The 112,599-nt window shown below is 35.2% G+C and overlaps 3 protein-coding genes across 7 annotated transcripts; 1 reads left to right on the top strand and 2 right to left on the bottom strand.

The window, feature by feature from the left end:
* The first annotated feature begins 6,357 nt into the window (after positions 1-6,357).
* On the top strand, positions 6,358-39,287 carry siah1 (siah E3 ubiquitin protein ligase 1). Of its 2 annotated transcripts, none has more exon segments than NM_199521.2 (3): positions 6,358-6,523; positions 26,261-26,317; positions 37,109-39,287. In NM_199521.2, coding segments are annotated over 2 exon segments (861 nt in total). In that variant the 5' UTR covers positions 6,358-6,523; positions 26,261-26,307; the 3' UTR covers positions 37,960-39,287.
* Positions 39,288-42,705: 3,418 nt separating this feature from the next.
* lonp2 (lon peptidase 2, peroxisomal) lies at positions 42,706-91,649 on the bottom strand. Of its 3 annotated transcripts, NM_001008573.2 has the most exon segments (15): positions 42,706-43,325; positions 46,631-46,815; positions 49,236-49,443; positions 54,391-54,509; positions 61,564-61,691; positions 67,811-67,937; positions 68,138-68,288; positions 75,037-75,178; positions 78,372-78,630; positions 83,278-83,372; positions 84,792-84,955; positions 85,037-85,159; positions 86,744-86,875; positions 88,174-88,408; positions 91,274-91,603. In NM_001008573.2, coding segments are annotated over 15 exon segments (2,523 nt in total). In that variant the 5' UTR covers positions 91,507-91,603; the 3' UTR covers positions 42,706-43,103.
* Positions 91,650-94,128: 2,479 nt separating this feature from the next.
* On the bottom strand, positions 94,129-110,352 carry il34 (interleukin 34). Of its 2 annotated transcripts, none has more exons than XM_068214786.2 (7): positions 107,471-107,555; positions 106,972-107,072; positions 102,420-102,526; positions 101,908-101,988; positions 98,653-98,853; positions 98,342-98,510; positions 94,129-94,966 (listed from the first exon to the last, which is right to left on the bottom strand). In XM_068214786.2, exons 2-7 carry the CDS (start codon positions 107,009-107,011, stop codon positions 94,923-94,925), a joined length of 642 nt encoding a protein of 213 aa, XP_068070887.1. In that variant the 5' UTR covers positions 107,012-107,072; positions 107,471-107,555; the 3' UTR covers positions 94,129-94,922.
* Positions 110,353-112,599: the final 2,247 nt, after the last annotated feature.

The following is a 112,599-nucleotide window of genomic DNA, read 5'->3' on the forward strand; positions in this document are numbered from 1 at the left end:
TGATTAATAAAGGGACTAAACCAAGAAGAAAATGATGAATGAATAATTTGCAAAATATTTTATTTCTAAAATAAAATGTATTTTATTTCAAGAGTTCACACTTAGCTGATGATTGATTATAAAGCTTGGTTGGCGTGCTGTCCCGGGAGAGAGCCCTGAGCTTATAAGATCCTCAAGCCCTGGGCTCCCTCCCATTGCAAGGCGAGAGGGGAGTTTGAGCTCAGGTAGATCTTGATGACTCCCCCTCCTGCTTATTGTAGCTAAGTGTCGGAGATGGATGCTGAGAAGGTGTATTCAGAGTTTGGTTAAAATATTTTGGATTAATTGTCTAGAGTGCTTGTTTTTAAACTGTGGGAGGAAACCGGAGGACCTGGGGAAAACCCACATGATCACAGGGAAAACGAGCAAAAACTCAGCACAGAAATGTTGCCTGGTTTGGAAGGAAATTAAACCAGGGGCATTCTTGCTGTGAGTCAACAGCACTAATCACTGGCCACTTTGTTGCCAGTTTGAAAGTAAGGTTGGGTGGGAGGGGTTTCTTCAAGACGAAGATATTAAGATGAGAAAGGTTTGGTTATTTATAGTGAGTTAAGGATCGTCAGATAGGATAACTAATCACAAGCTGAAGTTGGAACAGCTGTGAACAATCATAAGCTCGTGATCCTCTTGAAATTTGTTTATAAATAAACTTCACGAATAAACATATATCTCTGCAAAAACTCTCAGAATACAGATATGAACAAAACTGAGCTGCTGGAGTGGAAGTTTATGGTTGGGTGCAGGAGAAAATGACCTTTAATGTAATTGAAATGAAAGAAACAAATTGATAAATGTTTTCTTTTCCCATTTGAAAAAAACTATTTATAAAAAGCCAAAAAACTGACATGAGACTAAATTTATAATCAGTGTTGGGTAATTCATTAAATTATTTATTTATTTATTGCTGATTATAAAAACAGTGCTACTGTCCTCTTTTACTGTCTCTTATTTATTCTGTAGCTAATCTAAGCTTCTTAAAATAAGCTTGTAATGTATTTCAAACAAATGACTCATAATTACTCATTATGAATATACGACCGCAGGTGTAATCAGGTGATGCTTCACCTTTATTCACACATTTCCACAAGGTGTGTCTAGTCTACAGTTTCAGACAGTGATGTTCTTTTGCATTAGTGGTCAATTTTGGTGTTTCCAGCAGACAGGTGTGTGTTTTTTCCATTGCCGTAAATATGTTCAGCGCATTATCCACTCAGACACTTTCAACACCTGCTTTAGTTTAGGTAAATACAGTGGTTGCCCTGCTAATGTGTTTCTGGTAATGTCTGACAAAGGCATGAAAAATGTTTTTTTTTTCTACTCTCTAATATTATGAAATGAAAGTGCAAGGTGCAAGAAATAGTAGAATAAAGAATTAACTCACTTTATGTGTTGGGTATTAAATAAAAATATTGTAAACACTTTATGATAAGGTTGTATTTGTTTATGTTAATGTATTTACTAACATGAACAAATAATAAACAACATCTTCACAGTATTTGTTCATCACTGTTATCGCTAGTTAATAATGTTCACTGTTAGATCATTGTTAGTCTATTGTTAATTCAGACCAATAACAAATGTGAAAAACCATCAATTTTAGTAAGATGCTAATGGTCTAATCCGATTCAATGATTTTCGCTAAGCTAAGCAAAAAGTACTCCCACCAGACCTGGAAATCAACTGAATGGATTAAAATTATGGTAAAACTCAACAGATTAACTGTATGTGACTTATATGTGACTTTGTATATGACGTAAAAACCTCCTTTAAAAAAAATCAAACGACAGAAATGTATTGTATACCATGCATCTAAATGCAGTCAAGACATTGTGACATTAAAACTGACTATCAGAATGAAGAAATGTTGGTAACATATGATTTTGATGGTCCATTTGAGTATTAGTAGACTGTCTGCTTAACATTTGTTGATACTGCTCCTTCAACAGACATTTATGTGACTATAAGAAACTTTGCAAGTACATGTCAACAGCCTACTTAAAATCTAACGTGTACTACATGCAATGCAACTTAAATTCAACAAATGGTCCATCAAACTAAAGTGTGACAGAAATGTTATGTGACAGATGTTGTCAGATGGGCTGGTTTGAGTGTTTCAGAAACTTATTGGATTTAACACACAGACATCTCTAGGGTTTATAGTAGTCTTTGGTTTACATATACAGTGGTCAACATAGGATTTTAATAGGATAGGATAGGATAGGATAGGATAGGATAGGATAGGATAGGATAGGATAAGATTTATATAGGATACGATGGGATAGGATATAGGATAGGATAGGATAGGATAGGATAGGATAGGATAGGATAGGATAGGATAGGATAGGATAGGATAGGATAGGATAGGATGGGATGGGATAGGATAGGATAAACTTAATTTGTCCTCAAGAGGAAACTTGTCTCGGGCAAAAAGGTGCTACAGCATTGCTCTAAACAGATAGTCAAATAAATAAAAGAATCAAAACAATTAAGAACATACATTGTTTACAAAATAAAACTGTATATAAATATGATATATATAAAACACAGAACCCAGTTAGGTGCTAACGTACTACAGGTACAATGTTGTTGGTAGAGTTCAACAGTTTTATCGAGGTAGGAACAAACAAAAGCTTCAGTCTATTGGTTTTACACATTGGCATTCTCAGTCTTTTTCCTGATGGTAACAGCTGATATTCACTGAAAAGAGGATGTTTGGAATCAGCACTAGTATTTATGGCTCTTCTCATGACCGCCTGTATGGGCTCTGTATGGGCTCGTATTGTTTTATTCCTATGATTTTCATGGCTGTTTTTAAATATAAACCAATTTATTTTTCAATTGAACTGACAGGTTTCCAAACCAGACTGTGATTTCATAGTGAATAAGACTTTTAAACATAGCTCGGTAAAAACAAGCAAGATATTGCTTCCTACCCCATACAATCTCAGCCTTCTTAAAAAATAAAGCCTCTGTTATAAGCCTCTGTTATAAGCTGTTAATGTGTGTTCTCCAACAAAAAACACACTGAAAAACACAATCAAAACACTGAAACATCTCAAATGGATAAAAAAAAGAATTCTAAATTGTCCCATGACAAGAATGGGTGTTGTTCAATAGCTTAAGGACAACTTAGATAAAAGGTTTTGATCCACTTCCATCCAAATGTTGACTACTGTATTCACAAAATATCCAACCTTAAAACAAGCACGCTGCCACAGAGCACACCAGAAAAGAGCACACCAGGCCAGTCCTGTCAGATAAGAACAGCTAACTGAGATTACATTTCACACTGACTTAACACAATTGACCAATAGAGGACTGGTAAGAGTTTGTCTGAGTTCTCTTTATTCAAAAGGCCTCCACATTTACCACAACCCAATCCAATAATGCACCTTTAGGATGTGGTTAAATGAGAGATTTACATGAAGGATGATGAACAGCAAACAAATATCTCTCAATAATCTTGAATCTACTCAAATTAAAGGGAAAGTTCATCCAAAATAAAAGAAAAAGTTCCTCATCATTTACAAAATTTCTTCTGTTGAACAAAAAACAAGATATTTTGAAGATTGTTGAGGAAATACAGCCATTAACATCCATAAAATACTAAAAAAGTAAAACAGTAACTTTTACAGTAATCTTCAGAATATCTTGTTTTGTGGTCAGCAAAAAGAAAGAAACGTAAATAGGTTTGAAACAATTAAGAGTAAATTAATTTTCATTTTGGGGAGAACTACCCCTTTAAGGAGGTACTGAAGGTAAAAGAGACCCAAACTAGTACTAACAGACTGTACTTGCACAGTGTGCCCATGAGAACTGACACGCAGGACACTTTATAGTGATTATCAGTAATACAATAGGAGGCCTTGCAGTAGTACCCAATATCAGGTAAAGGTATCTCTGTTAATTCTAGACAGGGAACTCTCTGGAGTCCTCCATCTAAATAATTTACAATCCTTTAAATAGACAGACAGTAAAAAAATAGACTGTCATGGGAAAGGGAACTGATTACTTAATTATCACATTACAAACCATGGAAAGAGATAGTTTAACCCAAAATAAATATTCTGTCATGATATAGTAACCCTTCACTTCTCACAAACCAGTTTTAGTTTCTTTATTCTTTAACACAAAGAAAGATATTTTCAAAAATGTTGGAAACTGGTGCAGGGCAGTACCTGTAAAGGTGGGCCGGTTGCGATGGTCCAATCATATTTTGCATAAGCACAGAGTACTGTTTTTTTTTTTTTTTTTTTGTGTTTAACAGAAAAACAGAAACTCATAAAGTTTTATATAAAAATATATATAAAAATATGTATTTTTGGTTGAACTATCTCTTCAAAGTCAGCTTGAACCTAAGAGTTTTATTTCTCATGCATGTTAACATACTGCCAACTGAAGCAGAATATTGGGTAGGTTTTTTTGCAGTAAGAGGAGTATAGTCAAAAATATTGTTGCTGAAGCAGTCACTGAAAGCCAACCACTCACTTGAATTTTTTTTTTTTTTTGCTCGTTCAAACTACTTTTTTAAAATGAGCTGAAACAACACAATTCTTGAGATTTCATTGGGACAACTTAATTTTTTACATTTCAACTTAATCAATTTGTGTTGGGACAACATGAATGAATTTTGTGGAACCCTGCATTTTTTTACAGTGTAAAGACAGAAGCAAATGATCAGACTTTGGTTGAAGATTACCATAACATGTTTTTATTGGATAATCTTCATTAACTGTTCACCTAAAGAATAACAATGAGGGCTCGTAAAATAAACATTGGACATTTTGATTTCATGTGGACTTTAAAAGAGACCTATTATGGCCCTTTTTACAAGATGTTAAATAAGTCTCTAATGTCTTTAGAGTGTGTGTGTGTGTGTGAAGTTTCAGCTCATCTCTTTGAATTTGCCTCTTTTAGGCTTTGATCCAAATTGGGCCATTTTGGTGACTGTCTCTTTAAATTCAAATGAGATGGTTCCCTTTTCAAAAGAGGGTCAGCAACAAACACATAAAAAGTGATTTTTGCATAACAGACCGCCTTTTAATCACAGACACACCCTTATAACGCAAGTGCTAAGGTGGGTTTATACTAGCATTACACAATCCATATGAATCCAGTTCATTTCCCCCACCTACTGGCTGCTCAAGTTAGATAGTTTCCTCTCTATGCAACCTCCACTTTTCAGGTTACATAACTAAAACATCCACTTTTGCTTTTTTCAAGAACACATATTCAAGAAAATATTAAAAACTGAACCAGCTGCATCAGATCTTTCAGCATTGTCGAACTACAGCTGCCTTATTGAATCATGTCTTTTAATCATATTCGACTTCGGTGTTTGAGATCCAATCATTGAGCTAATAGTACAACCATTTTATAGAAAAATGACTATCTTTAAAAGCTGATTAACACAACAGTAACAAATGTATTATTATTATTATTTGTTTTCTTTTTATTAACACATGAGTCAGTGTTGGTGAGATACAAATTTAATTTTTTTTTTATTATCTAAATAGTGTTTCCAATAATCATTCATTCATCTTGTTTTCAGCTTATTCCCTTTATTAATCTGGGGTCACCACCACAGCGGAATTAACTGCCAACTTATCCAGTTTTCCCAATTCACCTATACCGCATGTCTTTGGACTTGTGGGGAAACTGGAGCACCCGTAGTAAACCCACTCGATCATGGGGAGAACATACAAACTCAACACAGAAATGCCAACTGACCCAGCCTATACTCGAAACAGCAACCTTCTTGCTGTGAGGTGATCGTGCCATCGTGATGCCTTGCAATAATCAAATGTTAATAATACTTTATGTAGAAATATAATATATAAATACCCAATTTATATGGGAAAAATCTTGGAACGTTGTAAATTTATATTGAGCAACTTTATTACATTTTCAATAATGTAATAACATTTATTTATTGCATTTTTACTTTTTCTATATTTTTTATCATTTGTTTTAAGCTACAACTTGCATTTGTTTTTTTAATCTACTGTTAATTAATTGTTTTATTAAATTTAGATCACTTGTTAAAATCATATTTCAGTTTTTTATTTATTGTTTTAAAATCCTATGATATGTAGTTTATTTTTATCCAGTTTTATTCAATTTTTGTTTTATACCAAAGTGCTAATTTGTCTAAATAAAATATTATATTCTTATAACTCCTAATCTGAGGACAGTACTTCTTCCATCTGTGTGTTGTTGGCCCAACGTTGTTCTCCTTCCCGCGTTCATGTGTCTGAAGCGCGTTCGCGTATCCTTGCAGCGCCGTTCCCGTGAAAATATATTTCAACAGCTTCAGTCAGTGCGCGACACCGAGACTGCCGGGCGACAGCAGCGTCTCTTTTTAGCGAATGTGGAAACACAAACAACCAAACGATTAACGGACATATAACCTAACGCTGCCCGACGTGTGGTGAATTATTTTTTACAATTAATTCGTTTGGCAGCAGAGGGATATTTTCTGGAGGTAAGTGCAATGTTTAAATCCTCCACTCGAGGATAATGGATCTGTTGTTGATTTTACTAGGCTTAGCGAGCTAGCTAGCTTAAAAAGCGGCTAGCCGACCATGCTATCAACAATTTTACTGCATTCCTCAGCAAAACACATCTTGTGAGTTCATTTTTTTCTTTAACACAATGTGATTCGCTGTGTGGTTCTTATCCAGTAACAAAATGCTTTTTAAATATTTTAAACGCCGATATATGGTCCATGTAGCCATTATTAGCCTGCCTTTGCTAGCTTTATATGCTTGTGCTAAGTGAGAAACACTGTTTATGTGACGAAATCAAATGTAATGCAACCAGTGCAGTGTTTTCCAATCGTAATTAGCGTATGTGTGCAGACGTGTTATTTCTGTTTATATTTCAGTCCTAAGATTAAGACCTCGTTTATTGTCAACGGATCATTTTTGACTGTTTCTAGCCATACAGAGATGGCTTGACTGACAGAAACTGTATTAGTTTGCGGTGCAAAAGCAGCCTCACATTATAAAAGTTAACTTGAACACAGAGACCGATACCAACATGTGCTACAGAAAACATTTTATCACTGGTTATGGTCAATATAACATATGGTGGTGTTGATTTAGAAGTCAGCCCAAAAGAAAAACATGCATAACGTTAAGGCTAACCATCAGCCGACACTGTGTGTAGGGTCGACACGATCAGATCGAGCATGTTACAGTAAAATCATCAGATGTGCTTGTGCATGTGACACCTAAAGGAGCTTAATGTCGTGAATGCTACACATGGGATTTATTTTAAGCTTTCGTGCTCGCAGACGCCTTGAACTTGGCTGCTCGATCACCACTCCGATTTGTTTACAAAGCGGCTGCAATTCGCCATGGAGATCCTATGCTTACATCGTTGTTGCGACTCAATTAGACGGTACTGTTTTTGTTGTTCTTTATCCTTAAGGATCCGTTTTAGCACCTCCCCTATCAATTACAGTAAACGAGGTTAAGTTGCAGGTGGTTGAAGCAATAGCTAGATAGGATAGGGTCAAATCCCTTCTGTAACTAACCCTGTTGTACTAAAGGTAATCTTGTTGTGAAGATGTTTTGATGCATAAATGATGCAATTTCGTGGATGTGACTTTTGCAGTAATATCTTAAAACTTAAATTTACATAGAAAGTATATGTTAACATTATATCGAAACATCTGTTTATATTTTCCAAAACAGCTCACCACTGAGATATGGGAGCAAAAAATATCAATCTGTAATTAAAAAAAAATTTAAATGAGCTAAATAAACATACGTTTTGGATCTGACTAAAGAAGTCTGCAAGTTTACAGTATACAACATTCTTTATAGAAATTCTGTGAATGAAACGGCACAACCCCAAAGAAACAATGCTAATCACAAGGAGAAGAGTTGGCTTAATGTAGAACAAAAATTATTGATTTTATTTTACATTTTTGCATTTATGAAGAAAGAGCTTCGTTATGAATATGACATTTCTCAATTATGGATGTGATGGATGTGAAATTAGCACTTGTGTGACTTTGGTTAATCAAATATAATTGTTGAAAAACATTGACAGAAAGATTTTTAATGTGTTTTTTACTATGCAGTAAAATACAGGCCTACACAAACATAGAAAGGGGTTCACTACTTTGGTGAAAACATAATTCATTTTTAATGGCAAGGTTAACATTTGCATGAAATTGTTCAAAATAAATCCAGGTTTTTAGAAAAGCTTATTTTTAAAAAGAACTGCTGAATGTTAGAAATGTCATGAGGTTAAACACATTTTTTTTTTTTTTGGTTTCATCCTTGTCCAGGTGCTTGGTAATGCAATCCTTCACCTTCATTTGTGAGGTGTGAGGAGAATGAACTGTATACATATTATGTTTGGAAGCATTCTTCACAACGTTTTTTGTTATTATTGTTTATAAGCTCTTCATATACAAATGTAGGCTCTCTGGCGGGATCTTTTTATGCTTACAAGCACAGAATGACTTAAATATGTCTTTAACTATTATATATATATATATATATATATATATATATATATATATATATATATATATATATATATATATTACTAACAATAGCAGTAGTTGTAGTAAAATTTGTAATAATTAAATGATCTGGGTAGGGCTGCACAATATATTGTTTCAGCATTAATGTGTGAATACGCAATAGTCATTTGCAGTTGTAATTTGTTGATTATATTTTATGCACTCCTCAACAAAACCATCCCAATGTGTCTAAAATTATTAATTAAGCTATCTTGAGATAAATGGCAATATAAAGTGCAGAAAATGTAAATATCGCAATGTACATTTTTTCCAATATCCTGCAGCTGTATATCTGGGGATATATTCCTTATAAACAAAAAAACTAAACATTTTTGAATAGATGGTTTTTAGTTAAAAATGTCAATTTGTTGCTAGGATTTTAAACTATTTCTTATGTCTTTCTTAAAACCATGTCAAGTTGATTCTTCAACCCTTTACCTATCCCACCAAGAAAAAAAATATTTGGATTACATTTCTCAACTCGTAATGTCATAATTAACACACTCAATGTATTTTTTTTTTCAACACATCCTATAAATTCTGAAATATCAATCTCTACCAAATGTTTGAAATGTTGGTTTATGGTAAAAATACTAGAGTTAATACAAATACTATGAAAAATTTGAAAATATGTAGAGTAATATTCAAATTAAAACATTTTTGAATACTAAATCACTTTTATTATTTGAAGTATGCTATAAAATATTTCAGATTTTCATTTAACATGCTTTCTTGTTTTTTTTTTAACAACAAAACCAAAATCAAGTGTGCAACAGGATTATGTATGTTTTGATTTTTAATATTAAACCAACAATGCTGTGTGTGTAAAACGGTCATTCTTTAAATTACTTTTTTACTAAACAGTGAAAACATGGTCAACTATTTGGTAGAGCGACAGTCAAAGGGTTAATGGCTTAATAATCTCAATATAAAGTTCTTTTACTCTCAGTTTAGAGGTAATAATAAGGTTTTAAATACCTGAGCAATCGTATGCTGTTAGTGAACATCCTGACACGGCAAACACTGCTGACAAAAAATTAAATAATACAAAATAAGAAAGAGTCTTATCTCTGCGATAGTCAGTATAAACAATTATTGCTCTTTCTATACTGTTTGTTGTGCAACTAAATGTTTTCCTAAAAAAATTTGTCATGGTTAGACATTTGGACCACTGCAGTCATGGACTGGAGTCATTTTATTGTGACTCTCAACCTGTCTTGTAGGAGCAGCTGCACACACTTGGTCTAATAAACTTGGTCACCCCCCACCAAAGTGACATCTGTCTTTTAGAGCTAGACTCCTCAGCTTCAGTCTAGAATAGCTGGAACAGAAGTATATGAGCAGCCATAGACAATTTCATACTCTGTAGTCCACAGCATAGCTCTTCCACTTCTCATGCATGTGTACACATTACTGTTCTCTTTAAAGTTCTGCTAGATGATCACTACTATTTATAATGCTGGTTGACCATCTGTCTGAGCACAGACAACAAGCCTGATTGTTTATGATGTGGATGAGCCTGTGTACATGCATGGTGGGGTGGGTGGATTCATTCTTCAGTGTCTTAATACTTTTTTTAAATCGCTTTGCATATATTTGTTTTGATTATTATGTTTTATCCAAGTGTTGTGTTGTTGTTGTTTTTTGGCTGTTAGTGTAGTTTTACTCTACCTCCTAAAATGAGCCCAGAACATGTTGTGTTTTTAGACTGAGTCTGCATTTTTTTTTTTTTTTTTTTGCACAGTACCGTACATGTGGATTGTTGAATTGATTTAGTTGGATTGGTTAGTTGGTGACTATCTGACATTTGTGGGCTGTTAATATTTTTCTACTTGGTCGTACATTGGAAATATAGGATGTTGTGTGTAGGCATGGGACGCTAGCCGTTTTCAAGGTATACCGCTGTTTGTATATATGTTGTTTTTAAAGGGGAAAAGGTTGTTTTTTATCCAGACATTTAAAAAGAACATTTTAGAGCAGTAATCGCAATACAGTGAAACCATGATATTTTTATTCAAGGTTATCATACCATCAGAATCTTAACCGGCCCATGCCTAGTTGTGTGTTGGTGCTAATCCACTGTGGTCATGTTTGCATATGGTATTATGTTGCTTTTTTTGTTGATCTGATCACTGGTCTACAAGATCAAATACAAGTGTAAAATGTTTATAGCTCGTCCAATTTTGATGACTTCCAATATTAGCCAAAAACGCTTTCAAATAGATTTTGGTGTTCGTTGTGTAAAACAGTCGAAGCCACAAAATACCACTTACTCTCTGCCCAGTGCCTACTGACCTAATTCTTAAATGTGTTGTGTTGTTGAAGCACACTAGCCAGATGGGGTATCAAACTTGACATAAGATTGATTTGAAAGCAACAAAAAAGGAAAAAAGTTCAAGGTTCTGATTCCAACACAAACCTACAGTGAGTGTTCAACACAGTTTTGCAGCTATCGCAGAAGAAACGAAAGCTGCTATATTTCTCAATATAGGCATTCATATGTAATTGGTAGAGGTGCAACGGTTCAATCTACTTACGGTTCGGTATGTATTAATGTTTTAGGGTCCAGGTTTTGGTATGGTACGATTTGTGCTATAAAAATGCCCACAGAACAATTCAAAGAACAATAAATATTTATTGGTTAACCGACACCTTACAATGCAAAAGCTTCACACATATGACTGTAGATTTGCTTGTTCTCTCATTTAATTAAATAAAAGTAGGGCGTTTTTATTTTGTAAATTGTATGTCCAAATGAAACTCTTAAGAAAAATATAGAGAGAAAAAGCTTAAATTTACCCTTTTTCTGTTTTACATTTCGACTCAACAGTCACAACCAATTATGCAGATAATAATTATGTCAACACATCTTAATAATTGAGCACATTGATAACTTCTGTTTACATTATGCTTGCATTACCAAGGCAACAATCCAAGGCAGCAATTTATTTACGATTTGAATATGATTCCAGAGGGCTCCATTTCACATATCAGCACCATTGTAGTGAATGAAACGATAGAGCAAAGAGAGAGCATTCGACTCTTCTCTCTTTATTCAACGGAAACAGTACATCAAGAAGAAAACTGTTCTTAGCAGACAGTGGGTAAACACTGAATAGCGGGAGTGATCGAGTGCGGAAGAACACTGAGCAGAAGTGGGACTGAAGTAAAAGACCTGCTGTTTGTCCGCGTTCATATGGGACATTTCTGGGTCCGGACACGGACCTCGATCTGTCTGTCAGTGACCACTGATTTAGGTTATCTTTGCAACAACAACAAAAAAGCATTCATTATGTTTTTGTGTCTGTTGTAACACTGACGGTAATGGGCTGCGATTTGGCCTCCCCTGCGCATTTGCGCTTTATCTTTTTCACTTGCCTTGCTGAAACCCACAGAAACTCTACACACCAACACGTGAGGAAAACGTGATGTCATCAACAGATTTACATACTAAAAGGTGATTGGAAAGGTCTTTGCACATGCAATGAGCATGAAAGGTAATTGGAAGCATAGGCAGAACTGCTTTGTCGAGGTTGTTTTTATTAACAAACCAATATTAATAATGCATATTCTGAACCGCGGATCACAGGATGCACCGAACCGTAGAAGGACAACAGGACAATAAGTTTTCTACAGAGAATTTTGCATCCCTAGTAATGGGGCTGCATGATATTAGAAAAAATGTACATTGCGATATTTTTATTTTCTGCGATTTATATTGCAATATTTTACCAAATAACCTAAATAGCTCTATTTTGAAATAATTAATACATTTATATTGAATAAGAAGATTCTGTAAAGGAGTGCATCTGCAGAAAATATAATAGACTAACTGGTAGAATAGATAAACACGATAGAGTAACGGTATGAAGGAGTCTAACAGTATTCAGGTACAGAAATAAAGTAATCAGACAAACAATAAAGTTGTATAGTCTGCATTATATCCATTATTAAATCAAATTAACTTTTGATAAATCTACAACATGCAATAGTTCCTTGTGCCCAAGTACTTTAAGCTCATTTAAAATGCTTACAGTCACAGCCATCAAAAAACACACAACTAATAAACTTTCTCTAATTTATAATTCTCTATAAAACTAAACTCTAAAAATTTTTTATGGTTAAACTGAAATGACTCCAGAGTTGTACCTAGTCAACTATAATTCTGACTTCACATTACAGATCCTGCAATGTAAATGTTGCTCGTTCACACATTCTGATATAGATGCTAAAATGATATGGTGTGCAGCTCTAAAATGCTAGTTGCTAAAGCTTAATGCCAAGAAAGATCAGAAAAGGCTTGTATATGCAGCCTCCTATTGACCCTGCCCTCAAAAATTGGAAATTGAAAAAAAGTGTTGTGAAAAGAGTGCACGAGCAAAACTGATTGAAACAGCAAGTATTAATTAGATGATACCCACCCTGTCCACTTATATCTAATTTAACCATTAATTTGGCCTTTTTATTGGATAGGATAGAGGGGAGTTGAGGCAGGAATGTGTGGGGAAGAGAGAGAGGAAAAGCATCAGCAAAGGACCTCAATCTGGGAATCAGACTCGAGTCGATTGTGTTGGTGCACTTAACCACAAGGCTATTGGCAGGGATGACCAAAATGCATTTTAATACCAGGTGTAAAGTGCCCTATGATTGAGCATGATAATGTGATGCTAAACAAATCCTCTTGCATTTATGTGGGGAACACAAATACAGAAAATGCCTCATTGTTTGTCTAGAGTGTCTAATGGTTTTAGCTGCCTGTTACCTTAGCAGTCCCTGCTCAGAGCCCTCACTGTATATAAAGTTACAGGATAGAGCTCTAATGGACTCTGTCCATTGAGAAGATATCTTGGAGATGAGCAGGAGATAATGGATGGGATAGAATCACTAATGAAGTGTGCATGTTATGCTTCATTTACCGCTGTTTGTTTTCAGGTGGAGAAGCTTCTGTTTCACTTTTGAATTTGCAGTAGTGATGAGCATGCTGATGATGATTATGCAGATGTAGTGCGCATGTAGTGTGGACATGCTAATGTGAATTTTATTTATAGACTCAGGAGGATGAAACCTTTTTTTGTCTGTGAATGCTGTCTGCCTTTTGATTGTATATTGTGTTGATATTTACACCAAATGATATGTGATGTAAGGCTGTGAATGACCTGCAGTCAGTTCATGTGTTTACAGTACTCGTGGATTGTATAATGGATTGTTTATATAGGCTCCGGGCCAAAGCAGTTTTTCATTCAATACAACTACGATAATGGTGGGTTATCACATGAGTGATAGTGACTTTTTTTTTTTCTTCACTAAATTACATTTCCACTATAAAGTTGTTTTGCATTCTGGCTTTAGCAGAGAGAAGCTCTGGTGTTTTGCCTACTAGGAGCATAAATGACCTGCATGTATATATCATGCCTGGTACGGGTGGGAGTTTCTAGGCACAATTGATTGGACTATGATTCGGAGGTCTGTGAGCTGATTTCTAAAATGATTATCAATGCATATTTTATTCGAATACAGATTTAATTTTTTATCATGGTCTATTAAAGAAAGTATCTCACTCATTGAATTTACTACAAAAATTTGTTATTAATAAAATAAATTAAGTGTTTTGAGAAGTCAACAAGGTTACATAGAACCATCAGTAAATGAAATGTGTCTGTAGCAGCATACTTGTATCAAATGAATGTAGTTTTAACTAGGGCTGCAACTAATACTGCAACTAAACTCGATTAATCGATGAAACGGATAAAAACAAAAACAAGAAAAGCATTTATTTCCAACCCTTCATTCTAAAAAGGTCATCCCTGAGCTGTTATAATGATAGTAATAATAATCCAACATTTCTACGATTCTGCCAATAATATTTTCAAGATCAATAATCTTTATTATAAGCAATAAAGTTGGAAACAACATTCAGGTTGTGGAACAGAGTGATACTTTGGGAGCCACGCGGGAAGTATGAACCGCACTCAATAGTGAAAATGAATCCGAAAGCGAGCACATCATTTAAATAATCATATCGCATTATAGACTTATGATTGCGACAAGCTTTTGATGTTTTTTTTCTTTCTTAGCGAGCATAGTGTTGTTCATGAGAATAAATGTTTAACAGTGTCAGTATAACTACTCTAACCTATAATGTTAAATATAATGCAAGAGGGAATCTGATTTTACCAGTGGAAAAAAATTGGTCTAATAACGTTGTCAATGACTGATTGCAAGCATATGTGTCAAACACAATATTTCAACATCAAAATTATCAATAGTTGTATTCTGATGTCATCACTTTACTGTGCATTAATGACCAGGACCAGTTTAATGTCTGTTCAAGTCCACCATTTCAAGTATATACAAAGGTTAGCATTTTACCAACAGTAGACCCACAAGTAATATTATTATATATTTTACATAATATTTTTTTACCGTATGTTTGAAAAATAATAATAATAATAGTTCACTCATATTACCCTTTATTTCAGATCTACAGAATCGTGACAAAATCATGATTTTTATTTTATTTAGAAAAAAATCGTGACTCTCATTTTAGCCAGAATTGTGCAGCTCTACTAGACACATGAAGTAGCATAAGAAATTATGTCGTTTAAAAAAAACACCTCAAAATAAGTGATTACTTGCTTAAAACAAGCTAAATTATTTGCCGATGGGGTAAGAAAAATAATCTCAATAAGATATAATCTCAAGGTTTAAGCATCACTTAAGACACAAGTTTTAATTTTCTCATTCCGTTCTTTTTGTATAGTCTTGATTTAAGATTTTTTTAGATATTTGGACTGGAAACGAGACAAAATTACTAAGAAAAGCTTTTTACAGTGTAGCAATACATGGCAACATATGGAAAATTATTGTATGGATAATTATTATTACATATGGAATTATCAAAAAAGGCGAGTGAATAAAAACGTGTCTTTAGTCTTTCAGAGCAAAGTGCAAACTAACTATACCTTACTATCCCATAGCTGCTTTATTGCTGGTATGAACCCTTTCACTGGTGAGTTTAAAAGATTCTGAAACCGGGAGTCAGTTATTTTAGGCGATCATTATTTTAGAACATTCACCCCTAATGTTCGCATCATGTTTGTCACGTGACACACCGCAGCCACAATAGCGATGTATGACAGATGTATCCCTTTTATTTATTTATTTTTTCCTCGTTTTATTTAAATATATTCACACGCATGCACATGTCATCAGCTACCTGATATTTTAATTCACAACTTGTGTTTGTGATCTATAACGTGGGATGGGCGTTGCCATGTTTACTTGCAGCCATGCGTTTGCCTCATTCATAAAGGTGCATGCAGGATTCAGCATGTAAATTTATAAGTTACTCCCAAAATAAATGCAAGAGTAGCTGGTGAACTTTGAGAAGAATAGATTCAACTTTATAGTTACTTTCACTGTGAATCTGATATGAATAAAACACATTGGTAAATTATATATGAATGGATTGTTAGAGTACCTTGTGTGTTTTACAAACTCTAAATGTCTTGTTTTACTAGTACTTGTGTGTATTTACATGTCTAAAACATAAACGCTGCATAATTGAGATAATGTGGCACGTCTTTCTCTGGCTCAGCGCCAGTCAACGCGTCAGCTCAGTTTGAATTTTTCAGTTGCCGCTCTAAAGGTAAACTAACTAACGCTAACTTGTCATGCTTGTCAAGCTGGATAACGAGTAAAACCGCCAGCACCAGGGACTTTATAGTCCTCACTGCAAAACGAAACAAAAGTAGGATTCTGTAGTGATTTACCCTGCTGTTGAACTCCCTTCCTTATCATCCCTGTCTTTGAGGTGCTGAACCCCGTATCGGTGCATGAGAGAGACTGTGTTTCGCGCTGAACTAATGGCATGTTTCCATTGAGTACGGTACGGTACGGTACGGTTCGGTTTGGTTTGCTTTTATGGCCGTTTCCACTGTCAAAAGACGTACCGAACCAAACCGTACCGTTCCACTTTTTCGGGACCCTTTCGAAAGGGGTCCCAAACACAAGAAAGAGTACCAAAAGGCGGAGCTAGACCCGCAGCTGAACGCTATTGGTTTACAGAAGAGATACGTCATTCACTTACAACAAGCCAGAATGTAAACAAAGGACCCGCCATGTTTGAAATACACAGCGAGAGATTACAGCGGAATTATATATTCATATATCATCGTCCTGATGAACAGCCACACAGCCATGGAGTAGAGCAGAATCTACCCTGTGCCTCGCAGTTTTTTTTTTTTTTTTTTTTTTTTTTTTTTTTTTTTTTTTTTTAAACCAGCCAGTCTGACGCGCGAGCGGTTTCGCTTTCTTTCTTGCGCTCACCGCGCGTCTAACTTATATCTGAAATAACAAACTTCTTGAGCTGATAATAATAGCGTGCGCTTGATTATTGACATGCTTTGGAAACCCGATCCCGTGAGAAGCTGACAGACGCGAGATTGCCATATTCAGAAAGAAAAAGACAAACGCGAGAGTGGAGCGCTGGAAATTCCCGGAGCACGTTATTTCTTCAGAAAACGTGAACAAACTGCCTTGTTTTAATTATTATCATCACCTTTTGGACTAATATGAACTGGGAATGATGGAATTACTTTCTAACAGAGGCTACATGACATGTGCTGCTGAAGATTACAGACACAGATGAGAGGTTTTTACTGACTGTAGGCTATACTTTGTGTTGTTTTGAACCTAATTAAGAACGAAATGTGTGTAGTTTTTCTGCAGTTGGTAACATATCGGAGACTGTAAGGGGCTGTATGTGTTCATATATGTTCATTTATTTATTTATTTTATATAATTATAGACGTCACAGTAGGCTATTTTGCACTGTCAATGATCTGCAGTTATAATCAACTCCTGTTTATAGAAAAGTTAGTAATAAACATTTATACACAAGTATTTATGTGTGTAAAGCATCTGTTTTGTGAGAAGTGCTTTTAATATGATATGTGAACGACCTGTGCAGCTTTACTGTAGACATTTCCTCGCGAGAATGATGCGACTAAAACTTTGTCTTACACCACGCCCACCAAAAGGGTACCCTTTATAGTGGAAACGCAAGCCTGATAAAGGTGACCCGTACCGACCCAAACCGTACTGTACCAGTCAATGGAAACGAGCCATAAAGGGTTTTATTAACAATCAAATGTCCCTGTGTCACGCGACGCAACGAATCGATTATGAAATTTGTTGCCAATGCTTTTAATAATTGATTTTTATCGATTTAATCGATTCGTTGTTGCAGGCCTAGTTTTAACGCTATAGAACACACACAAAAATTAATTACCTTCATTTTTTTCTTCTTTAAGTGGTAATAATCCTTTGAGTTTTTTCTTCTGTTGAAATAAGATATTTTGACAAACTGTTTAAATTTGGATAAAGGGATATATTCATCTGCTCTGCTGTGATTTTAAGTCTTAATTGGGCTACAACCTTCTATGTTTTTAGCAAAAGGACTGCTTTTTGCTGACATCTTATTTCGACACGCATTTTGGGAAAATGCAAAGCCATGACACCAAGTGTAGGATTTTTACATGGAGTGAAAGACTTCTCTTTAAATAACTTCGAAATGTGCACTGTTTAATAATTGTGCACAATACATACATGTAAATGTGTTATTAAAAAAAGCATACAGCTGATATAATTAGCCACATTTCCACTGTCGGGCCAGTGCGAGCCAGGGCTTTAATCAGGCTGGACCAATCGCCCGGGAGGTTAAGCAGTGAGGCTGAAATCATGTCGCGTTTCCACTGTCGGGCCAGTAGCTCGCAGCGCGTCACGCTAACCCCGCCCCCAGAACGTCCCCAGAATCAAAACATCACACAGATGTTTTTTGTACAGATGTTTATTTGTACTCAGGAATGGAAACCCCTTTGTTTGAGTTGTATTTTGCTCAAAAAATGTTGAATAAAGTTGTAATAAAGGCTTTATCTCTCAAGTAACCCTTTATGGGAAAATACCGCATATATATCGTATACCTGTTTTCTCCTAAAAAAAACCGGGATATGATTTTTTTGCCAAGAAAACATGATTATATGGTGTCATGGCTTAGCAAATTAAAAAATGTCATCATAACGGCAGTCAACGAGGCAAAAACAGCTACCAACATAATGAAATGATAGTTAATCTAAACAATACACAAGGGTTAATACAAAAATTATGTACTTGGTTACATTATAAATGTTGTCACATTAAATATTAATGAGCTCATTCACTTAGCCTTCTTCTGACAGCTGCTGCGATGTTTAGCAATGTCTGGACCTCTGTGGTCTCAGAGCTGGCTACTGGCTTGCATGATGCTTCTGGGTCTTTCCCCCTTCAATTTCTCAGATGTGAAAGTGCTTTTTTTAAGCTAAGTTTTCATGTAGACAGCACCAGTCAGATTTTTCGCTTCCCACCATTGTGCAACAGTACACTTATTCTTTTAAAATTCATGCTTTTGCATTCCATTAATTCCACTTTATCAATTAACATTCAGAAATAGAAAATTGATTTTTGTCATTAGTGAATTGACAGAGAGGTGTCCACATCTGCATCACAATGCATTTAAGTATATAACTATATTTATTTAGCATTTAACTATATTTCCCTTTTTCTGAGCCCTCATTTAAATGAAAATTTTTCACAGAATCTCTGCCCAGCCCTCAGCCCTTTTGTTTCCAAGTTCTTGTTCTGCATTGCTTGATGATTTGTATCATTAACAAATCATTCTGCTGTCAGCATATAGTCTGGGCCCATGGGGGCAGTGTGGATTATAATTGACATGACACTATAGGCCATGCTGGTTCCTTTCCCTTTTTTATTCAAATATTAGAAAGTATGCAGATCAAGCAGTTACTGACTTCTCATCATGTTTCAACTGTTTATGAACTAAGAAAATACAATTTTAATATTTGAGAAAAAACATAAATTAACTGATTGAGTTGTACTGGTCAGCCACACACTGGAACAACTGTCACTTGACTGTTGGTAAATGGTTAATAATCGGTTTTGCTTTTGTACTATAATAAGCATAAAAAGGTAATCAACAAAAAATGTTGTAAATTAGCATTTTTCTACTTTATTTCATTGTAAAAATAATGGAACTGAATGTGAAAAATCAACATTAGTGTATCATTAGTGTATAAGTTAAATATAATTCAAGGTATCGTTTACTTGTCCAATTCCCAAATTAATTGTTATTATTATAATAATTTATATTTTCCAAATTCAGTTTGCAGATCAATGTTGATCTTTCTTTCGAGGTTTCAGTGCAGAAATGAACAAAACCATAGGCCTTATACAAAATATAAGATTACAATATGGAAAAGGTATCAGATGGTAATTTCTGTCAATTTTCCTAACGGATAAACAGCATATTCATGAAGTGCACATTTACCACCCTGACATCCCACCCTGCCCATAATTCTCTCTTTATTAATTAATTCATTCATTCATTCATTCATTCATTTTCTTGTCAGCTTGGTCTCTTTATTAATCCAGGGTCGCCACAGCGAAATGAACCGCCAACTTATCCAGCACATTTTTACGCAGCGGATGTCCTTCCAGCCGCAACCCATCTCTGGGAAACATCCACACATACACATACACTACGGACAATTTAGCTTACCCAATTCACCTGTACTTCATGTCTTTGGACTGTGGGGGAAACCGGAGCACCCAGAGGAAACCCATGCAAACGCAGGGAGAACATGCAAACTCCACACAGAAACGCCAACTGAGCCGAGACTCGAACCAGCGACCCAGTGACCTTCTTGCTGTGAGGCGACAGCACTACCTACTGTGCCACTGCTTCGCCCATTTCTCTCTTTATATAGCTCTATATGTGTTGGCTGTTACACAACCATAATACACTGCGATATACCCTGGTTCGTTAGTTCGTTGGATCATTTTGCTTTCTTGCTACAAGCGATTCGATCCAGAGTTTGTTTCTATCAAGCCGAGACCACCTCATTCAGAAAGTCTCGGACTGATTGTTTCGGTGTGGACCCGAGCGCAATTGTTGTATTCACATGTCAAACAAACCTTGCTAATTCTACAAACGAGACAGGTTCTGAAACAAACATCTAGGTGTGAAAAGCACCCTATTTGCACGCAATTGACAGACAGTCACAGCCAAATCAAACTTTAGTGACGAGATAGCACTGGCCCGATCGGGCCAGTAACTATACTGTCTACTATCCTGAGCGTATCCCCTGCATACTAGCCTCGGGCCATCGGGCAGTCCTTATTGTCGAGCCCTGACCCTGAGAGAAACCAGGCTCAATATGGGGACCAGTTCTTCTCTAGCCAAAAGTAAAATACATAGACGCAGTTTAGTAAAACGTTTGTGGCCTTGAGAACAATTAACATCCATCGTGGTACAATTTGCAGGTCTAAGCAGGTACCTGGTGGGCATTCAGGCTAGACAAAATGATCTTTGTAAAGACTTGTCCCCTCACCATGATCCTTTATTGGCAATCAGTCAATTAATCATTTAGGACATTGCTTTTTTGGCAAAGTGTTATGCCTTGCATTAGTGCAGACAAGTTGGTGAAAAATTATAATACGCACCTCTACAATGTAACAGGATGCCTGCAGGTGTTTGCACCACTGTTTGTGAGGCAGGACTGGGCAAAGCCTATTTAACATTCATGACCCCTCACATCTGCCCTTACAAATGTTAATGTAGCAGTACTGGAACAAAAGACTTGGCAAGTGGTCTTTGATCATTTCAGTGGCTTTCATTTCTTTTGTAAGTGCATCATTGTATTTAGCAGCTCCATGATTAACAGACAGCTTTTACATAAATTGGGGGGTAAACGCTCTGAAGATCAACACCATTTGTTTTGGCTATAATAATGATTTTAATAAGAGGTTTCATGAGCAAGTCTGTGTGGAATTTCATGTTTTGGTTGTCATGTTATCACTAGTTAAACCTAAAGGGCATGTTTTGACAGGGGTGAGGGAACAAAGGTCACACAAGACACTCGGGGTCCTGTAATGTCACACTGAGGCGCAAATGGGGGTCATCGTCTAGGGCTAACGACAGTTTAAGCAGCAGAAAGCTCTTTTTTCACTTTCATACCGAGCTGTACATTGTGCTTATACACTCAGCATCTTCGTAGTAATTAAAATTGGGCATTTTGTACCGTGCCACATTTTCTCTCTCTTCATTGTTTTTGTTTGTGCTGTCCTCGAGCAGCATGTGCAGTCATTGAGTGTTTTGTTTAAAGTTGCCGGCTGTCGTGAGGTGCCATGCTGTAAAGTCTCTTTGTCTGGGCAATGTGAATAGAGGCAGAAGGCTAGAGGAGGAGCTGTGTAATTTGACACGACTGGGCCCATGAACCAGTCCCAATCCTCCTCTGAGAGAGAGAGAAAGAGAGAGAGCGAGAGAGAGAGCGCATGCTGACTTCAGAGTGACATTTGACTCCTCAACCCACAGGCAACAGTGGTGATGGTGCAGGCGGGACTCTCTCCTTCTTTCTGCCGTCATTCTTAGAGTTCGCTCCTCTGTGCAACAACGTTTTTTTTCCCTCAACATTTTATTCACTTGAATAGCTGACAGGATACCTTAAGTCCTGGGAGTGGTCTATCTGAAAACAATCGTGGAATGTGCTTTTAGAAGGCTGGTTAATTCAGCTCCTCTACACTGTTATTTTTTTTTTCAATCTTTCCTGGGATTTCTGTCTCCTTCCAGCGGCTGGAAATTGGATCTGCTTGTGTAACATTCCTAGATTACAGCATACCCCCCTCACCCCACTTCTTACTCTACCAACTTTGTTTTTGCTCAGTCTGGGCTGTTTCTACTAAAGAGCAAGTCTTTTAAGAAGCAAATCTCCTGCTCTCCCAGTTTGAGGAACGGCTCCTGGAATTACGGGGATTTCGTGACTGTGTGATATAGGTGTTTTGAACTCATCCTATCCTCCTTTGGAGGGTAGGGGTGAGGATACATTACCGTGGCCCCCCTGGGCAACCTGTTGGAGATGTGTATTAATCTAGAGTTGGAATTTCAATCTTCACGCCATTTGTTATTCATAAGAAGGCTTTAGGAACAGAACTGTGAAACAGGAAAGGAGTGGCTATCTCTTATGGGTATTTTTGTTGTTATGGAAAAAGCATGATGAAGAGTCAGTCTGCTCCTCATGTCGGCTACTGTTAGACTACAGCCTGTGTACTCATGGAAGGGGGTGCTCAAGCTCTTCTCTTGCATAGCGGCCAGAACTGCTAGTAAACCTAAAGGTAAACACACCATACTCTTATTTACTACCGCAACTAACTAGCCCTGGAAATTCACATATTTTGTCACTCATTAACTGTTTAAACCTGCCCCATTTAATTAAACCTTCCATTTACTTTAATATTTATGTTATTCAAAACTATTTTTTTCTACTTTACTTTTTAATACAGTAAAAGTCAAAAGAGTTTAATGCAAAATTAGACCCAATTAACTATTACTGTATGAACTGTATAAAGTTTTAACATGACAATCCATTGTACAGATGATGCATGTGTGTGTGTCTAGTATATGTTTTTCTGTAGAAGTAAAAAACTGCCCAATAGCTCAGTTAGTTTTCATTGGGCCTCTTGTGACATTCCTGCACTTTCTCCTGTTGACAAAGAAGGGAAAGGTGTCTGTTTTCAGAGACAACATTCATTATTTTCTTTTCTCTGTTTGTTTTAAACGTCGAGGTCCCTCCCATCTTTGATTTGGTTTTCTTTGTGTGTGTGTGTGTTTGTGGAAAGCTTGAGTCTGTGGCATAGCAGCACAGCTTCAATTGAGCTGTCATCAGACCTACTGTCTTCATTGTACTCTACTGTGCTTTCCTGTTCACTCCATTAGTAGTATATTAGGAAGCATGTATGTGTATTGGGTTGGAGTGGGAAGTTGAACAAGTTTGCTAGTGGAGCAGTACGGTTAGGGCAGGCTGGGACCTGTCTGTCTGCTCAGGGAACTCTGACTCATAGACTAGATGATCATGTATTTGGGATTTGTACATGTGTGATTTAAATAAATATGATTTTTTTTATTTTTATAACAAAGCTATTTGTCTAAAAATAAGTAGAAAAAGAACATTTGTTTTCCTAAAGCGATTAGGATAAAATGTCTTGAGTATTTTTTTCGAACATGACATTGTAATTGAAATTAGTCTGTATTTTCTATTATCAGGATCCCTTTAATTTTAGCCTAAAATCATCCAGGTTGTTCCATATCTTTTTGCGAACTCCTCTCAGAACATTTCATGCCTTTATCTCATCTAATTGTTTGTTGTTTTTTGTCTCCCCTATGGCCAAAGCTTTTTGCTGGTGGCTAAATGAGCGCATTAGTTTTCTGTGTGATATAGAATCAGCACATCTCGGTCAGTATATGACTCATGAAAGGATTCATAACTTAATCATGAGCTTCTCATACTAACAGCTGAGTCAATTACAAATGTTGATATCAAAACTAAATTGGGTTTCAGCTTTTAAGTCCCTGTTGGCTTTTAGTCATGCTCTGTCCATGCTATTGACCATCTGCCAGATTTGGACTTGTACACTTCTTAAACTGCTGAATAATTTCACCAGATACTTTAATGCATATTGATCTGTGTTCCATTCTGAATGGCTACTGATGAAATATTGAAGTGTGGTCTAATGTGGAAAAGTCAATGTGAGACCCAGTCTGTATTATGCTCTGCACTGGTCCTGGCCACCGTGAGGAACAGACTTCCATCGAAAACAAGACACAAATGTACAAAGTTCAGTGTTCAAGAGGGGTGTTAAATTTATTACATCAGTAAATTACCTGTATTAAGGTTGGGTCGATAGACGATGCCATTGTCCATTGCCGTTGGCTAATAGACATCATGATGCTGAGCCGGCATCGCAATCTTCCGCCCCGCCCCCATCGAAGCAGCTACCCGCTCATGAAAAATACACACTTAGGCCGCATTTACACTAATATGTCTTAGTTTTAAAATGGCATTTTAAAACAAAATAATCCACGTCCACACTTGCGTTTCATCTAGCATTTCTGAAAAGCGTATGCGCATGTCTGAACTCCAGCATTCTTGACCACAAAACCCCAGAGAGCAGTGTACGTCGAACAGTTTATCAAGGATGTAGGCTACTGCTGTATCGCGTCTCTCTATAGTTGTTAAATGTAATATTTAATAATCTTGTCTCTATCTAATGACTCTTCGGTCTTTTGAATATATCAGGTCATGTGTCACAGCGTCAGTACACTGCTTCAATCTTTTCGCTTTCGCTTTTTTTTTGTACTTAGAAGTTTTAGCGAAAACCTCAGATACTGTTGGTTGGTTGCTGTTGGTTGTGCAGCTTTTTTTACAAACCAAATGTTCAACGCCATTTTAATGACACTATCACTCTGCCTATTCATACCAGAGTGATTGACAGGTGGTAGTTTGTGTGTAACTCATCTATATTTTTTCTGATTTGGTTATGGGTAAAACAAAGACCATGCGAGTCAGGTGGTTAAAACGGTAGTCTACAAATAATTAATTCGTTATGAATGAATGATTTATTCGTAAACTTTCATTTCACTGCCACCTACGACGACTATGTCATCGTCTATTGCAAAGTTTCACATTAGATATCGTACGATTCCAACATCGCCCAACCCTAATCTGCATACCAAAGCCATTTGAGAGAATGAGTTTGGACACTAGAAAATGAATATTAACATTTGAACTGTAACATAAATATGAGATAATAAGATGATAAATGAGTATGCAAAATAGTTCTTTTCCCAAATGCTGGTAATTTTTTGCAAATCTGGGCCACATACTGGGAGAGCAGATTTACATGCTTCTGTGCCTCTTAGAGTAGTTCTGATTGCTACACATTCTTATTAGATTGTTGGCTTGTGGATGTAAAAAAAGCAAACATTCCTCTTGTTCCATTTGTTTGCTTCATTCTTATTCAATTTTGAGTGAGTGGCATTGCTACCTAGTGGCTAGTCCAGGCAACAGCCCTAGTTTATGTTTATTCTTGCTTTTTTTGTATTTGACAAAATAACAACACTTAAAATAACTGCTTAAAGTCATCATGCACCTTTGTCATGGGGTACAAAAATGAGTTCGGTTGAAGAGGCATGTCGGTGTTCGACAGTATGAAGAAATATCTGTTCTACTTGTTCTGTAGCTGTATTGTTTCTGGCTTCATTGACTTTGACTAATTCTGTTATTTTTTATAACATGGAAGGACTTTGTTTTTGTTATGCAATGAACAAACGGACTTGTTTTTCTGCATTGAATAGTAGCGGGACCTGAAAAACCTGTCAGTTATAAAATAAACCAAAAAGCAGCTCAACCGTTGGAAAGCATATCCATGGATTATGATATTATGATCATTTTATTGATGTATGATTTGACAATATTTCTTGCTAAAAGAACAAAACATGACTTTAGAATCAAATAGCATACACTTTATGATAAAACCTATTAGATTGCAGTTTAAACGCTGCTATAATTTATGGTTTGAATGGGGTTTTGTCATTTTGTGTGCATGTCTGGTGTTTCCTCCCTAAATGAATCTGGGTTTGAATGTATCATTAAGACGATCACTTAATTTCCCACATACTGAGGGTTTTAGTGTTGTATTTACTCATCCAAATATATAAATATGATCTTTTTTAAATAACTGACTGTTGACCAAAGCTAATCTCTATTTTCGCTTTTTCTCTCATTCCAGAGGTCCACACATTTCAAGGAAAGAAGAAAGACGTACTTGGAAATCTTATGGACGAAGGTAAGTATTTCGTTTTGCCTCGCTGTGTGTGATCTGTTATTGTATATTCAGAACATGCAATGTTTTATGAAATTCAAACAGAGTCCTGCCAATGTGCTTTTTTTGTGGAAATGTAGGTTTGTTCAAACTTGCAACAGGTTAGGTTGTTCTTGGCTGCAATGCTTCAGTGCACATTCAGCTGATGTTTAGTTCAGCCTGAGTTCATGGGGATGTGGAAGGCTTCTTAGTGGAGTGAAAAAAGAAATTTCTCAGGAAAGATAAATGATAGGGGTTTGTGCCTTTTGTTCATTCATAGTCTCCTTCTTGAATATGGATATATCTATATTTAAGTTTCATTTTCTCTCATAACCTCAGATCAAACATTTAGCCAGTACAGACTGCTCTGTCTATTGGTGGGTCATATCACAATCATCTTCTAGTTCTTGATCTCTTCATCCACCAAATCTATGGATACAGAACTTCTTGTCTGTGCCATCAAATCTTGAAGTACCTCTTCCAGAGAACTGCTTTTGAGAATGCTGTTTACAAATGAACCTACACCAAAAGCAGTTAATTTCATTGGAATCAGTCCCAGGATATGTCCCACAAACCCCTTTTGCAATCATACATGTGTACTCTTTAAGTTTGTTTCCATAGCATGTGAAAGCCTCATAGAGAGATTGAAAGAGCTAGTCAAACTCAAATCGTAAATTTTAATAATTCACAAAGATTTTATTTCTTATTTTAAGTACCGACTTCAGATCTCAGGAATTAAACAGAGTACTGTTACTGAATCTTGGTGACCACAGAGACTGCAGCATGCTAAAACACAATGCTAACACCTACTGAGTGAACAAAACAGTTGACCACAAACGTCTCCATGGAGTCTTGCAGCAGACCACATTGTTACTGTACCCGATAAAACAGCTAGACAGAGCTTAATAAAACTAAATTTGCTAACCATTGTTATGTAATAAAGTACGCCATTAATTAGTGCAACCCTCAATTTGTGTAGCTGTAAAAGCATATTAGAGTTATATCTCTCGCTTTTCAAAGTGCTGCATTGTAAGAAACCTCATTAGAGCATTTTAATTAATGTTCATGTTTAGCTGGGATTAGACATGCTACTTTGTAAAATATCTAGACAAGATGCAGGAAGATCAACTCACCTGTGACATATTGTTTTTACCATTCAAACTTTTTACTTTGAAATTGACTTTCGTGCTTGTTTAGGTAATGGATGTATTTTGTTCTTGGTTTTAGTTGGTTGCATTTCTAAAATTTGTTGATTTTTGTTGAATCAGATAAAATCTAAAATTGTGACTGAAATGGAAAGATTGATTTAATATCTTTTTTTTTTTCAAGCTTTTATATGTATTTTGCCAAGTCATCAAATGCTGTCATGTCTTAGCCCATATCTCTTACCAGACATGTTGAGAAAACCTGCATTTTATTGGAATTTGACAGCAAAAATGAGACAATACGTGAGATATGAGACCATCACAATTATCTGTGTCTTGACTTGGTGATGAGTGATGATTCCAGCGATTGGTGCTTTTTACTCTTGCTGCAGGGTGTGGTGTGTGTGTGTGTGTGTGTGTGTGGTAGATCGTTTTTCCCCTTTTATAAGGCAAGACTCAAATGTGTGGAGTTGGAAACAGTGCCATTGTATGACTTCATTGAAAAGTACCCTTATATTTTTATTAACTTCTTGCAGTTTTCTTTTATGCAAAGAAACATGTTTGAACTAATCATGCAGTTGCGTTAAATATAAAATATACATAAATATAAATATAAAAACACTTACTTTGTTAAAAAATTGCTAAGAAATTACTAAAGAATTATATGATACCAGAAACCTACTGGGCACAAGAATGTTAAACACTGGTGCAAATTGTTGGCCTTAGTATAGCAAGCAAGTTGTGCTGTTGTACATTATCCTGCAGTATTGGCTTATACTACCAGTGTTACAGGTTTTTACAAATTCATAATCAAAAAGTGAGCATGCATGCTTGCTATATACAATATTCCACTCCAATGTTGAATAAAAAACAAGTGTTGTCACAGATTTTGGTAACACTTAAAACCAGTTCATAAGACTACCATGAAACCTTTAAATTCATGTCAGGACATTTCAGATCACCTCAGGACATATTAAATATGAAGATGCCATTATTTGTTATGATAACTTGACAAACACATCACAACATTTTTTCGTCTTTGCAATGACAACTTGACATCCCATGACATGTATATGTATATTGACGTGTATATATACAGTTGAAGTCAGAATTATTAGCCCCCCTGAATTATTAGCGCCCCTGTTTATTTTTTTATCTTTGACATGATGACAGTAAATAATATTTGACTTGATATTTTTCAAGACACTTCTATACAGCTTAAAGTGACATTTAAAGGCTTAACTAGATTAATAAGGTGAACTAGGCAGGTTAGGGTAATTAGGCAAGTTATTGTATAACGAAGGTTTGTTCTGTAGATTATCGAAAAAAAATTAGCTTAAAGGGACTGATCATTTTGTCCCAAAAATGTTTTTAAAAAATTAATAACTGCTTTTATTCTAGCCGAAATAAAAAAAATAAAGACTTTCTCCAGAAGATAAAATATTATCAGACAAACAGTGAAAATTTCCTTGCTCTGTTAAAAATAATTTGGGAAATATAAAAATAAAATAAAATCAAAAGGGGGCTAATAATTCTGACTTCAACTGTATGTAATTTTTTTAACCTCAACTACAGTGGTACAAGCTGAATTTGTCATTAAAATGACATGAAATATTAATGACACTCTTAAATAATTTCAAAATGAGTACTTATGCCAAGTGCAGCCTGCAGGATTTTCAAAGTATTCGTGTCACAGATTTTTTGACACTGCATGACTATCTGGGCTAGCGTTTTGTCGGTGTTGTGTTTACACTGCAAGATGGATGGGTTTTAACACTGTATGACATTAAATAGGGAATTTCTTGGGTCCAGATAGACTGAAAATAAGCTCTTTAAACTCCTCTCTCAACCTCCCGCTGGCCTGCAGATACCCATACCAGTGGATGCTGCTCTCTCATTGGCTGTAGGTAATCGCCGATGTTATTTTCAATCAGAACACATTTCTCACTACATGATATGAATCGCTGACAGGTTCAGATAATTAGCATGCCAAATATCTCATAGGCATCGGCGATTCACCAGCCATTCTCTCAGATTGTGTCTTTAATTGTTCACACTGTGTGATTGTTACTCACATGAACGGGCACATTTGCCTGTGATTTCAGGCATTTGTTGGCAATTAGAGATTTTAATGACAAATATAGATTGTTCCGCTGAAAAAGGTAATCAGAAAAAATATTAATCTCACAGTTATAATGGCCTCATAACAGTCATGTTTGAAAGATTTATGCAAGTCATTTTGTCTTGGTAATGTGAAGTTGTCATGACAAACATAAAGACCAGTTGTAACGTATTTGTTCAAGTAGTCATAAACTTGTTGTCACGTACTGGAATTTTGGTACCTGTCAGTACTCCAATTTTTTTTTAAAAAACGTCCATTTCCTGCAAAGATTTAAGTGCTGTTAAATGCGCAGTCAATTCATCAGCGGATCTCTCGTATGTCAGCTCATAGGCAGACCGGCTGATCTTCGGCGATATAAAACGCTCCAGTGCCCCTGTATCTGTGTTAGCACTTAATGTAGAGCGGTGAAATGATGACCTTCACAGCCAATCACAGTCATTTCTGTTGAGCATGTGAACACAATGGAAAATCAGTGATGTTTAAGAATGCACTTAAACACCCAACACCATAACAAACAATGTCATCTTTGCATTTAAAATGACATACCTGAGCAAATGACACTTAATAACATAATCTCGTTGTCATGTGTCACGTCATGATTATAAAGGTTTCATGACAGTCTTATAAACACTCTCTTCTAGTAGTGTTACCAAAAATTATTTCCCATTATGAAGACTCCCTCACTGTGATCTCCCTACTGGAGATAGTTTCGATTTTTGATACTATTAAACCAAATCAGTAGCGAGCAAAACAGTTTTAACCTTCCAGACATTGCGTAGCTAAAAGTGTTGTGTTCACATACTTGCTGAGAGCCTATTTTGGATCTTGGACTTAAAACTTGACTTGTCTGGACTCAGCTCAGCACTAATGCTGCTGTTTTTGCTGAGGCTCCATTATCTGATGTATTAAAGTGACCTGGCCTAACAGTCTACCCGAGACACAACAACAGTCTTGGGTATTGCAGCATTTTCAAACTGCAGCTTGTGCAGAGTAGGCCAGTTGCTTTGGCTTTTGTTCTGTCTTCCCAACTCCATTAGAAGACCTGACAACGAGTCTGCTCTCTAACCACTTCCTCTGGGGTTACAGGATTTCCTCTTATATGTGATGGACTGCAAACTTTCCACTGACATAGCAGCGCAGCACTGCAGGAGAGAAAGAGACACGCCGCAGTCCTTTTGATTCCCAGTTTAAGAAGTTTACAAAGAAAAATGCCACTAAGACACTTACCACGCTTTTTGTTCTTCCAGAGTTTGAAGGCAGTCCTTAGTACTCTTTTAAACCTAAATCAGCTATTTGCGTCCCATATAATTTCTTCACAGAGTGTTCTCTAGACTTATGAAAAATGTGTAGGGAACTCACTTCTGGCACAATGGGCTAAAAAGAAAAACAACACCATTACATTACATCCTGCCTAAAGAATAATCCAGATTGTACTCAATTTTGTGTATCATGGAATTGATTTAATGGGTAATTGACACTTGCTCATTATATTGAAGGTTATTTAAGATAAGACAAGTCATGAGATGGACGAACATGATGTTTAAACATGCTGCTCTGGAATGCTTCACTGTCTACCCCCAGAGAAACAGATTTGTGATGGATTGATATTTAGCCTTGGCAGAAGTAGCATATTTTGCCTGCCAAGCACAGCTTATAAAAGTCAGCGTCCAATAAATAATCCTTTCTCACCGTCTCTCAGACTCTAACTCCAAACTTGACAAGACCTATACGCTGTCTTTCCCTTCCAATTAATTTACACTTTTTCCTCTTAGTGAGACACGAGCATCACTTCAGCTGTTGTTAAAAGCTCAGCTTAATGGAGCAGCACTGTCGTAACAACAGCCATCAGCTGCTCACACTGCTTCATGGTGGGAGGTTGGCTGACTGTCTCTTTGGCTCAACGTCAAGCAGACGGACTGCCTTTGCTTCTTTATTGTATCAGTGACAACTGCTTTGGATATGAATGCACATCTCCACATAATCCAAGTCTGTCCAGTCTTAGAGGACCAATTTCAAGCATAAATTGGCTCCAACCTGCCCCAATATTCTTGTTTTAAGACTCTTAAGCCTGATTTATACTTCTGCATTAAGCACACACATATACACCAGTGCAGCCTTTGCGTGGTTGCATACCCCTCATCGTGGCGGTCACTAATGCTGTCACGCACCGCTCAAAAAATGTAACTACACGTTGCAATGTCTCATAGTACAAGCTCTGTGATTGGTCTGCTTTGTATCGCTTATGAGTGTGGGCGAGGGTGAGAGCTGCGCAAACCCGTTGGAGTGAGTGTTTACAAGTGTCGAATGCTGTGAAGGAGCTGCAGTTGGAAACTGCTGTTTTGTGTTTACTTTGATTAAAGTTGTTGCACGTCCGCCGGCTCCCACCTCAGAATAAGTGAGTTTGAGCTTTGTTCAGAAAAAACAAAGCCAAGAAGCGTGACAGAGCATTATAAAAACCTCACTGCTAGCGTTTTGGAAGTGTTATTGCAGAGCAACACAAACAGCGTGCAGAAGTATAATGCATGGCAATGCGCAAGGCATGTGCCATGGGTCATGCTGATCACTCAACGCAGAAGTATAAACCAGACTTTAATATGTCAAATATGTTGCATTAAGTAGTTACTACATTTAATTAGAACTTCAGGAATATTTAAAAAATACGTTATATATAGGGCTGTCATCTCATACTCTGATATTGATATACATTTACATTTACATTTAGTCATTTAGCAGACGCTTTTATCCAAAGCGACTTACAAATGAGGACAAGGAAGCAATTTACACAACTAAGAGCAACAATGAATAAGTGCTATAGGCAAGTTTCAGGTCTGTAAAGTCTAAGAAGGGAAGTATTAGTAGTATTAGTAATTTTCTTTTTTTTTTTTTTTTTTGTACAGTTAGTGTGATATTCAGAGAGGCAATTGCAGATTAGGAAGTGTAGTGGAGAGTAAATAGTTGAGTTTTTAGGCGTTTCTTGAAAGTAGCGAGTGACTGCTGTTCTGATGCAGTTAGGGAGTTCATTCCACCAACTGGGCAGATTGAGCGTGAGCGTTCGCGAAAGTGATTTCTTCCCTCTTTGGGATGGAACCACGAGGCGACGTTCATTCACAGAACGCAAGTTTCTGGAGGGCACATAGATCTGCAGAAGTGAGAGCAGATAAGAAGGAGCAAGGCCAGAAGTCACTTTGTAGGCAAACATCAGAGCTTTGAATTTGATGCGAGCAGCAACTGGCAGCCAGTGCAAACGGACTAGCAGTGGAGTGACATGTGCTCGTTTAGGTTCATTGAAGACCACTCGTGCTGCTGCGTTCTGGAGCAGTTGAAGAGGCTTGATAGAGTTAGCTGGAAGGCCAGCTAGTATATATCAAAATAAATGATCAAATCAAAAGTACAGTGGTCCCTCGTTATTCACGGGAGTTACGTTTAAAAATACCCTGCAATAAGTGAAATCTGCAAAGTAATGTTTTATTTTTTTACAATTATTATAGGTGTTTTAAGGGTGTAAGAGATGTGCGCCGCGCACATGTCATTTGGAAGTAACACAAATTCAATTCAGTTATTTCTGTAGCGCTTTTACAATGCACATTGTATCAAACCTGACACCCACACAATCGCTTGTAATTAATTTTTTTTTTGTGAAAATATAAACCTTTGTTTACAATTCTAAAATCTGTGGCTCTGTGCTTCTGGTTTATGACCCCCTTTATGATGGTCTTTCTGTGGACATCAACTCTTTTTGCATGAAACTCACACTACTAGCGATTTGAATATTATTGTTAATTTGGTGAACACATTCTGTCCTGTACTGGAAAAAAAACGTGAAATTGCAAAGAAAAATCTGCAAAAAGATCAACCTCGTTATAGCGAGGAACCACTGTATACATATATTGAAAACCTGTGAAGGACAATTTATTTTTTACTCTCAGAAATTGACTCACTTTATTTAGAATTTCAGGGCAAGTGTTTGATTAAAAATCCAGAAATATAAAATTTATATTAATAAAATATTAAACGCTTTTAAATAAACAACTTTTTACAGGTCCAACATAGAACTAAATAAATATCACTAAATTAAATACTGCGTAAACATTGTACTTTCCAGATGCCAACATCTCACAATGCTGTTATTCATGATTGTGTCTGCATCCTCGTAATGGCGTGTAGTATTGTGCGCATATAAATTATGAAAAAGTTTTTTCAGCTTTGTTTTCAACAATGTTCTTTGAAACCACAAAATAAACATTAGATCATAATATTGAACTATAGACTTGTATAGTTTAAATGCGAGTTGTATGAATGGAATTTTGATTTACTATATTTGCCATTTTTACCTTTAAATTCCTCCATGTGTAATACAGTCTCAGTGAAAGTAGTAGACCATTCTGGCAATTTTCCCCCACTGTTTTACGATTACTACACGTTTGAAAGCACTATGCACTTCACATACTAAATAGTAGAGAAGTAGGCTAGTTTGAACTTTGTTATACTAGTTCTAGTGTGTTTCTTTGTGGTTTTAGTTAAATGCTTCAGTACAGAGCTCCTCCAGACATGTGATCGCCTGTAAAATGTTTCTTTACAGTTATAAAACAAATAGAGGTTTTGTCTGGGTGTTTAACCACACATCTTACCATATCTTACTTTATTCTAGCAACATAAATACCATGGCTTTGGTCTTTATGGACTTACAAAAATATATTTGTTTAATACAGTGTCACTTTGGATAAATGCATTTGTAAAATTATAATGCAACACATGCCTCTGCATCTCCCTAAAATCTTGATCCAGGAACATGTGTAAATCTTGTTCAACATCCATTTTTATGGTTAGCAGTGCTACACTTGGAAGCAAAACTATGTTTGTTTGTTAACCTTTCAAATCCACCAAGCCTAGACTACAAGCCTAGAAAGGCATTGAGGACGTGGTGCTAGCTGTTGTGCTCAGGCTAATTTTGGCCTCAGTTGTTATACTCGGAGAGCTGCTCCGTGAGGAGGCTAAAAATACTTGGGGCTTTATCAGAGCAGATGTGTTTACTAGCAGATTCTAAGCCACCTACATACACACACAGCTCACTGTCTGTCCGCACCCCCACTCTGCTTTCTGGCACGGTCCTGGTTCTCCCACACGAGACGATTTACTGCGCTCTGATCCTGCCACGCTGCTCCTTTCTTATAGTCTCTTTATTCCTCGCTTAATTGATGTCAGTGTTAAATCAGCAATCAGTCTTATTCATTTGCTCCCCTGTGCTGATTTACAGATACTTTTTTGCCTCCTATTGATTGCTGTGTAGATGTAGGTTATATATAGCGGTAGGGTGTTACAGCTGGGTCACACGCTCCTATCTTGCATCCATTGCAAATCCTATACTTCTCTCCACAGGTCGTCCCATACACATTTACACTTTGCTCTGCAGATTGTTGCCATAGGAACACTCCTGTAGCAGACATGCGCCTTGGCCCTCTGAGTCCACTCTCCATGTCTGGCTTTAAAGAAAAAAAGCCAATGCATGACTATCTGTGCATTTTACTCATGCCAAAAATAGCTTCCCCAGAGCCCCACGTCTGACTTATCGGTGCCACTAGATGGCTATATCTGAGCCACTGAGGGAGAAGAGACATTGCCAGGCACACTGCGCTGCTCAGACTCTTTCATAGCTCTATTTGAAGTTCATGCTGCTTGAATCAGCAGAATCTGGATGTACCTTTTATCCTGAGGCCACGTTTTAAAATGTCTATTGATTCATGTTGAGGAAACAGAGGTGCTCATGTGCATTAGATGCCATCTGATCAGTGTTTCTGTGTGATCAGTGTTTCCTGAATTCCTTCTTCCTATGGACATTCACAAACTAGCACAATCTTTAGTGATTGGAACTACACCTCTAGGCCTGTTGGTAGCATAGTTCCTTGCTGTTATTTTCTGAGTTATCACCCTATTAATTCCACACACGTCAGCCAATTTGAGTAATTTTGAAAGCTTAAAGTTTTCTTGTTCACATTTGATGTAATTTCCAGACAGAAGAATTTTTTAGTTTTAGTTTAACGATCCTCTGACTGGCAATTGTGGTCTCTGCTTAGTGCACTAATGGCCCATTTCCACTGAGTGGTACAGTAAGTGCCAGTACACTTTTATGGCCATTTCTACTGTCAAAAGCAAAAAATTGGTACCTAGCACAACAAAAGGGTACCAAAAATCACAGCTAGACATGCAGCTAAAGCTATTGGTTTACAGAGAAATGTCACTAGCGCGTGCACAAGCCAGGAGAACAAAAACAAAGGAACCGCCATTTTCAAAAAACATAGCTGAGACATTACACCATGATAAATATATACAAATAATAACAATAACAATCTGAACCTGAAACGAACCTTTTCTTCATCTTAATGAACAGCCACAAACCCAAGAAGAAGAGCAGAATCTACATGTGTCCTGTTAGTTACGAGGTCGCCTAAAGCACGAGTGGTTTCACTTTCTCCAGAGAGCTCGCATGCGCGTCTGTATTTGAAATAAACCTCTTGAGCTAATGATGATAATAACGTGCACGTCATTATTGAAGTGCTTCTGACATCTGATCCTTTCAGAAACGGACAAACACCAGAGTGAAACTTGAAAAAACAGGAGCAAGTGATTCTTTCAGCAACGTAAAACATGAACAATCTGCCATGTTTAACCATCATCATCACCTTTTGGATTATTATGAACCCGGAATGACTTTTTTACAAGAGGTTAACATTACATGTGCTGGTGAAAAATAAGATGAGAGGTTTGGACTGACTGTATTTGTTTTAATCGTTTATGAACACAAATAAGGCCTAAATGTAAGTTTTGGGGAATTGTTTATTTGTAATTGGTAACATTTTAGAGACTGTAAGGGTCTGTATGTGTTCATAACTGTTTTATTTTATACAACCGCAGATGATACAGTAGGCTATTTCACATTATCATTGATCTGCAGCTTTAATCAAATTCTGTTCATAGAAAGGCAGTAATACACATATGTTTAAATAGCATTTGTTTAGTAAGGAGTGCTTCTCCTACGATATGTGAATTCAATCAAGAATGACGTCGACTGCAGGTTTCTGTCGAACGCCACGTCCACCAGAAGAGTACCATTGGTACTCTTTGGCAGTAGAGACACGAGCCTTAAAGGTGACCCATACTGAACCTTACCGTACTGTACCACTCAGTGGAAATGGGCATGAAAACATTTATGCTACTCTTAATGCAGCAGTGGCATCTGTTCAGATAAAGCAATTGCCCCTTGATCATCATGGAAGTTTTGCATTTACCTAACCTGGTTCAGACAATCTCCAACAGAGTTTGTAAAACATTTGTGACTACATAGTTTATTTCCCAAATGATGCCTCGTACTGTGGTGGTTTAGCTACGTGTTATACTTCATTGTTTGGGAAACACACCCCTGCTCATTGTTGTTCCTTGTAAGTGCAAGCAAATCCATTACCTTTGGCCATCTGTGTTAGCCAGTCTAACTCTCTTCTCTGTCTCCTCTTGTAGAAATGAGTCGCCAGACTGCCACAGCGCTGCCCACAGGAACCTCTAAGTGTCCCCCTTCTCAGCGCGTTCCAACTTTGTCGGGCACCACAGCATCCAACAGTGACCTCGCCAGCCTGTTTGAGTGCCCGGTCTGTTTCGACTATGTGTTGCCGCCCATCCTGCAGTGCCAGAGCGGCCATTTGGTGTGTAGCAACTGCCGGCCTAAACTCACCTGCTGCCCCACCTGCAGAGGCCCGCTTGGGTCGATCCGTAATTTGGCAATGGAGAAAGTGGCCAACTCAGTGCTTTTCCCCTGCAAGTACGCCTCATCGGGCTGCGAAGTCACTCTACCGCACACAGACAAAGCTGAACACGAGGAGCTTTGTGAATTCCGGCCATACTCTTGCCCCTGTCCTGGCGCCTCCTGCAAGTGGCAGGGATCTCTCGACGCCGTTATGCCCCACTTGCTGCACCAGCACAAGTCCATAACCACACTACAAGGTGAGGATATAGTCTTCCTGGCCACAGACATCAACTTGCCTGGAGCAGTGGACTGGGTCATGATGCAATCCTGCTTCGGCTTCCATTTTATGCTTGTGCTGGAGAAGCAGGAGAAATACGACGGCCACCAACAGTTCTTTGCCATCGTCCAACTGATCGGCACACGGAAACAAGCGGAAAACTTCGCCTACCGACTGGAGTTAAACGGCCACAGGCGGCGACTCACTTGGGAGGCGACGCCACGTTCTATCCATGAGGGCATCGCCACCGCCATCATGAACAGTGACTGCTTGGTGTTTGACACCTCTATTGCTCAGCTGTTTGCCGAGAACGGCAACCTGGGCATTAACGTCACCATATCTATGTGCTGAGGACTAACAGCTGTGCATACTTGAACACATACAAACACAGACACACACACACACACACACACACACAAACATGAAACCAGACATTTCAAAACACCGCAGGATACCTTGAGTTGTGCTTGGGGGACGGGGGAAGTAGCTAACCTAGGGGACTTTTTGCTGTTGTACGTTCCAAGTAGTCCTAAAAAACTGTTATTGGTTGGATCTTGGCATATCCGGCCAGACATGACGCCTGGGTTCTCAATTTTATGCTACAATATTATATAAGTTAAATAATTAATGTATTCTACATCTTTGAGAGCAACGTTTATTGCCCTTGAAGGTATAGGAAAGCCACGTTTGTGGAATGGACCTTTTGCAAATGTGTCATTTGGGACAAGAGTTTGAGGATCGGCACGCCAGCCTGGATGGCGTTAGGAATATTGATGAATTTTTGGGGGTTCAAAAAGGCAACCCCAGGAGCAAGTTGTTGTTTCCCAAAACGTTTTGCATTTCAGTTCTGATAAAACACTAACTTTTATGTTCAAATATTAGCTTTTGTTTTATTCTAGTCTTGTCATTTTCCCCTTCCCCCACTTTTTTTGGTCCCCTCTAAATTCTCCTACCTTGAGTATGATACAGAAAAAGGTTCAGGTAATTGGTGCATGACCACTGGATACGTTAAAACAAGTCCAGATTTCATTTTAGAAGTCTTGTTTGTTTCTGCCTGTCACTGCAGTGTTTCTCCTGTTTGTTTGTGAAGGGATGGTGTCATGACTTGGCACATGCACATCAAGCTAGGTTATAAACACAGGCAAGTCTTTGACCATCAAGCCACACTTTATTTTCCTTTTTATATCAAATAAAACATATTGAAGTTGTTCGTTATGCGTGAGATCATATGGTTTGGATTTCTGACACACAGGCCTCCATTATAAACACTGGAGTAAACACTGCACTGAACACCAGGCTAGGAACGGGGCAATTAACACAGTTATTAAAATGAGATTATTGTCATAATTATCATTTTGTAATGACTTGTAAGAAAATGGAATGAAAAGGCTGTTGTAACCTCGTGGCTAATCTTCAGTGTTTGTAGATAGTGTTGTTCTTCAGAAGACCTCAGTCTTCTTTTTCTCTTTTTGTAAGTCAATATTTTTGTTGCTGTTGTTCTCTGTATGTCTGTATTTCTGTTTTTTTTTTGTTTTTTTGTTTTTTGCAAGGATAGGGTGAAGCAAAGCCAAACATCTCTGTGGATACATTGTACTGTTGCTAGTCCTGATCTCTCATTTTATTTGTTTTATTGTTTGTTTTGTTCTATTTTGCCAGTAAATAAATCTATCTTTTTCATACCCTCTGTGAAAATTTGCACTCCTCATTCTAAGCATCAGCTGATGATGTTGGCTTCATCTGTTCCCGCTGTCGCAGGGGAGAAATAAACATAATTATATGAAGTTTGAGTAAATAAGCAGGACATTTAGAACTTTGTATTTTTAGCTTGATGGAACGAAAACCCACTTTTTCAGGCTTTTGAAGTATTTTCGTGTCTTCAGCTGAATAAAGGAATTGCTAGTGTTGGCGGTAACACATTACAAGTGAGTAACGTAATAATATTACTTTTCTAAATAACGAGTAAGGTAACACATTCATTTTAAAAAGTAAGTACCAATATTTGAGTTATTTTTTTAATTCATCAGCATTTTAAAAAAATTAATTGCTAAATTAAAATGTCACAATGAATCATGCAGTCAATGAGAGAATAGAAGAAAAGGAAAAGGGGATCGTCTTAAATCGGGGTATCTCTCGTCCAATCCATATCCATTTTCAAAGAAAAAAGAAAATGTCATACGTTTTTCTGTTTTTCGTTTGCTCAAAAAAAATGAAATCGAGATTTTTGGCTTGATTTTCGTTTTTGTTAATTTGGGGTAGGAAAATGGATAAATGACTTCAAAATTCATTATCCACATGTAGGCGGTGCTGAAACGCCCCTTTTCCTCTGATTGGTCAACCAAATCTGAACTTGTGACATCACCCTCAAAATAAAAGCCCTCTGTGGATCAGCACCCAGGCTTTAATTATTATTATTTAATTCTATATAAACCAACTTTACACATTCTGCCATTTGATCAGTTAGCAGGCTTACATCAATGACTACATCTTTGACAAACGCGCTGTAAAGCTATAAAGTATAAAAATAAAGTTATTGCACTTTCATCTTATTCTTCAGTAGATCTGTAAATGATGTATTTTATAAACTGATTATTAAGGACTTAGCTAATAATAACTGTAACTCTCCAAATAGAAAAGGCTTGATTAAAGATTTAAGCAGAATTGGGTTGAAGAGAACTTAATTCAGAATAGTGCGCTGATTTCTATGCGCTTTACACGCGCACTTCTCTTTTCTATTATTTCATGCAATAGTAAATGCATCAAATAAAATGCAAACAATTTGGAACTGGGCCCGCTGCAAAATTTTCTAACGAAGAGCAAATGTCAAGTACAATAATAGCGCAACGCACGGACAGTTAGTCAGAACTACAAGACATTATTTATTATGGATTATGCATATGTATTTAATAAGTTACTTTAAAAATTAGTTAATTCACTGTTTTAGAATGTCTTGAGTGAGAAAATGCAGGAGAAATAGCCATTGCAGCTGACCGTATTGTATAATTGCCCCTAAACTTCTTTGAGTTCGGCTCTGAAATGAGTTGGCTACCTGGAGATGTTGCTTGTGCAAAGCCACTGACCCTATTTTTCTTAAACTCACTTAAAATATTCCACATAGCCTCCATGGCCTATAAATAAAAAAGAAATTATATATATATATATATATATATATATATATATATATATATATATATATATATATATATATATATATATATATATATATATACACACACTAAATCAATAGGGGGAAATAAAATAATAAAAAATGGTACCCTTTGTTATAGCAACTGGTCTCAATGTGTTTTTATTCTGGTCCTGCTAACTATTAAAAAAACTAAACAATAAAAAAAACTAAGTGAACAATATTAATTGTTGTCTTTGCTCATCATCAGGTGCACAGCAGCAAGACGTTTGGCAGCAATCTATGACCTTATTTTAATGACAATTGTCTAATAATACTGCTAATTTACAATTTTTTAAAAATGTATGCATACGCAATGAATATAAGCCTGATAATTGATCAAATGATAGAATATGTACTTAGTTTACATATATAATTGAATAATAATAATTAAAGCCTGGGTGCTGATTCGCAGAGGACTTATATTTGGAGGGAGACGTCACAAGCTCAGATTTGGTTGACTAATCAGAGGAAAAGGGGCGTTTCAGCACCGCCTGCTTGTGGATAATGATTTTTTAAAGTCCTTGATTTGTTTTCCTACCCTAAAGCAAGAAATGAATAAAAGCTGAAGAAAAACAGCAGTTTCCTTAGGTTTCCTTTTTTGTTTGAAAACGGAGATAGAATGGACAGAAGATACCCTGACTGTCTTACAGTTATGTGCATATTTTGGTCATTAGATTTCCATTTTAGAAACGAATATTGAAAAACAAGCTGTTTCTGCTATTTATTTTGAAATTCAAAAACAGAAATTGAAATACAAGGCGTTCTTCTTTTTCATAATGTAAAGGGGATAAGCTCATTTTAAAAATGATTTGATTTTCATATTTTATTTCAAATAACAAAAAAATCACCAGAAAAGTAAAAGGAAAAAAGCCTCATTTTATGCATTGTTTATATATATATTACATAATATATATTATATTTTGAATATTTTTTATATTTACATTAAGGCAAAGGGGGGTCCAACTTGCTACTTGTAAGGTGTACCTAATAAAGTGGCCGATGCATGTAAGCTTATTCTAAATGTCAGCACTCATAGTTGTAAGGATTGTATTGAATGCAAGATTATTGTTAGGATTGTTATGATTTAGATTCCTTATACAATTATATGCCGACTTAAACCAATGATGTATTGCTTTACACGTGCCCACTTTAAAAGTTTTTGAAATATTTTGGGAATATTTTCATTGATTGGATGAGATGAAATGTATAATTTCCAGAAAGGTTGATCACACTTAATTGACCCTCCTTATACATCTCAAGCTGAACATCTGATGCATAAGACAAGGCAAACATCCGATTGGTTGAATTCACCAGGATTCTGAGATGTGTGTAATGCGTCCACCTGTAAAATAAAGCCTGTAAACACTTTTATAAGCTCAAACTGTCTTTCACAGTGAAGCCTCTTTAAAAGAAAACGCATCAATCTGTTATTGTAGAGACATCAGAGTCACATTTTCATGAACTGTGATTGGTTGCTTCACCTGTCAGCAGACTTCCTCTCATCTAGTAGCACCAGCGTTTATATTTTTCTCTGACATTAACCTAAAAATAGTCTATAGCTGCGTCTACTAGTTGTAGAGTTGATCAAAATCAGATTGCGAAATGTGATTCTCCACGCCTTCATGTGGAGCTGACACACACTTCAACGAAAGCGGTTCTGCTACATCTTACGACATTTCCAAACATGCCTCGTGTTTTCAGGCCAAAGCTGTCATGCAGGTATTACAGTCGTCAAGAACACATTAACTGTTAATCGCTCCAAAAAGCAGGTCAAATGGCAGCTCTGTTTGCACTATCACATATCAAATGATGAGCTTCATGACAAAAAGAGCAGCCATACGAGTTGAGTTGCCAAGAAGAATCACTATTACAGCATTTCAGTCGTCTCAGTGGGAACAGATTACACCAGTGTATTTGATCAATTATAAGTCCATATTTATTCAGAAAGACAGTTAGATTGTCATCATATGCTATCAACATCACTGTCATCTGCTAACCTCCACTTCAAAGATACTAATTAGACATTTCCATTCTTTATCAACATAAAGTTGTCAACATTAATCTTATTTTTAAGAATTTTGACACTGGTTAAGCTCATTTTGCTTCAAAACATTAAATGTAGTTGTCAGTTCTACAGGAACATAATTGTGTCAATAACACTCATACGTTATTAAATCACAAGTTAATCATCAATGAGAAAAGGAGAGAAGATAAACTGAATATCTTTCAAAGATGAAGTAAATTGAAGTGCTGAGTGTCAAACTTTCTCTATGAGGAAAACAGTTCATGAGCTCATCTTGCAAGGATTGTCTCAGAGTTTGCTTAGAACCTGTGGATGGTTGACGGCTGAGGGAAATCCTCCATCAAAGGCAGCGTTCAAGACTTCATCCAGAGTGCCGGCCAGAACAAAATCCAGGTCTGCTCGCACATTGGCCGGTATCTCCTCCAAATCTTTCTCGTTGCGCTTGGGGATGATGATGCGTTTCAGATTGGCCCGGTGCGCTGCCAGGACTTTATCCTTTATACCTCCCACCTGTAGAGAAACAAGACGTGTACATAGCGCACACCATATGTATCAAATATTTGGCAAATATAAATTCCATACTCAAAACAGTAAACAAAAACAAGAAAAAGGAAACAATGCAAATAATACAAATCGAAAAATATAAAAACATCCCACTCAACGCACAGATATAAATATCTATTCTTATCAACAGTATGTAAAATAAGCAAAAGAGAACAGTGAGAGACACAAAAATACAAACAAACACACAGAATAATGCAAGAAAAGAAATATAATATAAATAATATCATTTAAAAGTAAAATAGAAAATATAATTTTACTTGCAGGGAACATTATGGAATATTATCAAAATACTAGTTCTTATAGACTAAAGGTGCAATATCAAATGGGCATGCATACTATCACCAACAGGGAGAACATCTAATCACAGAGATTTAAAGGTGCTATAGAATAAAAAACTGAATGGATAGTGTTCGACCCAGATTTTCAACAGTGTACACTAGATAGGAGATTTAAACAGTGGGTTTGGAGAGGAATCATCATTCAGTTCAGTGACCTCTAACGGACATTTCATGAGTTATCAGACCTTATCAGATACATTTGGCCAAGACAAGCAGGACTTTTACAGATACTTGCAAGTTAGAGATTACTTCAATAAAAAAAATAGAAAATAAATTTAAGGATGATTATAATTTGATCACAGTATTTTCGAAAGCATGCATAAAAGACGAAAAGAAAAAACTGGTCTCTAAATTATATGAATGCAAACAAAACAGTCAAACTCATTCATCAAATTACATAAAACAAAAATGGAAGAAAGAGTCAAACCAACAAATCACAAAGACTGGACAGATATGTGTGTCACACATGCAAAAACCACAAACTCGAGAGCTTGGAGAGAGTTTGGATGGAAAAATCTGATGAGGTTCTTCATAACTCCTAAACTGCTAACCGTTTTCACGTTTTTTGGGCTTGCCCAAAAATACAGACCTCCTGGTATGAAATAGTGATTGAAATAAAAAAGACAACTGGAGAAGAACTGGACTACACGTTTATCACATTATAGCTTGGGAAAATACCAGAAATGATTCTAACTATTGACAAATACCTAATTCAAATCCTTTTGGCAAGTAGCAGAAAAGCCATAACTGGAAAATGGTTTCAGGCTGATGCTCCAACAAGGGCTCAATGGATAGGAATTGAAAAGGAAATACACTGTATGCCGAGACTGACTTTTAACCTAAGATTTCATTCAAAAAAGTGTGACAAGTACTGGCAAAAATGGACTGAGTATGTCATTGTAAACAATTTGTGATAATGTACATCAAATGTATTATGACTTGATTTTGTAACCCTTATGGTAATTGCTTTGTTTTTTACTACTATTTTTCCCCCCGTCCATTTATCTCCTCTAATTTCTAAATAAAATTTTAAAAAGAAAAAATTAAATAAAAAAGAATGAAAGACTGAATTAATCAAGGCATAACTGAATAATGAGAGTTCAGCACATGATAAAGACACACTGTGAGTCTCAAACAACACTATTTTCCTGTTCTCCTGTAAATCCTGTGTGTGTAAAATCCTGGTGAGAATCAGGCCAATCCAAACACAACACTAACTGTTACTTAACACTCAGGATCATTAATATGCGCACCCCCAGAAGTATTTGATTGGCCACCATGTTTCATAGTGAGATTACAACAATTACACTGTTTTTCCTTTTTTCTAAGTTTAACACAGATTATTACGTTTCCTATTAGGGTTGGGTAGATTGACGATGCCATTGTCCATTGCAGATGGCCGATAAACATCACGACGCTGAGCCGGCATTGCATTCCTTTGCCCCGCCCCTGTCGCAGCAGCAACCCGCTCGCAAAAAAATACACACTTAGACCCCGTTTACACTAATATGTCTTAGTTTTAAAATGGCATTTTAAAAAGAAAATGATCCACATCCACACTGGTGTTTCATCTAGCATTTATGAAAAGCCCTCCTTCCACACTATACTGCTGAAAATGCACATCATGTGACCACAAACACACACACACGCACGCACGCACGCGCGAGCTCCAGCAGTCAGCGGGTGCTTTGAGCACAAAACCCCGGACAGCAGTCATTTCTGTCTTCATGATAAGATGTATTCATGGTCACGAAACCAACTTTAGTGAACACAACCTGCACAGGCTGTGAATAAAAGGTAATGAAGTTATAAATAATGTTCAGTTTGTTGCACAGAGCGATCGTTTGAGAGCCGAACTGAAAGAATGATTTGCAAGTATGTGTTTTTTTCTCACAGTGACAGCAGATATGAGCCGCACTAGGAAGTGAAAGTGAAACCTGTGCGCACATCATTTAAATGATCATATCGCATTTTAGAGTTATGATTACGACAAGCATTTGATATGTTTTTCTTTCATAGCGAACACACTGTTGTGCATGAAAATAAATGTTTACTGTGTCAGTATAACAACCCTATCCTACAGTATATATAATGTTGAATATAATGGTCAAAAAAGTTGTCAATGAGAGATGGCAAGCATATGTCTCAAATATAATAATTCAGTTTTATAATTATGAATAGTTGTATTCTGATGTCATCATTTTACTGTGAATTAACAAACAGGACATATTGAAAGTCTGTTCAAGTCCACCATAATACAAAATGTAGCATTTTAAGCATACCAACACATAGGCCTAATATTATTATTGTTGTTTTACCATATGTTTGAGAATTAACAATAATAATAGACTAACCATATTAACCTTTATTTTACATTTACAGAATCGTAAGAAAGAATCGTGATTTTGATTTTAAGCAAAAAAAAAAATCGTGATTGACATTTTTGCCAGAATCGTGCAGCCCTATTTGAAAAACTGAACTACCCTGATCCAGTTACTATGACCATTCATGTGAAGCTGCTTTGACACAATCTACATTGTAAAAGCGCTTTACAAATAAAGCTGAATTGAATTGAATTATTTGTGTGCAACTTATCTTTATTTATTTATGATTTGGTTATGGGTAAAACAGGGACCATGTGGGTCAGATAGTTGAAAAGGTAGGCTACAAATAATTAATTTGTTATGAATTAATTAATTAACCTCTGCCTACCACAAGGATGCCATCGTCGATGTTTCACATTATACATTGTATGATGCCAAATTGGTCGACATCGCCCAACCCTATTTCCTATATATTTTGGGTTTTGAAAACAGCTTTTTACAGTTTAAAATACCTTACATCTATGGATGGAGCGTCCTCATCAGCCTCAAATAAAAGTGGTGTGTGTGTGATGTGCAGTGTGTTCCTCACCGGCAGCACCAGTCCTCTCAGAGTGATTTCTCCAGTCATGGCCACATCTGACCGCACCAGTCGCCCGCTCAACAGCGAGGCCAGACACGTCACTATCGTAACGCCAGCCGAGGGTCCGTCTTTAGTGACAGCGCCTGCTGGGAAGTGCAAGTGGATATCGGTGCCCTCCAGAAGATCAGCACTTCCTACAAAACAAACATCAGGCAAACACACACATGGTGACACACCAGCCTCAGTGAACATGGAAATTTACTCTGAACATAGAAATGTGGAGTTAAACAGAAAAACTAAGACAAATAGAAAGAACAACTACTTATGGTCATCAATGATCACTATATGTACAACTCTGTAGCAAAGCTTGCAAGCTAGTAATTTGATTTAAACATAATTATCTTTTGCATTTGACTCTAAAAACAAGGCTTCGAAAAAAGCGCAGCACAGCAAGAGATCCACGTGACAAGATATTATGAACATGATGTAATAATGACAATAATGCCCATTTAGAAATATGAAAACAATATGTTAAGCACATGAGGAGATGTCATAACTCAGGATATACTGGACAAAGCCACAACAAGCGCTTCCTCCGCCCTGGTAAATAAAACAGTTGTCATGCCAACTTATAACAACAAACAGTCAACTATAAACAGAAGCATGCAACGGTTGCCCCACCTCAGAGCTCTTCTAACAGCACTACTTGTGAAAGTTGAAGATCTTTCAACTTGACACGGTGTAAAAAATGTGGTGCTTAAGTGCATTGCGCTTCAAAAGATGCTAAACAAGAACGTAACGGTCACACAAGTCTGTCAAGCGCACATCTACATTGAAAAACAATAGAAAAGTAGAGGAAAAACGCATTCTGTGTGAACTGCCCCTTAGTGAGCATACACACCCTCTTTCTATGACAAGATGTGTCAACATTAATTATGAAACAGATACTTGTGCTTATTCATTACATAATGGTACTTACTCATAAGATTTAATATTAGATCATAAGACTTGTTCCTATTAAATTTATACTATATTAGCACATATTCATTAGACATTCAGATGGTACTTTTTAAAGGTGCAGAAGGTGATCTGCCTAAATGCTAACCGGTTAGCATTATATGTTTGAAACCCTGCTGTCCAAAGCCACGCCTCCTAAAATCATTAGATCATGTCATTCGCCAGTTAAAAAACTTTATAGTACTTTATAATACTACAATTCAGAACAAAACACTGGTACGTTTTTAGTTGTGTAGCAAGCAAAACTTGTCATAATGTATAATATTTCATGCATGCAAAGATCACTGATCCCACTATCATATGCTGTTCTAAAGCAACTACTGTATGCTTAGTGGTTGACCAGCAGCGTGCAGGAATTACATTTATTACTAAGCCATACTTGCATGCTATTTCAGACCGAATATTCAGAGTAGCATGATAAACAATATAGGGAGGGCGTCACAGGTTGTCATTGTTCAAAAAAGAACCAAATGTGATGTGAATATAAAACCAACTTCACCTCAGCAAAGCAAGCTAGGCAGAATAGTGCTATTTACTGATGTTTTGTTGTTAAACTAAATAAAAATCTACATTATTGAGGCTGTAAAAGGTCTCTTGGCTGTAAAGGATGGCTGAGCAACACTTCTCTGCATATAAACCATTCATAAAACAACCCAATCTACATCAGCCTTGATTGACCAAAATAGTTTAAAATCATATCATTACCTGTCTAACAGAAATACTTCAGCAATGGTGTCCTCTATCCTCCAGCGTGCAAAAGTAACTCCAATATTGATTCAGGATTTTAAAAAGTGCAGATGGCAGATCTGCGTGAACGGCTGCGCAGTTGTAGAACTCTACATTTTTGACAGACATTTTGGCTAATTATCAGAATTACAGGAATTATGGGTCCGACTATTTTAAATTAAACAAACCCTTTTTTTATCTTATGCACATAAAAATACATATAAACACTTATAAATCATTTACTTTAATCATTATTATGATAAAATGTTTCTGAAGACTACTGCACCTTTAAACAGACACTAGCACCTGTTCACTGCAATCTAATACCTAATAAATGGATAATAATAGTTATTAATTCGATTCTAGTACCTGTTTATAAAAAATAATAACTTTTTGTGCAACTGCAAACCCGAATATGCAAATGAAATATGGCCATATGGATAATAAAAATTCTTAATATAATAAATGGTCTACTAGACATCTACTATCTACCCAAGTTCTAGAAACTAATGAATTAATACTAGTATCTAATGAATATCTACTTAATAGGTAGGATTGCCTGAAGTAGTAGTATCTAATAAATGAATACTAGTATCTAAAAAATAAGTAATTAATAGTACTTAATGAATGACATACTTCAATGAAAGTAGTTATGCTACATCTTATTAAATATATTGAATAATTCTTGTTTCTTTTAAAACAGAATAAGGACTAGTACCTTATGAGTAATACTTAACAAAATAGTTACTACTAGTATCCAAAAAAATAAGTACTGGTAGCATGAAAATAAATACTAATACACTTAAATGACGTGTCTTTTAAACAGTGGTTGTGTGTAGTGCATGTAGTGTAGTGCGTGTGTGTATCTCACCATCATTGAGGAGGTACGTCTTAGCATTGCTGCGCAGCCAGCTTATGGCTAGATGAGCGGATTCCTTCATCACATCACCCAGCTGACCTGTCAGAGTCAGCTGACCTTCACCCTCCATACGACTGGCCTCCACAAACATGATCTCTCCACCCATCGGGGTCCAGGCCAGACCAATCGCAACCCCAGGCAGAGTCAGGCGCTCAGACACCTTCAAACATGGACAGATGGGGTTACAATTTTAACATTCGAACAATGCCTAAAAGAGGGTTTTATGCCTCAGTAAATTTTCATGCTGTGACAGCAGTTTATGTAAAATATTAAAGGATCCGATATGATATATTTTGACATTATATTTTTTGTTAAAAGATTTGACAAATTAAATACATGTATTTTAAATGTGTTGTATATATGAAATTGAAAAAAAAAAAAGAAATTGCGATGTTTTGTATTTCTGCGATATGCAGTTGAAGTCAGAATTATTAGTAGTTATTAGTAGAATTTTTTTCGTTTTTAAATATTTCCCAAATGATGTTTAACAGAGCAAGGAAATTTTCACAGTATGTCTGATAATATTTTTCCTCTGGAGAAAGTCTTATTTGTTTTATTTCGGCTAGAATAAAAGCAGTTTTACATTTTTTTCAAAACCATTTTAATGTCAACAGTATTAGCCCCTTCAAAATATATATATTTTTTTCAATAGTCTACAGAACAAACCATCATTATACATTATACACAATAACTTGCCTAATTACCCTAACCTTCCTAATTAACCTAATTAACCTAGTTAAGCCTTTAAATGTCACTTTAAGCTGTATAGAAGTGTCTTGAAAAATATCTAGTCAATATTATTTAATCTCATCAGGGCAAAGATAAAATAAATTAGTTATTAGAGATGAGTTATTAAAACTATTATGTTTAGAAATGTATTGAAAAAAATCTCTCCGTTAAACAGAAATTGGGGGAAAAAACAGGGGGCTAATAATTCTGACTTTAAAATATCCAAAAATATAAAAAAAATTATTAAAAAATGTAAGCACAGATAAAACAAAATAAACAGTGCTTTATGGTTTTAGGTGGAATATTACATATATTAGGAGAATATTAGGAGTTAAATTCAATTATGAGAAATTGAATCTGAAAAATTGTATAGTATAGTCTTCATTTGAAAAATAATTTAGCTCAATTAATGTGTTAAAGCAGCAAACTTTATTTTCTATAATTTCCTGTTCACAAATGGTGTAAATCAGTCACAGGCCTTAAAACACATCTGAGTTAAAAATAAAATTATGTAAATTATAATATTTTATATTTATATAAAATTAGAATGAGAAATATATATATATATATATATATATATATATATATATATATATATATATATATATATATATATATATATATATATATATATATCACACAAATATACTAATCACACTAATACTCAAATAGTCAATGCATCGCATAACGGTATGATGCATGAATGTGCTTCACGCAGGTGAGCTGGCTCGACAACCACCTGTAGGACACACTCCTCCTTAATAAACAAGACATTGAGTTAAAAACTCTCATATGCTTTACATGTTTGTTTATATAACTGCTATTTTCATTTATAACACTCCATATTTGTGTCTTGTTTAAATACACTATGTACAGCAGCTACTCTAATTATTTTCTTTATTCTCTATTTTCACCTGGGGATACTCATTCTGAGGTCTTTAGAGATTATGCTGCGCCAATTATGCGGTCCAAGACCTGTGAAGAGACGATTCCAAGGTTTCCATAATCCTGGACCAGGCTGCATCCCAAGCTGATGCTGTGGTGGTCATTTAGGAATGGAGTGCATGAGACTGATTCCTGAAAGACCGCCGTGACGAATGATTAAACGTATTGATACAGTGGGCCAGCCTGACCTGCCGCTAGCGCCCGACTTACACCTGCAGCTTTTCCACGATGGACGCCCAGCTTCTCCAGCCTCCAGCGCCTAGACTGTACCCAACAGAGCCTGGTTTCTCTCAAGGTTTTTTTCCCTTCACTTTGTCAATTGGTGAAGTTTTTTTTCCCTCGCCACTGTCACCACCGGCTTGCTTGTGGACTTGTGGAGCTGCGCTTCAGTGTATTCGCTCTACAGTGTTTCAGCAGTAAAATTTAAACCACACTGAACTGAACTAAACTTCAACTCTGAAATCTGGACTTTACTAGAAAGTTAAGCTGCTTTGACCCAATCTATATTGTAAAAAGTGCTATAGAAATAATATAATTAAATTAAATAATAGATTATGGTTAAAATACATGACTCAACAAATCTTATGTACTGAATTGTCATTTTTAGTTAATTATAACTAAATTAATCTTGCAATGTGACTATTGCGGATACACGTTGCATTATCGATGCTGAAACGATATTGTGCAGCGCTAATGCATATAATATCACTTTCATCACATTCTTTTGACAGAAACAAAAATGTGAGTTCTCCAGTGTCTATTCTACATTTTGTTTATTTTGTCAGGAACGTATTTAAATGTTGTGTGGATTCTTGGGAGCATTTCTAAATTCCACAGAGTGGACGTAAACTTTAAAAAGTAAAGAGAAAATAATAATAATCTGTCATCACCTACCAACCCTCCACCTGTATCTTTATCTTTTTAAATGTAAAATATAAACTGCTAACCCTTCTGATTTTTATTTGCAGCACATATAAATTGAGAATTTGCCCATTAAGAGTAATAAAAAATGGGTCTTTTAAAAAAGACACTAACTTTTGATTGTGTGCTAGCTAAATTAATATATGTTAATAATATAATAATAAATGCTAACACAAGGGTTTGGATGAGCAGGTCTTGGTCGGTTCTCAAAGGCATGGAAAGAATGCAGAGCGAGATAGAGAAAGAGAGAGCACAGCAAACACAAGACCAATGACTCGCAGTCCAAAAGGTTTGTGGACAAATGAACAATGACACTACAGGACAGCACTGATCTGCTCTCTGTTTGAAAGAACACAGATGGCTGGATTTGACATTTTCTGAAGAAAAGAGTCATGCTAACTTGCTGCTGTGATGATTGGGTTTTTTGGTGACTACATACCCCAGCTAACATAGATACATGAACACGAACAAATGAACACACACACACACAAACACACACATGCCATATTATCTCTTGGTTATATGTGACCCTTCTGTCATACTGGTGCATTCAGAGCCAGTCAATGAACATTAATGAGCAAACTGACTGTGTGCCTGTAAACATACTTATACATTATATACAGTTGAAGTCAAAATAATTAAACGCTCCTGTGAAATTAAAAGGGCGACACAGTGGCGCAGTGGTTAGCACTGTCGCCTCACACCAAAAAGGTTGCTGGTTTGATCCCCGACTGGGTCAGTTTTTGTGAGGCATTTCTGTGAGGAGTTTGTATGTTATGCCCATGTACTTGTGGGTTTCCTCTGGGTGCTCCAGTTTGTTTCCCCAACAGTCCAAAGACATGCGCTACAGGTGAATTGGCTAGGCTAAATTGTCCAAAGTGTATGAGAGTATGTCCTGGTACTCCAGGTTGGGTGCTGAGCGTTGGGCTAATGGCCCACCTCATAAAAATTAGATGTTGGTGAAACAACAACATGGCTCGGTTAAATACCAGCTAGATATTAAGGTTAGATATAAACGGCCCTGGGAGTAAGTAAGTGAAATTATAAGTCTTTAAAAAATATATATGTAATAATTATTACTTAAATGATAAGTCGAGAGACTTTTTCAACACATTTTTAAACCTAATAATTTAACAACTAATTTCTATTAATTATTTTATTTTGTCTTTGTTTTGGTGACAGTGCATAATATTTTTCTAATTATTTGGCAATCAATAAAACTGATATAAACATGTAAAGCTTGTAGTTTGTCAGTTCCCCCTAAATGGATCAAAGGTCTTTTTCACCTCACCTCATACTTCAGTTTCTCATCAAACCTTACCCAATCAAATGCTCTCCTGTTTCTCTCTTGCTGAGTGTAGCTGTAGCTTAGCTCGCCTGCTCTGCTCTGCTTAGCTTGCCTGCTCTGCTAAGTTCGGTTTTTATTTTAAACGTAATTACTAGTCGTCATAATCACACTCCACCAATCATATTAAATACTTACTCAATAAATATTAAATACTACCAACGTGAGCTCACTGTGTTAGCATCGTAGCTAACATATTTCAACAGTCCAGCTGTAAGTATTGTTAGTCCACTTTTGAGCTCATCTTTGGCCTGTTTTCTCAGTCCTGTATAAATGTTTACAATCCCATATCAAGATTATAAAACTCTGTCGAGTTATTAGGGTTAGAAGTTATTAGGGTATTAGGGTAACTAGGCAAGTTAGGATAATACGGCAAGTCATCGGATAACAGGTTTGTTTTGTAGATAGTTTCTACAAGCGGGTTATAATACTGATCATATAAATGTTTTTAAAAAACCTTTAACTTATTTATTCCAGCCAAACTAAAAGTAAAAAGACTTCATGCAGAAAAAAAACATTATATAGAATACTGTAAAAAAAAACAATTACAGTTTTTCTAAATTATTTATCATCTGGAGAAAGTCTTATTTACTTTACTTTAATTGGAATAAAATAAAACGTACACATTTTTGGTCAAAACAGCCAATATAAGGTCAATTATATTAGCATCCTTAATAGTTTTTTTTCCAATTAGCTACAGAACAAGCCACTGTAGGCAACCTAACTTGCCTAGATAACCCAATTAAACTAGTCAGGCATTGAAATCATACTTTGAACTGAAAACTATCTTGCAAAATAGCTAACCAAATCTTTTGTGCAGTCATCACGGCAAAGACAAAAAATAAACTTTTTTTATTTTATTTAATTCACTCCATTTAACAGCACCTGGGAAATAACTGAAAAAGAATTTAAATTTAAGGGCTAAAAGTTTTGTCATGAACTATATCTAAAAAAAAAAAAAAAAATTGGGTTATAATAGTAATTACATGGGTAAGGTTAGGTTCATGGTTAGGTTTATGTAATGATGACTATGATAAATACATAGTTAGTACAGGTAAAATAGGACTGTAAAATAAATAACCACCCTTCATTTTATTAGACCCTGATCCTTTTTTTCTATATGTATTTGAGACATAATGAGCTTTCAGGCATTTCAGTGATGCTAACCTCCATTTCAAAGAGAGGCGGTCCAAGAATATCCTTCAGGGCAATGTGGTCAATGACAATTGGCATTTCAGGAGGTGCTGCAATCCCAGAATCCTCCACCTTACTGTCTGTATTCTGCTCTGAAATGTACAAACAGAAAAGTACAGGTGGGTTTTATTTGTTTAAAACTTGTGTCGATATAAAAGAGGTGGGTGACTGACATTTCACAAACTTAAAAGTAAAGTCCATTTAAGCGGAGATGCAAAAAAAAGGAAAGTGAATTACAAGAGACAAATGGCGCTATAAAATTTGATCAGGTCTGCACTTCCATTATCACGTCTATTTGAAGCTTTTCATTAAGCAAGGTGACAGACATCGAGGCCAGAGGGGGGAAAAGTGAAAAGAAAGCAAAGGCGAGAAAGAGAGCTGTCTGGAATAATGGAGAATTATAGGCTGGAGAGAAAATGCCATAGGGGTCCAGTGAAGGGGGAGAGCAGGTGCTGTCTTCATTTTGGGAGGAAACAATAAGGTATTATGGGTTTTAATATCAAACATTATAACGGAAGCAGCTTCAGGGTGAATTGACTTTACAGGGTATGTCTGAGTTTTTCTGAACGTGACTGTTGTGTATTACCCTTTGGCAAGACACACTATTATATATATATTATGTATATATGTCCACTGTTGCCCACAAATCATGTGACTAGACTGTTAAATGAAAAGGAGGAGCATCATGTTCTGCGGAACAAAGAAGGAAAGGGCATATGCCTTGCTGAAAAAAGATTTTATTGTGCATGACTGATCAGTGCACATTAATCTAGAGAGAAAAGTTTGCTTTCCAAATAATAAAAGCCATCTGCCAATCCTTCACAGACCCTGACCTGTCCTATCTGTTTGTACTTTTTGTAAGATTACAGATATATTTTTTTTTTACATCTTTTTCTTTGTTCATATAAAATGCATTTGTAGTGCACTTTTAAAATCTTTATTTTACTAAAATATTGGCTTTATTTCACTATTTTTTTTTATTAAAGTTAGATGTAACATCTCCTTTATGACAAAATTAAAGCTATAAAAATGTACAAAAATGTATATAATAAATATATTAAGTAAAAATAAAATATAAAATTAAACATTAAATAGTTTTTTAATGTTTCATGCATTACTAATAAGCACTTTCATATTTGCTATTGTTTTATCAATTATATTTAAAAATGTTAAATTAGTTTATCTACTTGGCAGAAAAAGCTTACTTATGCACTACTATTAATTTTATATTTGCAATTGTTTTATTATTATATCAAAATATTTTTTGTTAAATGGCTAACAAATTACTTGGCAGAAAAAAAATTCTAATAAGGAAACACAGAAAGAACCCAATGTTTACAATTATGATTATAGGTTACTTCCAGCTATTTTAAATTAAATTTTGTATTTCATTAAGTTGTAAAGTATGTTTTTAAAAATGGCAAAATAATGAATGAAAATACAGCCCTAATGAAAGCAATTTTACATCAGGAGCAGGCCTGACACGTTAGTCAAATGACCAACCAAATTACACCTGCTTTATTTAACCACCCTATTACTGGATGGCATTAGCAACTGAAAAACTTTAGCAAGATGGCAAATCCACAGTATATTCCACATCATAAAATGCAACAAACAAAAAATGCACCTTTAAAAAACATTTTGCTTATTTATAAGAAATGGAATGGCTACCTAACAAACAGACTGTCTAATTTCCTGTAACTGCAGAGGTCAATGTAGACCATACGATGAACCATACGAGGACTGAGCTGAACTGAAAGTACAGAGAGAGCAGAGCAAACAGCAGGAACTACATGCGACAGCTGTCATGATGTTAAGAATAAGAACAACACCTGCTAGTACAAACCAAATAAAAAATAAAAAAAAGATAAAACCTGATCAGAAAACAGAAAACAAAACCTGAGCCATGACTCATCACACAATAAATAAAACACAAATTATAATAGTATTCATTAAAACAACTTACAACAACATCTCAATAAGCACCCTTGTTCAGTGGTCAGGGCACTGATTAGGGAGTCAGCCATTTTAAGTGCTGTCTCAATTGCAGAATTCTTCCAGTGCTCTGTGCCCTGAAAAGTCCCACGATGCACCATAAAAATTATTGATACGCGCCCTTAATATAAGTTTAAAAGCATGAAATATGAATCTTTTGACCCAAAGGATCAAACGTAATGACAAACGAGAGATGTTTTCCTACAAACAGTCTGCTTTTTACTCATTTTTAACATGAACGACCACAGCTAGGAAATATCTAGCAATCATTTTACAGTTGTTTAATGGCTAAAATGATTGGTTTGAATGGTATATAAAACAATACAATTTTTTAGCCATAAGGAGTTTTTAACAACTTAGTAAAATTAATATATGAAACATATTAGTTCTGCTGTTGTTTATAAACACCAGTTTTGATGATTTACAATTTTCTCATGTCATGCTCAGTGTGTCGCAATGTGTAGTGAATCAAGTTAAAAAATGTTCTTACCAGTGCCTGAATTCATGCAATCAACCTACTGATAAACAACCTTGGGAGCTAGTGGTGCTGATTGAGACGCACACATAACTGTAGCAAAAGCTTTACGTTTTAAAACTGGATTTTGTCTTATTTTTGTGTTTTGCGGCAAGTAGTCATGTAAAAAGAGGGATAAACTACATCCAAGGTGGCTGTTTTCACTTGTATAAATGCCTTCTGCTTCATCCCAGCAGCTGATAAGTCTGTCAGGATATATTCTGTCAAAACAACCGCCTGGATGTACATTATCCCTTACTTGTCATCACGACTTACCCGTGTCAGTTGTGTCACTTGACTTCACTATTCATGAATGAGTGCATCTAAAATCATAATATAGTATGTGAAAAGTAGTTCGCTATCTCCAAATTCAATATTCAAAAACAGTATGCAAGTAGTAACCGGATGACCTACTACCATTGTAAGAATTCTAAAGTGTTCATCTAATGGACTCTTTACTATTCCATGAGGACACAAGAGAGAATTTAGCTGTTAATTGAGTAGGTATTACATTTGAATTTACATTAGCATGAGTAGAAAAGTATGTTCTATATGGTATAAATATGAGTGGTATGAAATGTGTATGTGCTACATCTGCCAGACTGTCATTATCAAATGACCGATCCACAACAATTGTGTTGCTTTTCTACAATTTATAAACACATGTGGCCTCATGGGATAGTGTAGCATTCATTGGATCTCCCCTAAGGCATTGTTTACACTAATACATTTTAATTTTAAAACGCATAAGTTTTAATCCATCCACACTACGCAGGAGATTCGAGCGGTGAACACGGAGCATTCTGGGAGTGCTGAAGAGGCCGTTTTCATTTTAAAACGCTGCTGCTGTTTTACTATTTTAACAATAAACTGAAAACATGTTATAAAGAAATGTCAACTTCATTTTGAAATTAACAACTTAACACACACCAAAAATGTTGAGGCGCCGTGTAGCTACATATTTATATGACCGTCATCTTCACTGTTCGCATATTTAAAACAAAACGGAGCCTATAACATTACTGCCTTTTTTCATTTTCAGTAAAAATATGAAACATACCCTCTCTTTTGCTGAATATAAGTTTTAATAATCAATAATGGCCACTATAAAAGTATAAAGTACAAAAAGTGTATACATTATAGGAAATAAAGGCAAGCAATCAGTCAAATGTGCACAATCAGTGTACGTGGTAACATAAATTAATATAATAACTTATCTTTGCGCTCAGCCAAAACACGTTACTCAAGAACAAGTAATAAATTCAAATGACCAAAGTTGGGGAATATGTCATTAGATATAAACAACAAATAAATTAAATATCACGTTTAATAAATATAGTGAGATTAGATCCAGCGGCAGATTCTTGATGAACCGTTTGACGTGCACGGCTTTCACCTGGGGTTCTGTGCTCAAAGCACTCACTGACTGCCTGGAGCTCAGACGCACGTATATGCTGTAGTGCTTGCCAGAGTGTGGATGGTCACGTGATGTGCGCTATTGAAATGTCAGTGTGGACGTGGATAAGTTTCGTTATAAAACACCGTTTTAAAACTAAAATGTATTAGTGTAAACGAGGTCTAAGATCCGAGTACGTCATCTGAGTACGTCTCGCCTATGGTTTTTCTAATACAACGAATTTGGAGATACTACTCTGCTTTAACAAAAGTATTAGTATGAAATTACGTGATTTCTGAAGCACCAACAGACTTCTAAAAAACCAAAAAATCTGGATCATGGCATATCCTCCATCTCTGATTCGTTAAGCCCCGATAACATGGCTGGTCCATTTGTTTTGAATATTTTTTGTGCTCAAGTTAAAAACAAAATGAGAAAGCAAAAGTGCATCCTATGTTTTCTTTTCAATTTATATGTGCTGAATGATGTCTTTGTCTTCTTATCTAAATGACAAAAAATTTTGTTGTTTTTTATTGTTACAATAACAAAATCTGTGATCCATTTTTTTCTCTCAACACAATTTAATAATCGCAACTACCATTATAGTCTATGTTTTTATTTAATAACTGTATGTAAGCTACAATTTTGTATTATAATTTTAAACCTACTTTTTAAGCTTTTTTCATGTATTTTTGGTCATGTAGACGGAGATCTTTCTGAAGCGCCAGTATTATGCACAAGGACGGTTTTCAATTTAAAACAGTGAGTTAATCGGAAAGCACTCTAGTGTAAATGTATGCAGAGTCTGAACTTCAGTTTCAGAGGAGCAGCTGCTGCAGGACGACAGGGAGGGGGGGGGTTGGGGGGTGCTTTGGCTGTCTGTTAGCACACTTTACCCTCCTCCAGCCCTCAGGGGGCCGGTGCTTAGAGAGATTGATGACCAATATGTGCTTGTGTGTGTGCTGAGACTAGTTTTTCTGACTGTACGTTTGATATTTTCTCAGCGTGGGTTACCTATGTACACATCTTGAGGAAGTGTGTACTTGAATCTGTCGTTGTAGCACAGTAGGGTAAGTATGTGTTATGAATTGTGCTGAATCAGCCGTCTGTCTGTGGCAGCAAATGCTAAAGCCTTCCTGAGCTGCTGCTGCAGTCGGGGATTGAGGAACAAGATGCATGCAGAAAAGTCAACTTCAATTCAGTGCATCCTGATAGAATGTCATACCAGTTGTATAAATATAGGTCACAGTATTATGGAGAACATTTAACCCAATATCTAAAGAAAAAATAAATAAAAATTAAAAAATGTAAATAAAATAAAATAATTTAAATTGATATCAAATAAAGCAATTGTTGTTATTTGATAAATTTTGTTATAATTTATGTTCATATTTGTTCGTAATTTAACTTCATATTAAAAAGTAAATTGAATTAAACAAAATTTCACACTGATAATATAATAAGCCACTGTTTTAAATTCAATGTTTGGTATCCTTATTAAAATAATTACTTTTTCATTTAATTTATTTAGTTTGCATTATAAATTTAATAGAAAAAATCCTTTTAATATTATTCATTTTAGCAAATAAAACACTTGTCATGTTATACTGTATTAGGTACGCCTTACTAGTACCGGGTTGGATTCCCTTTTTCTTTTAGAACTGCTCTAATCCTTCAAGGCATCGACTCAACAAGGTACTGGTAATATTCCTAAGATATTTTGGTCCATATTGACATGATAGCATTGAGCCTTTGCTGCAGATTTGTTGGCTGCACATCCATGATGTGAATCTCCCATTCCACCACATCCCAAAGGTGCTCTATTGGATTGAGCTCTGGTGACTGTGGAGGCCATTTAAGTACAGTGAACTTATTGTCATGTTCAAGAAACCAGTCTGAGATGGTTTATGCTTTATGACATGACGCGTTATCCTGCTGGAAGTAGCCATCAGAAAATGGGTACACTGTGGTCATAAAGAGATGGACATGGTCAGCAACAATACAGGTAGGCTGTGGTGTTGACATGATGCTTAATTGGTACTAATGGGCCCAAAGTGTATCAGGAAAATATCCCCCAAACCATTACACCACCACCACCCTGAATAGTTGATACAAAGCAGGATGGATGTTTTCATGTAGTTGAGCCTGAGCGAATTGTAGTCTCCATGTTCTTAGCTGAGAGGTGTGGCACCCGGTGCAGCCCATCCACCTCAAGGTTGGACGCACTGGGTGTTCAGCGATGCTCTTCTACATACCTGGGTTGTAACGAGTTGTTATTTAAGTTACTGTTGCTTTTCTATCAGTTCAAACCAGTCTGGCAATTCTCCTCTCACATCTAGGCATGTGGACCCACAGAACTGCCACTTACTAGATATTTCCTCTTTTTCAGACCATTCTCTGTAAACCCTAGAGATGGTTGTGCGTGAAATTTTCAGTAGATTGGCAGTTTTTGAAACACTCAGACGAGCCCATCTGGCACCTACAACTATGCCATGTTTAAAGTCACTTAAATCACCTTTCTTCCCCATTTTGATGCTTGGTTAACAGCCGCAGATCGTCTTGACCATGTCTACATGCCTAAATGCATTGAGTTGCTGCCATGTAATTGGCTAATTAGAAATTTGCAGGTGTATCTAATAAAGTGGCCAGAGAGTGTAAATACATTTTCATTAACCTCAATATTAAATGATCTAATAAAACATTTTATATTAATAGGAACTTAAAATCACTGTATTTATTTTGACATGTTATATATTTATTATATGACAATAGTTACATTTATAACATTATTTTATTATACAAAATATTTTCCATTGTCTTTAAGTTGTGTATTTAATAGTACTCTGAACAAAATTATATTTTCTTTTATAAAATCAAACATATTAGAAGATGAAAAATACAATTTCATTTTATGTAATATTAATTTCAAATCCAAATGTACATTTTTTATTAAATAAAAACTATTTATAGGTAAAATATTTTCATTTAACTTTAAATATTAATTTCAATTTACTAACAGATTTTTCCTATTCTGAACACAAAATACTTCATAAAGTATTATTCTTTTAAAATGCAGTGACAGTATTTTCATCCAATGAGATCTTGCCGTCAGGATACTACATAAATAAGAAAACCCAGTGTGTGTGTCATCTTTGCTCAAAGACTACTAGCAATAATCCTGAAGCAGAGCTGGAGTAAATCTAGCAGTAAATAACATGACATGAAAAGCAAACAGTCTTACCAGCATGCTGCTCAGTGGGCGCCTCTGATCTAGAGACCTTCTGACCTTCAGCAACCTTCACAGCCACAGCTCGACAGACAGCCCCGATCTTCCTCTCCAGAGAGCGAACGCCAGCCTCCCGTGTGTACCTGCAAACACACGCAAGAAAGTTCTTACAACATCAGTATCTTATAAATTCTGCTCAGGATGAGAAATAGCTTCCTGTGATAAAAAACTATAAAACCTGGAAGGCTGATGTGACCATTTTTAATTTCATAAGCTTGCTTTTACAGCATAGATGATCTAAATTAATTAGAATATAATCTTATTAATAGACTTAGGCTTTCATTTAGCTGTTCAAGTATTAAACAAGATGAAAGGCTGTTTAAATTAATCATTGTCAGAAACATCAGGAGCACTAAAAATACATTTCTTATTTTAAACACATGCAATAGATAAACAATTGAGTTTAATGCAGTGCTTCTTGTCCGTTTTGAAACCCACTTTATATCGTATATCAATCAGGTAGAGAAAATCATTGATTTTTAAAGAAACTAGAACTTAAACTTAAATGCCGGAAGCACTTGAGCTGGCTGACTGAAAATGAAAAGCCCCTGTGCATCAACCCTATTCTGCCTCGAAAATCTGGAAGTGGTTTGTTCAGGGCAGTAAAGTGTGACAAAAAAAGTTTGAGCAATGAAAACATTTAGAACAGCAGCACATGTGTGATCCGGTTTTGCCAAAAAGATTTACTTCAAATTCTTTCATTCAAATTTACTTCATAAAATCAATCAAGTCTTAAAAATGTATCTTTTTGTGAGCAGATGTGGTTTCACATCACAGAAGGAACAAGAAATCATTTTATAGTATTCTACAGTGAGAGAGGCAATGTTGATTAGCATTATAAATATATAGTTGATAAGTATCGCATTATAAATATATTTCATTTTGCTAAAAAATATCCAGGACAGCTCGAAAAATACATATAAAGCAAATCTTTTCACATCTGTTGTGTTTATTGTCATTTGTTTAGCAAGATTTATTTTATCTTATAGCTATAGAATAGTACTTGAAACCAGAAGTTTACATACACCAAAAATGTCTGATGGTAAATCCTACTAAACGTTTACTATATTAGGTCCGTTAGGATTGCCTAAATGACTTTTTTATTAATTTCTAGACAGTCAAGTTAAAACATTTCCTTGTTTTTTTAGCTTTGCTTTTAGACTGTATAACTTTGGTCAAATGTTTTGGGTATCCTTCCACAAGCTTCTCACAATAGTCTTGCTCGCACAAACTTTTTCAACTCTGTCCACAAATGTTCTATAGGATTGAGAGCAGGGCTTTGTGATGGCCACTCCAAAACATTCACTCTGTTGTCCTTAAAGCACATTTTAACTAATTTGGCAGTATGCTTAGGGCAGGGGTGTCCAAACTCAGTCCTGGAGGGCCGGTGTCCTGCTGAGTTCAGCTCCAACTTGCTTCAACACACCTGCCAGTTTGTTTTCAGTTTATCTAGTAAGAGCTTGATTAGCCGGTTCAGGTGTGTTTGATTAGGGTTGGAGCTAAACTCTCTAGGACGCTAGTTTGGACACGACTTGCAAATTGTAATCTGGCTTTTTTGTTTATTCTTGCTTCCCATGTTGTCACACAAGGAAGCAGTGTGTTTGAGGTTTTCCTTAAATACTATTCTACAGTTGTGCCTCCAATTAACTCAAATGTTGTCAATTAGCCAATCAGAAACTTTCAAAACCATGACACCATCATCTGAGCTTTTTTTCAGAGGCATAATAATTTTATTGTATGTAAACTTGACTTTCAAGCAAAGTTATAATAATTTCTCAAAAAAATCTCTCTCATTATTCTGCTATTAAGCATAACAGAAACAAATGTGATAATCCTAACTTACCTAAAAGAGAAAAAGTTTAATTCCATTAACATCTGACTTTTTTTAAATGGTTATGTGCCTTTTTATACAGTGTATTTAAACTTCTGGTTTCAACTGTATCTGTTCTTGTTCAGTTTTTGTATATTTACAAGAAAAAGACACAGCTTTTGCATTATAACAACAGAAAGAGAGTATTTAGGTAACTAAAATGTCTATTCTACTCTTCTCCCTATTAAATAGCCACTTGCTTTTATATATTTTTGAGATGTTGATGAACTGATGTGTCGTAAATCTTGCAGCTCTAATCTTTCCCTTGCAGTGTAAGAGGCTGCGAAGTGTCATGTCATAAACCAGACACTTTACCATTAAAAGTGATCCGTTCTAAATAGCAGTCACATTGAAAAACTCAAGTTGGGAGGTTCAGATGAAATATTTAAAACTTACGTGTGAAAGAATTGAATTGACTATGGATTAACATGGTCAGCTACCCGCTACAAAAAAAAAAAAAAAAAACTTTGTGTGCACATGTGCTTTGAGAAGTGGCCATATTAGGAGTTGCACCCTTAATGATGTCAGCAGGAACCATGTTTGAAAATAAAACCAAAACTAAAAATTTTTGACCAAGAAACTCTCTTTTATACATGCAAATTGTTTTTAGCACTTGGTTTATGATTTAAGGGAGAATCTAACACTTTAACACTGTAAATAAGTCTGAATCTGAAGGTTTCTATCTTCTTTTTACACCTTCTAGCTTCCAGTATGAATAAAAAAGATATTAGGTTACATGTGTGCTCATAACACCCTATTTTGGGTGGAAAGCTAATGATTAAAAAAAAATGGAAAGCTAATAGCTTTATTTGTGTATCAGTAGATACATATGAAATATAGTCACTGATAATACTATTGCAACAAATAACAGAAAAAGTGGTATAATTTAAGTGTAAATCCCCCATCCATGCACACTACTCACTCTACCATCAGTGCTGCTGCTGCTGCTGGGAACAGGCCATGTATTGATTGCTTTTTAGCAGATAATCATCCCAAAATTAGGAACCTCTAAGGTAATTAATTAGCTTGCTTTGCAAATGTTTCTAATTGAGGATCCCTGGTGGACTACAGACAATTAGAAGAGGAGTTTGGCAGCCTGTCATGAGATGTGGTTTTGAAGGATTGAGTAAAACAGCAGTGAATGTAGTTTACAGACTCGCCTGGGCCGTCCCATCTGTGACCCAAACTGCCCCTCTGCTCATGCTCATAATCTCTCTCAGCAGAGTAAGAAGCTGCACTATCACAAATTATTCTCCTTTTTTGCCTGAAAACTATTTTCAAATATTGTGAACATGCAGGTTTTTTTATAGCATTGTCAATGAAATCACGTTTGCTAACTGTTTTATAAACGTTTTAGGTTGGCAAGTCTTTAAAGATGAAAGAAGTCAGTAACACTTTATAATAACTACACACTATAAGCATTAAGCATTAACTCTACATTTATAGATGTTAGTTAGCAGTTTACAACTGAAGCTACAATTGCTGTATTATTGACTTATAAGCACACGAATAATGTGCTTAATGATTGTTTTCACACCTCATTTATTATTATTTTTCATTACTAAATTAAACATTGCATCATTTACAACCAGTTATTTGAGAGAAGTTGCTGGTTTTTAAGATCATTCAGAAAGCATAAGTAAATGATTTATAAACTAATTAAATTAACATTTGAATATCTTATTATTCAGGCATACAGCAATAGGTAATTTGTATGGTAATAAATGCTTAATTAACTCAACTTCATCCAGTTTTGTGACCTAATCTAAAGTGAGGACTATTTATGCTTAATAAATCCCACTCAAACTCCCAAAGAAAATAAATGACTTTATTCATTTCTGTTCATTTAAAGATACACAAATGAAACTGTATCAAATGAAAAATATATTTGCAATCTTATCTAAAATAAAATTACTGTACAGTTTAAACATTGCTAAATAACATTGAAATGTATCATAATGAATTGTTAAATTATTATATTGTTGTTTTATCTTATGTTCTTATATTTTGAAACTTCTGTTATTCTGCAATGTTTAAACTTTACAGCTTTTACTTTTTAGATAGGATTGTAAAGATGTATTGTTCATTTGATACTGAAGCTTTAATTGTCATTAATGTGTATTTGGTGACACAACTGGATAAAGGTTAGTTAAAGAACCATCTATTAATATAAAAATTACATATATGCCTGAATAATAATATATAAATGTTGATTTGAATAGTTTATTAATCAATTACTAACTTATTACTAACTTAATAATGTGCATTTGTAGCTCCAGTTATAAAATGCTTATTAATGTCTATTAATGTAGAGTTAATGCTTAAAAGATAATTAATTAACTATTTGCTAATGCTTAATAGATGATTCATATTTTGTAGTTATTATAGTGTTACCACAATTTTCACTGATATTTAAAATATAACTTTTTTTTTCCAAAATTAGAATTGTACATGTATGTACACTTTGAGACTTTAACCAAATGAAAACTCTCAGCTTCTCTGCTGAATTTACTTCATTTCTAAATTTTGTAAAATACAAATTGCATAGTATTCAAAATGTAAAATAAAAAAATAAAAAAATAGACATATGTACCTACCTACCTATAGCCAAACTGCTCATATATTAGTGGTCGGCCGTTATCGGCGTTAACATGCTGCGTTACCACAATACTCTTATCATGCTTATCTATTAATCTATTCTCAAAGTTGGGTTGGGAGCTGGGTCTATTCTACGCAAGCTATGATGACTTTTACCTTAATATTTCGGTGAGCCATCTGACAAGAAAGTGCCCTTCTGAATCAAATCAGCAGGATGCCATTCTGGATCTTTCACTTACTTCGAAGACACTACTGACTACGTTTACATGGACATCTGTAATCTAGGTATTTGCCTTAATAGACAATAATATAAATAAGGTGTTTAGGTGAAGTGCTTTCATGAAAAAGTTTCCTGTAATTTTGGGTGACTTTAAATGCAGTTCGGCAGTTTTACATTCACTCATGAACATTTCATTCATGTGTCAAATTGGGGCATTACATGCAAATAAGGAGTAAAAACTGGTGAGAGTGTTATGGAATTTAATAACGCATGCCAAACGAAAAGAAAAAAACTTCCGCATTTCTCAATGTGTATTTGTGTGCAGTCCTTTACTGATAGCCGTGTGTGTGTGAATCTTGTTGAAAAATATGGCGAAAAGTCCTATATGACGGTAATAGTTTGCTTACGGTGTTTACCTAAATATCGCCACTAATATTTGCATACTCCACATCCTAGTTTCATTTCTGTTTAGTTCAGTTATGACTTTAGTTGGATTAAGGTAATTAAAAAATTTTTTTTTTTTAAAAATCAAATAAAAAATAAAAATCGCAGTTTGGAGCTTATGTAGGCCTACAGTATAAAATTCATGTTTAACTGAATAAACAGTTAGTAAACACAAGTTCATCTTATTTAAAATCATTTATTTTCATCACCAATTATCACAGCAGAACATGTCTCAAGCAGTTTGTGATGCATCTTTGAAACAGGAGATGAGCCCCTGGTCTAATGCGACACCTGGCTTGAGAAATGCGTTCAAAGACATTTAGTCATTATTTTGGTAGCACACATATTCTGAATGCTTTTGGCAGAATTCGAATGAGCCATTTTAATCTAAATTAATTCCAAGATTACAGTCAGATTAATCTCTAGATTAAAAAATGTATCTATGCCCACCTATACTATATATATATATATATATATATATATATATATATATATATATATATATATATATATATATATATATATATATATATATAACACGGTCAACCATACAAGGCCCCAATGCATTAGCACCTGGATGGAAAGCTGGGTTCATTTGTTAGTTGTGTGATTGCTTCTTAATTAAAAAAGACTGCTCCTGTCTGAATCTTTCATCTTGTCCTTCTGCAGGATAAAAGTGTCATTCACAGACTAAACCTAGAATACAAAACACTGTGTGTGTGTGTGTGTGTGTGTGTGTGTTTACATGTTGTTGTGACATATCAATACACAAATCTGTATAATGACATAGCTATGACACAGGTATTACAAGAAGGTGGTGAAATATGAAGACATTGCTGATGTCCTGATGAACGCTTATAAATCACACAGAATGAGTTTTTTATTTAGAAAATAAAACACAGTTTCCTGTGATGGTTGGATTTAAGGCAATATAAATACAGTTTATCCAGTATAAAAACAATGGAAGCCTATGTAATGACCCCACAATTAACAAAAAAACAAACATCTGTGTGTGTGTGTGTGTGTGTGTGTGTGTGTGTGTGTGTGTGTGTGTGTGTGTGTGTGCATACTTGCTGATGATCTGCAGTGTGGTGTCCTGTGGGATCTGCAGCTGCTGCGGGGTCAGTCCGTGCTGCTCCAGCTGATGAGGGATCAGGTGCCGATGGGCGATTTCCACCTTCTCCTCCTGAGTGTACCCTAATGAGACACACACACGTCGATATTCACAACCCAAATTACAAGGAACTAATCAAGTATTCAACCGCAGAACCATCTGCTCAGCTGCAGGACAGAGTTAATTATGTTCAAGTTAAAATAGCAGGGAATTAATCACTAAAATGTCACACTGTCAATTGTGTCCTGCTGCCTTTTTTTTGTGTGTGATGCTGAACTCTGACCTGGCACCTGGAGGACCTCCATTCTGTCCAGCAGGGCGGGGGGGATGGTGGCCGTGGTGTTCGCGGTGGCAATGAACAGCACTTGTGAGAGGTCAAATGGCACGTTGAGGTAATGGTCAGTAAAGCTGTGGTTCTGCTCTGGGTCCAGAACCTGATAACAAGCACAGTTCATTTGCAGTTGACATTAAAATTATTAGCCCCACTGTGAATTTTCTTTTGTTAAATATTTCCCAAGTGATGTTTAATAGAGCAAGGAAATTTTCACAGTATTTCCTATAATTTTTTTTCTTCTGGAGAAAGTCTTGATTTTAATTTTAATTTTATTTTTTCGGCAAGAATTTTACATTTATTTTTTAATTTTAAGGTCAATACTATTACCTTACCTTACATAAGCAATTTCTCCGGCCACCAAATTGACTGATAGACGCGTAATAACATTTCTCTGTAGTAACACGCATAATCATATTAACAACAGGACGAGCGCAAAGTAACTAGGATCTCAGGTCTCTGTGATCATCAATCATCATCTAATGTGATCAAGAAGGAGTTTTGCAAATTTAAAACATTTTTCAAACAGTGCATGTTTGTAATGAATTACAATTTGAATTACAATTTCACCGTCTTTACTTTATCACCAAAGCCGCATGTCAGTACAATTATAAAAGAAGGCTTGTCAATCCTGTTTATTTTGTACATTAACATAACGGATATTCATACAGCAGTGGATATTAACGGATATCCTGCCACATTTGCAATGCAAAAACAGTGCAAAGTTAAACGAGTGAGCTGTGTGTTTGTATCCACTGTGTGTGTCTGTGTATATGTGTGAACTTTGTAACAACATTGTGTGTGACTTATTGCAGAAAGGCTTGAATTAACTCCACAACAAATATATCAAATAATCATTGGGAAAGTTTTACTGTAATATTTCTCACAAATGTTATGTGAGATCTGCTTCCTTCATGTCTGTCACTGTGCTGTTTATCTGACACAGCAGGAGACGAAAACACACTCTGACAGGCACGTCTGTTATTAAAGGCACGGGTAACAAAAACAAAACAAGTAGACAAAAGTCTAATATTCTGAAAGGTATAATAAATAATCTGATGGGATTTTTTTTTAGCTGAAACTTTACAGACACATTCTGGAGACACAAAAGACTCATCTTAAATCTCGAAAAAGAGGTAAAATAGGTGCCCTTTAAATCAGTGGTCCCCAAACCCAGTACTGGTCCATGGATCAGTTGGTACCGGGCCACACAAGAAATTATTCATTATTTCATTTGTATTTATTATCTGAGTCTGAACAATCTTTTATTTTGTAAAATCTTTTATTTTGGAAAAAATTACTGTATTTTCTCAGTTATATAGACTATAGAATACATATAAAAAGTTTCTTTGTGAAGGGGAAAAGGCCCAGTGAAGGAACCATAAACTGCCAAAGAATGGATCCGCAACACATTTGTCAACAAACCAGGTAAATCCAGCATGTCTGTGCAAGGCCGTTCACATATAGCTTCTTTTCCATTCGCAATGTTGGTTAATTCCAATGGAGGTGCGTGGCTTGCACCGAGGTGAAATAAATAAAATAAAATAAAATAAAATAAAATAAAATAAAATAAAATAAAATAAAATAAATAAATAAATGTTTCTAGAATTTCACGAGCCACGTGACAAGAACTGACCGATCAGCTTCATCGGTCACCTAGCAATCCCCTAGTCACCTTGTAGATGTGCAGGGTGCGGTTTAAGTAGGCGTGTCTTAGGCATACACAAACAATTCAAATTTGAGCATGTTACATAAGGTACAGTTCAAGTGTGTGTCTGCACCTTGTCAAATGAATCTCAAAACATGAAATGATCTCGTTGTTGCCTGAGGAGGTTACCATAGCAACAGCAGGCTGCTCAAGCTCCTTCTGTTAGACTCATCGACAGAACAAACACTGGCGTCATTTTTGTTTATTTTTATTTGTAGATTCACATATTATGCATTTATGATAAATGCATGATAAGATAAACTAGCAGAGAGTGCAGGGGCCACCAGGGGGCTGCAAGGAAGTGCAAGGGGGTCCATGAAAATGAAAGTGCATAAAAAAGGAATACATAAATGAATGAACAATAAAAATGTTAAATAAAGAAAAAATAAACAAAGAAATAATCAGATAAAGATTAAATTGATTACAAATATAGATACAAAAACAAATATAACAATAAATAAATAAATTAATTTTTTAAATAGATGAAAACAATAAATATCCTCCTAAGACCCAAACGTTTTTTTTCTTTTTCTTTTTTCTGTGATTTCCTACATCATGTGGAATAAAAAAAAATCTACAATTTAGAGATTTTACATTTTGTTTTTATTTTTAATTTTACAGCATGTCCACTGTAGTGGACCACAGGACCATTCCAGTTTGAAACGACCGCCACTCAGACAACAAAACTGTATATGACTGTAAAGGGATAATAACCCAATATTAATGTAACAAAAACAAAACAAAAGCCTTTTTTTCCCCTTTTGTATTGAAATTCCAGAAACAGTTTAGTCTGACAGAAAACCGAACTCAAAAAAAAAAAAGAAGTTATGTTAATCCAAAACAAATTTAAAATAAAAGCGATTTAAAACTGATTGTCATTCTCTAATTGTCTCATTTTCAGTCTCCCTCAACTATCTTCCTAAGAATCCTCTCTGCTTCAGTTCTGCCTCCTACAACATGCAGTCATTAATTACATTAAGATGGTCCTTAAAAAAGGATGATATTTTGAAACACAAACAAGTTAACAACTTTGAAAGCTAAATATATTGTTCCTGACACTTTAATAAACAAATATATATGTAATAATAATAGCAAATTTTTTTTGCTAAAAACACTCCTAGCTCAATAAATGACTAATTAGTTTTTTCAATAGTAAGTAAGGTAGAAATTGAGTTTAAGTTTTGGGTAGGATTAGAGATGCAGAATAAGATCATACTTTAAAACTTATAATAAACAGTTAATATTTTAATAATGGGCAGGTAATAAGCCATTAGTTAACAGCATGTTACCAATGAGACTAACTGTTTACTCAAGTAAGAACACAATTCTCAAAAACACACTATTTAGTATCTCATTCATGTAGCACACTCTCAGAAAAAAAGGTACACAATGATACAAAAAATGCTCCTTAATGTTGTAATGTTGTAAAAGTTGTACCTCATATGGTACAGAAAAGACCTCTTATGATGCTCTTCTGTACCCTTTATGGTACAATTGAAATGAAGGTACATCTGTGTATGCAAGTCTATGAAAATAAATATTACTGGATAGGTAAAGTGATTTATGAATAATTTCCATATTAAAACATGAATCATCATTACTTATTAAATAATATAAAAACAATAAAGCTGGTAAAATAAAACTGTATAGTAAACTAAACATTTAAAGCATTTTTAATAAACATTTGGTAAGGATCTTCTGATAAATACATTTTCATTATTGATATCTGCACCTTTCGGTGTTTGCTTTCCACTTCACGCGTGAGCTGGCAAAAGTCCTGCATATGTAGTGTTCAAGCAGACATTTTAGTATTTTAAAAATAATCAAACATTGTGCATATCCTGTTATAATTCTTGTATTGTACTGTATAATTCTATTTCTTATTTGAAATTACATAAGTGAAATTAACTTTTAAGTAACTACAAAAGTATTGTGTGAAAACTGGAGGAAAAAATGTTTTATATTGTACAATGGAGAATGTGTTTCAGTAACATTTTTGTGAAAAGCAAAGTGTTTAGCAAGAAAAAAAAAGATGTTTTGACTTATGTTAAAGTATTTTTATTCTGTATTGTAAAGGGTGCATTTACACAAAAAGAAAGTTAAAAAAAACATTGTTAAAAAGTGTATTTGATGTTTTATATTTACTGAAAACAAATTGACACATTTTGGATGAAGTAAAACCCCTTTAAATAGTTCTTAAATGAACACATTTGGCATTGTTAAGGTACAAAGTGTCTTGTCTTAGTGGTACCTTCATGGATCAAAATTCTACCTTTGAGCAAGTTACAATACTGTATCTGCAGCTTTTAAAAACCAAAAGTACATTTTGGTTTCCCATGGTAAAAATCAAGTCCCTAAACTGCAACGGTACAAATTTATTCCTAAAAGTTTTCCTTAATAAACTGCACTGACAAACTAAATCACAAGCAGAAATCACGTTCTGCTGTGCTTCCCAGGTCACGTCCGCCCTGTGCTACGCCTCCACTTATCTCCCACTCTATCTGAAGCCCAGTGCAAGGGCTCACACGCATTACAGTATGGGATGAACGTCACTCATGGGATAATTTTTGAGTGGCGATCTACTGATTACAGGATGCAGACTGCTAATCTCTGGTAAAATTGTAAGATGCATTTCTCCCTGTGTTGGATTATTGTAAAAGCTGGTCGTGCCAAAAGATAAGAGGATTACAATCACAGCTATACAGATGTTCAGAGCTCCATGAGCAGCTGCGTCAGAGTGTGTGCACGAGGAGATTTCTGGATGTTTATCTCACTGAAAACAAACGGGCTGACATGTAATCAAGTGTAAATGGTGGTGTGTGTGTGTGTGTGTGTGTGTGTGTGATACTTTGGATGGAAGAAAAAACAGCATCCTTCTACCACACAAGAAAATGCTGCGAAATGCATTTTCTTTCAGTATGTTGGAATATTAGGTCATGCAGTGAATGTGTGTGTAGCATTCTGGAACAGAGTAACCTGACCTGACAGAAATATCTGTCGGCTTTGTCCAATTCCATTTACACATTTTTTAAGCATCTTATAGTCCATCTCTTTTCCACTATTTTTAAGGCCTGCTTTACCTGCAAACTTGCGCATCTTAAAAGGTTTTTAAGCTTAAACATCTATCAATATATCCATTCATACTTTCCTCCATCTATTATCATCCATCCTTTCTTCCATTTATCCATAATTAATTTTTAGATCCATCTATTCAGCTGTAATCTATTCTTACATTGATGCCCCCTTTCATCTCTGCGTACATCATTTCATCCAACCAACCAACCATCTACCTCTCCATTTATTCATTCATCCTTCCACCAACACATCTTTCTATTAATGCAACCATTTATTCCATCAATCTATTCATGCTTCCACCAACCCATCCACCTTTCTTATCATGCAACCTTCTACCCATCCGTTCACTCATCTGTTCTTCCATCATCTATTCATCCATTCATCATCCATTTTTAGATTCATCCTTTCATCCATAATCCTTTCTTAAATTCTTCCCTCCATCTTCTATCTATTCCTCTTTTGATCTTTTACCCATTTATCATCCATCAACTGCCCATTCATCTTTTCTGCTTTCTTCCATCGATCTCTCCATCTTTTAACTATCCTTACATTCATCCATCTATTATTCATCCATTTATCCTTCCACACATCAATCCATCCTTCATTCCAGTCCTCCCACTTTTATTCATCCTTCACTCTTATCAGCTTTACATGCATGAATCTTTTCATCCATCCACCTCTCCATTTATTCATCATTCCTCCCACCAATCCAAATTTTTAATTATGCAATCTTTCTTCAGTCCATCCATCCACTCATCTGTTCTTCCATAATCCACCCATCCTTCCGTTCATCCACTCATCTGTTCTTCCATAATCCACCCATCCTTCCATTCATCCACTCATCTGTTCTTTACTATTATCCACCCATTTATTCATTCATCTGTTCTACCATCATCCATCCACCCTTCCATCATCAATTCTTAGATCCATCCCTCATTTCATCCAGAATCTTTTCTTGAATTCATTCCTCCATCTTCTATCCATCCTTCCTTCTATTTATCTTTTATCCACTTATCATCAATCAACTACCCATTCACCTTACCTACTTTCTTCCATCAATCTCTCCATCTTTTAACTATCCTTACATCTATAAATCCTATTCTCAATCATCCATCTTTTATCCATCCATTAATTTTTCCACCAATCTACACATCCTTTCTTCCTTTCACCCATCCATCTTTTATTCATCCTTCATTCTTTTAACCTATGCATGCGTCCTTTCATCCATCCAACCATCCACATCTCCATTTACTCATCCTTCCACCCATACATCAATCTTTTCATTTCTCCAATCTTTCTTCCATCCATCCATCCATCCACTCATTCATCTGTTCTTTTCAGTTGAAAATTCTAGTGCTCTTCAACAAACACACGGCTGTGAAGACAAAATATCTAAAGTAATGTTAACCAAGTTTATTATAGTTACGCATTCTTAAATCAGTCTTTATTTCAATACTACTTTGACATTTGCTCTAAATTTCAGTTGTTTTAGTTCTTTTCATTTTTGCTCTTGTTATTTAAGGTTTCACTTTTATTTTGTAAACACATTGCTATTTAGTTTTAATATTTTTTATTTGAGTTTCAGTAATTTAACCAAAATTGAATCCAAAACCATACAAAAACAACTTAAAAGTAAAGGTAAAAATTGAGAAGGATTAAGAATAATATTTTTCATTCATAAAAAATCATGTATGTAGTTAAACATGTCTAGTTTACATTTTTTGGCTGTAAAAGTGGCATAATGAAAAAACCTTGCTGTTAACTGCTTCCACAGATGTTTTTTTTCTGTCTGAAAATGTTGGCTTAATGGGCAGCAATTTTAAAGATTTTTTCCCTTTACTGTGCTTGATGTAAAAAAGTTGGTTGGTATGGTAGTTGTGGTACTTGGCTAGTTGGAAAGTGACATTAATAAGTGCTGCATTTTACTAAAAGCTGAACATTCTTCAATTCATGGTGCCTGAAACAGATGTGCCATTAAGAAAAATGGCACTCCCAATGAAAACAACTGTAAAAATATGCTAATATCTGGCAAAAAACACAAGGATACTTGCAATGTAGTTTCTTTTACCTCCAGCAGGGCGGCAGCAGGATCTCCCTGTAGACTCTTCCCCAGTTTGTCCACCTCATCCAATAAAAACACAGGATTGTTTACCCCGACAGTCTTTAGCCCATTTATAATGCGACCAGGCATGCTACCCACGTACGTGCGCCTGGGGACGGAGACATAGAGAAAGATAAAGAGGGAGCATGGAAAAAAAGTAGCAAGAAGAAGAGATTCGAGATGGAGTGGAACGTGATGAGAGAAGTAAATAGATTTGTATCAGTGCTCAGGTGGGCAAACAACAAAAAAAGAGATCACAATCATCCTATAAAGAGACCTGAAGTGCATCTGTTTTGACGCAGTCCCATTCAAACTGCTGTATGTTGTCAGTAGGTGTTCCTCCTCCTGGAACATACTTTGATAGGCTGCATGACACTTTACAACAATTAATCTCATTGCAATTACAATCTGAAGCTGCAAAAACAAAACTAACTTCTTCAAGTTGTTTCTAGATTGGGTTTGTATGTGTTGGATAAGGTACACTAAAACTAGCATTTCGTCCTACGGAATTGACAAAAAGGCAGACAGGATGTAGCTGTGCCTTAATTACAGTGATTATGGGCAGTAAGCCTGTCATTAAACTTGAAACACTCTAATATAGTAAACTAATGCAGACCTTATAGATGATGCGATGATGAGACACATGCTGAAAGTGTGTGATAAGTTTTTTAAGAGCCGTTTGTCCTAAGGACACATTTTCCATGGGTGAGTGTGAAGTCTCACATCAACCAATCAGAAAACAAGTAAACCTCACTCTGGCCAGCAGGGTGAGGTGATGTTATCACCTTCTAGTCTCTATGGCGACAAGAGATCAGAGGGAACATCAAAGGAAATGATCGCAGGTCAAGGTTTAAAGTTTCTCTTATTATTGAAGGGACACTACATCATGTCTCTTTGTTGAGTTTATCATAGTCTGACAACCTAATCTTGACACATCTTCCCACGTTTGCATAGCCACATGCCTCACATGTTGGTTATGACTCATCATTTGATGGCAAAACAACACTAAATGGATATATTGAGTTTCAGCATCTGAAGGATCTTGGATTAGTAATGTAACACCAAGGTTAATCACAGTAACAGCAGGATTGGATCAAAAGGTTTAGAAATTCTGTGGAGAAAGTACATTTTCTTTCAGTAATCATAAAAATGACTAATGTTTATGCTGTTAACACCATTTAAGAAATGGTATAGTTTTTTAAGTATAAATAATACTTTTCTTCATGTATTAAATTGATCAAGAGACTTTTAGATGTATACTTTAAATGAGCACTTTTTAAAATGTATTTTTGTACTAAAGAATCTTGATAGAACTGAAAAAGAGAAAAAAAAAACACTGTGTCTATGACAAAAACACCTTTGCAATCATGCTTATGTTTTGAAAAATCTTACTTGCTTAGTAAAATTACTTATTTATATTTTATAAAAATGTAAATCAAGGGACTTTTTTTGCTTTCATAATTTTAATTATAGAGACATTATCTAACTGTATTTTAATAGGTTTTATCAAGGCTGTTTTATTTTATTTTTATTCATCAAAGTGTATTGGAAAAATAACTGCTACACAACTGCTACAAATGTGATATTTACATGATAGTTCCCCTTTAAAGCATAATTAATTCATGTGATGGCAAAGCTACATTTTTAAAATCCAATACTGCAGTCTTCAGTTTCATACAGTCCTTCAGAAATAATCCTTAATTGCTAATTTTGTGTTAAAGAAGCATATCTTACAATCCAAAAAAGTTGTGTTGCTTAATGTTTTGGATTGTAAGATATGCTTCTTTAACACAAAATTAGCAATTAAGGATTATTTCTGAAGGACTGTATGAAACTGAAGACTGCAGTATTGGATTTTAAAAATGTAGCTTTGCCATCACATGAATTAATTATGCTTTAAAGGGGAACTATCATGTAAATATCACATTTTAAAAAGGATTTAAAGACATTTGTGTGGCAACATTTTGTGAAAATAACCAGCTTGCCTTGTATTGGTAAACATTCTTTTTTTCATTTTTAATTTTCACACTTTATAAAAACAGAAATGTCCAAAACTGCATACTTCCATACTATACAGTACGCTTAAATCAGTATGATGCCCCGTGAAAGAATTCATGAATAGGAGTGAAGTGACGCAACTGACGCAGGGAAGTCACGTGACTATGACAGAATGGTGGATGTAGTACATCCGAATTCCATTCATACTTCTTGCAGTCATACTGTATGGATTGTACTTTTCTAACGGCTGAGTAGTACGTTTAAATTCAAATGCACTACCTACTGAGTAGTAGGCTATTCGGAAGCAGACACAGTCTGCAGCAACACTTTGATAGACATTCTCTCTTTGTATATGTCATCAGAGGTCACACCCTTTTTTTGACAATCACTCCCTCATTAGCATAGGAAGTTGTTTTTGAATTTGCCAATATGACACATTGGCATTTTAGTCCCGCCCCCTATTTTGAAAAGACAACAGAGAGCACAATCTCATTTGAATTTAAAGAAACAGTCAGAAAAATGATAGTCAGGATCAAAGCCTAAAAGGGGCAGTTTCAAAGAGTTGTAAAACATTTGTGGGATATTTTGATTTGAAATTTCACATACACACTCTAGGGACATCTGAGACTTATTTTACATCTTGCAAAAATAGGCATAACAGATCCCCTTTAAAATATACTAAAACAAACAGAATGCCTTTATTGGAAATGGTAATAATATTTCAAAATATTACAGTTTTTATTGTATGTCTGATTAAATTTTTTTTTTAAAGTAAACATGTCAGGCTAGATAATTCAAATGAATTATTCACTTCTGCTGCTTTTATTAGTTTATAAAACACTAATTTCTTTACAATTTAAAATTGCATTTTGGATATCTTTTCTGCTGGAGACACTGAGGTCCTAAAAAAAACAACAAACAAAAAAAAAACATTTTTAAAAATCTTACACATATTTTGGGAATGGTATAACAGAAAATTTGGGCTGTTTTAAAACCTTGACTTTTCTAAACTGCGGTAAACCTTAAAAACGGCATAATTTCAGATCATATATGCAGTCATGGTGACTCCTTTTTAAAAACATTTAAAAGTTCTGATCAACTTTAAATGAAGTCTGGACTTGATGACTTATTATGGCCCACAAAAATGGCCCACTTAATCAAGAAGAGTCTATCTAAACAGCTTGTAAATTGACCAAGCTCAGATTCTCTTTCAAAGTAGTCTGACATTGAGACTGCATGTATCCTATCTCATGCCCGTTTGAAGATCAGACTTGGCGTCTGTTTTCTGTATGATGACCTCTCACCTGTGTCCACGGATGTCAGACTGATCACAGACTCCCCCCAGGGCTATGCGGTGAAACTCTCGGCCCAGTGTGCGAGCGATGGACCGGCCAACACTGGTTTTTCCCACACCGGGGGGGCCCACGAAACACAGTATGGGTCCTTTAAGGGTGCTTTTGAGCTGACGCACAGCCAGATACTCCAGTACTCTCTTCTTCAGCTTTTCCATGGCATAGTGATCATTATCTAAGAGCACTCGTGCCGCACGGATGTCCAGGCAATCTGAAAAAAAAAAAACATAATGAAAGATGCTATGAGTTCAATGTAATGTAGATATTAGACATTATTATTTTGTGATTCAGTATTAGTAGTTTAGTAGTCTGTCGGATAAATAAGTATGACAGTAAAACCATCAGTAGATGGCGGCAAAAGCCTGGTCTTATTCATTGAATTGTTGATTCAAAAGATTTGTTCAAAATGGCTGAATCATTTAGAAAAAAGTGATAGTCTTTATGAATAGATCATTGAATAAATGCGTAAGATTGACTCAGAAAGGAAACTCTGTTGCTATGAGATTCATACATTCTTTGCTCCATCTTTTTCTATAACATTTAAAAAATAATAATAATAATAATGCATATAAAAACTTAATATTAACCTCTTTTTTTCTTGAATTGCTGAGTAAAATCAATAGAATATTTGGAAAAATGACTATTACTTTGCGATATTACCTAAATATGTTGCATCAATTTAAAAAAACTATTTCTTGCTTCATTTTTAGACTTAATTCAGGGTTTCTGCAGGTTTCACCAAACTAAATTTAAGACATTTTAAAGACAATTATAAAGGAAATTTTAGACTTATACAAGGCTAAATGATAAGGATTTTTTTTTTCGAATATCCGAGCTGAAAAGATTTTCACTTCCCCAATCAAAAATCATTATAATTTAATACATTTAATAACGCAATAATAATAATATTTTAATAATAAAATATATAGGTCAGGTCAGTATCCCCAGCAGTAAACAAATGGAGATTTTTTAAACAAATGTTACTGTAAAGAAAGTCATTTAAGCATTATGGTAAATTAAGTTAACAATGCTATTTTTAAATAAAAAGTTTTATTGAGATTGGGATTGTTGGTGATTGATGTTAATGGCCAGATTGGAAAGCTTTACATGAACAAAGGAAAATTAAGAGCTGTTAAAAAAAGATTTAGGACCTGCAACACAACATTTCAGTAGATTCAAGACTTTTTAAGACCTAGAATTTAGCTTTCGAGATTTAAGAATTTTTAAGACGCCGCAGATACTCTGTAATTCTAATGGGCTCACAATGAATGCTTTTAAGAGATGTTTGTAAGAGATGTTTGTAATTCGGCAAAGTTAGTGACATACTTGCATCCCATTAAATCAAATATTATTGTAGACAATTAATATTATACACCACTAGTGGATATAAACTGCTGTTAAAATGTGAATAATTTATTATTTTATTATTATTTTTAAAAAATAACACCTTTTTAAAACATGACAGTAAAAAAGATTTAGATTTCAAATAAATGCTTTTATTTTGAAATTTTTTCATCATTTCTACACAAAAAAACATAAGCTGCTATGATGATAACAATACTAAACTTTAATAGTATTATATGTCTTAAGCTCTAAATCAATATGAATTTTAAGAATCATGTAAATATGTTGGTTTTGCCTTTACAGAATTAAATTACACTAAATCCAATATAATTGATATACTTTACTACATCAAACAAATGTAACCCTTTTTAAAATGAATTTATCAAAAATCTTTAGTTTTAAAACCCTTAGAGCAGCATGCAAATGACACAAATACAAAACCAAATTCTTAAAAAGACAAAGAATCAAGCAAAATGCTATTTATAAAACAATACTTATTAGAACAGGAAGAAAATAATGAAAATTAAAAGCACTAAGATAATAAATTCAGCAGGACTAAGTGTTTATGGAAGAGGCGTTTAATTACTGTCACAGATTTGGCATTTCGAATGGGGATACAAATAGGATAATTTCACTTAATGTAATAAATAATAATTATTAAATTAATTCATATTAATAAGGTGTTTAGTGGTTAATGATTAGGTTTTTAAAATAATTTTATAAAATTTAAATAAATAATAACGCATCAAATTAACGATCCATTAGTTAATGTGCTTACTAACATGAACAAACTATTAGTAATACAGTACATCTTTGTTAATGTTAGATCATGTTAGTTCTTATTAACTCATGGTGCAATAATTATGTTAAGAAGCACAGTATGTTATGAGTATGTTAACAAGTACAACTTTGGATTTGAATTATAAATTAGTTTATGTTGAACTATGATTATTAAATGCTTTACAAGTTAATTGATACTTAGTTTATGTTAGTAAATACATTACCTAACATGTAACAAATAAACAACAAACAAATTGTCCTGTCACTAATTTATCATGTTAAAAAATAACATCAGCATAGCTGCAGTCGTCTTTGATTGCACGCATGTTGTACAAATTTTGAAAGGAATGTGAGTGTTTTATCAAAGACATATGCATCTCCATCGCCTGATGTAATAAGATACAGACATAAGTGCAGCTGTCTCATAAAGCAAACTTAAACTGGCCCCGGAATTTTCTTCATGCTTCTCGCAAATCATGCAACGTCTATTTTGCATTTACAGGAGAGCATTCCTGTAAGGGCAGACCTCTCTATTCCCAGCTTTCAAGCGCCGACCTAAACCACTAAATCAGTTTCCTTCTAATGCTGTCTCACCATTGAGAACTGAGCTTTAAAGACTGTGAAATGCACTTCATGTACACGAGACTTTCCCAGCAGAATTCCAGGCCCAAGGTCTGTAACACATCTAACAGGGTAGGTATGGCATTGAGTGAGTGTGTGTGTGTGTGTGTGTGTGTGTGTGTGTGTGTGTGTGTGTGTGTGCATGCATACCCATCACATCCACATGTTTGTTTGAGCCTTTCATGGACAGTCAGAGATCCTATTTCAAGGCAAGCTATAACCTTAGGATAGCAGTGTAATGCATACTTTTGTGCATGGCTCTGAATGTGTGAGTGGGTAAACAAAAAGAAAGCTGCACTCCTGTGCGTGGAATAATAATAGACAAGGAGAAAACATGAATGAATATGAAAGTGTTTAATGCTTCTTAACATATGGTCAAACACTCTAGCTGTGCTTGGCAGAATAATATGTTGGAGATCTCAGAGTCCCTCATGTGGCCATGGAGAACAGGACAAGAATAACACGTGTAAACAGTTTAAATCCCTCTCCACCACTAGACCGACTTCACAACACGTGGTAAAAGACTCCCTCTACTGGTGACTGTAGGTAAAAGTGTGGGCAAAATTGTAAACTGATTTTACATGAAAAGGCTATGAAAATGTTGGTTCAAATTATTCGTTGTCTTTATCTAATAAAATAATTCTGTTCTTCTATTAAACTTTTTAAAAATAATGTTTAACCAGTTAAGTTTATGCATAGTGAATAAAAACTCAACTTTTTACATTTTAGAAATATATTAATGATAGCAGTAATGGAGAGATGTATAAAGTACTAGGGATTCAAACTTATGGTAAAGTACTAGGGATTCAAACTTAAGGTAAAGTGCAAGTGCTCTATCAAAAAAGTGACTTGAGCAAAAGTTGAAGTGCTGTTTAAGCACCATACTTAAGTGGAAGTACTAAAGTATTCAACATCTTTTGTACTTCAGTACTGTAAGTAGTTTATTCTAAAATATACTACTAAAATACTGAAAGTAAAGGTAAAAGTATTGTCTTATGTGGTTATAAAAAAAAGCAGTCAAAAGACTCATATTATTTTGTTTATTTTAAATATCTTTTTTGGTGCATGTGATTAAGCAGAACAAAATAAAAACATGGTTTACGATTTATAACAAATATATATATATATGTATTTATATATATGCGTGTGTGTGTGTGTGTGTGTGTGTGTGTGTGTGTGTGTGTGTGTGTGTGTGTGTGTGAGTGTATATACAGTTGAAGTCACAATTATTAGTCCCCCTTTGATTTGTTTTATCAGTATGTCTGATAATATTTTTTCTTCTAGAGAAAGTCGTATTTTTTTTATTTTGGCTAGAAAAAAATTATATGAACAGCTTTTTACATCAACAAATGCAAACATGGAGGTAGAATTTCTGAGTTTTCCATGTTAAAAACATACTAAAGTGCTCTCAATGCAGGCAGGCAGCACTGTCTTCTTTGGTCGTCTGAATGATGACGGCCCAGCTTCTTCAAACCTGTGATAGAGCCATCTGCTGCTCTGACAGTGATAATGTGTGTTTGAAATGATTTGTAACATTTTTATAATTTTAGTAACTATGTAACTATGTAACTATGCAGCACATAAAAATCTACCGGTGTAAAAGTTTTAAACTCATCGAAAAATGTACTTAAGTAAAAGTGGAAGTAGAAGAAAAAACAATACTCCATTAGAGTACAGATACAGCCTTTTAGTACTTAAGTACAGTAGTGAAGAAGTTCTACTTCGTTACTATACATCTCTGGTAATAGTTATTTTAAAACAATATCACTTTTAAATCTTACTGACCCCAAATGTGCGAAAATAAATATGTCACAAATAAAAATGATCAAAGGAAGAAAAAAAAAAACGTAATCATAATTGTAATATTTAAATATTTTAATAAACTAAAAAGTAACATTATACAGTTTACTTTATTATAGTTAACATTATAAAAATATGTATTACTATAATAATTTAATCTTTGGTTTAAGTATTTGTAATAATAATAACAACAACAACATTATTATTTATTTAGTGTTGACGAACTCTGTTTGAAAACTATACATTCAAATATAAAACCAAACCATATAAAAACACCCATGTACTGATTTTGTAGTAAAGTAAGGTTTGTTACCTGTAGTGCTTTTACTCCAGGGCAACTCCACCATCATCTCTAGATAGTTGCGAGTGAGGGCGTACTCTGGCATAGACTGCGGCATCTTTTTTAATCTGTGAGCAAAAATACAATAGTATAATTTGAAAATATGTATTATTATTATTATTAAGTTAATCATTATTATTTGCTAAGATTTTTAGAAGATGGTGATAAAATCCTGGAAAGCAAAAGCTTAGTGGGGCGAATATGAACGTGTTATTATTAATTTATTACATGACTATCTGGAATACTTGATTCGGATCGTTTTCTTGTGACATTCCAAATATTATTATGAGTTAAACACCACTAAAACTAATAACACAGGCTCATGTAGGTACTTTTCAATCACCTTAGCCATCAGTGAATGAATAAGTTCACATCTATATACATGATTGTCTACCACAGGGGTTCTCAAAGTGGGGTTCGGGACCCCCTGAGGGGTCGCGGGGCAATGAAGGGGGGTCGCCTGGTGATTTCCAAAAATCGATTTATTTTTATTAAACCATAAGAATTAACATATTTTATCCATAACTATACTGAAAATAAAAATAGTTGTTTATAGTTACTATATACTATATAGTTACTATAGTAGCTTATAGTTACTAGTTCTATTGAATTGTGACCCCTGGGGTAATTACATTATATTAAAGGCAGCAATAGCGTTAGATGCATTTTGATTTTATAACATCAGGTTATACTTTCTGGCACATTTAAAGCACTGACACAAATTTAATTGGTGTGTCTGCGTCATTGCATGCAAGGTTTCTGTATTTATAACCACCTCAGAGGATATTGGGGGTCACGAGTCACTGGCATTGTTTTTTTTGGGGGTCGCGGGCTGAAAAATTTGGGAACCCCTGGTCTACCACAACAGTTTTTGACTGTTTGGCGCCATCTTGTGACCATATAAAACTTAGGCTAGTCCATCAGCTCTATTCATCCGTTTTCATTTCTGTCAGCTTTGCATTTAATCAAAGAGTTAATAAACTATTACAGCTCAGATCTTTTTTTTTTGTCTAATTTTTATGTTTTATAGCAAGTAGCCATAGAGTAATAAGCATGAAAAAGTACACCAAGGTGGTTGCCTTTGAAGAATGAAGCCCTTAATAAGCCTGTCATGCTTTATTCTGAGTTAGCAACCACCTGGAAAAACTTTATGTCTTACTTAATGATTAAAGTAAACAAAATTACTTTTAATTGGATTTTAATACATGTAAAACAGGAGGGTATGATCCCAAAGAAGGGTTACTGCCCTACAGAGTTTAGATTAAGCTGACTGATTAAGCTAACTAAGGTCTCTTTAGACTCCCTGAAAACTTCTAGGCATGTGTTTTGGAATTGGCTGGATCTAGATTTATAAAACATCTGCCTTCCAGGAGGATAATTAGACACTCTTGAAGATCTAAAAACTACAGATAAAATGACAAGTCCCTTACTATTTAAAATGCAGCTAAAATATGAACATGATTAGCTGTAAAATGAGCATTACACACCGTCTGAGCTCTTTGAGACAGACGCGCAGAGCTGCCTCAGGCATAGCAGCTGCCTTCACCTTTCTCTCCAGCAGAGCAGTGTCATCACTGTCCTCATCCTCCACCTCTTCATCTAGAGAGAACTGGCGACCGGGGAACACACCACCTTTACGGATGGACAGAACCTAGGAGAAACCAAACAAAACTGTGACTCAAACAGGAAGCTGTGGATGAGTTTGTCTGTGCTAATTTTTATGTTGTCCTACTCTTTTGTCATCATCCGGTCTGAGTTTGCGGGTCTTTTGAAGCAACTTGAGGCCCTCAATCTGTCTGGTGAGCAGCGGAAGGGCCTTCTTAAAGCGTTCCTCCAAGTCTACTGCATCTAGAACCTGCCATCAACACCAACATTAAGTTTTTTGAAACTATTTAACTTTTTTTTTTCATTTCTATTTACTTTTTACACCATGCCAGCAACAAGGCTATCGTAAGGACAACCTCTGAATAAACCAAAAAAAAAATTAAAGGGATAGTTAATCTAAAAATGAAAATGTACTTTATACATACTTTATAAAATATCTACTCACCCTCAAGTGCTAACAAACCTTTTTGTTAGATTTTTTTTATGTTGAACACAAAGATGCCATGTTTTTTTTTTTACTTTGGAAATCATTAATTATTATTGAAAAATTAATACAAAATAAACACAATGGAGGTCAATGGTTACAGGGTTCCAACATTTTTCAAATTAACTTATTGTTTAACAAACAAAGCAACTCCAACAGGTTAGAGATGATTGAATTCTGAATAAATGATTACAACATTTCTGTTTTGGGTAAAATATCCATTTAACGAAAAGTTATAATAGAAAGAATAGATGTATCGCAGATTGCATACTTTTGCACTACTCTAAGCCATTTTGTAGTACAAATAGTAAAAATTCTAAAAAGAATACCCAGATGATGCACTTTTTCAACTGATTTCTAGCATTCATAAGGTTGGATTACATTATTTATTTAGGAAAGCTTAAAAAAATATTTTGCATAGATTAAATTACACCCCCTATAGACTAAACAAACACAGTTCCAAGACCTCTGCCATGTGTCAAAAGTGTTAAATGTCTACTGGGACACTATTGTGCTCTGAAACTGTCCAGTTTTGGAGACATTCTAAAAGTTTGTCATTGCAACATCTTCTGAAATATTAAATAATTTGATTAATCCAGATGCTAAAAGTTGGATATTAGGTGATATCAGTTCACTTTAATTGGCCCACCACAAAAGCTATTTTATTTTGCTTGCAAGAACTGCAGCTAAAAAATGTACACTTAAAAATGAAAATCTAAAAACCTGCCTGAGAGAAAACACTGGATTAATGAACTTCTATCTAACAGTACCCCAGAAAAAACTATTGTATTCGGTATTCAGGTTTTATTTAAGACCCTTTTCTTGACATATTACCTCTATTAGACTTTAATAATTGATTATTTTGTATAATAACTGTTAGTTTTGCTAGTCCTTTTGTTTTTGTTGTTCTTACTTTATCTTATTTCATGTTATTGTTTTAATTCAATGTTTTATCACATTTTAAATGCAATTTATTTGTGCATCATTTCTGGACACTTTTGTTTTTATTTATCATTTCCATCAACCATTGCGAGTATCTTTATGTAACATCAAAATGAGCAATGTTTTGGCAAAATTTGTGACATTTACTCCATGTATGGATGGGAGGGGTGTATTTGTTATATATGATTATATTATATATATATTTTTTTTTTTCTGCTAATTGTTAAAAAAAATTTCAGATATTTTTTGTATTCTTTCATTCTACACAATGTTATGTATTTTTTCAAAAAACACTTATTTGAAAAAAAAAAAAAGGATAGCGGAAGCAAAATTTTTCCATGTCCAAAATTATGCAGCATGGCCACACTTGGAAAAGTCTAGAAGAATGAACAATTACACTTCTTGTACCTGCAGTTTCTCTTTGTTGGAAGTGCGGATCATGGCAGCCAGGACATCAGGAAGAGTTTCTTTGGGCAAACTGTCCAACAGCCTCCTGAGTTTTGCGACCACAGGCACCGACATATCCAACATCCCAACCAGCTGAACAAAGAGAGGCCAGAGGACATTCTCAGAACACTGAATGAACAGCCTACATGCAGTGAATCATCCTGCAGCATTTGTCAAAGAATGAAGCCTTCATATCCATTCAGTGGTAAATTATGACTCACTGTATAGATGACTGGTGCCAAAGAAGGAGAAGACAAATCTCATTCATCTTATTTTCAGCCATTATAAAAAATACGTCATTGGATTTAATGCATTTTTAGCTGTATTTTGAGGAAATTGCTGGCTGCAATTAACAACCATTTTTGAATGGCAGTCTATCAAAAACAAATTCAGCTAAGATTAATTAAGATTTTGTTATTGATTGATTGATTGATTGATTGATTGATTGATTGATTGACAGATTGATTGATTGATTGATTGATTGATTGATTGATTGATTGATTGATTGATTGATTGATTGATTGATTGATTGATTGATTGATTGATTGATTGATTGATTGATTGATGATGATTGATTGATTGATTATTAGTTCACTAATTGACTGAAGGAAATTACTACTTTTATTAAGAACAAAACCCATCAGTAAAAGAAGGTAAAGCTGTTATGTACCAAATAATTATTGTTCTTTTTTATATAATATTTATAAACCAAAATACATCCAAAAACATGTCAACAAAATGTTCACAAAAAGTCACTAATAAAGAGAAAAAAAAGAGAAGACATAACTAGTACTAATTTATCAAAAATTTATTTTTTTTAGTAACATGTATGATAATACAAATATTTTAACAACATCACCAGTACATGATATACAAATACAGACCTAGACTGTAAAACAACAGGAAACAATAGGAAAAAAAGGAAAATTATGATAATTTACTATTAGATACTATTAAATACTATAGTAATGTAACTATTAGAATGATTTTCTTAAGGATCACGGGACCCTTATGCCTGAAAGTTTAGCTGTTGGAACGAATTCCATTCTATAAATAATTATATTATATTGAGAAGGGCCTTGACCAGGAGCAGATCAGGTGCAAGATGGACTGCATACGATCCTTTTAATGCGTACACCTAATCCTACCCTCACAGTGACGTCACAAGCTCCATTGAGTGCATTGTGTCTGACATTGCATGTCTGATATTTGCAGTCTCAGGTTGCAAATCCAAGTCTGCTTCCAGATAATATTAGATTTTATGAAGCTATATTATACTATATACAATTGCACCAAATCAATAATATCTTTGACTTCTTGACACTGTGCAAAGCTTTTTATAGACTGTCTCACAGAATATAGAGAGAAACACATGTGGCTTTAGCACTGACCTGTACAGCCGCCTGATAGAACCTCTGTGACAGCTCTCCCAGCTCTCCGTCAGCTGGATCTCCCTCTGTGTACTGCTCTAGTTTGTCCAGCTGTTCCACCTCGGCCACGGGGAAGGGTCTCTCTCTCAGCAGCTGGCTCACTCGAAACCGACACAAGCCTGTGATGAGCAGTGTGTAGTGAGGCTTCGGCCAATTGCTACCCACAACTTGAACCGCCAATCCTGCTGTGCCAATACTGAGAAACCAGAAGCACAGATTGAAAAAATGAGATCTTAATTTGCATAAAATCTAATTTGTGATATCTGTGTAGCGTTTATAAAAAATCATGACAGGCACACACCAATACAGTTTTGCTCGTATGTTTACAAACTCTGCAATGGGTGTAACGTTAAAAATTTTAATAAAATAAGAGGGTTTGCATGTTATTTTTATTTAAAATAGTGCTCAGCATAATTGAGTACACCCCATTTTGAAAATGAATATTTGTATCCATTTCTCAGTGAATATAGGCAATGTATTTTGGTGCATTTAAACAAAACTGATTTATTAAACAGATATACTGCTTAAAATAATATTTAATCACCAAACATATTTAGAAATTGAAAGATAAATACGATTAAATCCAAGCAAAATATTGCAAAAAAAAAATTACAACCTACTAAATTTTAACTCATTTTTTCAATTTTTTTGCTTCTCTTGAATTTTCCTATTTTTTTTTATTTGTATTTAATATTTTCTATAACAAAAATTTGGGTGTACTAGCTTTTGGACCATTATCATCAGTTATTTTGTTAGATAAGATCCAGATTTGGCTTCAGTACTGACTAATCTAATGTATTTGCACAAATATAATATTGTATAGCTTCCTATTAAAAATTTTTTATTTCAAAAATAGGTTTGTGAGGGGTGTACTTATATACAGTATGCTGAGCACTGTATGCAGAATAAGCTATTTCACATAGCATATTTACGTATAATCCACAGGATAAAATAATAACTAAATGTATAACAAATTTGTTCAAAATTTTAAAAGTTTCAATCCTCCCTGAATCCTATGTTAATAATAATGATTATTCCTCGTTGTAAAAAGACGTAAAAAGACATTGTAAAAAATGGTAGAAATAAAAAAACGTGCATTTTTTGCAGCTCAGACAGAATAAACAAATGAACTTGCTTTCAAATATTAAAAAAGCTAACTTATGTAGCTAACAATAACTAGGGAGAAATGTGTAAACTTTGTAAAATATTCAGTTATAATAGCTTATTCAGAACAACGCTGAAAAAAAACATGCATTTTATTTGATTGCCCTTCTTTTTTATTATTATTATAAACATTTTGCCTTTTCTGCAAGGAGTGTATAAGCCTATGAGTAGAGCTGTACTTAAACAGGGATTTAAATTAGAATTATAGATAATAAATAAATAAGTAAATAAATAAATAAATCACACTATCAATACTTTTCTCTTGTTTCTATTTAAAACGTTTTAGACAATGAGTATATATTACAAAAGCTAAAGTTAATTGTTAAGTTAAAAAAATGATTAAAGTTTATTAAAGAAGTTGATGTGCAGTATGTGACTATATGCTGAGCAATGACATGTTTTGCTGCTTTTTAAAAATGAAAGCATTAAAACATTATTTACATTAAAGCAGAGACCTGCAAACAAAGAGAGCATTTTAAGGAATCACAACACAGCTCAAATATACTTTCACACTTACTGGAGAAGCATTCCAAAGTTATTTAAATTTAGATTTGTATGTGTATGAGGTCACTGAAATTAACTGATTTAAAATAAATGGGGTAAAGTTGGCTTTATATTTGCACATTGATTCAGTGACAACTTGTGACATACTTCCTACAGTATATTGTTTGCCAGGGTACTTTGAATGTTCTACTAATAATGTACTCTAGTATTAGTACATTCTACTGGGCTGCACAATATATTGTTTCAGCACCAATATCACAATGTGTGCATTCGCAATAGTCACACTGTAATAATATGCAATGTTGAGTCTGAATTATAGTTGACAAGGACCCAAAGAATTACAGAATTGTATTTAATAACTCTATATTCAAATGGAATTTATATGATTTATGCTAAATAAAAATAAAAACATTTCTTACTTAGAAATCTCAAAGTCAAAACGAGATTATTTCACTAACCCCACTGGCAAATCATTTCCTTAAAACTCTTAATTTTCACTTATTTTATTCTGACTGTGAAAACTAAACAATATTTTTACTTGGTCTAAGACTTTTTTTGATATTTAGACTATAATAGAGACAAAAAGAAAGAAAAGCATTTTGTTTGCATTGTGATAATTACATTTTTGTACCTGAATACTGTTAGATTCCCCAGAAACCCATCAAATAGAGCTATTCAAACTGTTTTGTGAAACTGTATTCATATTGCATTTTTTAATCACAGAAAGAAAATTGCAATATCAGATTTTTCCAATATCGTCCAGCCCTACATTTTACTAATTTCTGCAAATATTTCTCCATACAGACAAACAAATATGGTTTCAGTGTTGTTCATTGAGGACTTGGATTTATTTTCTTCACTTCATAAAGAGAAAAACCTTAGAAACTTTGATGCACTACAAAAATTTTCATGACTTTTAACATTTTATTACATTTCCATTATTTATTTGTTTACTTCTCACATTCCATTGATTGATGACAGAGCAAAGCAGACTCACAAGGTTAAAGTCCATCTACAGCTCAAACGATTTTTCTAGAAAACAAACACTGCTACACCGTCTCTGACATGGTCAAATAAAAATGAATAAAACTGTAGGTTAAAGTTAACGATCTGAGAGAGTAAAGTTCAGTAAACATAAAAATATAACTGTCATCCTCGTCAGCCATCACCATTACAATCGTCCCATGGAAAAAAAACACAGCTGCTCATTATATACTATAAAGTTCGCAATGAAATAAAAGTTATTATATTACTTATTACATTGTAAAACCAAAATTAAATAACAACTGAACCACCTTCAACTGGTTTCGCAACAGAAGTTTGGTAACTCAATGACAGCTGCACCGCACCAAACCAGCAGCGGGTCTGTTTTCCTCCACCAGACCGAACCCACCTGTGTAAAGACGGCAGCTCGTCACTGTCGTGCTCAGGGTCTCGGGTGTTGGGAATAACCCCAATTATGGTGCTTTTCAGAGAGGTTCCCTTCAGCAGTCTGCTTTTCACTAACTGCATATTTCTCGCCGTATCGACGCTGACTCTCATGGTCGAGCCTGGTAACAGCACTCCATCATGAGTGCACAGCAAAGGTAGCCGGCTGGGGATTTGAATACCACTGTTGGATGACATTGTTAAGGGTTTGAATAAATGTTTACAGTTTAAAACTAGTAATCGCGCTGCACTATGGTGTCAGGAACGCCTTCATCGTACGACAAACTGGGGCAAATGAAAACAGGAAGTAGGAGCTACGGCAAGAGCGTTAGGACATTCTTGGAGTATGGTACAAACGAAAACACCTACTTGTGTGAAAGTACGCGGAAAGCGGCCAAATGTGTCCCGTGCTTTATCATTCGTTGTGTTTTTATAAGGCTGTAACTTGGGAGAACGCCTTTGCAAAGTCAGAAAACGGGGGATATTTGAGTCATGGGGAAAATTCACGCGGCTCTTTTCCAACGGGGCTGTTGGAAAACGTCAATGGTTGAATATTAAACGAGATAAGTGCCTAAAAAAGGCCAATGTTTACAACAGACCATAATGTACAATAAGTAAAACAAATATTTTTTAATTAAAATTATCCAAATTATATTCATTCAGTAAATAACAATCGCATTCAATAAATCACATTCACATACATATTTCTATAAATATATATTTGGTATATCCTTTTTGGTTTCTGTTAAACGAGTTATCAATTATAATCTATGAATAAAATGCATTATACAACACAATTATATTATTTATTACATTTTAAGTTTCCTTCGGTGTTTTATTTTATTTCCTTTGTAATTTAAATTTTTCAGATGCCAAGGAATTGGCTAATTTTAGATTAAATTTTTGTGTATATTATTTTATAATATATCCTGAGTAATATACATTTTAATAATGTAAATGTTATATATTAAATAGTATATTCTTAAAACTGTACTTTTAAGTCTAATGATACATTACTTAAGCACTTCTTTTAGTTAGTCTACACTGCTTAGTCAGCTTCATATAAATATTCCAGCAGGCGTCATCACCTTCACATAAAAACTGTGTCTTCTTGATACATTGTCACGAAACATTGCCAAACATTCATTCATTCATTTTCTTTTCGGCTTAGTCTCTTTATTTAACTAGGGTCGCCACAGCAGAATGAACCGCCAACTTATCCAGCATGTTTTACACAGCGGATGCTCTTCCAGCTGCAACCCATCACTGGGAAACACCCGTATACTCCCATTAACGCATACACTACAGACAATTTAGCTTATTCAATTAATCTATATATAGCGCACGTGTTTGAACTTGTGGGGAAAACCAGAGGACCCAGTGCAAACCGATGCAAACACAAGGAGAAGATGCAAACTTCACACAGAAACGCCAACTGACCCAGCTGAGGCTCGAACCAGCAAACTTATTGCTGTGAGTCGACAACGCTACCCACTGCACCACGGCACGGTCCCACAATATTATTTATTATAATTTTAAGTTTCCTTTGTAGTTTAACTATTTCAGATGCCAAGGAATTGGATCGTTTTACATTACATTTTTGTGTGTCTGTAATATTCTTTTAGAATATGAGTAATATACATTTTAATAATACTTATAATGTAAATGTTATTTATTAAATAGTATATTCAGTCTTAAAACTTTACTTTTAAGTCTAACGATAAATTACTTCAGCCCTTCTTTTAGTTATCTACACTACTTAAAATCAGCTACATATAAATATTTCAGCAAGCATCATCACCTTCACATAAAAACGGTCTTGATACATTGTCACGATTCACTACTATATAATAAAGCCAGGCAGGCCTTAAAAAATGAGACAATTGTTTCAATCCAAACACAAAATATCCATTAGAGGGAAATATTATTGAAATTTAAAAAATATGGATACTAATTGTAAAACTACCTGGTCAATACCCTTTAAAGTTTGTCTTTTAAATAAGGTTAAAGAAGTGCATTTTAAAATACTTCACAAAATTTATCCATGCAAAGTAACTTTTTCTAAATGCATGGATATTGATAATCCCTGCACATTTGGTAATATACATGGGGAAGACTTATCTCTTTTCTATATCTGTAATGTCTTTCTTCATGTTAGTGACGTGTTATTTGGGCAAAGAAATAGTAATTACAGACTCTCTTTAAAAGACATAATTTGCTCTTTTTCACACACACACACACACACACACACACACACACACACACACACACACACACACACACACACACACACACACACACACACATTCTAGTATGTTGTTAATTTTTACATCTTACAAGGTAATTTTTTTATTAATTAACAGAAAATTGCGAATTTTATACAAAAATGCAATATACATTTTAATAGAAACGGAAATGGAAAGTCTCTAATGCAAATTAAAAACAAAAAGAATGACTTGATGTTAAATTTCATGGAGGTATTTTATCCTGGTACTGATCCGCCTGGTGTAGTCAATGATTGTGTCCTAATTAATTTTTTTCTCATAGTACTTTGTAATACTCTATTTTATCTTTCTTTTTTCTTTTTCTCCACCTGTTATATTTTTGTTTTAATATTATTTCTGGTTCTGTTTTTGCAATTCTGTAATGTTCCTGGATATTTATATCTGAATCTGAATTAATACTTTATGTAATGTTTCAAAGCTTATAATAAAAACATTAAAGTATAAAACAGGTAGGCCTACAGGCATGTAAGTGAAAGTTGACAGTGTATCTGAAATGAAACCAAATCCAGAATGACACATTCTGAACACTCGGGGGTGATAGTGAGAAGTTTATTCCCTAAGCCAAGTTACAACAGTTACCAGAACATTCTGTGGCAGGAGTCCAAATAAATAACCTACATTAAAAAATCTGTGTATAAAACATATGCAAACCTGATATCAAACCCTCTCGATCAATCTTTTAGAAAAAAAAGTTTAACAGGAGTACTTTGGTGCAGTCTTTCAACATTGAAACAGCAATAAAGCACAAAAGTAAACAGCCTCCGGGTAAAAGCAACAGTGCCGACTAAGCCAGCAGTCAGCACAAGATTTGCATGCTAATGAAATGTGTACAAAAAGAAGCTCCACGTTTTTTTACATCTCACCTAACTGACATTTACAACACGGCAATGCTAACATACTGCTTTGGCATGTGAAAAAATATCTAATTTCCTCAGAAATAAAAGTCACAGTGCAAAGACTTTTTGTGGAAACAACCAATATAAAATGCTACAGCAATTAGCCAAAGCTGCTCTCCTCCATAAAAGCACACGCACAGTGCACTGCACACATGAAGATTTATTAGCAAAATGCTGCATAAATATGCAAGATGGCGGGCGGGTGGATGTATGGAGGTTTGAATGACGGACAGCAATAGCTGCAGGGTCAGTAGAGTGTCTTCCAAGTGGTTTGACTGCTGCTGTGTTTTTCAATATGGCAAACACCGGTGGAGGCAGTCCATGACTTCAATAGGACAAGAGGCACACAAGCATGCTGCGTGTCACTACATAAACCAGTTAACACCCTACAACAGCAACACGGAGACAGGATTAGATCCGCTTAGATCTGCTGCTATGTTGTTTTCCTTTCTTTCCTCCTGTTATAGACTTCACAATCTAGAAATGAGCACAGAGAAAGAAGAATCTCTTATAGAATCAGTTAAAAAAAAAACATTGTCATGTTATTAACATTAATGTTTGGGCTAACCACAGTTAAAGATATGACAAAGAATTGGGGAAAAAGCACAGACCAGGCATGTCCAGGCGAGTAAAAGCATGTGGGCTTTGCTTTCTAAGGTACTCTACGTCCTTAGAAAACCTCAAAGCCTGAATCATGGCAACGTCTCATTCATCATGTAAAGGATAAAGACGTTGATTCAATACCCTAGTTTTTTTTATTTTTTGTCATTCACAAAGGCTGACGGTCGACCACAGACACGCATCAACAAACAGCAACATTTTCCGACTATTTGTTTTGCTACTGTGCATAAATTTTGGGGTTGCGCAACTAAGGTTATCAACAAATATTTAGCGGACTGGTGGGAGAACCCTATGTGTGGTTGGAGGCCAAAAATTCCCTGAAACTTTCCAAGTGGTGACAATCATTAGATGGACCTCAACTGTCTTACCTCAACCCCCCCAAAAAAACACCAATGAGTAAGTTGGAACCGTAATTCCCAAAAAAATCCAGATCCAAAAAAACATGCAGTCTTTGTTGGATGAATTGATTTAGTGGGTTTAAACAGAGATAAATGTATAGCCAATCAATAGCTATGTTTCAGTTCGAAACTGTTAAGTGTGCTGAAAATTTGAATGTTGTATCATGTGTGAATAAAATGAGTTTCAGCTCTGAGAGCAAAATTAGTTGGATTAAATTTACTAAAACGAAAGAACAAGTCTTAACTTGAGGCCATGATTTAAGTAAAATGAGTAAACAAATTCAAAAACTGTGGGCATTATATATATTATTTAACAAAACAATATATTTATTACTGGGGCGACGCAGTGGCGCAGTAGGTAGTGCTGTCTCCACACAGCAAGAGGGACGCTGGGTCACTGGTTTGAACCTCGGCTCAGTTGGCGTTTCTGTGTGGAGTTTGCATGTTCTCCCTGCGTTCGCGTGGGTTTCCTCTGGGTGCTCCGGTTTCCCCCATAGACCAAAGACATGCGGTACAGGTGAATTGGGTAGGCTAAATTGTCCGTAGTGTATGAGTGTATGAGTGTGTGTGTGTATGTTTCCCAGACATGGGTTGTGGCTGGAAGGGCATCTGGTGCGTAAAAACGTGCTGGATAAGTTGGCGGTTCATTCCGCTGTGGTGACCCCGGATTAATAAAGGGACTACACCGACAAGAAAATGAATAAATGAATTAATATTTAATACTATTTTAATACTATACAATACTATGCATTTACTTTCTATTATATTTATTTTATTAATCTAGGGTTGTCACAACAGAATAAACCGGCACTTATCCAGCATATGTTTTACGCAGCAGATGCCCTTTCAGCTGCAACCCATCACTGGGAAACACCCATACACACTCAATCACACACATACACAGTTTAGCTTACACAATTAACCTACAGCACATGTCTTTGGACTTGTGGGGTAAACAGGAGCACTGGGAGGAAACCCACGCACAGGGGGAGGTCATGCAAACTCCACACAGAAATCCCAATGGACCGAGCCGAAGCTTTAACCAAGACCTTCTTGCTGTGAGGCGATTGTGCTACACACTGCGCTACCGCATTGCTATACAATACTATGTTTAATTAAAAAAAAAAATGAGAATAAAGTCTTAATTTGCAGCCATAATTTAATTAAACTGTTGCTACAATTTACTATGACAAAAAAAAACCCATAAAGGTATAGTTCACACAACAATTACAATTTACTCACACTCAAGTGAGTCCAAACCTTCATGAGTTTTTTTTTTATTCCGTTGAACACAAAAAAAGATATTTTGAAAAATGTCGAAATACTGGAAACCATTGACATCCATAATAGAAAAAAAAATACAATGGAAGTCAATGGTTACTGATTTCTAACTATTTTCTAAATATCTTCCTTTTCTGTTCAAAAGAAGAAAGAAACTCAAACAGGTTTGGAACAAGTGAAGGGAGAATAAATGGTAGCAGAATCTTTATTTTGTCACAGACAGAATCTGTGGCCATTTTTTTGCTATTTCTGCTGAGAATTTTGTCAAAAATCTGTGGATTTATGTAGAATAATTTTGGAAGTATGTCGTACCAAACCTTAATATATGAAATGAAAAATATTACCTTCTTAACTTTTTATTTAATTGGTTTTATTTTATTTATCTAATTAGCTCCACTTATTTAGTAAACAAAGCAAGTCTCTCGTATAATATAGCTTCTAAAAGACAAAAAGACAATAAAAAAGTATTACTTTACAAACTGTATTGTAAATATATCATATAAACATTTTTATACAAGTCAATAATAATACTGAAAGTCATTTAAAACTGAATGAATATAAATGTACATAATTTTACACAAGTAAATACATAGACTCAATAATGGGCAGAAAATCTGCAGATTTCTGTGAGCGCAAGTTCTGTGTGGGCCTAGTCATGACTTAAATAAAAACAAGTGAACAAATGAGTAAATCATGACTGTATTTAACTAAAAACAAAAATTAACTAATATTATTTACTAATAAAATGCATTCAGTATTTGGGCTTCTGGCATAGTTTATGAACACGTTTTCTTCTCTGTACTATCTACTAATTCATTTCATATGATTTTTTTTGCACATTTTAAGATTTTATGCCACCTTGACATTCCCATCTGACATTTTTTCAACAATGCATACACAAATACAGTTGAAGTCAGAATTATTAGCCACCCTTTGATTTTTTTTTCTTTTTTAAATATCTTCCAGATGATGTTTAACAGAGCAAGGAAATTTTTACAGTATGTCTGATAATATTTTTTTCTTCTGGAGAAAGTCTTAATTGTTTTATTTTGGCTAGAATAAAAGCATTTTTTAATTTTTAAAAAACATTTTAAGGTCAAAATTAATAGCCCTTTAAGTTATAATTTTTTTTCGATAGTCTACAAAACAAACCATCATTATGCAATAACTTGCCTAATTACCCTAACCTGCCTAGTTAACCTAATAAACCTAGTTAAGCCTTTAAATGTCACGTTAAGCTTTATAGAAGTGTCTTAAAAATATCTAGTCAAATATTATTTACTGTCATTATGGCAAAGATAAAATAAATCAGTTATCAAAAATGAGTTATTAAAACTATTCTGTTAAGAAATGTGTTGAAAAATGTTTCTCTCCAATAAACAAAAATTGGGGAAAAAATAAACAGAGGGGCTAATAATTCTCCCTTTAACTGTACATGGATAAAAACATAGATTTCTTTCAACGTTTGTTAGATCGATGTTTCATTTACAGTCTCTCAAATGTAAAAGCAAAAAGGTAGTTCCATTAGTATATACAATAGAAACACACTTACAATCATAATTGTCATCCTCTTTTGTGAAGCACTCTTTAAACAGGCAAAGCATGGTCCGATAACAGTTATCAAGGATTGATTTGGGTGTGACTGACTTCCATCCTTTATAATCTTGTTCCGTCAAGTGATCCCAGATGGTTTGTAAGCTCTCTGGACGTTCTCTGACATTCTGAAAGCATACAAAGACACACTGATTACCACATAACAAATGTCAACAAAGCAAAAATGTCAAGCTGACTGTGAGCCTGATAGCACTAATAGTATGATTTATAATAAGCTGTTATAAAGTCAAATGATATCATTGTTCTAACCTCTTGGTCTTCGTGATTCCCTTCTTTAAAAACCGTCTCAAATTTTTTAAAGAGATTCTCCAGATCAGAGAGGTATTTACGCCGCGTTGGATGCCTCTCTGGCAGTACCCGTAAGACCTTCTTAATGCCCTGTTGACTCACGTAAAGCCACAAATCCTGGAGATCTCTCGGCAGCACTGGCTCTTCTTCATTACTCGTATTCTAGAGAACACAAAGCGAGAGATTAGACTGAAGATAAGACGGTTGAAGGAATGAGGAGCAGAGGAACAATAACAATTGGGAAACGTTCAACTTTTTGTGATTCGCTTGTGATATACAGGCATGTATTAATTTTCAGCATCAGTTTCCAGTAAAATTGTTTAGGCAAGCGGCAACCCTCCGCTCTTCCTCGTAAAGCTAATACGGAAGTAAATGAAACTGCAATTCATCGAAATTCTGCTAGTCCCGGCTCCATAATAGAGCACATTTCTATTGAGCTCACTGTTAAAATGGCCAACTTTACAGCAGAAAAGAAGGTGTTTACAGGCTGTTACAAAAAACGATTTTTGATCATACAGCTATTATAACCCTTCATGATAACTGTAAGGGGGTGAATTTTTTTATAACTCATCATTTTCCTTTATTTTAATTTATATTAAGTTTGCATAATTAAGGGCGTGGCCACTTGAGTGACAGCTAGTTCTCGCTGGTCGCCGTCATGTCACCTTAGCTGATTCTAGCTGATTAGCCACTGAACTCGGCGTATATATTGTATTTTTGTTTTGTTTTATGTGGCTTTACACAGTCAGTTGCTTTTTGGAATTATTTATTACAATTATCAGATGGGATGGCATGCTGTGTGCACTTAATTGTGCTCACAAACCATACACGTGGGCTCCATTTCCCAGGTGAGTGAAATTATTTACTTATATACCATCTTTTTAAATGTTTTTGTTTTATTTAAGATCATTGATCATAAATACTTTTCTTTAGACCTGTAAAGCACTCCAGAATCTGACAGATTGATTAGCTGTAGGCTCTAGAACAGTCATCTGAAGCGTTGTCATACAGGGTTATGCATGGATTTCATAAGCAGCCTTGCATTTACTAACACAGACTATATTTGAAGTATTTGGAAGTAATTTGCGTTTTCCTTCTGTAGAAAACACAACAGTGTTTTAAAAAGACTAAACACTTTAATGATATAGTGTACAACCAAGCACATGTGGTCAGAACATGAGTAATGTAGTGTTAAGCATTTCTTCCAAAGAAAAGCCCATCTAAGCAAAATGCTAGCAGGCGTCTGTAGCACCACTCACGCTCCGCCTCTTTGCCCTTGTTTGGTATCCCCCGGTTGGTGCAATGACACGCAAACAAAATGGCGCTGGTTGGCCCTGCCTACTTTTAGCTTCCTTTCGATCTTCAGAAACCTATAGGTGACGTCACGGATACTACGTCCATATCTTTTACAATCTTTTTGTTTAGGTCAAAGGATTTATGCAAAGTCAGGTTGAAAAAAGCTGAAATAACACCAGTTTGATCAATTATTTTACAATTATAATAAAGTTGGAAATTCTAGAATTAATAACAAATAATAAAACGACATTTTAATCTGGATTCATTTAATTTCTTTATATTTCTTCTTATTATTATTATTTGCCATTTTAAAAGAAACTTATATAGAATGATCATAGGATTTTTTACTACTTTAACACAAAAATGTGGCAAGATATTTATGGAATCAATCTTTCATAGACTATTTTGTAGATTAGTAAATAATGAATGAAATAATAAAATGAATAATAGTAAAATAAATAACATTAACTATTCAATAAATGTCTGATCAAATGGGTTTACTGTATTTTATTTACTGTATTCAGATTTACATTTATAAAAAACACTACTTTTACAACTTAATTTATTCATTTTCTTTTCTGCTTAGTCCCTTTATTAATCTAGGGTTGCCACAGTGGAGTGAACCGCCAACTTATCCAGCATATGTTATTATGCAGTGGATGCCCTTTTAGACGAAACCCAGCAATGGGATACACTCATACACTCAACACCCATACACTCTCACATGCACACTCATACACTACAGCTAATTTAGCTTATTCACTTCACCTATACCACGTATTTGAACTGTGGGGGAAACCGGAGGACCCGGAGGAAACCCACATAAACACAGGGGAGAACATGCAAACTCCAAACAGAAATGCCAACTGACTCAGCCGGGGCTCGAACTAGCGACCTTTTTGCTGTGAGGCAAAAGCGTTACCCACTGCGCCCCCGTGTCATCCTAAAAACACTTTCTAATATTTATTAATAAAAAATGTGGATAAATATTTATAAGATCAATCTTTCATACACTGTTTCAAAGTTTTGTAAAGAATAAATGATTAAAATTAATAATAATGAAAATTCAATTCAAAAAATAAATTCAATAAATAAATAAGATTAATAAATGCTGATCATATGGGTTTAATGTTTTTTTTACTGTATTAAGATTTACATTTATAAAAAACACCACTTTTAAAACTTACTATATTTATAGACCCGTAGTATTATCTATTTTTAACTACAGATGGCTGCAGCTTTTTCCCCAGATTTTTAAAAATAATTAATATTATATTTCAATTTGTTTAAATACATTTTATTTACATTTTATTAGTTAATTAGTTTATTAGGGGGGCAGGCCAGACTCACAGTGGCCAGATTGACCGTCAGTGTCCCGGTGCTCCCTATGGCCAGTATATATATATATATATATATATATATATATATATATATATATATATATATATATATATATATATATATAAATATATGTCAACATCTTAAAAAAAAGTGTTTTGGTTTTTCGTGACCCTTTAAATACGCACAGTGGCAATATTTGCCTTTCAGTTTATCCTAATCTTACCAGAAAACACAGTGCAAAATTACATTCAAAATATTTTGATATAATCCTATAATACTAAAATGTTTAGCTGTATTTTCCCCTCCAGATCTAAATAAGCCTGAGCAGGTTTGTTTGCGATTCACCCTGTATTCAAAAATGCTGAGTCACAGCCCTCAAATCTTTCAGGAAGCCCTAAAAACCGTGACTCTAATCTGACTGTATTGTAAGTCATGAGTCTCAAATCTGTGTTGATATGTGACAAACAGGAAAAATGAGCTAATTGGTGTGGGACGTTGTGGAGAGTGTGGCTTATGGCCATGGTGGAAACTGAGTCAGAGGGTTGGTTTGGGGACAGTGTCAGTGGGATAAAGGCTTACCACCAGTCTGCTGATGTTTCGCAGTCTGAACACCTCCTCATAACGCACTTGGACAGTGTAATTAATGGGAAAGTGCATTTTCTGTAAATATAAATAGAAAACCTTTCATTGACAAAGCTTTCATTCGGTCAAATACAAGGCATTTAAATGATGTTCACTTCATATACATGTTACGTTGATTCTGAATTATTTTAACCCAACTTTTGTTCAGGTAAAAACAAATGGTTGAGTTATAAATGTCATTAACATTTTAGTATAGGTACATATTATCACAATCATCTAGTTACTTATACACATGCTTATTATTAACACATTGGCTGTTTAATTGCACTTACAAAGCAAATATTCTGCATATCTTCATAATAATACACTATTAATAAGTAGCAAATTAGGAGTTTGTTAAGGCAGAAGTCATAGTTAATAACGGTTTGTTAATAGTAATTTTTTAGCATTTAATATTCTCATTTTCTATAATATAACGCTATGATTTAAAGTAAAAGGCATCTATTTACCATATAACGTCTCCTTAAGGTTGCATTTAGACTGTCTTGGACTGTTTTCAGAGGTCCACAGAGATCTGGAGCTGCACTACTGCACACTGGTAATAGACAAATAAAACCTAAAGAGAGAGAAGAAGAAAAATGTAGGCTTTAAAGATCATACATTTTGCCAATCATGATTGAATTTATTTTTTTGTACTTAAATTTAACATGAAATAAACAAATCAAATGAATTGATTTTGATTAGAATAGTCAGATTTGATGGCTTTGTAAATACTTTACAAACATACACTAATGAATAAGGATGTATCTGATATTTATTGGCTGATATTGGGTTGATTTAGTGCTATTGGAAATAACATAAAAAGTCTGATACCAATGGTTAATAATTACATGGAAGCAATGATTTTAATAACCCAGTGGTATTCAAAAGATGTGCAAAATGATTAATACTTGCAAAAACAAAAAATTATCTGTACCAAATGTACTAATATGTACACCATGCTCAAGTGCTGGAAAAAACTAATGGCTAGTTTGGCCTACAATTAGTATATTTCTGGGGCAGCTCAGTTTATAATGTGCATACTGTAAAGCAACAGCAGTGGCTTTGTTGGTTAAGTTTATTAAATCCTGTTTCAAGACATAGCCTACTGAATAGCAAAAATCCCATTTAAAGATTGCCATATTATAATTTGTTTTTATCTTAACTTGTCCCTCGAGGAATAGCTGTGACTGTATAGTACTGTATGCAATTGATGCAAACCGATATTTTCTTATTATATTATTGCACTTTGCCTGTATATTCATGAACACAATTGCTTGTAGAGTAAGTAGTTTGACCATTTTCTGCTGTTTATTGTTCCTAGTCATTTCTTCTCTAGGCAACTGAATGGCAAAAACAAGCGCACTTCCGCATTGCAAAATAAGGTCAATAGCCTGGCTGCACCAACAGATTTATATGGCTCACTACTGATTTATTTAAACTTTTTGTCCATAATTTTTTTTTAATTAAATGGAATTTTCCCCATGATGTTATAACATCTATAGTTGAAGAATAAACCTCTAAATTGTAAGCTAGAAAAAAACAGCAGACCTCAAACACATGAACTAAGTAGCCAGAGCATCTGAAGGGGCAACAGCTTCAACTCCCTCATTCACTCACTCACTCACTCACTCACTCAATCACTGTCCTTCAGTTTTTTCCCAACTTTATCAGGGGTTGCCAAAGCAGAATAAACCACCACAGCTTCAAACCACATGTATTAATTATAAGTCATTTTAAAGCCCTTAATATAAAGCATGGCTCATGCCTACGATTAGCTGGATTATGCAATCTCAATCAAACTGTTGTAAACTGAGATTGACCCAATATACCACCTAACATTAAAGCATGAGTAAACGTTTATCGTTGGCATGTGTTAAAGGTCTGATTTCTATGCAGATTATACACAATCACCCCAATCAATCTACCAAATTATCTCTAAATAGACCTTTGTTTTTATATGTCAGTATATTGCAGCCTTAGTTTCAGAAATTGAACTGTATGAAGCTTGTTTGAGGAGAGCTAGCCCTCTCTTTTAATTTAAAGTGATTTTAATCGTGATCCAAACATATAGCATACATGCATACAGGCTTGCTTGGTTTGGGACTTGTGGAGCTGTGCATCGATCGATTTGCTCCTCAGTGTTTGAACTCTCAGCAGTGAAAATTAAACCACACTCGACTGAACTGAACTGAACTGAACTTCAACTCTGAAAACTGGACTGACACAGTTTCAATTTACTAGAACTTCTATGTTAATCTGCTTCTTTGACACAGTCTACATTGTAAAAGCGCTATAAAATAAAGATGAATTGAACAGAATGCAGCATGTGCAGTTTTGATGAGTAATTATACTGTAGAATTCCAAATCTGAAGAATAGTCTGACTTTAGTTTTGTGAAAACCTTTCCAGTAATTCATCTGAAGGAAACAGCAGACTAGCTAAATGAGATGCAGATTCACTCCAGCCAGCAGGTGGAGCTTATGAACAGCAATGATAAAGTGTTTCTTGGGTTACCACTGTAAACATATAAGCGCTTACCAACACTACAACAACACTTGTATATGAATCATTTAGAGGCACGATGAACAGAAAATAAATCCCACGTCAATTTTTCCAAAGACTGATCTGAATCATCACATATTTGAAACAATTCTCAAACGGCTCGCGGCTCATCTTTATATCCTAACTACCAAAGTTCCTTTAAGGTATGCTATATCAGTGGTTCGCAAACTTTTTTTTTTTGAGACCCCCTTTTCCCCTGGAAAATATTATAAAGCTCCCCACCACATTTAATGATATTATCGCTCATATGAATTTGCAGTAAAAATGACAAAAATGTAGTTTTCAAACAAACCGTGTGTTTATTACTATTTCTGGATATGTTTATGCACAAATAATAGCCTAATGTAAAATATAAAAGCAAAACATCAGTAGGCCATTTGTAACTGAAAAACGAAAGCCTTTGTCCATTTTAAATTTGCCCTATTTGAAATTCAATAACAAAAATATCAGTATTCACACTGGTGTGTAAGAGAAAAAATAATATGGCTATTACAATTTACCACTTGCATGTCATTTGTTACGCTTCATCGATCAGTGTGAGGATTGCTGCTGGCAGTAAGTAATAATTTGGTCAATAAGTGGGAGTTGTCTGAGAATGTCTTACTATTTAAACAGCCTCATGCATTCATAAGCAAGAACTTTGGCGCAGATAATGCACTGTGGCTGGATCAGGGACTCTTTGCTTTGAGAAAATGGAATAAAACAATAGTTCAGCTAACTATCTTGGTATTTCCTGCATTTCTGCTTTCCAGTATTGCTAGTGCTGTGACCCGAAATGTTTGAAGCTCACTCACCTGGGTCTAGAATGCTTGGGTCATTACTATTAGTGAGACTTGGTGTTTTTTTGTTGAGGACGAATTACAAATTTGTCCATTTTTTTGGTGAACCAGGGGATAAAATGAGCTAAGGCAACGTGATCGTTCTCCTAATTTTCCACTGCTAAAAATGTAAAAATATGACTCGACTCCCCTACAGAGCTCACTGAGGCCCCCTTGAGGACCGGGACTCCCCTGTTGGGAACTGTTATTCTATAACATTTTCTTCTACAAAGCAAACATACAGTTTTTTACAGTAAATACTATGCAATTTTGGATGCACCAACAGATTCTTAGGGCTTATTTAATCACGCAAACTTTTTCTCCATAGTAAAAAGGCTTGTGGATTTTAATTCGGTCCTCTGTATAGAATTAATACTAATATTCAAGTAAAATGCATACCTTTTTTAAATCTTTGATTTCAATTAATCGATGATACTCATATTATTGTTTACGTTTTGCTGATTGTGCTGTAGCCTATATTAGAGACAGGTCATTTCTTTGAAGGCAATGACGCATGAATTCGTATAAAGTATCAAAGGTACTGTGACAACACGCAAACCTCAAACCACAGCTCGACTTACAAAGAAAAAGATACTCAATTTTTCAGCATAAAAACAATTGAGCTCTGCTGAAAAAAAGAAACACAAATGCAACATCTCAATCGTCCCTATATTGATGCTTCAATATCTTCTAACACAATAAAACAACGCAACCACACAAAAAATGTAATAAATGTAACGCACCAGCCGTGATGCCACAACACAAGTTTCTGCAACCCACATGTGGTCAAAAGCAGACATAATATGCACGATATGATCAAGATCAAAAGCATGATCTGTGGTAGCAAACCTGAGGCTGATCCTGCATCTATTTTAACTGGAGCTCCTATTGTTAAAGATAAGTGATTGTGACTGGCCGGCCTGGGGTGGAAACACAGGGCACCGGCAGTCATCTGTCACTTTGCAGTGGATCAGTGCGGTTTGCCTCTGTGGTGGAGCTGCACTGCAGGCCAGTTACCCAGAGACTGGCAGTCAGCAAAGTCTCAGAGACCATGAAACAGACTTCCGAGGGACGGAGGAATTTGTTATGCCACAAAACCTGGGCTATTTACTGGCGTCCAACCGCTCAACCCCCCAACCTCCCGTCCGAGTTATTCTGGCTTCTTTGGCCTGGTATCCCCCTCCTTGTCCTCTCTTTTACCTTATGCATCTGTCTCATTCGTTCTTTCTCTCTGTCTTTCTCCTGAACAGGAAGTGGTGACACTAATAGTAACGTCTGAGTCCTTCGGTGGCAGCAACATATGCAGAAGCTCAAACATACAATTAGCTTGACACTCATTTCAGAAGAAACAAGTGCGCAGATATGCAGATGTTAAAACCACACACTCACTCTTAAGAAACATATTGCTTAATTTGGCTCACAGAGAATTTCTCGGATATTCGAACCCATCAGTCTTGTTTATCTTATTTGCGTAAATGCACAAGAGACTCTTGTTGGTTTACTAAGGAAGTGATTAATCAATAGAAGTTTTTTGGCCACTATTAAAATAAAATATTTATGTCTAGTAATACCGTCTTATCCAAAGTTCCCACATCTGACACCTTGTCATTTTAATCAATTAATTATGGGACTTTACTTACCCAGCAGCCCCCTGAGAAGCCAGCATTCGGACTGGACCATGTTAGGACGTTTTTTCTGTGATCTAGATCTTGATTAAAGGAAATTGTTAGGTCCTCTTGTTCTAAAAAAAAAAAAAAACAGAATTCACACTTTATTAAACACCTGCAAAAAATATCTGTTGGTTAACAGTTGTATAAATGTATATTTATACAAATGTTATAACTGTTGTACAAGTTTATATTTAAAATATATGTCGATTAATAGCTGTATATTTGTGATCTTGAAACACAAAAGCAGTCTTATGTCAACAGTGTCCACATATGGGTCAAAATTATAGATTTTTATTTCATGCCGAAAATTATTTATTGACAAAAAAAATGTACACTTGCGACTCCCTATATACCCTATATAATGTATCCCTATATACATTTCTGGAGAGCGCAAATTATGTAGCCAGAAGATTTCGTCTTTAAACCGAATGCTATGGGATAGTATGACGACGTTCCTTTTCGCGCTTACCAGCTGACCACTTGCCTCTGAAAGGACGGCTTTCCCACCGTTACTAGTTTGTCCATTTAGCTCGCCATGTATGTCGGTGCACTTGAGATGCAGAAAGAAGTTGGCCTTATGCCAACAGTTCCAGAAAGTGGGTAAGACAAAAACAGAACCCAAAAAATAAAATAGAGTAAATAACAGGGTGAGAATGTGGTAAAAATCAGGTGAGGGCTTGTCATTTTCTGGATTGCATTTTAAAACTAAGTTGGTTGGGTTTAGGGAAGGGTGTGAGCGGGTCAATTGGTGCTACTGAAAACACTTCTGGTTGGGCTTAGGAAAGGAGGAGCGTGGGTCAGTCAGTCAGTCATTCAGTCAGTCGACAGCGGCCTCTGGTGGATTTACGTGAGAACAACAGGTGTGAATAGCACTCGTGAGAGAATTTTTAGATCTGAAAAAGCGTACACAGCTGCCTCTGGTTGATTTACATGGGTACAAGAGGCGTGAACGGCACTCGTGAGAGAAATTTAAGATCTGAAAAAGTGTAGTAAGCGGCCTTTGGTGGATCCTTAAAAACAAAAACAGTAAAAGAAAAAAAACTTACCTCCCGGGATGTATTTGGCGCTTTGTAGAAATGTATATAGCGGTACGTTTTCAGAATGAGCCTGGGTTTGATTTTGTGGGTGAGAGTGACATTTTAACAGAGATTCTCTGTGGCTTGTAATTCACAAGCGTCTTTATTCTTTATTGATGCTTTGGAATAACATTTTGGGACATCTGCACTGACAACTTTTAATGTTGAACTCTGCAATTAAACAAAATGAACTGTACTGACATTTTTGGTAGTTTGAAACTACTTAAATGTTGTCTGGTTTAATCATGTAAACATACATTTGTTGTTGTTATTTCACAAATGTATCTCTTAGAGTGATTTTTGACCACAAATCATTTGTAAATGGTCAGGGATGACACATCTGAATTCATTTACTCCGTCTGGATGGTAAAATATTTCAATATCCAAAAAAGGCTGATCTGGCACATCTGATTTTAATGGGCAAAGAAAAGAAAAAACAAGAAGGAGTTGTAAAAACCTAAAGTGAAGCAGGAATGGGGGTCACTGTTCATCTGAAGGGCTGAAGCTCTATCATAATGTTCCACTGTTTTCGCCTACAGAACTTGTGCAGATGTGTAAAACAAATCCAGATGTTGTCTCTTTTTGTTTCTTTCGAAAGGAAAAAAAATAAATTCCCTTTTATCCTTTAGGGAATATAATGGCATCTTGACAGAGACAGCAGGTTTCTGACTAATAGTCATGTGATGAGCATGAAGAGCAGAATGTGCGGCTGCATTTTTGGTAGATTAATCAGAAATGTCTTTAGCATTTTCTTGGATATGGATATATGTAACACATGTTACAATAAATATATAAATGTTTAAAGCATAAGCATGTAAAGGAAACATCAAGTCCAAAAGTCCAGCTGAACAAATCATATCCTCGGTGTAACATCATATTTTATATGATGCAATAATTTAATTATTTTAACAGAATTCTCTATTTCGCAATCCTTTTTATGATTTACTCCAAATCGATTGCAGATTTTTTTATCTTTTTAAATCTGAGATGAGCACAGGAAATCTGTGAAATACTAGATATTTATGATGTTTATGTCAATTTAAAACAGATTCTTATTGTTATAATAATCTTTTGTAGCGCTTTATCGGCCATAAAAGGCCAATATTATATGCTTACATTACATAATTTTGTAAACACCATTACAATATTAGCCTATTTTACCGAATTTTAGAAATACTGCATAACTTACCTCTGAAACAATATTTTTAATAGTAAAATATGAGTCATGGTGTTTCTTTTTATTTATTTATTTATTTATTCATTTATCTATTTTAAGTATTTTCTTTTTGTTGTTGTTTTGTTTGTTTTCACAATGTTAAAAAGTCTCTCATTGGTCCAAAATATTGGTTTTACAACATGCATTATTATTTTTGTTATAACAGGAACTAAACAAATACATTTATGTTCAGAAATAAATTAATGTTCAAATCAAAATAATGAAGTATTGAGGAAATTCCCTCTTTTTTTCAACATTTATTTACACATCTGATTATTAAATTTTTATTCCAACCACCATATTAAAATTTATAGTGGCTTATTGAAATGACAAGAATTATCAATAAAGCATGAGCCTAATTGTTATTTATCAATTCATGATGAATGGCAGAATCATTGATGTTATAGTCTATATAACATCATGTTATTCAGTTTATACATAGGCCTATATAAAACAATGAAGATATCATCAATGATTCCGACATTCATAATAAACTGATATCTATATTAGTACTTGGAAAATATATACATCAATAAAGCAATGAATAAGTATCAAGAAGAGTGCATTCATATAAAATTACATTAAAGAAAATGTGTACAGCCTTCACATGCGTGCTATCGGCTTTACTACACACAAGTCTTTCTGAATCGATCAGATATTGTTGTCAGAACATCTAGTAAATTGACCAGTAATCTGATCTTATCTAACCAGAAGCGATCTTTCAGTCTGCGCAGTTGATCTGAATTCCCACACAACACGCGATACAATTCAAAGCACGAAATCAAACAAGCCACAAACCTTTCGATTCGATGTTCTAGTCTGCCTCAGTGGGAACCATCTGCAGAGGACTTTCAGTAAACAGGCAAGTGTTTGCTTAACCCTGAAGATATGACCGCTGACACTTCCAGGCGTGCAGGATACTGACCGAAGTAGTAAAATCGCCCCCTTTTCTATGCACCGTCCACCCAAAAGCGTCGGAAACTCCCTTTCTTTATGTCACCTCTTCTGTATGTTAAGCCGCTGTACATACAACACCCGCCTACAGCTCTCTCCGCGCGTAAAGAACCACGAGAAGACCACGCTGAGTTCAGAGCCACAGCCAGATGACACTAACGTTACTTTCACTTTTGAGTCCATATAAACTGTTAACTCATCAGTGGCTGGATGTGAGCATAATATTCGTAGATTTTATGAATTTAAAAAAATGTAACGTGTTGAATTGTGGCAGAGTCTGAACCCCCTTCCCAATTAAAAAATAAATGTTGGGGTCATTTCTTTATCTAGTTCTAACTTCTTTGCTCGCGTATGATCCTTCAGAATGCTTTTAAAACGTGTTTAAAGTATTAGCTATTTCTGAAACGACTTAAGCTAAGGCTACTTCAGAGTGTGGGAACATCTGAGGTAGCGCTAGAAACTGTCCATCTGTCAAAATTTTCACGTTAAAAATATTTGAACTTCACGAAATTAAAAGAAACTTATTGCAGTTTATGTGTGAAAACGTCTTTCATTTAATTTATATGTTTTAATAGCCGGGTGACACTGTGGCTCAGTGGTTAACACTGTCGCCTCACAGCAAAATGGTCGTTGGTTCAATTCCCGACTGGGCCAGTTAGCATTTTTGTGAGAAGTTTGCATGTTCTCCCCGTGTTCGCGTGGGTTTTCTCCATGTGCTCCGCTTTCTCCCACGGTCCAAAGATATGCTGTATATGTTAACTGAATAAATTAAATTAGCCGTATAGTGTATGTGTGTGAATGAGTGTGGATGTTTCCCAGTACTGGGTTGCAGCTGGAAGGGCATCCACTGCGTATAACATATGCTGAATAAGTTGTTAGTTCATTCCTTTGTGGTGACCCCTGATGAATAAAGGGACTAAGCCGAAGGAAATGAATGGATGAGCTGTTTGCATGAAGTTTAAATAAACTTACTATATTAATGTTTTGATAACATCCCCAGATGTCTGTTATGAAAACATGTCTTAAAGGGATAGTTCACCCTCACTATTTACTCCTAAGTGGTTCTTACTTTTTACTTTCCTTTAGCGTAGTTTCTGATTTATCAGGGGTTGCCACAGTGCAATGAACCACCAATTAACCCCAAGTGTTAGGAAATACCCGAACACTCTCTCACTTACACACACATAATACACTATGGCCTATTTTAGTTTATCCGATGCACTTCATCTGCATGTCTTTGGAGTGAGGGGGAAACTGGAAAACCCGGAGTAAACCCACATGAACACAAGGACAACACGAAAACTCCACCGTGGCCCTGTCGGGACTCGAACCAGCTACCCTCTTGCTGTGAACTTCTGTTCAACACTGAAGAAGATATTCTGAAGAATGTTGGAAAACATCAGACATCCATAGCAGGAACAAAAAAAAGTTCAACAGAAGATAACATGGTAGTTCAGTGGGTAGCACAATCGCCTCACAGCAAGAAGGTCGCTTGTTTAAGCCTCGACTGGGTCAGTTGGCATTTCTGTGTGCGGTTTGCATGTTCTCCCCGTGTTTGCGTAGGTCCCGTGCTCCAGTTTCCCCCACAAGTCCAAAGATATGTGCTATAGGTGAATTGGGTAGGCTAAATTGTCCGTAAAGTGTGAAAGAGTATGTATAGGTGTTTTCCAGTGATGGGTTGCAGCAGGACATCAAGACATAAAACATGTGCTGGATACGTTGGCGGTTCATTCCTCTGCGGGGACCCCATATTAATAAAGGGACTAAGCCGAAAAGAAAATGAATTTATGAAGTTCAACAGAAGAGAGAAACTCTTTAAAACTAGTGGAGGACGAGAAATCGGTGCAAAATTAGCATTTTTGGGAGAGCTATTCTTTTAAAGTCGCCATGATATTAACATTTGCTCTTCTTATTTTTATATAGAAGTGCCTGTTATAATTGATGTTTCTATTGATTTGATCAACTACTATAACCTTCTCTGCTTCCTCGAAATGACTTTTCTTCATTTCTGATCACATGGAATACCTTTAAGGCAAGGCTATCAGTCATTTAGGGCGGGGCTAACAGGGCATGTCTTGTCTCTTGTCTCTTCTACCATGCATTCATCAATCTTCCGTCATTTTGTTAGCAAGGTTAGACAAATTCTTACACCACCTTACATTATAATTCCTCTAATTTCAGGACTGTTTCAATTAACTGTACATCACATCACAATGTGGAAAAAAGGAACTTTTTACCTTTTAACTTCCATTTAATGGTGACTTTAATTTCTCTTTACATAAAAAAGTAATAAAACAGATGTTTTAACAGCATTTTCAAATATTCAGCAATCTAAATTTAATAGTTGCTCGA

This window comes from Danio rerio, chromosome 18 (genome assembly GCF_049306965.1).
Source record: "Danio rerio strain Tuebingen ecotype United States chromosome 18, GRCz12tu, whole genome shotgun sequence".
NCBI lineage: Eukaryota > Metazoa > Chordata > Actinopteri > Cypriniformes > Danionidae > Danio > Danio rerio.

Bases quoted from the DNA above. Each gene is read 5' to 3' on its own strand.
- lonp2 (XM_073929061.1), bottom strand. From the start codon at position 91,506: ATGTCATCCAACAGTGGTATTCAAATCCCCAGCCGGCTACCTTTGCTG. The intron at 88,409-91,273 runs GTGGGTTCGGTC...CTGGTTTCTCAG, and splicing joins GAGCTGCCGTCTTTACACAG to TATTGGCACAGCAGGATTGG. The intron at 75,179-78,371 runs GTGAGAGGTCAT...CTCCGTCCCCAG, and splicing joins TCTGACATCCGTGGACACAG to GCGCACGTACGTGGGTAGCA.
- siah1 (XM_005159143.5), top strand. From the start codon at position 22,711: ATGTCGGCTACTGTTAGACTACAGCCTGTGTACTCATGGAAGGGGGTG. The intron at 22,808-26,260 runs GTAAACACACCA...CTCTCATTCCAG, and splicing joins AACTGCTAGTAAACCTAAAG to AGGTCCACACATTTCAAGGA. The intron at 26,318-37,108 runs GTAAGTATTTCG...CTCCTCTTGTAG, and splicing joins TGGAAATCTTATGGACGAAG to AAATGAGTCGCCAGACTGCC.
- il34 (XM_068214786.2), bottom strand. From the start codon at position 107,011: ATGGTCCAGTCCGAATGCTGGCTTCTCAGGGGGCTGCTGG. The intron at 98,854-101,907 runs GTAAGCCTTTAT...TGTGTTCTCTAG, and splicing joins GAAACATCAGCAGACTGGTG to AATACGAGTAATGAAGAAGA. The intron at 98,511-98,652 runs GTTAGAACAATG...GTATGCTTTCAG, and splicing joins GGAATCACGAAGACCAAGAG to AATGTCAGAGAACGTCCAGA.